Source organism: Glycine soja, chromosome 15 (genome assembly GCF_004193775.1).
Source record: "Glycine soja cultivar W05 chromosome 15, ASM419377v2, whole genome shotgun sequence".
Lineage (NCBI taxonomy): Eukaryota > Viridiplantae > Streptophyta > Magnoliopsida > Fabales > Fabaceae > Glycine > Glycine soja.
In genome coordinates this window covers 4,799,832-4,913,780 of record NC_041016.1, presented here as the reverse complement: position 1 = coordinate 4,913,780, position 113,949 = coordinate 4,799,832, and the positions used below count along the sequence as shown (strand labels likewise).

Sequence of the window (113,949 nt, the reverse complement as noted above, 5' to 3'; positions counted from 1 at the left end):
GCAACCAAAGACTTTAAGTGTGACAAAATTTGGGCTTTGCTTATGAAGAAGTTCAAAGGAAGTTTTATTCCAATTAATGGGAGATGGAACCTGATTAATTAAATAAACTGCATGTTTAACGACGTATGACAAAAAATGATTAGGAATCTGAGATTGAAACATAAGTGCTCCTCTTAGGAATCTGAGATTGAAACATAAGTGTTCCTCTTAGGTTGAGTATGTGTTGGCATTTTCTCTCAACTCCCCCATTTTGTTAGGATGTAACAACACAATTTGTTTGGTGTAAAATTTCTTTGGAGACAAAAAAATCTTTCAAGAGAAATTCAGGCTCATTGTCGGAATAAATGGATTTGATGTTGGTTTCAAATTGATTCTCACTTAAGTGAACAAATTTTCTTACATGCGCTCGAACTTCCCCCTTTGATTTGAACAGAACAATCCAAGTGTAGCAACTATAATCATAAAAAATAGTTATAAAAAAATCGTGACCATGTATAGGAGTTTTAGAAAAAGGATCCCATATATCCATATGAATTAATTCAAAAATCTTTGAAAGCTCTATTGATACCAGATGAAAAGGACAACTTTCTTTATTTGGCCAAGAGGCAAACATCACATCACATCTTTCATTGATAGAGTTTGAAATAAAGGGAAACTTTTTATGTAAAACATTCAAATGCTTTCTAGACAAATGTCCTTGTCTAAAATGGCAAATGTTGGAATTGGTGAAAGTAGTGATGGTGGAGTTTTTCAGGCATGAGAGTCTAGATGATGAGATTTGCCTATCCTCGCTAACAATGAGATGATAAGGACCTTGCAATTTAGCCGAATCAATCATATTCAAAGACTTGACTTCTGAATTTTACAAGAATCATTAGAGAAAGTAAGAGTGTAAGGAATATTGAAAATTAATTTTGAAATGGAAATAAGATTAAAATTAAATTGAGGAACATAGAGGATATCATGCATAGCAAAGGTGGGTGAAAACTGAACCGTGCCTAAATAGTGTGACGTGAAAAAATTTCCATTAGGAAGTTTAATATGAATGGGTTTTATTTGAAAATGATCCAAAGAATGAGTAATATGATCTATTGCCCCTGAATCTATTATACAAGGGGAAGTGCTTAATGACTGAGAGGACAATATAGTGGAAAAAACAGTAAAATCATTTAGAACACATTTGTTACCAAGATTTAGGCCATCAGAAAAAAAAGGCCCAACATAGGAAAGGTTGACATGACTGGTTTGTCAAAGGAGAGCAACCAAACGCTGATATTGAGCTATTGTGATGTTCAAACCCGATCCAAGTGTGTCGTCCTCTTTCTTGTCTATTTCTCCATTTGTGGCAACGATGTTCACCGCTCCAACACCAGAAATACGATTGTGGAATCGTGGTCTTCCGGGGTAGCGAGGGTGCCCAAGTGGGTATCCATGTTTGCAGTCACAAAGTTGTTTTGTTCTTCTGGAGTGGCTTGAGCAGATCCCTGTTGTCACTCGTATTGGATGACCATAGAGAAGATTCTATTTGTTGTTGGTAGAGGTTCCATGAAAAGCGGATAATCAAGTCTTGACTGTGATATGTTCTGGCTACAGAGGTACATAAGGTTAGAGGTCGATAATTATCCAGTTCTTCCCAGATCGATTTCAGCTTGGTGTAATATTCGGTCACTGGATATGAGCCTTGCTTAATTAAGACTTTATATCTCTTCTTGGAGTTCTACAATGCGAAGCAAGTCTCCTTGAGAAGTCAATGGCGGGATCAAAGTAGAGGACACTCTGAGATAGTGAGAAATCCCATTTTGTTTTTGGAAATGAGAGTCATCCTGATTGAACGTGACCATGAGTTGTAATTGTTTTCACTTAGTGCAGTGACACAATGACTGATGTAAGACTCTCACTAAGGTGAATATGACAGGGACTCAAAGAAGACAATATTGGAAAATGGTCTTTCTCAATGATTAATCATTAGCCCTATACATAGGGATATATGTATATGTTTATACTAATTATTATGGCTCATTAAAAAAGATAAGATGAAATTTAGGGGACAAGAATTCAAAGAAACCAAAATGCAAAAAGACACCAAGGTTGACAGCTATAACAACGGTCACAAACAACTCAGCAACTGCTATGCAAATGCAATGGAAGGTTCAATTCTGATGTTAGGTCTGGTGTTTGTGTGTTGGCTGTTGTTTTTCAAATAACTACTTACTATCACTTCTTATTTTCTTAGACCCAATTATTTAACGATGAAAAATACAACTATCAACTAACAAAATTGTTGTATATATATACAAGGACTTCTTCTAAAGAATGTAAAATGCTTAAAATAATTTACTTTGTAAATAAATTTACTTTTTGTTTATGCGTTAGTTTTTATTTCATATCAGTGCCAAACTATTATTTTAATGGTGATAAAAATTCTATTTAAACACGTTTTAAAATTTTATATTTTTAAATAATTAATACCTATATACATTACATGGGATGGCGGGATGAGATATAAAATATTTTATTTTAAAATTTAATTATATTTTATAACATTAAATTTTTATATTAAAAATAAAGAAAAATAAAAACCAACTTTAGAGGATAGGTCATAGGACACTAGTTCAAGAATCAAGACAGAATTATTTTTTTTATCCACAAAGGCCAAAGTATGTTATAATGTGCAACAGTATACGAAATTATAAATCATTGTGAAGTAATGTTGGACGTGATTTCAGCTACTTTGTATGACGAAAGTTTGAGAAATGACCATTTGACCCACCAATTATGCATCAGCCACCATCGCCTTGGACAGTTGGACTAATCCAAAGATGGAACTCGTAATAATAAAATAATAATAATTGACAAAAGACAACAATGATTAAATAAGTTATTGCATAATTACTAAGTAGAAAAACTCCTTCGTATGTTTTGGATAAAAATTAATCCTTTGATGAAACATTTTTTTCTATGTTTTGCTTTTCATAATTTTGTACGAAAAAAAATTCCTTAACTTGTGTTTGCATCAAAAATTTTAAAATTTTAAAAAATTTAAAATATTTAGAATTTAAATTATTTTAATTTTAATTTATTTTATTTTTTAAATATTTTATTTGGATAAATCAATTTAATTTTTTTTCATTTTGAATTCTTTATTATGATAAGACAATTCAATTTTCTCTATACCTAAAATTTTAATTTTATATTTTAAATAAATGAAATTTTATATATTAAATTTTATAAAAAATAAACACAATTTAATTTTAAAATATTAATTAAAAAATATTTTTAATTTTTAATAATTTATAAATATAAAATATTGATAATTTTAATTAAAATTATTTTATCTGGCTAGTAATATTTTTAAATCGATATTAACCAAAATTATTTTTCAATCAATATTAAATAAGATTTTTTTATGAAACAATTTAACAAGGTAAATCATTTTTTTAAAGAATTTAAAATCATTCAAGATAAATTGTATAGTCCCAATTCATCTTTTTCTCCTTTTCCTCTTTCCTTCTCATTTACTCCGACCACCACACGCCACTTTGAAAAGCAATTTCCGGCGGCCCTCCCCCCTCTCCTCCGTTTTCATTTTCTTTCCCTTCTCCTTCTTTCTTATCCCACAACCAAAGATGGTGGCCACAGTGACAGCGCCACCATACAATACCACCTCCACATAAATCTGAACATAGAATCGAGAACAGATTACAAATCAGTGTATTGGGTGGAAGTCGCATTGGAAAATCTTGCAGAAGAGAAGCGGTCACAATTGTAGATGCGAAAGTCGTGGTCGATGGTGGCGCAGGAAGCAATTGAAGATCTGAAATCCATCGTCACCGCGCTCAGGAAGCCATTGTCAACGGAGAAGAAGGTAAGAAAGAGAAGAAAAGGAGAAAGAACGGAGAGGAAGGAAGACAAAAAGACAAAACGGTATATGGTGGTTCTGATGGCTCCGTCGTGCCGGCTATGCTTGCAGTGACACTCTCCTCGGAAAAACAGAGAAAAGTATGAGAGAATAAGAAAGGAATGATAAAAAATAAAAGAGGGGGAAAATTAAGTTTGGCACGGTGCAAAACAAGTTTGGGTTGCGCATGCTAGAACGCGTCAGTCAAGTGTCATTCATCAACACCTTTTGGTTTCCACACAGGGCAATACAAGTTACTAATAATGGTTAACAAGGTTTACATTATGTACCGAGGGATAGAAAAAGGGGCTGCTTCCGTGGAGGGAGTAGAAGGAAAACTGTGGCACGTTTGTAAACCCTTTTCATTTTCATTCAAACAATATACATTATGTACCGAGGGGAGGAGAAAACCCACGTATCTATGCTCAGTAATTAATTAATTCCCCCTTAAATTTATAACAGTGCATATTGTCATTATGGGATGATACAGATGAAACTTTTCAAGATAGAGTTGTGACCAAAGTGTTCAAATTCATAGTAATAATGTCTTTAAAACGATTTAGCTAGCTAGCTAGCCATGTTAAACCCTCCCTGGTCATAAGATCAGAAATAGAGAATTTTGTTTCTTTCTGCACTTATAAATTAAATTTTTTTATACAAAGAGTGATGATGTTCCTATTATTAAACCCCGTGAGCTTGCTGATGCTGATGGTTTTCTGTTTGGTTTTCTGACAACATTTGGATCCATGGTTTCTCAATTTAAAGCATTTTTAGAAGGCACTATAAGCCTGTGGCTTACACAGGCACTAGCAGGAAAACCTGTAGGGTTCTTCTCTAGCACTAGTTCTCAAGGAGGTGGACAAGAAGAGACCCCATGAGTTATATTAATTATTACTGAATTCTTCAATATTCATGATTAAGGTTTCCATCAATTAATGTTTATTTTGTATATATCCACTCAACATGGGAGAAGCCAGAGCAAACTATTAGTCACTACTTGTTATTATTATTACTGGTACGAAGTATCTACCAACCAATGAGTCAGCTTGTTCACCATGGAATGATATTTGTTCCGGTTGGATACACGTTTGGAGATGGGATGTATGAGATGAAGAAGGTGAAAGGTGGGTCCCCATATGGCGCAGGAACTGTTGTCGGGGATGGCTCAAGGCAACCTAGTGAGTTAGAATTGGCTCAAGCTTTCCGTCAGGGAAAATAATTTGCAGGCATTGCAAAGAAGCTCAAGGGATAAGATAGATCTCATTCATCTTTTGCCATATATACACTAGAGCCTGTCCCCAGTTACCCTATTATATCAAACAAAATAAGGTAATCTTAGTAGCAAAATAAAAGTACGTGTGGGAGGATGAATTAATACTTCATCATCTTCGATGCAATTGGTGTCACTTGTCATAATGTATCCTGCAGTGTTGGCTGTCAATCACAATAATTTGATGATTAATTAATAATCTTGTTAATTAGTAATCTTAATACATTAATTAATAAATTAAAAAATATTTATTATGAAGAACATACAAAAATCATAAATAATAAAATCATAAACAACATAATTCTATATATTTTAATAAAGAAATATTTTAATTTTTTAATTAATATTTTAAAAACATTAATTAGTATTTATCATAATTAATATATACCAGAAACTCACTATGTTGAAATTGCTTGTCTATCTAGATGCTAAATCACATTACAACAAAATATATATTATTTGGCTGTCAATATTAGAATGAAGAATATTATAAATTAGACATGATAATAAGATAGATCAAGAATGAGTTTGGCTCTTAATTTCCATCCCATTTCTAAAACGTATCATATCCTTATCTTACAATATTCTAATCTTACTCACGATCATATCATATCTTCTTATAAACATCAAACAAACTTTAAAAGAAGAGATGTTATAAAACATGTGAACTCCCATTTCATATATCTATTTAAAAGAAGACGTGATATTATATTGAGAGAGAAAAAGAGAGAGAAGAGTAAAAGAAAATAAAGAAATATATAAAAGAAAGCAACATTAGACAGAATATCTATATCTTTGTTTTTTGAAAGAATATCCTGTTCAAGACGGCATCTGTCCTACTCTGATATTTTTAATTTATTAATTAACTATTAAGGGAGTGTCACATTGTATTGTTCTCTAATGTTTCTTCCGACTTATGTTATAACTTTATTCTCACCAATTTTTCATAATTTTATATATACTTTTGAAATGTACTTATGATATGATATTATACGCTTGAATAAAATATTTATAACGAGAGAAAAAGAAGGGGTAATTATTGGCTTTATGGTGATGATACAAAGTAATTAGATTAGACAATTCATAAAAAGTTTAAAGTTCAGTAGCTATCAGATAAGATGTTACACAACTTTGACATTTCCTTTTAACTAAGTTCTCATTTAATTCGCAATAATATCTTATGATACCATTGCACGTGATATATAATTTTAAAAATATGTTAATAATTTGATTCTATAATATGTTTGGATGAAAGAGTTTAAAGAAAAAAAAGGAAAAGGACGATTAATTTTTTGTTTTAAGTTGAGAGAGTTATGAATTATTTTTTTCAGTAAAAAATGATTTTTTTTTTTTTAATGGATGGTTAGAATGTTACATGATCATATAACATTTTTCCCCCTTCCATTTTAACCGTCGTTCGCCCAGTGCATGGATTCCCTATCCGACATGAGGGAAAAAAACTATCACCACCATTTATTGAGTCCCACCGTCGAAATTAAAGCACACTGAACTTTTGATGGTTTTGTCAAAGAAAATAAAAACATCGGAAATGGAACAAGTGAATACTGTTACTTTTTATTAATTGACGTGGCACTAATTTGTCGGAGGGATAAAGTACGGATGGATAATTTTCGTTCATATGAAATGCACCTTCTAAAAAAATATGAAAAATTTATAAAGGAGTGAGGAGAGTGAGAGCTTCACTCTTTAAACTATATATTTCTATTATTATATTCTTGTAATTTATTAAATAAACTTTGGAGTAAGAGTTAATGTTTTAGAAAACTAAATATAAATAATTAAAATGAGAAAAATTAAAACCACATGTGAACGAATAAAAAAAACACATGCAAACTAAATTATAAAATCGAAAAAGTGTAAATAATTATTTGTATAAAGGACTTAATACTCACCACCCATTACTCGTTTAGCTTGCAGAATGCTTTGGGGTGTTTTTCTCCGCAATTCTGAAATTATTTCGTGCACTTCCCATAGTGCAGGAAGCGCAGAAAGCAATTGCCAATGCTTTGTGTACGTTAGGCTTCATCATGTTTAAGCCCATGCATGGATTTCAGGGCCGAACAGTCATACCCACACTAAGCAGTCCCATGTTTGGCATATCAACATATTCCTAATTAGTAAATATTCTTCTTATAATTTGGGATCAATAATCAGTGACAACGTAACATGATGCTTAAGTCAGAATCTGTACTTATTATTGCAACGTAAAATCATTGTGTCCTTTTCAAATGAGAACATTTCATTTAGGTCAAGCATGCTATTGACATTACTAAACGGGGTAAAAAGTTTTCAAGGGAGAGCATGTCATCCCAGCTATGAGCTACGGAAGAATCTAGCTGGTAGCATTTAAGCGATATTTTGGTGTGTGAATGAATGAATGGATTGCAAAATCAGAAAAGAAGGAATAAAAACTTACCTTACAAGATTGAAACACAGACTTTCTTATTCTTATTGATTATCCAAAACAACAAAAGAAGAAAGATGTGTGAGGAGTCATTATAATAATACGCATGCTTCGTGTCCTTTTCTTTCTTTCCTACTACTTTATGAAATTCCTTTATGTTAAGTAAACACACCTTTATAAAGAAAAAACCAAGATTTGATATATATATATATATATATATATATATATATATATCCCCGGAGTACTCCTGAGAAAGGTTGGATATGATCATGATCAGATGCTTCAAGGTAACGGTATGGTGCAATATTTATCGTTCGATCCTCAACTCATAAAGTCGTAAATAAAAATGATAAGCCTCTGCCAAGAGATACTGGTTATTACATTTTTAATTACTAAAGTGGTACTTTTTCATGATTAGTCACTTCTCATACACCAATTCTTCAGCTTTAAGCTTATTCCTCTTATTATTTAAATTATTATTTTGCCCTATGCTTGGTCCACCGCTATTATATCAACTCTGCATATATATCGGCTTTTATACATATATGGTTAATTTAATTTGTCTTCTCCCTACTCTGATTCATTAATCCTTCACTCACTGTTTTCCCGTACGTTAAGCTGCATAGAATGCTTAATTGTAGCCATTATGGAAGAAATTGAGTATATGACGAGTTCGGTTTGTTGCATGCAGGATGGAACCAGAAAAAAATTATTTGGTGGGGAAAATTTAATACATGTTAAAGAAAATAAATAAATGACTAGTTTTTATTATTAATAGTTGCCTAAAATTTTATTAAATAATAAATAATATTTCATATATCTTATAAAAGTAAATATAACAATAAATCAAAATCATTTACTTCCTTTTTTTTTATTAAAATTTCAGTCATCATTTTGTGGTGTAATTTCTGAATTTTATAATTAAGACAAGGATAAAATATATTAAAATTATTGACTTCTTTATTCTTAAACAATGAAGAAGGATTTTTTTTAATTGTCGTACTTTAGCTACATTATAAAATCAATTTATTATAGCCAAAATTAATTTATGTTCAAAATTTTAAATATTATAAATCCTTAGATAACAAAACATAAAAATATTTTTTAAACAAATTAAATTATTGTATAACGTATATCTATAAAGAAAAAAGACAATTAAAAGAAACTAAATAAGCAATCCAAATCCTATAAGATATATCTATTAATAGATAAAACTTATTATATGTTTTAAGTTTTGATTAGACAGAAAACATATAAAATAAATTAATAAAGTATATTTTTTGGTTTAGAAAAAAATATATTAATAATAAAGTATATTAATAATATTGATTTTTTTTTAAAAAAAAAACATAAAACACTAAAACGGTAAAAATCTAAAAAGGGGTACACTAAGGGGGAGGGGACAACAAGAGTAAACGTGGACACATAAGTAAGGAGCTAGACAACATAAAAATTCAAAAGAAAGAATATATTATACAATACATTAAGAATATCCCGGATGTCCGGGAGGATGAGTGCCTCTGTTTGAGTACACGTAGTTCCGTGCATGTATGTTGTGCCTAACTAAAAACTGTAACTCTCAAAAAATTGAGAGGAAATAATATTGGTATTGCTAAATAATTTATGAGGCCTCTCTACAAGGTTTAATTGCGGAAGCAACGTGCATATTTCCAGCCATGTGCATTACTTACGTCTCCTAATAATGTCACCCCCCAAAAAAAACTACGTCTCTAAATAAAACTAAGTACTTTAATTTTTTTCAAAACAAAAAGAAAGAATAGATTTTTTTTAAAAAAAATAGAGTGAAGAATCTTTTAGAAAATAACTAACTTTGCTTTGTTTCCTTTTCCTTTCTTATTTGCTTCTCTTCTCACTCACTCCTCATGCTGTATTCTCTTTTTTTGCTCTCGTATTTTATAATGCTCTCATTCTTCTTTCCACTCTCTCGAATTGAATGTTATTTTTTTAAGTTAAAAGAAATTAAAAAAAATTCTTAAATAATTTTGTACTTTATGTTTAAAACTTATTTTAAAGTTTAACTTCAAAGTGAATTTTAAGTAAAATTAATGACTTGAACCAGATATAACTTAAAAGTGGATTAATAAAAGAGAGTTTGTATGGTATCCTGTTAATTTGGAGGATTTTGATACGGTTGATTTTTCAACCAATAGTAATCATGCTAGGTTATTATCTCATTATTTTGATTTTTAATGATAATTTTATTATATATTTCAATTTAGTTCAAGTATAATAAAAATATTTAAAAAATTGCACTTTTTAATCTCACACAATCAAGCATCTTGGTTTGCAACAAACATATCCACATTCCAGTTCAAACCAAAACCCTCAGCAACAAACATACCCATATTTCGAGTTCTCATTCAGGTTCGCGTTAGATCGTTGAGAATACGAGTTGTTGGTAGCCATCAAACTCGTGGTTGTCGAAGTAGAAGAAAGTGACTGCAATGAAGAAAAAAGAGGAGATCTTGAGTGTGAGGGATGTCTGGAGAAAATCATTGATCATTGGAAATTTTGTGATTCAATTCATTGATCCAAGAATGAAGATTGTGAGTCAAAATGTTTCCTTTTGATTGATGTAGTGCTTCACTAATTGTCACTTCTTAGATGAACAATAAGTGCCATGACAATGTATGATGTATGTGCTGCAACTAATTACAAATTTTTATTTGTGTGGAGACAACAACATATTAAAAGGTATTATTTCTCATGAAAAATTTATTATTGAATGCACTTTAAACGTCTAAATCTTGAGAATGATACACAGAGAAAAAATATTTTTTAAAAAAAAAATTTAAATTATACAGGGATTAAATTGAAATATATATTACAATTATCATTAAATATAAAAAAAGTGAGGTAATAATATAATTTAGTTACAGTGGTTGAAAAATTAACGGTATCAAAACTCTCTAAATTAATAGAAGCACCCTAAAAACTCTCTTAATAAAAACATAATGTTTTGTTTGATATTTCGGTAGTACACGAGCATCATCACTAATGCAAAATTTCCTATGACAAACACTCTAAAATTTGGGTTAGGCGTCTAGGTCTAACTTCAAAGTTAGCTCATAATTAAGGGAAGGATTGTCTAACTTATAAAAGTAAATATTTATATCACAAAAAGATAGATAAAATTTTACATGAAAAATTATTTTGTTTTTAAAAGGGGTAACAATTTATGTCATGTGTGAATAAAAAAAACTACAATAAAAAATAATATTTGTTTAATAGGAAAAATTAAATGGATTGTACAAGAAATACTTTTGTTCATATGCAAGTACAAAGTTGAGCAAAACTACACCCTCACATATATTCGTGTTGAATGCTGTTGTTGATACATATTAATATCTAAATTACTGCTATGTGAAAAACTGAAATTTTGCATGAGATGACATTAATGTCTAAACAATACCGTGAATATATATATGTGCATCAATTAATTACATGAAAATAAAATCTTTAAATGAAAATATTAATAATTGAAATAAAAAGGTAATGGCCATCACGTTATACTTTCACACGTACAAAGCACTTGTTCTTACAACTATTTTTTATCATGATATAAAGTATTTATTAATTTTATTAATAATTAATTTTTTTATAGGAATCTGACTGAACTACTATTAGTAAAGTCTTCTTTTTTCATATACTAAGACTTGAACATGATATATTTCTTAAGAGATTTGGGTTAATTTCCGTGAGTTCAATGATTTATTAGGTATCACTCTTATATGATACATATAATATTTAATGCTTATGTTGAGAGTAAAAATCACATCGATATCAAATCAAAATATACACAATAAGCAAAAGGAATTCCTTTTAGCTTCATATATATAATATATATGGGATCTATAATAAGATGGCAAGAGAAGAGAAACAAAACACACTAGTAAATAGACAAATAAAGTTAAGGAGTCTGTTGCCTTAAGTATATAGAGTTAAACTTTGTAAATTTATATTGATCTTTAATATAATTTTTTATTATATTATGAAAGTAAAATTTTAATTTTAATTAGAAAAAAAATTTAAAAGTTGTATCTAAATTTTATTTTTCAATAAAATTAAATATTAGACGCATAAAAAACAACCAACTATGATTTTAGACAGCACTAGCTATTATTTTTCTTTAAAATAGCAAAATGATTTTATGAGAATAATTCTAACAGGTACAAGATGTACCTGAAAGATCAGAACCAAAAGTCCACAGTTACAAGACAATAAAACATCAAGCATCGCCCACCTCTTACTAAAATCAGTACAAATTACATAGCCAGCACTACTATTGATAAAGAAAAATATGGATTGAAACTTGAAAGCCAATTTTTTAAAATAAAATTATATTTGATGTAATAACTAAGTTCACAATATTATTATAACAAAAAAGCGAATTACAATATCATATCTCACCTTGTAATCTGAAAAATTCTATATACATAAGCATTGTAATTGGGAAGATAAGAATTTATAAGGATGGAGCATAATGATTCATTGCCAAAGACAATGATTTGATACGTGCTTGAAAAGCCATCGCCGCGTGCCCTCGTGTATAATTTATTTATAAACACACTATTTGGATGAGTAAACAAAAAGAGACAACCCTAAAACGGGGAAGTGGCAAGTAAGCCACTATATAACCACTAGCACGCTTTAATCCAATAAACAAATAAAAGATTAAATTAACCTAAAACAATATGAACATTAATTGAACGGTACAATATAATCCGCTTTATTTTGTTTATTTTTTTATTTTCATATAAATAATAAAATTAAAGTTGGTGTAAAACCTCTTTAATGATTCAAAATATATAATACAATAATACATCGATTATAGCAGGAACAAAAGGCGTTTTAGCTAGCTAGCCCCATCTGCTAAATTCAGGCATATATTACTGACTCTCTAACAACAACAGCAACAAAAAGTCTATAATCTAATATGTCAAATGCCTCTGAATTTAGCACTTGTTCCTGCCACTCATCGACGTTAATATTTAAAACACTATTAATCTTAAAGGGTCCTAAAGCTAATCTATTATATTCTCTTCAAGAAGTCACTAATCATTTACTAGCGTACATCATTCTGCTTTACGTGTTCTCTTTGAAGAGTCTCTTCCTTTTCTTTCTTTCTTTTTTTCTCTTTTGTTCTCTTCAGCTTTAATTTAATTTTCTCTTTGCCAATCGTGCCTTCTTCTTCTTCTTCCTTTTAGTTTACACATATATATATATAAATATATAGTTATTATGGTCACGAGTTCTCCACTTGTCTCTACTTGCCAATGAGTGCGCCTCCAAATGTAGGCGTCCAGAAGTCAACAATGGTCTCATTAGCGACCGGGAATGTGCTTGAAACCGGCACCAAACACAGCCCTCGGCTTCTCAAATCTTGCTTTGGCCCTTCTGAGTCCTTCAGATTATCACAATCCTTCAAACACACAAATATACAAATATTTCAAAATCCACAATAGAAATCTCTATAATAATTGTTAAGTGCATGAACCTATTCCCTACAGCTACTCAAGTTAATCTTTGGACATTCACTACATTTAATGATGTAGTGTAACATAAACTGTTAGATGGATGACTATATAATTATCAAACAGTTTATATATGTTGTAACATATATTTTTTCTTTCTTTCCTAAAGAAGAATAATTCATTTAATTAATCATATTAAATATATTAATTATTTATTATTATTTTCTTATATTTTATCCACTTAATTGATTTTCATTAATATTTTTTAAAGAATATGTAGGAAAAAAATAATACATATAAAAATTAAAAATTAATCTTATGAAAAAAGACATAAATTTCTAAAAAAAATATCTTATAATTAAGAAATGATGAAGTATATAATTCACTAGGGTGATTTTGATCGCAGTTAATCAAGATGCCTAGTGTATGTGTGTGTTACTAGAGCCTTCGGACATAAATATTATGGAGTACCTGCTGGTGTTGAATGGGAGCTCCATTGTTTTTCATATATGGAGTCCTCAATACCTGAAATTAAGAAACAAAAATTATATTTAAACACATAAGAAAGGCCTTGTCGTTTAACTTTTCTTTTGTAGAATATAAAATTTATATATATATATATATATATATATATATATATATATAGCTAGGGTTTTCTTTAAAACAAAGCTAGAACTTAGAATACAATGGAAACATACACTGACTTGGTCATGAAGGAACTTGATGTACTCGATGGCTTCGTGAAGAACGGATGCCGTGTCCGTCTATTAAAATCAACAAGAATATAATAATATCTGGTGAGTTTTTACCCTTCAAAGTCTAAAAAGGTAAAGGTTTAAATTCTACCATATCATTGTCAAAGCTGCTGTGAAGGGAAAAAAATAAAGTGAAACAAAGAACATACAAAAAAAGAAATACCTTTCCGAAAGGTGAAACCAATTGCTGAAGAGCAGTGATGCGGTCCCCCAGCTTTTCTTTCCTAACCTGTCCATATATCCATATCAATATCAACATGATTAATTCTAAAGAGTTATTATTATGATATATCAAAGTTAACCAGTCTCGCATATATAGTAAAAAAAGCTTTGATAATGAAAAATAAAATATATTACTACAGTACCTTAAAAGTTGGTAATGGAGATGGAGTCTCAATTCTTTGCCTCTTGAATGCGGCAGGCTCAGGAGAATTTTTCTTCGCTGCGTCTGGTGATTCTTCTCTCTTGAGCTGCAATAGTTAATCAAATTATCACCTTTAATACACAAAAAACCCTAGCTAGCTAGCCAGCAGCAATGGATTATTTATAAACCTGGAAACCATTGATTAATTAATTAATTACCTTCTTTAATAGAGTATGGGGGCAGTTGGGTTTCTCTTCAAATTTTGGAGTTTGATATTGGGCCTGTGATGAAGCAAAAACACCTGCTCTTATGTCATTAAGCGCTTCGGCTGAAGAATTCCAGAAAGGAGTAGTGTTGTTGGAAAAGTGCAATCCACGGAGCTGTTGCTTTGGCATTGAGGGTTTGAGAAAGGAAGAGACTTTGGACCAAGTTGGTGACAGTTCATTGGAACATGTCCCATAGGACATGGAGGGGTTGGTGAAAAGTGAATTCTGTGGTTGTGGTTGATGCTCATATAAGCTTTGTATCAATGTTGAAGGGTAACCGTAGGAGGCTGAAACAACTGGGAAATTACCACCAGATAATGATCCATCAGTGCTTGTAACAACAGAATTCAGACTCTGCTGATCCAAGGAAAATTCTTGGTTCATTGGCTTGAAAGCATCAACGGTGGAAACTTGCTCGCTGCCACCATCAGATGAGAAATTCTTTGGACTCCAATCCTTTTGGATTTGTGAATCATTGGAAGAACCACCACCACCTATGCCTGTTTCTTCTTGAAGCACAGAATCAAAACTGCTCCCTCTGCAGAGAAAGAAGTTCACAAAAGATAAGGATATGCTTGATAAGATGATGAAGTTCCTTTTTCAAAAGAAACAATATAATGAGAAAAAGCTAAAGAAAAAACAACTTTTTCTTCCTTGGTGGAAGGAAGCTTTGGACCGTACAAATAACAACACCATATATTTGTTTTGATATAGATATAGAATTATAGATATCCTATTCTGAAAACATACAATAAAGATTGACTCCAATTCGGTGAAGTTGAAGATGACATGCCAAAACCCATCATTTGTAAGGTGGAATCGATCAAGATGCTACCAGTTCCGCTCTGGTGTGGCTTCTCGGCATCAAGAAAACTCAGAGAAGTATCAGAAGAAACCAAGTTAATATCAGTCTCCTCAGCACAAGACCTTGTTCCCTTCAAATCCACGAAATCAGTAGTACTTTGCCAAGTGCTGTAGTTTCCTGCATCAGCTGCTGCCACAGAACAAGTTGATGGCATAAGAGGAAACACACTTCTTGTTGGATTAATAATATTCCACCAACTTTCACCACAAATAGCAGCTTGAAACTCCTCAGCCATGGCAAGCAAGACTTATTGATGCTAGCTATATGTTTTATCTGCAGAATCTGTGTTTCCTTCTGAATTTGCTGATTTGTTAGTATCTTTGAGCTCTTCTTCTTCTAACACAGTTCCGCACTTATAAGTTTATTGGGGATGTAAGAAAGTTAGGGGGTTTGAGACATTTTATATATGGAACGGTTGGAAAGGGTACGGCTAGGGGGATTTACCAGAACGCGGTTGACATTACAAGTGGATGATTTGACAAATGAAATAAAGAGAAATAGAGAATTTTGAATCCAATTCTAATTCTCTTTTCCAAATATTTAACTGGTATTTGTTTTTATGATTGTTTGTCCCCGACTTGTTTCTCTCTCTCTTACTTTTTCTAAGAAAAATATATTAAATGTAATAGTACCTGATGAAGAATGATAATTAATACATGACTTGAACATTTTGTGTGTCTAAAGTTTCGTGGGTATGATGGTATTGGCTATAATGGATGCCATGTTTTGGATGTATATAATAAGATCATATGGTTGAAATCCCTTGGTTTCTAAATTGTGGTTTCAAAACCTTATTATTATTACCTCTCACTTATTTATAATATTAAATTTTTTTGAAAAGTCAAATGGAGTAAAAACAAAATACCATAAAATTGACCAAAAAATTTAATAACTAATAATTAATTAACTATCTATTAAATTATATAACGAAGTATCAATTTCCTACCTATTTGACATTTTAGTCATTCAGCTTTCATTGAATCCTCCATTTTTCTTTCATAAATTGTTGATGTGGTACACGATTATAATAATTCAAAAACGTGTGCTCCGTGATAAACTTGAGGACCATTTATTAGTCCAAATGTTTATCATTGAAGACAATTTCTTTTCTTTTTTTAATATATATTATGGTTGAAGACATTGTAGTACCACTACCTAGGTGAATAAAATAGACCCAGTTGGTATTAAGGAAATGCACTGACATTTCAATTTTTAAATGAGCATTGGAAGGCCAAATCGCTGTCAGTAGGCGCGTGATGCACACGCGGGTTAGTGAAACTAAAACACGATCAGGTAACTAATACTTGACCTAACATAACTGTAGCAGGGACCAGATTCTTATGTCAACAATGGCATTGTTCCCTTAGAAATTAGCTGAGATATACAATATTCCACACCGAATGAATACATATTTGGCTTTAGGTAGTTAATACAGTATTAGTTTAGATACTTTCAACTACTGCAGAATACTTGTGTTTGATGTCAAATACTTGTTAAATGCAGTAGCCCTTTTTTAGGAAGAAGAGGAATGGATAACCCACGTAATCAAATTAATCAATGTCAACCCCTAATCCTTGGCGTTGAGCTTTTGTTCTATTTCTTTCAGATTAGATTGCGATACATAATGTCATCATTTGACTAAGGTTATAATTTGCGACACCTTTGTGTATATTTTATTTACACAATTTTATAAAGTAAATAAAATAATAAGCGATATATATAATATTCTTACTTAAAATGTAGCATAATGTGACAGAATATATAATGTATATAATTTTTATTCAGTGTAATATAATAATATATCAATTGTTAATTTATCCACCAAAAGTTGGTCACAACAGATGTGGTATGAGTCCATAAACTTTACGAACAATGTCAAGGGTTTAAATTTTAGAATTGCCACTAATAAACAACACATCAATAATTAAGCGCATCTTCATAAAAAAAATCAATATTTAAGCGCATTCATAATTTCCAATTTATCAGCATACAATCTATCATCCAAAACCTCCAAACATATCACACCTATTCAGTTTTTCTTCTCACTAATAAATAAAAAAAACACACAGAATTTCTAAATTACCTGAACATAAATTATTTTATATTTAAATTGCTATTTTGGTACATATATTTAAATTTATTTAAATCAACCCATAATTTTTTTTCTTTTTTCTCTCTAAAAAATAATTTAAAAGAATCATAATTCATAATAATACCTATGAATCTCATAACTTCACCTTGAAAAATATTGGTTAAAGAAAAAATAAAATTAATTAATTTAATCTACTCATGCAATTGATATAAACTAAATTTTCTGAAGAAATTGTCATATAATTGGATCCTGTTTAAACTTATTTATTAAAACATTTTTTAAAAATAAAATAAGTAATTTTAAATTTTTTGATGTGTTTATTTGAACAGTTTCGGTTTAAACAAACTGACCGAATTTGACGCAATGATGTACTAACACATTCTCTTGGTCGCTATAAAGAAGTCAATCAGCTAATTAGGCGCAATTAGATATATGGGCCCTAAATTCTTGGGCTGTCCAACATATAATCAAAATCTACATGAACAGATAACATGTAATAATATAACTTATATGTTAAGCATACTAATTGATCATTTAGATTTGCTATCATTTAAGTGATTAGGAGGAAGGGCAAAGAGTTCTATTACAAATGGATAAACGATTTGTATTTCGACTTATATATTTAATTATTTGTATAAAACGGAATATGTATTGACTTTCGAGTGTCGGGCTCAATATATATTACTATCAACCCTAAGCCAAAATATAGGTTATTTAAATATTATACTTGATCAAATTGTGTATTGACATCAAATACCAATTAATTAGTGCAAATGAAATCTAGTTTTGAGTGATTATTTTTTTCACTGCGATTTTAAGAAATTCTTAGCAACTATCATTATACAACAAAATTGTCAACATAAAATAAAATATATATTTGACAAGGACAAGAAAAATAAATTAAAAAAAAAAGTCGGAGTTGATCATTCGGATTCAATAACAGAAGTTAGGTCAGATCCATAAGTTTCTGTTTCTTTTGAAATTGCGAGGAAATTGACTTGTAAGAAACTTTGTCATTTTTCAAATAGAAGAAGTTTACTTTGACATAACCTAAGTATGCTTGTTTCAGATGGTTCATAGCCTCCGCCCCACAGTGCAAGTATTCAACTTCAGAATTTTAATTTGTCAGCGAGTGGCTTGTGGAATTTATTGGTTTACGTACTAATCATGCAACATATTCGTGTTATATTATGTTTTGGACCACCGCCTAATATCGAGTTCTCAATTATGGAGCTTGAAGGTTCAAACGTTTGGCAAAGCATCCTGCTACACTGATATATTTTCTTTAAAATTTAATTATATTTTAATTCTTATGTATATTAGGTTAATTTGACTGGACAAAACACACACTATATATTTACTTTACAGATGCCAATTTATTTATATGATAAACTTGTATAATTTTTTTTACAACAAATAAAAATAAGAAAAGAAAGATGAATGCAAAGTTAAATAAGATTAGTACTGATGAAGTAAAATAGTATTGTAGAAAATAATATAAATAAATTTTTTGTTAAATGTTTTTATTGGGATCGAATCCTATGTATGATCAAATTGTAAGATAATTATTATTTGAACTGAGGACCCGATCGATATAAACAACTATTTCATAAAAAGAAATAATATATCTCTTTGTATATTTTGCACGAAACTAATCATTCATCATTAAAAAAATATATAATAAAGAGTCACATAAAAGAGTAAAACAATTACTATATATACTTTCCAGTTCCTCAAGTATATATTATTAAAATAATACTGTGTGTAGTATTGATTTGTGCATAAATTAAAATTAGATTTTTGGTGATGATCAATAAATTTTTCTGAAAAATAAATATTCTAAATTACTAGCATGGAAATGAAAAAATATAATGGGTAACTGGGTAAGTGTGAAGACTTAAGAGTCAAACCTTAAGCCTTTGACTCATAGTGGATTGGTGGTAAGAAGAGGTCCCACGTGCCTGTTGCACGCGCGCGCATGCTTGGTGGGTCCGTTGTTGACTCTTGCCGCCTTAACTGACAACCAGGTCATAAGCATGACGTCAACTTTCCCCGTTTGCAGAATACTTTGGGCCGTAATTGATTTGCTTACTACGTCTAATTAAACTATTAATGGAAGTTAATGAGTATAGCTCTAACCACTATTAGGAAATGTGTACAAAATGTTGTCACATGGTTTGTATATGAGTTTAGGTACCCCAATAGCTATGAGTTATATAAAATTGTTTTATTTGCTGAAAAAAAAAATAGAATTTCTTCCTTTGAAAAAAAGAAGAGCATATAAATCAACTAAAATATGTTAACACTGCCTTACAATTACATTGTCCTTTACTATTAATGAAATTTTTATTTGAGAAATGATAATGACATTCTTTTTAATATTTTCTTATTAACTTCATTAATACCTCTTATTTATTTGTTCTTATTAAATTATATTATTAATTATAGTAATCATCTCTCCTCTCTTTTTATCTCATGGATCTGTTTCCTTCTAAGAAGGAATGTAGAGAGAGATAGCATTACATGATTTTGATCAAATTACATCCACAGTTTAGTCTAAAGACGTATTGACCCCTTTAGGCATTAGCAACATATATAACAAGGCCACAAGACTATAAGAGGATATCATTGATTTTATATATGATACGATCGCTTTCTTACTTGTTTGTTTAGGTCATGACCATCCAAACTCATTTTTGGAGCTTCTTTTTTGTCCCCAAAATGTTCCTTCCCTTTACGGAGGAGAAAATGACCATCCTGGACCCATCGTTGCTCATGTCACGGCAGAGACCTGTTCAGCCTTTAATACTCAATATAAAACACATTTCTTAATATCATTTTTAACTGACATCATATAATTTATTAACAGTAAAAAAAATGGAGTTGCTTTTACATCTGGACAATTAATATTATAGGCACTACAATCAAGTAACGAGCGTATCATTGATGCAAAATAATCAACAACCAAAGTGTAGCATTAATATAAAAAATTATTAAATTTAGGCCAGATTTGGAATAACTGTATGTAATATACGATTTGGTAGATATCATTGATGTCATGCTTATGTAATATTGAGGTGGGCAATGTGACAAAATTGGAGTATATGGAAAGGAAATTAAGAAAACAATACACAATGTGACACAATATATTCTTGGCCATGTGAGTACGAGCTCTATATATCGGCAGAAAATTGTCTCAATCGTGATTACGATTTTACCACGAGCATTCTACCACGCGTCGCCGCCATCTACAAGTACCAATTATATACATATATATTAAAAACATTTTTTATTGGGATATATATTAAAAACATATCAGAAGAATGAGAGAAAAGCAAAAGAAATGACTACGGATACATTTGATTGTGTGGAAGAAAATAAAAAAATATTTAAATTAAATAGAATAAAAGAAATGTGAACTCCACACCACATAATAAAAATTTATTTTCAATTTCTCTATGCATCCTAACAATCAAACCTATCCTACATGAAGATGAAAAGAAAAAGAAAAAAAGCTAAGCGGCAGATTTGTGGCCACGAGTTTGGACTTCCGTGGGTGAGTATAAAATAAAAATAGAATTAGTATGTGGCCTTGTTTTTTTCTTCCCACAAAAAAGACATGTGTTTTATATACCCATGCTTAATTATTTGTAGATTAATAAGGGTGGGCCTGTAGTGTTGCTGGTGAATCAACCCCAAAGCTTCTTCTTCTTCTTCTTCTTAGAAGAGCAAGAGCCGCCCACTAATTATATATAATACTATAACTACCATTTTTTTTCTTTTATATTGAATATTAGGGCTATCCTACGTACTTTGTCTTGCTAGTTAATCATTCAATGTATAAGAAAAAAAATTAAAATATAGAGCCATCTGTGAATTCATCCGCATCAATAGCTAACACTTTCGAAACAGCTCTGCGTTCTGGACACGTCTGTTAACAGGGTATCTTTTCGGACACGATAAAAATAAAGTAATGACGACTCATGCGTGAACCATATCCTTCATAGGTTCACGGTAGAACTTGCCTGAAAATTATATACGTAAAATGTAAAACGTTTAGTGCGTCATGTTAGGTAAGGTAGGATTTTAAATAATTGAATTTGTTGATTTAGAAAATAAAATAAATAATATATATATATATATATATTCCACCATAAGTCCATAACACATGCCGCCCTAGCTAGTTATCCAATATATGTGTTGTGCGTGACAATGAACTATATAGGATAACTTTTTAAATAAAAAATAATATATATATATATATATAAAATATTTTTCTTTATTTTCTCACATTAATAATCTTATCTTATAATTTTCTCTCCTCTTATTTCTCCCTTTGTCGTACAACTTTTTGTACAAATTTTACATATAAATTTATTTTTCTCTTAAAAAATATAACATGATAATTTTTTCAGAACAGCGAAGTTATATACATAAGGACAAAATACAAAGCATTAACATACTGCTTGACTGCTTATACTCTTTAAGATGCATTTTGACTTATAAAAAAATGCAAAGCATTTAGCATATATTGTAATTAAGTTTAACATATTTGCAAAGTTTTCAATAACGGATAATACAAAGCGAGTAGCTTATATACAAGAAGACACGCATACTATAACATAAAGAACCTTTGCCATCAACTCTTAATAGCTTAAAACTCTTATCATTTATAATTTATTGCTGACATATTCAGGTCAACTTTTATTGAGGACTCGATCCCTTATAATGAGAGAAATAATTATACGTATAATCAGCTCCCGGAATGGAAAATAAAAGCAAAAGGCATGTTTGTGTAGCCGTTTCTAACTGAATTTGTATCACTCCGAAGAGAAAAACACAAAAGGAACAAGTTTGTTACCTCTGCTTTTATTCATTTACAACTGGAAAACAAGCATGGTCTAAGTTATCTAATAATACGTTTCCCTTGTGTTGAAAAGCTGTAAAATATTATGCAGATAATCATTATTAGGGTTTGTTTCCACTCGCGGCAATCCCTATCAGAATTGACTTTGCTTAATATGAAACCTCTGTCATGTGTTCACATTTCACACGGTTATCTTGCATTCCAAATTGTGGCGAGTCTTTTTTTAATCATTGATTCGTGGACAAGAGGAAATCTCACCAAATTAATTAATCTTCGTCTTTGGTGGGGTTGACAGTGATATTGACCCTTGTTGGTCGATGCAAACATATCCTATGTCAACATTTGATCCCACATTTGTATATTAAAAAATATATCATCACCTATATTATAAATTCAAATATTCTTTTTTGAATATTAGGACAATTTTATTATAACTTTTCAAAAGAATTAATATTCATTACTTATTTTTGAAAATTTTAAAATTTTAATTATTTTTGAAAAATATAATTTATTAATTTTAATTTTGTTTTAATTATAATAATATTTTATATTAAAATTTATTTTTCAAATATCAATTAGTTATATCTTAAATTAATTATTTTTTCATTTTAATAAATCGTATAGTGTTTACCCCCCATAAATCTTAATTACTTATTTATTTTTATATATTTATTTAAATTAATTATATTTATTTTCATGTTTTTTTATATTTTAAATTTGAATCCGTTAATTTACTTCTTACGCAGCCTATGATCCAAAATCCTCGATTTTCATTTGAACTGAAATGAAATTCGCTGTTTTCCATTAGCTAGTCGTCACAAACTACTCATTTTTCTTTCTTCAAACCTCGAGCTCGTGCGTTGTATTGCACAGAAACCTTTTTTTTCTCCCCACAATCTATTCATACCACTGATCAGTTCATCCATGGGTTATGGGTACGTTTTTTCATCAATTGAATGCCTATCTAAAATAAATAAAACCAGATTCACTTTGCTATTTTTAATATAGCATCCTTTTTGTTATCAGTATGCATGTGATTTTCTAAATAAATATTATAATTTTTTATGAATTCGTAACTTTAAACAAAATTTTGTAACTTTCAGTAACATGTAACTTTTATATAATTAGTTCAATAACAAAAACTTATAAATTTTTGTTAAAAATTATAAACTTAAAATATTAAAAACTTTAAATTTATAAAAATAGCATTATATATCAATACTACCACGAAATACACCCCTTCAAGTGAAGTGTGCGTGTCTCGTTTTTTTAACGTTGAGTCCAATTTTATGAGATCATTACTGCATCGATGGTGACTTTTTTTTTTCTTTTTTCATCCTAAAATTTCACTTTATTTTTTACTTTTCAGCGTGGGGTCAATTATACTCTAATGGATGAAAGGACTTTGAAATTTGCAAAGTGGTAAAATGGAGTTGAGTAATGTGTTGAATATAATCTACGCATTCTCCTTTCATCTATTTGTCATTATTGCTCAACAAAGAAAATTAAAATTTTAATCTATTAATTAGCTGAAATAGTTAAAAAGTGTAAAAAAAATAAAATTATCATTTATTTAAAAAGAGTGATAAATTATGTTGAGGATAAAAATGAAAGATAATACAAATGAAAAGAATACTAAAAAAATCATTTATCAAACAATCAAATAAAGTTAAAAAAAAAAGTTAGATTATTGAACATAAACAATATTAGGCAAGTCAATTCAATTAACTTGGAGCCTTTTTTTACTAATTGAAAATTTTATTTAATTGTTCGATAAATAAACTTTTAAAAGTAATTTTTAGCATTTTTTTAATAATTTAAACATACTTGAAGTAATATTTTTTAAAACGTTAATTTTTAACTTTTTATTTTATTTTTTTTATCTTTAAAATATCTATTCAATTTTTTTATTATCCTTTTTAAATATATCATTTATGTTTTTTTTATATTTTCCAACTACTTCAAAAATTAATTTTATCAAACATTTATAATTTAATAAATTAGTTTAAAAACTTCTAGCTATCATCTTTCATCTGAGTTACCAACTAACTTTTCAACTTCGTATTAACTTGCCTTCTAACTAGTTTTATAATTTTGTTGAAGTAACTATAGATTAACAAAAAAACTTATATAGTTATCTTTATTTTCTAAATTTAACTTAACTAGTATTTTAACCCATATAATGTAAGGATAAATTTTATATATTAATAGTTTAAAGAAAACTGAAAAATAAAATATATAAGATAATATATTTAAATTAAAAAATTCAAAGGATAAGAGTATTTTTCAATTCATTAATTGATTACTTCTTATAATTTAAGAACAAATAAAAACATTCTTGAGATTAGTACTTAGATAAAAGGAAGGTCAAATTTTTATAATGGTAAAAACCTTTTTTAATTACTATAATATACTTAAATGAATTAAAAATGACATGGATAACTTATAATATTTTATATTGATAAAAAGTCTATTTGTTAATTTTTTATTATATTTTGTATTTTAAATTTATATAACTTATAACTAAATTAAAATAAAAAATCACATATAGAGATAAAAGAGTGAGAAAACTTTATTACTATCATTAATTGTAAATGGAAGTCACATTTAAGAAGAAAAAGAATATAGATAGTGAACTATTTAAAACAGTGAATGAAGAAAGTGGGAGTCACTCTTCAAGTTTACTACCCTATATATATTTATATATAAAAATATATTTTAATTTAATTATCTGAATTATTTTTTTGACATTAATTTTTTATCAAAATTTTGTTTTCTATGTTAATATTTTTTTTTATCAGTTTTTGCCCTCTGTTTGAATTTTAATTTAGATGATATTTGGTTCTTCAGCGTAAACCTATAAATTCATGATGAAGATTGTTAATAACAGTCGGGATGAAAAATTGATATTTAGTCTATAATGATGATTTTAGAATCACCGTTGGATGTCTAAAATGGATAACAAAGTATAGACAAAGAGATTGGATAGTGGCGGTTTGTAAGCTACTATGGAAGTTTCTAATGTTGATTTGCAGATGAGGTTCTGAGAAAATATAAACGAAGAATAAATAAAGTCCAATACATTATATTATTTAATTGGTAATAAGGTAGAAAGTATAATTAATAAACAAGAATCTGTTGAGAAATGAAATAAAATTAGCAGAAAATTAAAAGCATTAATAAGTATAAAAAACTAAATTAAATACAAGGAACTTAAATAAAAACAATCTCACAAAAAAGAAAAACTTAAATGACCAAATTAAGTAAAAAAAAACTAAAAGATGAACTTAAAATCTGAATTAAAATTAGAAAGACAATATTTATAATTGCGTAAATAAGAAAATTAATGTTGAATGGGCAAACGAATTTATTAACAAAAAACTTTGGTCGATATCACCTTTCAATTGTTGTCTTCCATTGAATACTTTTCTCTTTGAAATTATCGTATTGAAGAGACTTGAAGTCATTTTTCCCAATTTACTGGTTCAGACATCGTCTTAATATTTGCTGAGATCTATATCAGTTTTCCTCACGCAACATATACGTTCTGAAGGCAAAACAGCTTTAATTGAAATTGAATGGTCCCTGAAATCAATTTAATTAGGAAAAGATTAGGATATAATTAAATTGAAAATAGGTTTAATTTTTTTCATAATGCCTTTGCCTCTTTTATTCTCTTAAATCTTAATTTTTCTTTCCCTTCTGTATGTAAGGCGCCATGAACTTCTAAAAAAAGTAGAGTTATTCATATATGAGTAAGAATTTGGGAATGGTTCAAGTAACTGATCACTTACTTGCTGAATGATAATAAAATGAGTAAAATATTTTTTTTATTTCTTAAAATATTTAGAAGGTTAGTTTTAATTTTTATAAAATTTAATATATTTATTAAAAGTGTTGTGGTAAATATACAGACTAAAACTATGTCACTTTTGAAATATACAGATTAAATTTATTGAGACTAAAATCAAATTTTAAAATATTTTATAAAATACTAAAAACATATTTTTTATGATTAAAAAACCCATATTTTATACTAATAATTAAAAACAATCGCAGAGTATAAATTAAAGACAACTTGATTAAGGGGGTATAAAAACAATTTATTTCTGTTACAAAAAGAAGGGAATTTAATTAATTCACCTATTAGTACTACATAGTGAACTTTTTTTTTTTGAACAGAATACTAAGTGAACTTAAACATAATCTTAGAAGCGAAATACAATAATTAATCTTTTATGTTTATTTAACAAGTCAAACCATTTTGAGAATCTGAGATAATTCCTTGTCATAGAAATTAACGTCAAATAATATTGCTTCTTCCATCCAAACTATCCTAGTGCTAAACTCCAATTAATTGGCCCACAAAAAGAAGGTTAAATTGCTCCTGCCTATCCATTTACAAGTTTAGAGAAAGGAAAAATCAGAGGTTATTTAACTCAACCGAAGGCGAAAAAATGAGAGGATAATCGTGAATTGTGTCCGAAACAAAAACAACAAATATAAGACAATGAACAAATTAAATGAAAAAAAAAAAAGAAGAAGAATAGAAGCCAGAAGTAATCACTTTCATTTGATTTATGAACAAGTAATCCTAAAATACTAGTTAGCATGTTTCTCCAATATTGATAAGATTATAAGAAAGGGTTTCTGTGTGTTTTGTTTGTTTTCTAGTGTTTCTTCTTCCATATCTTTTGAATATATGTTTCTCCTTTAATTGATTTCTGCTTTGGAAAATCTCAAATTTGAGCCCGTATAACTTTGTAACGTTTACTCAAATAATGACTTTAGGTTTCTAAATGAAATTAAACATATACTTTTTAACGAGACTAAACCATGATTGACATATATACAACGAAGCGCAATTTTGCTAATTTTGTTGAATTGAAATTTATTATTCTCGAGGTGTAAGTTGCACCTAATCTCAAGATTCTGTCAGGACTTCGAATTGAATCAAGTTATTTAATTAAGTCTTTGAAAATCAGCACTGGTTTATATGCTGAGCTCTTCTTGTTGTTTGGTCAACTGCATATACAAGTCCCAGGGTAAGTTACTTAAACCACGCAGATTAATTATATTAGAGCCTCTTCGATGTATTATTGAAAAGTGAATGATTTCATCACTACATGTGACATAAAAACCGTGTTTTTTCCTCCCCTACTTAATCCAAGCAAAATTAAAAAAACTGAATGAAACATTGTTTTGTGGATTAGAAGTTAGTCTTTGCATTTTGCTCTTCATGTCATCTTTCTACGTTTCTCTTATGTAAAACTAGTAGCAAATATACTATAATAATTTTGTCAAAGGCAACCAAACACAAAGAAACAAGACTCTAACGAAGGCCCAAGGCCCAAAAAGAGACGCAGAATTTGAAAAAGGTTAAGGGAGTTGCTATTGCTACTTCGTTTTGTTCTTTACACTCAGGTTTTCCTTTAAAGAAAAGTAATCAGGAATTGAAATGCGAAAGGAGCTACGATTGGTCCCAACCTACTTTGCTATTGGCTCCAACTTCTACATGAAAAAGTCCATTTTGCCTCTCATTCTTCCTCTTCCCCCATCATCTCATCCACTCCCCTCGCCCCCACCTTACTCTCACCCAACCCACCACTGCTCCACCCTTCCCTGCCATAGTTGAACAACCATCGTCACCACCGACCACCTCCTTGTTTTACCACCACCCTATCCCATCTCTTCCATGTCATGAATTGCCACTAGTCCTTACAATCACTGTTGCCCAGAGCCCTTGCTTGGGCGCGATCTCCACCTTTGAGGCTCCGTGGGTGCAAATCTTCTCCACCATCACTGTGCTCGCCATTCACATCCACCGCTGTGCACTCCTCTTTCGTAACGAAATCGCAATTTCGCATGAATATTTTGTGTCATGGAATCATGATTCTATTAGATTAAGTAAGGGTGAAAAAATATATACAACGAAAGCATGATTTCATTGTACAAACAATTTTGTTGGGGATATTTTTTTTTTATCACAACAAAATCGTCAAGGGTGTGTTGCAAAATATAACGACAAAATCATGGTTTCTTTGTTATGTTTGGGGTAAGAAAAAATTATACAATAAAATCATGATTCTGTTGTATTTATATACAACGAAATCATAATTTTATTGTGTTAGGGAGGATGAAAACTAGTGCATGACAGAATCATGATTCCATGGGGAGGGTATTTTTAGAATAAAAAGGTCTTAGCCCCTTACTAGGGACCAAGCACAATTTTAATGGGGCCAGTAGTGACTCCCAATGCTGAAATTCAATGAGGCCCATTTGTTTGTGATGAAACTGGACTGAAAATTTGACTCAATGTAATGTAATCCAGTCCAGCATCTTCTTGCAAGCAGTAGATTTTCTTTCGAATGTCCGCGACGACGCCGTATCAAATATAATAAAATAATATCTCGTCGAGGGAGCCTTATCATTTATTTGTCATCCAATTTTCGCTCTTTCGGTCTCTCCAAATTGAGTTCAGAGTCACCACCGAATCCGTTCCTACAATGGCGACGGTGACGTTTTCCTTTTCCGCTAAAACCTTAACTCTACCCTATCACCCCAAAACCTCAATCTCGAGCTTCGCTCCGGTAACGAATCTTCGCCTCTCTCATTCTATCGTCACCCGAACCCGAAATTGTAACCGGATTCGGGCGGCGCTGGATGGGGATTTCTCGGCGAAAAGGAGCAACAACAACGAGCAGAGGGAGACGATAATGTTGCCCGGCTGTGACTACAACCATTGGCTGATTGTGATGGAGTTTCCAAAGGACCCTGCACCCACTCGTGAACAAATGATTGACACTTACCTCGACACTCTTGCCACTGTCTTGGGAAGGTTCTTCTCTTTCTTACCGTTATCATTATGTTTCATTTTGGAATAGTCTAAGATATGTGCAAATTTATATGCACGTTTTGTTTTGTGGATTACTGTGTAATTATCAAATTTTCAGCATGGAGGAAGCTAAGAAGAACATGTATGCCTTTAGCACAACCACTTACACTGGATTTCAGTGCACTGTTGATGAAGCAACCTCCGAGAAATTCAAGGGTAATGTTTGAATTCCCAATTTGTCTTGTTCCGTTACTTGATGAATATTGGTTCTTCATCTCTTACTTATGCGCTTGTAGGTTTGCCTGGGGTTCTTTGGGTACTGCCAGACTCCTATATTGATGTTAAGAACAAAGACTACGGAGGTTATCACCTTTTTTTTAATTTCTACACTAATTAATTAATTGTGTGTTTGATATTCTACTGCTTGAATGCTTGTTGTTCTTTGATTTTAGGTGACAAATACATAAACGGGGAGATTATTCCTTGCAAGTACCCTACCTACCAACCGAAACGTAGCGCACCGAAGAATGAGAGTAGAAGGTATGAGAGACGGAGAGATGGCCCTCCCCCTGACCGCAGAAGGCCGAGACAAGAGGCCGCTGCCTCGGATTCATCCTCTACATGAGGTTGTGGATTGAATTATCTATTCCACTCTTTGGATTTTTTTGGTCTCCCGTTACTTAATTGATGCCCGAGTCAAGTATCACCAATCCTTGGCTTCATTTTTAACTTACACTTAACGTCACACGGTTTCATTAGTGTTTCTTTTTTATCCCTATGCATGTTATTCATGTAATCTTATTAAGCTCTGCAGATTCTTGATTTGGCTATTATTGCAGTCTTGCAGGTGATTTTCAGTTTTGCTGATAGTAACTAATGTCAAGTGAAAGCTGCTCCTTATCACAGCTCTATCATGCTCATGGTCATTTTAACAAATAGAAGATTGAGCTTGTGTTGGATTCTCATCAGATGCATACAATGTTTCTTGCAAGCTCAAACTGGTATTTTCACAATTCATCTTGAGGAATATGTGCTTTTGGACTCTGAGTATGACATGTGAGGCAAGTCTTAGGTTTATTTGTCTGTGTAATTTGGAGAGCTACTTATAATGCAGCCAGTTTGTTTTCGTGATAATTTTTTTCTGCAAGTTCATGGCAGCTACAGTATTAACTCATAAAGTGACTGATGAACTGTACAAGTTTAGATAATATGCATATATAGCCTTTTGTCATTATCTTAAGAAGCCAATTAATGAATCCTTAAGTTAGTCATGTTACAATAATTCAGTTTTGCTGGACTTCATCCTGCTCACTCCCCCATCAGTGTGGCTGGTGAATTCAAATTTTTGAGAACTTGGAAATTGGTGCATTCATAAACCATCCATGAAATAAAATAGTGTTTTTGTTCAGGATAGTTATTTTAACAGCATTAACGAGGGAAACTGGAGCTGATTTATACATGGAAGGGATGCAACAGTTATACTTTGTTTGGCTGCAGAAAGAAAATACAAGAAAAGAAAATGAGCATAAGGGAAAATAAAGAGGAGATTTAAAATTTTCCCCTTATATATTGATTCAATGAGGAGAAGTAAAAGAAAAAAAATATATGGATTGTTCTTTTCCCTCTTTCAGTCTTTTTGGTTGAAAAGAAAGGGGAGGGAAAATAAAATATAATCACTACAAAGATGCTTAGATTTGTCATTGCAATAATTTTCTTTTCATTATTCACTGATGAGAGATTTTTTTTTTATTTTTGCATATTTTTTAGTGTTTAGGAAAAATTAAATATAATTATGGACTTTTTTTGGTTTGAGAAAATATTTTGTTTTCATTTTTAATTATAAAAATATAACAAAGTGTTTTTGTTTTATTTTGTTTTCAAAAGTTTGTATAGAAAACGGGTGAAAGTGATTTTTTTATTTTCTTTTTTACTACTAGTATATTTTATACACATTTTTAAAAATACGAAATTTAAAATGAAAACAGAATATTAGGCCTTGTTCGTTTCCTGGTTTGAAAATTAGTTTTCTGTTTACTGATATTTCTTTGTCTAGCATACTTAAAAGTGTTTGCCCCTTGAGTATATTTATGTTTTCTAAAAGTTTGTTTTCTGAAGACCTGAACTGAGTATTTGGAAAAAAAATATAGAAGAGGATTATAAAACATCTTCTAGTTTCTGCTTTTGGTTTTAAACATATTTTGTTTAGAAACATTTTTCAAAATTTAATAGCTTTTGCACGAGAAATTAATTGCTGAGTAGTATGGATTTATTTTGAATAACCGCTTAAAATACAAAAAGGAACCCAAAACGTCCCAATTCATTTCGGTTGTACTCGTTACAAATTAATGATTCGGAGGTACAAGTGCCATACCCATTGTGGAGTGTAATTAGCAGTGATTTATTTTGATTATTTGTTAAGACGAGAGTTCAATTGGCTGGTTAAGATGCTACTACTATTTGCTTTTTTTAAAGGATTATCTTTCATTTCTTTTCTGGAGACTAATAAAACGTGCAATTAAATCAATGTCCTCTCCAGCTGGTGAAGAACAGACAACGGTCTAGAATGACCACGATTTTAAATCAACTGGTTAATTGGCCCAAAACTGATGATTTTAAATACTACTACTATACTGCTTGGGATTTGCCCTGAAAGGCTGAAACAACAAGGGATTCTCGTATTTCTTGAGTGTGAGAATAATTTTTATTCAAGTTATCCATTTGTTCTAGTCAAAAGTTTTTAATTGAGTTTTAAAACTACTGACCAATTTCGCTTAAATAAAGTCTAGTTTGTTAATTGAGCCAGAACTACACCTCGTGCTTTGCATTGAAGCCTTTAAACATACGTAAATTTACGTCATTTTAAAGCCGGGATTTGAATGCTTGAACCTCTTTATAATCTTTATCAAGCTTAATTAACCTCGATTATGAAAAAGTAGTTAATATTGCAAATGAAATTTTATTTATTTTATGTATTTTTCTTTTTAAAAAAAGAATTAATTATTTAATTAAATTTGTTTGTAGAAGTAGAAGACTAGAAGGTATCGAAATAAAATAGTTTCGGGTAGTTAGCATTATCATGGCAAATCATTAATGATTCTTTTTATGTCACTCTCATAAACCACTTTGGCTACTTAGCTAATAGCCATCACTGATTTCAAAAGATTGATGTCAGCAATTGTACAGCTTTGAAATGCATATGGGTCTTAATCTCAAGGCAAAATGAGTTATTTGTTCCTTTAATTTTTTTTACTTAGTTTGATTTTTGGGTCTATTTAATATTTCTGTCATTAATTATTTAAAAATCAATTTCTTTTGCTAAAAATGAAATGAAAGGGAGGAAAGAAGACTGGATAAAAGAAATTATTTTTAAATAATTAATGAAGAATCAAACTGAAAAATAATCAAATTGAATAAAAAATAAGATAAAGAATCAAATAAATTTTTTAAAAAGATAAATAACTAATTTAAATAAAAAAAGATAAATGACTAAATTATTTTTTTTAAAAAAATAAAAAATAGATAATTGATTTAGCTTGATCTTAACTTGAAACTGAATACAAGACCAATGACCATGGATTGGCCCCTTGCTTTGCTGGTCAGAATTGATATCTATGACGTTAGTCCCACAACTCCTACTTAACGGAATACTATTGTTGTGTAATGCTATTCGAATATTTTATTTTTATTATTGCAAATATTGTTGGCCTATAATATTCTGGCATGGTTTCACCTTAATTAGGTTTGTTATATGTTCACGGTTTATGTAATAAGGGGCTACATAATCTGGACAGAAAAGATACTTGCTTCAATGACCTTAATTAGGGATTTCATTTGTTGTTTTCATTATGTAATTAGGTTTGTTATATGTTCCTGATTTTTATTTTATATTTTATCCCTCATTCTGTGAGTTGGAAGAAAGAGAAACTTTGGCATACTTACGCTTAATGGGTTTGGCTTGTCTTAATTCTTACCGGTAAAAAAAAAAACCTCATTTTCACAATAATTTTATTCTAATAATTTTAAAAACAAGAGAGAGAAAAATTATAAGATAAGATGAATAATGTAATGTGCAGAAATATAAAAAATGCATAATGAAAGAGTAAACATAATATTTCTTTTATGAATAATATCTTCATAAAGTAAAATTTCTATTTTCCTCGCATAATTGCATGTGGGCATTCTAGCATAGGTAAGAATTCTTCGGTTGTTGGGAGAGTTATGGTGCACTAAAAAACTTTTCTTTTGGTACTACTACTCAACCGAAATGGAGACGGAAAAAGCCTTCTTTTTTCACCACCGAACGGATAACATAGCCAATTTTCATGTCCCTTAATTCTGTTTCATTTCCCAAGAAACATGATCCTGAACTCGTGTCATAATAATAGTTGCTGTTGAAGTACCCTCTTCAAATTTCTGAAGAATCATGACCTCTACAGCTCTGCCTATTCTGGTTCTGATTATGGTGAGTACAATTTAAACTCTTATGCTCTCAATTATGATTATGCTCAAACTCCATCCTATCCTATATGGCTTATACTGGCTATGACTACAATCAACCATATTATGGATATGATTCTAGTCTATATTATGCTTCTAATTACCCTGCTGAAAATTGCCAAACCATATCTTACTCTGCCACAATGTATAGTGACCCAAAATCTGTTTTGTATGATCCCAATTACGGTATGAGTCAGCTTGTGATCTCTTATTCTAAAGTGAAATTCAATGTGCCTGAGTTTGATGACTATGATCCAACACCTTATGGTGGTGGATATGACATTGATCAGACCTATGGCAAAGCCTTACCACCTTCAGATAAAATTTGCTATCCTCGTTCTGAGTCAAGTCCAATTACTGAGCCACCCTTTTCCGAGTCCATAGTTCCATTGCCTACTATAGAAGAGGGAATTGAAGAGAAAGCAATCACACCCCAGAATGGGGCTATAGTCCAAACAAAAACTGAAGAGAAGCCTCAGTCACAAGATAGTGGCAAAGATCAGCCTAAAGAAGTAGAAGACAACAACTTTAACACTGAGAGTGAGGGAAGTCACCAAGAAGATGATAACTATTCTGAGTCTGGTATTGTAAGTGGGTTTATTGAGGGCTACAAAGAGCATGAGAAGCAAGTGGTTCCTGTTGTTCCTCAATATCCTAGTGGATATGGGTTGGAGGCTATGGACATTTGTGAAAGCTTGTTTGGGTATTGGCCTTGTTTGGAACGTATGAAGAAGAGGGAATGCTGTTGTGAGGAAGTGAGTTATAGAGGGAACAATTGTCAGGAGAACATGTGGCAAGGTACTGCAGGTTATCTATTTGGCAGTCCAAATCCCTATGGTGGGAGTGGCTATGGAGGAGATGTTGTTTATGGCTATCAAAGGCATTATCCAATGCAAGTACAACACAGACAGATTGATTATACTGATGGATCGTGGTGACAAACCAAATCCATTTGTTCTAAAGATGTAATTGAAAAAGTTGAAGGGGTAAAGCTTCTATGTGTTTAAATAAATGTAATATTTTGAATTTGAAGATGTGAAATGAAAAAAATTTCTTGCTTGGTTTTCTGCCAGCCTCGTGCGCTATAGCTAAGCTCTTGTTCATTTACTTGTTGCTTAGTGCTGTGATGGTTAGGATTTATGCCCCAAGACTTTGCTAAAAAAATTGATTAGCTTTGCTTCCTAATCATATTTCATAATGGAAATAGCTAAAATTCACCATATTTTATATTGGAAATGGAGATGGTGCTTGCAAAGTAGCACATCTGCTAAGGAGTGATTTAATCCTTCCGCTGATGTAGTGGAGGCTCTTATTAGGGACCTTCTGAGCTCTGCCACCCAAATTGCATGAATCTCATTTTAGATTTTCTAAGTGAAATTGATTGAAGCTTAACCCCCAACATGTTAATCAATTGAATCAAATCTTTTTGTCCATTGTTTTCTTAGTTTTCTTTATTACAGAAATCGTATAATATTTGACCCATTAGAATTAACTTAATGGTAGGAGACTTAAATAATATGTAAAATGTCATAGGTTCTAATTTCATTATGCCTATTGAATAATAAAAAATAGTGTATGATATTTGAATAGTGTATGATATCACAACGTGACGATACCAAAATAAGTTACAATTTAAATCTTCTTTATTAGATATGCATGCTCGCATATTTAATTTCTTATAAATGATTTATTCATTTAAAATTCTTTCTTTTTTGGATTTTTTTTGTTGTTGCAATTAACATGTTATATAATACAAAATAGAGTTGAAGAATTTGTAACTTATTTCTTTATCTCACTGATCCAAACACACTATCCAATAGTTTCTAATTAATTTTTAAACTTTTAATTTCAAATATGAACAATGTAAAGAATATGATATTTCTATTTATTAGCTGAAAAATTTCTCTTTAGGAATTGATAGGTTGGACTAGTGATTTGAAAAATTCAAATATGGGAATAAAGACAGAGAGGAATCAACTAACATAATATTTTTGCAAACAACTGTTCATAGTTTCTGTTTTCAAACTTGAAGAGTCATTAAAAATCTTTCAAATTAAACTAATTAACTGCACTAGTAATGAAGCTCCACCGGCAAAGTTTTTGTACCCAACACCATATTCTCAGAGCTAATTTTCCTCACATCGTAATTTGATCAACAGAATTGGCGACTCAAATCTTTTTAATAAATGCGTGTGCGCGCATTACCGCACGCATGTTTTATGTATCATTTATGTGTGTAATGAATCCCCACTTGTATTCTTTGCTTAAAGTTTTCTCACCTAGTAAATTAATAAAAGGCAAAAAAAAAAAAAAAAGAGGATCAAAATAATTGTTGTCTAGAACATTGGGCATAGCATGCTTTGGCGATACTTGATAGTTGATACTATAGTAAAAAGATGAAGAAGAAAACAGAACAAATATGAGTAAAAGAATGGAAAAAAGGTATCCATGGCCCCCTCGGCAAGCGCAGATTAAGGCCAAAGCGCCAAAGACCTTATTCAAATCCATCTTATGTTTTGGACTTACGTACAAAGATGTCATTACCCAAATAAAGCATCAGAAATCGTAAAGGCAAAGTTGTTTTCAACTATAATCATTATTTGTTCTTTATTATACAGTATAATAAGATATCATGTTGAAATTATAAAATTCTACAATAATTCAAACAATACTTTTTAAATTTAATTAAAATACACCGACAATGACAACGTAAATGTAACTTTGTAATTAATTTATATTAAATCACAAATTTTTATTGTTTTAATTTTTTTTAATAATAATTGCATTAAAAATTATTCCTAAAATAATTTCTTATTGATTGAAAATACAATTATATAAGAACTAGCATTTTGTTAATATGAGTGAAAATAAAGTCCAGTCTTTAGTAAGATACCAAATTTGAAACTTGTAAATAAAAAATAAAAGTGGTTGAAATAAAACATCTTATTAAAAATGTTAAATCATTTTTCTCATATAGTTATCAATAAAATAAAATTAGTAAATATTTCTCACTTATACCGTCATGAAAAAATTATATATAAAAATTAAACTTTTTATTTGTTTCTGTTATTCAACATTGATTTTATCTCACATTTTGTTTTTCTTTTCATATCTCATGTTTGAATGAATATAATTTCTCTAATTTTTTTATATCCACCTCCTACTAATTATTTCCATTAAAATGGAACGATATCTTTTTTCCATTTCCTACTTTGGATCTCCCGTTTTAATATGCTTCATCGTCACATATCCTTGGTCATAGATTGTAACGCAAGGGTAGTTTGTTCATTCCACACATCATACAATCCATGTAATGCCAACCAGGAACCTAGAAATTCTACCAATTGTCCTCTCTGTCTCCCACTTCCAATCATAGTGTTAATTTAAAAAAACTATGTCTGTGCTACCTTAAAAAACCCTGTTAAAACCTCAAACACCAAACTCACTCATTCAAAAGCTACTTCATCATCTTCCTTTCCTCCTTCACTACTACTACTACTACTCATTCTCAAGTCTCTCAACATGTCTATGCGACACAGATCTTTACTAGCCATCTTTCTTGCTTTTGTTGGTGTTTTTCCTTTCTCAGTGGCAGCTTCATATTCTTCTATCCATGAACTTCTCCGAAGCCATGGCCTACCAGCAGGGCTGTTCCCAGAGAGTGTAAAGTCATACAATTTGGACCAAAGTGGTCGTTTGGAGGTGAACTTGGATGGTCCTTGCATGACCAAGTATGAAACAAGAGTGTTGTTTGAAACTGTTGTTCGTGCAAACCTTAGTTTTGGTCAGCTCAAGGGGTTGGAGGGTCTGTCTCAAGAAGAGCTTTTCCTATGGTTACCAGTGAAGGATATCATTGTGAATGATCCATCTTCAGGTCTTATTCTCATTGACATCGGTCTTGCACATAAACAGCTCTCTTTGTCTCTCTTTGAAGATCCCCCAGTTTGTAGATCCCAAGGTATTGTTTCTCTCACTTTGTCTAGTTGTTAGTATTTATTGATGACTTGTCCTCACTCGTCAATTCCTTTGAAGTTTGAACCTTTTGAATTATGGGGTTTGAATGGGAATCATAGTGGAAAAGCATATGCATGCCATTTTCTTCTCAGCCATGATTACTTTCCAGGCTGTCAAATGATGATTGGATGTATTTCAATTCTCATTAATTTTGTCTTCTAGATTTCGGAGTTTTGATTTCAAAAATTGAATGTGGGGTGCAGGTCTTTCACTAAATATTGCTGGAAGGAAAAGCATTGGATTTCAAGACCAGAGATGAAAGATTGCTTGTTTATCTGAAAAAAGACGGTTTCTTCTTTTCTCTTTCCAATTTTGTTTTCTTTTGCCCTTTTCTTTTTTACTTTAAAAATAATTATATGGTGTAATGTGCATAGATCCTATGAGAGTTGTGATTAAATTAGATATCAGTTGAGGAAAAAAAAAAAGAAAAAGAAACTGATAGCGGTATTTATTGTATAAAATCTTTGTGCAATTTTGTTTGCTGCTTTTTTCTAATGTTCAAGGCAAGTTATGATAATATCATGTCATGTCATATCATTTCATTTCTTCTTTTCCTTTTACTTTTTTACATTACTAAAGGAAAAATTATTCTTTAAAAGAAAAAAGGCTACTTGATCCTGTATTGAAGATAGTCAGAGAATGGGCTAACATTGACAGCTATTTAGATGTTTGTTGAAACCAAATTTGCCTCTCAAGTTGAGTAGGAAAAGCCTTAATTGATTCAAGTTAAAATTGAAGACTAAGGCAATGCTCAAATGACCATTACATAAGGATCATAAATCAAATTGAGACTGTTAAAGGAAGAAATGAGATTCTAATTTGCTTAATTTAGTTGACAATCATATGGTCAATAACGTCACTCAGTTTACTGTGAATTTCTTTCTTTTATACTTTTTTGATTGTATTGTAAGGACTGAGAAAGAAAATAAGATACCAACTTGTTTGGTCAGATTTAGATCTTCGATGTAATGTTCCTTTCTCCTCAAATGGACAACATTGACTCTGTTAGGCTTTCTTTTTTTGTTTTATGGTTTTAGTATCCCAGCTTGGTTGTCTAACAAGCATTCTAATAAGGAGAACCTCCATTTCTTTAGCCATTTAGTCTTTGTAACCTTTGCTTAATCTTCAGACGGGTAGAAGGTAAAAATAAAACATAATGGAAGCTATTGCAGAAAAAAAAATCTGTTATGTGACTAGTTTTCATTTTAGCTGTGAAAATATTATGAGCTGACACCATGCCTGCATCTAATTTTACTCATTTTATTTCGTCTAAAATATGAAATTTCAACTAATCAGTTTCCTTATCCCATTGGCATATGCAAATAATAATAGTGGTTAACGTGTACCTTTTTTGAGAGGGGTTGGAAAGAAGATGAACCGGAGTAAAAACCAGTACTCAACCTAAGTGACACGTTTAGAGTGTTTGCATTATCCAACATATTATACATATTATCTAACTAACCTATAGTTTCTATTTTTTTATTTATTTCATAAGCAAACCTCTCAAAATCATAGCAGTACTGTAATCTCCATGTGACAATAAAATAAAATAACCAAGTCTATTCGGACTTGCTTTATATGTCATTGATAATCTCTTGCAACAAACTCTTGCTCTGATTAATTTCAAGTCTTTCACCATCCTTAACCTGAACAATAAAAAAAAGTCTTGGTTAAAAATAATTAAAGTGAATATTATATTATCAGATTATTAAGTTTTTATAAAGTAGCACATGCATACTAAAGTACGCAGATGAATCAAAGTTCATCTTCAAGTCTCTTACGGGTTTAATAACATACAAGGTATGGTACTCTCTCTGATGAAATGTAGTAAAAAACAAGTTTGATTCTTATCTTGAATCACCTGTATGCAGCTTGTAATCAGAAATGCACCTTTTGTGGTTGTAAAATTGGTGTCAATGAGCTCAATGCCAAAATTATTGAGGGCCTCCATTAATTTGCTGAATCTTCCCCTCTTCTTCTCAATGATGATCTTGACCCAGAGTTTATTCTCATCTATCTGTGCCACTCTGACCTCAGCCTGCAGAAAGTAACAGGGGTAACATTAGTAAATTAACAGTTGTACAGGGCTATTCATTCTTTTTTCAAAGGGAGGATCTTAATTATAGATGACCTGTATCCCCCAATGCTTCATATCCTCCACAGCATCAATTTCATCTACTTTTGCCTCTGCTGTTTTCTCTGAAGTTGCTTCCAATTGGTGAAGCTCTTGGCTGAGACGCTGGACTTCGTGTTGCAGCTTCTCAATGTAGGTGATAGCATCTACAATAATTGTTCCTCTATTCATCTAAAACAAAAATTAAAGTTTATAATCAAGTGCAATCCAACAATTAATGCAATAATTTGTAAATTAAACCATGAAACTGAATATTGAATAAACTATAAGATAAAGAAGGATCAAGTAAGAAAGTACATTTGTGATGATAGGGTTTATAGACCGCAGCATCAAAAGCCTTGTACTGAGTTTCTCCCTCCTTCTCCTTTCAATCTCAAGGTTCTTTGATTTGTACACTCTTGTGTCATCATCATAGTTCCTCTTCCTACTCATCCTTTGCCTGCTACTAACATTTTCAGTAGCAAGAGCAAACTCTTCCATAGTAAAACATAAATGATCCTCATCTTGATACTCCATTTGTGGGAAAAATAGGCCTTGGGGAAATGTGTTCCAAAGGCTTTGTAAATTGAGAATTGGTTGGTGGCTAATAAGTGCTTCTCACAGAGGCATCATGTCAGAGAGAGCAAGTACATTGATGCCTGTTTGGAGGGCCTTTTATGTGGTCCCTGGTTAATTCAGGTATGTTTCTTATGACAAGTGAGAAATATATTCGTGTTTGGCCATTTAAATATGATTATGAATTATGGTTATTTTATAATAAAATGCAGTTAGAAATCACATTGAAGTTGTTTTTAACTTCTTTTTTTGGTTATAGTCTGATAGAAGGCTTTACAAAAAAAAGTCACCACAAAGCCATAAAAGTTAATCTACAAATGTGATTGATAAAATTATCGTGATCAAAGACATGTAACTACTTATTTGTGTTCACGACAGAGGCAAAATGCTGTAACTGTACATGACCAAAAAAACACGATTTTCACTTCGCCTTTGGCAAAGTGCAAATAAACTTTCGTGTGCCTTTTGGGGTGATTCGTTAGGCCTTTGTCAGTTGGGCTTGTTGACTGAAACTGCAAGAGAACAACACTTGAGTGTGGTTGTTAGAGCAGAGACATGTGTTATTATTTATGTCCTTTCTGCCTGAACTAGAATAGTTTTTTAAATTAGTTTTTATTTGAATTTTATTTATTTTTAACCCTTCAAAACTAAAAAAAAAAAATATAGTTTTAGGTCTTGATGTAAAGGGTACTGTTTTATTAAATAAAATTAAAGCAATAATGCTGAATTATATACCTTTATATTTAGTTCAGCTTGGTTGTCAACATGGATTATACATTATAATGCTGAATTCATCAACAACTTATTTATATTTAACCAGTGTTTTGTAATTTTTTTACTGATAAGTATCTTTGTTTAAAAATAATTATGGTTTAGGTACTGCGAGATATTAATTAAAATTTCGTATTAAAATAACCACTGATTAAAAGCTAATATTTTTCAAGGGTTTTCTAAACAATATTTTAAAAAAAAATTGGAAACCACTATGACAAAGCTTTTGGATCATCCTTTTATTAACTGAACCCATAATTAATAGCTCAACCGATTATATTCGGACCATTTAATAAGAAATAATCATACTGAAAATAAAATCAATTCATGGTTAGACAGGGTAAAACGACAGGTCGTACTAAGTCTTTTTTATAATATTTTTGAAGCTTAAATATATCTTTTTTTTAAAAAAAATACACAATAAATAGAACAAAATTATTTTAAGTTATCAACATCTCATTCAAAACAATTTATTAAAAAATGTATCTTATTTCTAAGCCTAAAATCAATATATCTTATTTTATAATCAAAATATTAAAAAATAATTTATAACCAACCAGAGTTAATTTTAGTAAGAGTTAATTTTGTATAAAATAATCAACAGCGGTTGAAAAATTTGTGAAGACAAACACTCATGTTTACTATGCGAATAAGATTGTTTATTATAATGGATACTTGTGGTGAAAAAAAAATTTCAAAAAATTATAACTAAACATTTTTATATTACAAATTGTAAATGTACTCGTTTGTCTTCATTGTAATGTATTTAATCTGATTAATCTAATTTGATATTCATATGGTGAATAATGTTGTGAATTTTTTTCTTATATATCCTTTTTTAATTGTGTTCAAGGATTGAGAAAGAAATAAGATATCAACTTGTTTGGTCAGATTCAGATATTCAATGTAAAGTTGCTCCCTCCTCTCCTTTGGAAATCTATCTCTTTCAAGTATAGTTGGTCCGTATTGAGCTTGAGTTGTCTTTTTCTTTGATTTTGGACAACCATGTTAAACTCATAATTTGGCACCATATTCTTATGTACATAACTCCAGTGTTATTAAAGTACTGTGCAAACTGCTGCTGTTAAAGGACAACACTGATTCTGTTCTGCTTAAGGTTTTAGTGGTATCAGGTTCTCGTCTCTCTATGTATCCTCTTTCCCAGCATCACTTTTGGTGTGTCATAAGAGTACAAGCGTATTAATAATATCTAATATCTATTGAGCCTTTATAACCTTTGCTTAATCTTCAAACGAATTGGTGGTAAAATAAAACATAAAGAAGGAAGTTATTGCAAAAAGAAATATAACATCTTTTATTCAATTAACATGTCAAGAGATAATAAATAATACGAGTGTCGTGTCTTTTTTGGAGGGGATGGAGGGATGCAAGAAAATGAAATGATTTCATAATCACTTCTTCAAAAAGAAAAATCCAGATAATATACTGAATGTGTACCATCTAATAGTAGCAACGAATAAAATTATCTGACATGTAGTTATCTATTTTTTGTCCCTACACAATTAATCCTCTCAATCCTAGAATTCAATAACTAGTAAGTCAATTTCAACGGGCTCTATATGTGGTTGATAACATCTTGCAACAAATTCTTCGCTTGATGAATTTCAAATCTTTCACCATTCTTGCACTGAAAAACAAAAAAAATAAAATCAGTTAAAATAAACAAAGCACATAGTTAAGCTTACAAAGTTGAATCAAAGTGTTCATCTTCAAGTCTATTCTTATGGATTTGATACCACACAGATAATGCTACTCTCCCTGTGATGAAATCATAATCATTGCTATTAAAAATCAAGTTTGATTTTGATCTTTCTTAGAATAACCTTTATGCAGCTTGTAATCAGAAATGATCCTTTGGTGGTTGTGAGATTGGTGTCAATAAGCTCAATGCCAAAATTATTGAGGGCCTGCATCAATCTGTTGAATCTTCCCCTCTTCTTCTCAATAATGATCTTAACCCAGAGTTTATTCTCGTTTATTTGCGCCACTCTGACCTCTTCCTGCAAAAAAAAACAGCAAGGCAACATTAATTAACAGTTGTAGAGGCTATTCATTTTATCTTTATTTTTCAATCAAAGAGATAATCTCATAGATGAGGCGACCTGTATCCCCCAATTCTTCATATCTTCCACAGCATCAATTTCAACTATTTTTGTCTCTGCCGTTTCCACTGAAGTTGCTTCCATTTGGTGTAGCTCTTGGCTGAGATTCTGGACTTTGTCTTGCAGCTTCTCAATGTAGGTGATAGCATCTTCAACAATTGTTGCTTTATTCATCTAAAACCAAAATTAGAGTTTATAATCAGTTTGCATTCCAACAATTAATGTAACAATTTGTAAACTAAACCATGAAAAAGAATATTGAATATTGAATCAACTATATGAGATAAAGAAGTATCCAGTAAGAAAGTGAGGGCTTAGGTAGTTGCATTTGTGATTATAGGCACCATAGACCGCAGCATCAAAAGCCTGCTACTGAGCTTCTCCCTCCTCCTCCTTTCAGTCTCAAGGTTCTTTGATTTGTATTCTCTTGTGTCATCATCATAGTTCCTCTTCCTACTCATCATTTGCCTGCTAAAACCATTTTCAGTAGCAAGAGAAAACTCATCCATAGTGACACAAAGCCAATCTTCATCTTCATACTCCATTTGTGGGAAGGGAGAAAAAACAGGGTTTGAAGAAATGTGTTTCAAGGCTTTGTAAATTGAGAATTTTCTGTTGGAGGCTATATAAGTGCTTCTCACTGAGGGATCATGTCAGAGAGAGAGAGAGAGAGAGTACATTGATGTTTGTTTTGAGGGTGTTTTGGTTTGGTCCCAAGTTAGTTCAGGTACGTTTCTTATCATAAATATATTTATGTTTATGTTTGATCGTTTAGATGTGTCTTCTGCTTCTGCCCGTTGGAATCATCCTAACTGATTTTTTTTGTTACATTCTTCGACTCTTGGTAACAGAATGTGATTATGAAATATGGTTATTTTATTACACAAATGTAGTTAGAAATCACATTGAAGTTGTTCTGAACTTCTTTCTTTGATCAAAGACATGTAACTACTGTACTTATTAGTTTGTACTCTCGATGGAGGCAAATTAATGCAGCAAGTGAAAATACATAAATACTATATTTTTCACGTAGGCTTTGGCAAAGTGCAAATAAATAAACTTTGGAGTGCATTTTGGTGTGATTGGTGAGGCTTTGGCAGTTGGGCTTGTTGACTGAAACTGCCGTAGCAAAGTTGCGTGTGGTTGTTAGAGCAAAGGTATCTTTAATTATTTATGGGCATGGCTGTTGACTATTCATCAGCAACTTATTTATTTTAACCATTGTTCTGTTTTGTAATTTGATTTTTTTTTTCCTGATAGGTATTCTCGTTTAAAAGTAAATTTGCTTGATACAACGTCAGGCACTAATTAAAAGCCTCACCAAAAAAAAACTTTTAATCCTCAAACAAAAGAAAGACACTAATTAAAAGTACATATTAAAATATCCACTTATTATAAAAGTTCATATTTTATTTTTCAAGGGCCGGTCACTAAATTTCTTGGAAAACTAAATTGAGAGTTTTTCCTAATTTAGTTATATAATTATTCTTTATTTGATTTTCATACAAGGTTGATGTCAGTATCGAAATTCTGGTTGTTGAAAATAATTTTGATGGTCAAGTCCTATATTATTTTTAGGTTAAAGCACCTTTGTCTTAACTAATAATGAATTGATCATAATTAGATCTCTACTCAATAAAAGTTAACAATTTTTTTTATAAAGAATTGAGATTTTATCCATGAATTGGGATGGCAAAATAAGCTAACCCAATTCAATTTAATTCGCTCTCAACTTGCCAAAAATTGGTTGGGTTGCACTGGACTTTTTTTAGAATGAGTTAAAAATTTCAACTCAACTTGACCCATGATGTGTTGCATGTGGGGATGAATTAGGCTGATTAGCTAAAATTAAAAAATAAATGGATAAAAAATATAAAAATAGGTAATTCATATGTTGACCATTGAAAAAATAAAAGAGAGATAAATTATAAAAAATAAACATAATGTCACACACAATAATGCTATTTTACTAAATTGACTTGGCATAATCATTCTTATTTTTTCTTTTTCTTTTCTTTTCATTTTTGAGGTAAAAAATGAAAAAGAATGATTAGCATAAAATAAAAGATCGAACAATATGTATATAACATTTATTACCATGAAACCTAACTCAAACATTATTGCATAATTGTTGATAGTGTCTTGAAACCAAATTCTTTAATTGTTGGAGACAAGAATGAAAGTTCAAACACGTATTGAGAAGGATCACATTATTGAATAATAGTTTATAATGTCTTATATAAAATTAAATCCTTTAGTTATTGGAGACAAGAACAAAGGTACAAATTAACAGGGCGTAAGATACGTATTACGATGAGTAATCAATGTGCTTAATTAGACGGTAGAGCAAGGTATCTCATGTCTAATTATTCGTGAAGCAAATCATGACCATAATAATAACTATATGAGCCCAGCAGCATCGGCATTAATTAAGCAGCATTTGTATTTGTTCCTGTAGACTGGAGAGGGACGGTAATGGTACATCAAAGGCACCATTCTAAATGACGATGGCAATTGATTTTGGGTTAGGATTTCTCGATTGAGACGTTTCCATTCACATGAAATCAAGTGGGAGACATGCCCTTGTGCTTCTTCAGCTCAAACGTCTTGGTGTTCACTCATGAAGCAATCAATATATGACCCATCAAGTCCCTTCTCATCTTCACTATGCAACATATTCATATCATTAATTAGAATACATATCACTGCAGCATATCTGACTTTTTAGTAATATTTTTTTAATACTTAATAAAAATATTACTAAAAATCTTTAGTCACATTCAAAAAAATATTATGAAATTATTAAATGTTGTATATAGTTTATATTGTTAAAGTTTAAAAATATAATATAAAAAAATTAAAATATGGACTATGAGTAACACTTGATAAATATCGAAAAACATATTAATAATATTTGTCTATAATTTTACGATAGTTTTTATTAAAAAAAGTTATTAAAAATCATATTTGTAATAGTGTAGGTAAGACATATGTATAGAACACAATACACTATACTAGAATAGACCTCCATGCATTTTAGTTTTACCTTAGCTCCTTCTAAATCATCCGAAAGACGAAGAATTTTAGCCACCGAATGTATAATTTGTGGAACGTTGTGCATGATCCGTGAGGAAGAATGTACGGACAAGGACCACATGCACTCCTGTGCTCACAATGCCATTGTTCAAGTACTCCTCTAACATTGGCAAAAAAGCATTCAACAATCGCACCCACTGTTTCAAAATAATTGACATGTGACATGCATGATGCATCATGAAATACACAAAAATAATTGACATGATAAAATAAATTGACTCTTCACCGATCTTTTTAGGGAATCTATAGGGTTCAAGCCATGCTTTTTGTAGATCTTTTCGGCAAAATCATTGGTAATTTCGTGAAGAACTCTTAAACACATTTTCATGAAGTCTGGAAATTGCTCTGTACCAGCCAATTCCCATCTGAATGAATCGAGAGAAATCAATTCGTTGTAAGCACCAGATTGTTAGGAATCTAAAAGCTATCCACCAGAAGACTAATTATTCGTGATAACGATGCCAAAAGCTTGATCCTCTACCAAGTTATGCATTAAAAAAAAAAACTAAAAACTTTATCCTTAATGATTGCAACATAAATCTAGCCTTAGTTTGATGTTTGTTGAAACAACAAAATACAGTAGAAGAAAACCGAAGCTTCCTGACCTGGTCGTTCATTATATCTAAAAGCTACAGTACCAACCTCCAAAATTTGAAAGGCTTTCACTCCATCCAAAATGTTTCATCTATATATCAAACATGTTGGTCCGAGCAAATGACCGGTCTTTCTTGGTTTCTTAATATCTCAAATGGTAAACAAAAAATTATTAGGTAATCTAACATGCAGTTATTATTAGTACTAAAGTGAATTCCAAGGCTTGTCGCATTGAGAAATGGCTAAGTTGATGAACGAACCTTGGTTTTTGTAACAATACAAACCATTTAAAACAAAACTTTGTTGTTAACACTTCGGGCTTATCATTTTATTTGTAGCCATGAGACACGTTGTGCGTGTGCATAATCAGCATGATGCTGTCAGATTACCTATCAGTTGACTACCACCAACATTATTCTTTGGAATTATCCATTCTCTAGTTAACAATTATGTGAAGAACAAACACGCCAACATAGTCTTGGTTACCCCCATAGTCTTTTTTCAATCATAAAATACATGGGTTGCTGACATGTTGAAGTATCCAATCCTTTTTGTGTGGTTCAGATCAACAAAGGCACTTCAAATCTAGCAAAACGTGTTTTTGGTTGTTTAATGAATATTGAATATCACTAAAGGGGATCTTCTTTTTACTATTATTGACAAAGATTTTATTAGAATTTACATTATGAATGTATTAGAAATCACAATAAAAATACATTAATCATATATTTTAATAAAAACTTCCTATTTTAAATTTCTTAATTAGTGTCTTAAGAATATTGGTGAGGCTGAAGCCCCAGAAGGAGTATTATAGATTTCTCTTATGTTTTTCTTTTCTTCACAAAGCAAAACAAATGGCAGTGTCTCTTATATAAAAATTAATCATACGTGAAGTCTGTTACAGAATATGATATCTGTACAGTATTTGCATAACTTTACTCCTTTAATACTTGAAGACTACACAAGGATACACACAAAATTCAGTGTCAAATCTGAAACTGTAAATCATGAACAGAGTTTTGGCAAGTACATAGCATTGCTCATAATATGAGTCCCTGACTTCTTCATACTGGCCAGTTGGGTCCCACTCTGCATTCCTTCCAAATCCCCTCTAAGTTCTTCAGCATCATAGCTTCTCTTTCCAACATCCTCTTTCACTTCCATGTTCTTGAAGCTTTTACGAAACATGGACTCAAAAAAGTTTTTCAAATGATCATTTTCCTGGAGTAAGGTCTTCATTCGGCTGTGTCTAGTAGCATAAGCTCTAGGTTTTGCCTCTGAAGGAAACACCAAGTTTCGAGTAAGATGCCTCAAAAGTTCAGCTGACAGCTTCTCGTGGTTCAGTGTACAACAAATACTTATCTTCTCTTTTTCACTTAATCCTGCATGGACCTATGAATCTATATCAATAACTGAAAGAGACTTCATAAATCACCACATTGCCAAAAAAAATAAATAGTAGAAGCAATAATCAATTAGAAGCTTCAAGCATTCTAAAGTGAAAACTTGCATACAACACAAGGATTGCTATGTTGCACACTAGTAGAATCATAGAACAATGCAAATTGGTAGCTTACCTTTAGATACATGTCCATGGCTAGGTACAATTGATCATGAGATTCCCTGGCTACATCTGGGAGCACTGTAATCAATGCTTCAAACTCAAAAGGTTTGAGATGGGGATCTGGAGCAACTTCCACAAGGAACAAATCCATCATTTTCGCCACTCTCATAAGTCGATTCGAGGTTAACTCAAAACTGCCTCCAAAGAAAAATATGTGTACGAGCCTTAGGACAAAATCAACATCATATGCTTGACCCTTCCCATGTGGAGATGGAAGAAGTAGATAATCAATTGTTGTTTGATCCAGCAGAGGACCTATAAGACTTTCTATCTTGCTTATGAAACTTCTGCTCATTTTCAAACTAACAGCGGTTCTATTAAGATTGAATAAATCCTTGCAAGAAATTGATCTCAAATCTAGCAGCAAAAGAAGATCGATTACAACCTCAGTAGACTCAATCTTCTCAGCTTGTGCAGCACCAAGACAACTTGAGTTGTGATAGTAGAACAGAAACCTAGAGACCACACCATGATCAAAATCATAACATACCATTGTCCTTATGACCTTATCCAACAAATCAATCTTTAAGAACAGAAGATGTTCAAACCACCATGTAGCCCCAGAGGAGTTATTTCTCCAGCTGTTATTGCTGCTAGTATCACAAGAAAATTGAAAGCTTGACCTGTTGGAGGAACATGTATTTGGACTTGTGATGCCTGGTGAAGCTAGCCTCTCTATCAAGTGATCCACAATTCTGTCCAGAATTGCCAAATAATCTTTGAAAGAAAACAAGCCTTGACACTGTTTCAATGCTTCAAGGAGCTCAGACCAAGTCCAGAAACGAACCCCTTCAAGAAACTTTTCAATGTGGGGTTTCAAGTTGGGTGTTCCAGGACCATCATCATCACATTCCATCTCCAGGAAATGAACGGCAGAACATAGCATGGCCACGTTGGATGGAGTCATCTCCATACTTCTATCGTAGCAAAGTGGTACTATGAGCTCAAAAGCATGTGCAGCCCCTGGAAAGTCACAAAATGTAACTTTCACTCCCACATTTATGTCATAAGATTACCAGAAAAGTTGCTAAATTTACGGGAGAAAGGTGATAGAATATTCTGCACGGTATTAAGGAAGGTTAGAATTAGATGGCATGAAGAAGTATTGAAAAATATTTGATTTCTTTACCAAAGAAAGTAAAATAGTGCAATGTATGAAAGACACAAATAATGCATCCAATTTTCACCAAAACATTTCTTTTTATATTTTTTAGAAATAACATGTATCCTCTAATTAAAGACAATTATGCTTAAACTGAATAAAATTATTATAAACGGTAAAAATCTATCTTTTTTAAGTATTTATCATAATTATATATTTAAAACTTGAATTCAACACTATTGGTTAAAGAGAATAACATGCATCATGCAATTAAATAGCAAATATAGCCACAGGAGAATAAATGTGATGATGATACAAGAAAGCCTCCAGCAGAAGGCATTTGAGATGATAAATCATGGGGGTCATGTTTGTAGGAAGGGAAAGACGTACATAGGCCATGCACTTCGTGCAATCCATAATGACATGAAGGGTACTGCAAGCAGGTCCACATGCCTGCCATGCTTTTAAGGTGTAATTAAATTAAATGATGTTAAGTGTCTACTTCTCATGCTGTTGGGAGTAAAGAACATGCGCATGCTAGCTAATCACCATCCGTTTCACTCAATAGACTACAACTCTACAAGTTACTTAAAATAAAATAAAGAGTTTCACCTTGGTTACCATGAAAGTTTCTTCGCCATTGATATTGACTTCAAGGTCACAGTCCCAGCAAGCTCCCATTGTTCCAACATTAATAAGTATGCATGTCAAAAAAGCATGTGAGGATTAGGAAGTTTGTGGGGCATATCTGTAAATGATCAGAAAAGGGAAGTTCGTGGGAACATGAATTTGTAAAGGAAAGGATCGTCGGTTACAAGAAAAAGAAAAACATGATGTGAACATGTTTTAGCTTAGTCAACAAATCAAAGGAGCATGAGATGCTTATATACTTATTGAAAGACACAGAAGGCAACAGGTATTGAATAGTAATAAATTACAAGTTAATTAAATAAACTATAAATTAACTAAAATAACTTGTTAAACACATTCTTAATTGACAAAATCAACAAATTAAAGTCTTTTTTATCCAATTTTTAGCGTCCAAAATTTTTTTACATCAATTTATTTTACAAAAACATTAATTTTCTTGTTATCTCTATTTTTCTCCTTGCTAAATAGTCCGACACTATATCAAGTGTTAAAAGACTATACAACATGATGTAAACTAAATACTTGCGCAGTGTTTGTTTATTCATAAAATTGAACGATCTGCTTTAGTAGGGCATCACTTTCCATTAGTTTTTTTGGCCACCGAATAAAAAAATGGAGACATGTTGGGAGACCCAACGCAAGAAACACAGAACACAATTCTGACCATGCGCATTGATCATGGTAATTAAAGTAATCCATAATTCAAAGTATCTTGCTTGACTGAATTAGCTTGGCACAATGGCACTTCCCTTTTTCCGTTACTCATGCCACAATTTTTTGAGGTGGTAGCTTGCTTGACCAACCAATTCAGTGGACAATGGATCCCACTATTTTAGGGATGGGAAAATCAACTCTATTTTGCCTTTAGCTGAAATATCTAATGCCGAATGCCCTCATCGGTGACAAATCTATTGACTTGGTTCACTGTTTTGGAAAAAGAAAACTATAACTTAATTAACAGTCAATTTTATAGGTATTATTAATAATATTTTAATTTGAATTTCATTTCCTTATAAATAATAACCAAGCTTGTGCCTTAAAATGCCTATTCCATTGTCTTTCCCGTCATACTATTGCAATCACACCTGCCACTAGAGTATCATCATTGTCGCCATCATATTAAGGCTGCCATTAATGGTACTACTAGGACGTAAACACCAACTCACACCATGTTATGGATGATCTTGCTATTAAAGAATTTATTTATTCTCAATCAATTCATGAATGGTTTGACATAAAATAATAAATACAAGGATTATATTTTTTAACTGAAAATTCTTTATAAAGAGAACAAATAAAAGTTTATATTAATAGAATGAATTATTCTAAAAATGTGGAAATTTAGACTCTTATGATAAAAGTTTAATTTTTGACTATGTGGATAGAATAGTATTCCTGAGTATATAGAGGAATTATTCTTTAACTGGTATTTTACTTCTTCTATAATTAATCTCATAATTTTGTGTCATACAAATAAAGAAAAAACTTCGTACCCCATTGCCCAGAGGCTCTTCGCTATGCGAAGGTATGGGGGAGGGATGTTGTACGCAGCCTTACCCTTGCATACGCAAAGAGGCTGTTTCCGGATTCGAACCCATGACCAACAAGTCACCAAGGCACAACTTTACCGCTGCACCAGGGCTCGCCCTCTTGTGTCATACAAATACATTGCATTAAAAAAAAAAGTGAAATGAGTTGATGAGTTTTGTCGTCCTTACATTCAATTCATCAAATAATGAGTAGAGCTTTATCCGTATTTTGAAATATGAATAGTAAAGACCAATGTTTTCATTTTATGACATGTTAGTAGGTTTTTGGTGAATGAAAGGAGCAACAACCCCCTAAAAGAAACCCCTAAAACTTCCGCTGAAAGGTGATGACAAATCCGAAACGGCATTCAAAATGAAAGAAGGAACATTATCAAAAACTCTCAACTGATCATCAAGAGAATATGCAAAATTTGCTAATCTATTCGCAACCTGATTCGCTTCTCCAATAGCATGCGTCCAAATGAAATAGAAAAATGATATTAAATAGAAAATAAAAAGAGAGCATAATTTTTTTTATAAAAAAAAGACAATGAGAGCTAAGATTATATTATTAAAATATCTTTTTGTTAAAAGTTATTTTTTAATTAGAAGAATGTATAAAGAGCAAAGAACAAAATAGACACAAGTGATTAGTTTCAGAACTATAATGGCTTTTGGACTATCGGTCTACCATCCAAAAGTGTTGTTTGTTTAGACATTATACTATAATGCACTGATAAATTATTAGTAAGAATTTATTTAAAATGCATTGTTTTTATTTTTTTAAAAAAACATTTGCCTACCATCCAAAAGATTGTTTCTGTAGGATGATAGGGAAAATACTCATTATTGAGTGTGTTCTTATTAAATATTATTTGAGGTAAACCCATAAATAATAATGAGTTTAAATTGGTGATAAGGACTCTTTTATGTTCCGATTGATGCATGGGACGGTATAGAAGAAGAACAGGACAGAATAATTATTTAAGGTATTGGACAACTTTTTATTTTATATGTTATTTGATGAATGTACAATACATAAATTTGTTCTACGGGATAACTGTACTATATAATTTACCAAGTTATAAAATTTGGGTTTTTTGTCCTATCCCATGATATTTATTTTGTCCTTTGCCGCAGCGATTTTTACAAATTTGTAATGTCCTATCCCCCAAGCTTTAATGTGTTTAATTTGATTAATCCATGGACAAATTATTCTCACTCTTCCACCTGTGTTCTCAAGTTGGATGGCCACTGGCCTATCGGCTAACTTTGTTTTGTTTCACATCACTTCGTATTTACTATTCCTTTCTTATATCCGTCATTAATGATCTATATCACCTTCATGTTAATCACAACAGTCAGCAACTCCAATCATAACCGGCCTCCCTCTCTTATATACCCTGTACTTTATTCATTCTTATTTTTGGGTCATAAAGTATTGTTGGATTTGAATTTCAAATAGAAAATCACAATTTGGACAAACTGTGAGACACGAGCTTTTACTCAAATTTGAGACTAACTCAACGATACCCAAACACGCATTGCAATCTGCCAAGTGCCAACCAAGGGTGTTGATTTCTGTTATGGAAAACACTTTGGAGTACTTAACGGATGCATCCCACAACGGACAAATCCTAAGTAGGAGTTCTTAATTCCCCTGCTAGTTTAAAATTCTATTTAAAGCGTAAGGCAATATTTGCATTAAAAAAAAAAACACCCACACATGCCAAATTTTTAGTTTGGCTCTTACGCTAATGCCTAGTTAAAAATGTGAAAAATCATTTGGTATGTTTTTTTTTTTTTACAGAATTATTTGGTATGTTAAAAACAGTTACAATGCAAATAATATTCTCGACTTTACCTGTTTGGCAATAGAATTTTTGTATTTCATAGTTAATTAAAGCAAGTGTAGTGATCATATACCGTGATCAAGCAGAGTATTACTCATTGCGATAATTATTTAGATTAAACCCAATCAGCAATACACAATACAATATAAATTCAGAAAAGAATAGAAAAGGTCCCCAGGTCGTATTAGACCATCAGATGAATATAACAAATATAAGGCTTGGAGCCGCCCATAATTTACACATAAGCAGAGACTCAAACTTCATTTAGCAACTAAGATGCCCAAAAATTTATCTCAATGAAGCAATCACTAAAATTAACATGATGTATCTAACAAATTGCTTTCTACATGTATTCTACATTTTGGCCCACAAATACCAAGATAAATAGTATGTATACAAATCACAGTCACACTGATACTGTAGCCAGAGACTATATTTGGATTTCATGTCACCTATACTCAGGCACAAAATAAAGAAAAAATATTTCTTGTAATAATATTTTGAAATATCAAAGAATCTTCAGTTTACCCTTGGCCACAGAATCCTTAACAAGCTCCATATGGCATGAAGCTTTCTGGGCTCCAGTCAACCCGGAACAGGTGCCACTGGCCCCTAAAGTGACAGCAAAGTAAAGATAAACAGTGCAGAGGAGAGTTAGCAGAACAAGAGCAGATAAGAGGAAGCGATGCCTCTGAAAAAGTGTGGACCAACTACCCAGTTCATCCTTTGTAAACTGCCTCCTGAAAGATGGAGACTTGAGACGAGGAGAAGTCAGAAAGGAGTCAAGAACCATGGCTTCAATATCAACCTTTTTCAAACCCCTGAAGCTGTACATTGTGCAAAAATACCAGTCAAGTTGTGATTCTATTTGAATGCTATGTAAGGCTTAAATTATGACATATCAATTTTGCAATTTCAATCCCACCCTTCCCTGTCATTTCCCTCTTAGTCTTTATACACAATCATGCATACATAATTGAACATATTTTTGGCTTCCAGAAAAAATAATATTGCCATTGGATCAATTTCTGTTACTAGACGACTAGGAAAGGTGAAAAACACTTAAAATTATGACCAGATATCAGTTCAGAATCTACAAGGAAAGTCTTAGTCTTCCCTCAAACAAAATTTAGTCTCTCATGCCTAATAATCCTTCAAAAGGAGTAAGTGCCATTACACAGACAGTATCTCAAAATCAAGCCACGAGTGCAAATTCAGAGATGCCAAATGCAAAACTTGCAGGGTTATAAAAAAAAATGGTCCACCACCATGATTTTGGCATGCTGAGGTCTTTGGAGTCTCTACAACCGAATTCAGTAATTTACGTTGATTTTAAATCAATTTTACAAATGCTAATCCAAACACATACTAATTGTGGCCGCAATGGCCACATTTGTCTGCAATTTCCCACAATGTCAAGGATTGGAACAACTGTGACCACGATCTAACTTCAAACCTTGAAAACCCTCAACAACATACTAACCTCACAAAACTTTTCACTAAACAGAAAATTGGCATATTCAAGATTCAACTCTAACTACAGAGACAATAAAAAATCTACACTAAAACAGCAAAAATCCCAAATCAACAAGATCGGCCCTTTTACTCAAATTTCAGCAAGAAATGCTACTTTAAAACAAAAAAGAAACGTAGATCTTTTTTCTTGTCGGAAAAAATAGGAAAAACAAGCTTCTGCGAAAATAAAAAGTTAAGTTCATTTCTCAAAATATTATATATCTGTAAGAATTCACAGGATATGACAGCCAATTGCAAGAAGGTGTCATGTGTAGGGTTACATAATTGACAATTAATTCCCGAATTGATCCAATCTAATGAAAATTCAAAAGAAAAAAGAGTGAGTGTGTATCCGATTTAGTTTTCACTCAAACAAAAGAAGCTTTTTAGAATCGTGAAGTAATTACAACTAATCATAATAGGCAAAATGTGATGAGCAGAGCAAGATTAATTTGAGAATTGATGTTGCGAAAGATGAAAGAAGCCCTAGATCCAACGATATGAAAGAAAGATAAAGACATGAAAATATTAATAATAATAATAATACATACCCTTCCCCTTCGCCTTTGAAGAGATCGCGAGACGTGATGAGACACTTGCCGCACAATATGTGAAACAAACGCAAGCGAATTGCTTTCCTTATAAAGTTCGCTCAATACGCGTATACAACTCACACTCCCCTTTATTATCTTTATTATCATGAATGTACGGTACTAACTAAATCTCTTCAAGTTTGAAATAATATTCTTGATTTGGTTCCTTTTTCGTGTGTTTAATCTCTTTGTCGTGTTACTAACTCTTTAATTAAGGACAGATTAGTAAGATTAAGTTTATGCATAGATAAACGCACATGTTATATTAGAGAGACTTTTGATCTTATATATTTAATATAATTTATATTTTTCAAAAAAAAACTAATCTGTGTTCTTTTATTTTGTCCTTTCGATTTTCAAAAGGCCACCCAAACCATGGTGCGTTCTTTTTTTTTTCTTTTTTAGTGAGACTCAAATTACCATTATTAGCAGCATAAGGCGTCCAGGTCCAACTCGCCGATTTTTTTGTTGGAAGACATTGATACATGTATTAATTTGAGGGACCATATAATATAATTTCGAGTCATGGTCAGGTCAACAAAACAAAGATACTCAGAGGTCCCTCTCATTAAATTGAATCATTGGGCTTGACTTCCTAACACGCATTTATGTATGTTGAACCTACTCACTCACTCCTCTTGTTAGCCCAATTAAACCTCACAGTGGACCTTTAAAACTCTTGAATGGACCCAAAAATATCTAGAGATCATTCTTTTGAACCAAAATATTTGAACTACACCTTGCCACTACCTCCTAAAATTAATGAAGGGACCCATTGCTAGTGAATTAATGTTAATGACTAGTGGGCATTTTTCTACTTTAAATATTTCATTAATATCTATTATTGCTTTCATCTCTCTTTCTATAAATTTATATTACATATCATATATATGTTGCTCTCTCCTTCTCTCTTTAGGTGTCATTTAGAGTATAGGGGTCCACCAATCTTTTTGCTTTAGGATAGAGTAACGGTTGGTGAATATCTTTTTGCTCTAAACAATATGATATCATGTTTGTTTGCGCGCTTGTTATGCATGTCTGTTGACTTTTTTGACATCCAATTCAAAGTTTACACAGCAGCTACAAAGAGTAGCTTCAATTGGACGTGGATAACCTCATTAAAAAATATGAACCAAACATGCAATGAGACTCTCTGAAATATGCATAAGCACAATATAAACACCTCGTAACACTTTATCACTTAGAGCGTGTTTGTTGACATGTTGTTAGATGCAGCTGACAGCATTCCAAGGTATCCTCGTGTGAGAAACAAGAATTTGTTGCTTTTGGTTGAATCTGGGTTTGAGTGTTGGAAATAATCCAAGTTCTACATTAGCTAAAAGTAATCCCATATTAAAATATATAAGGGAGAGACAACCCTCCCCCTCCCCCTCCCCCTCACCCCTTGAGTCCCGGAAGTGCTTTGCGTGACGAAGTGTGTTGAAAATAATCCATTAGGCTTCATTATACATTCTAAGATTGAGCAACCCGGAATGGAAATACAAACATGCTATAACACTCTAAGCATCAAATATCAATCTCATTTCTTAAACAAGAGGTAGAAAATCGAGTGGCTCGAGCCAACCTGAGTTCAAACCTACCGAGACATAGTATAAAAGTAGGCAATGTCAAGCTGGTCTAAAATTTGTTCAAGCTGAGATTATTTTTACCTAGTCTGGCCATATACCAGACCAATGGCCTAACGGGCTAAATTAGCTTAAATTAGAAATAAAATTTTAAAACATATTTAATATATGATTGCTTCTTGCTTGCAACAGCTAAAAATACTGCAAGTCCAACTGGCTAGAATAGAATGTTGTGCAGAGTTTGAATTGATGTTTCATCTATACATGACGAGCATGCAAATAAAAATATGAAAGCTCTAAAATATTTGAGAAGAATCACAACTCTACTTATGCTTGAGCTGAACCTCCTAAAATCCTCCTAACCTTGTCTGTTTGATGTTTGTAGATCACCACAAAGCATGGGAGAAGGGCTTTGGGATTTAACACGTAGAGTTCCTCAGCATCTGAAGAATGACCATTTATTTTTTCTGCCAATGAATCAAACTCTGAATCAACCCTTTCTTCTTCAAGAGGACTATGAATTTTCCCAGCTATTACTCTGCACACTATGACAGACTTTCTAGGAAATGGCCTCTCATGGGATGTCATGATGGAAATGGATTCAAAGGCTTTCCCACTTGTGGAAGTGGTGTAAACCCCCAATGCACCATGGAATTCCTTGTTGGTGGAGAAGCCATTTCGCAGGATTTGACATATGCCACAATAGTCTAAAGTGCACAGGCTAGAACTGTTTGTGCCAAGAGAGCATGCAATAGTTGTGCCATGGAACCTTAAAAGCTCATTTCCATCAGCCACACAACGTGGATGCTTCTTCTGTAGTTTGTCAGCGTTATCCTTCACCTTTTCTCTATATTCCTCAAAGCAAGCAAAGGTTTTTGGTACATTCAGAACCTTTAAAATGCAATCAATCTGCCCCAACATGTTTTCCGAATTAATAATAGAGCTTGTTCCACTTCCACATATTGTTTCTATTATCTGTCTAGATGAATCTTCTTCAAGTTCAGTGACTGCAAAACAATAGATATGAAAGCTTACATAAATCACATGTTAATTGCAACAAAGCCCCTAAGAAACTCTCCCTGATATGCATAAATTTCTGATCAAGGGTCTCACAACAGTTGCAGCAGCAATTGGGTTAATACTTGGGGAAAGTATATTCAGTTAATTAAGATGAACAACTTTAGAACCTCTTTCCTTCCATTCTTTATTCTTTGATCTGAAGTATATTGAATCCCCCTCCCTCAAGGTTTTATTTCTCACTTCTGAGGGAAAGAAAGCCTAAAATTCTTTGAACAATTTATTTAGCAAAGACATGGCAAAGAAAAGTTTATGGCAACACTGACTGAATCATAACATGATGAAAGCTAAAGCAGAAGCACTTTAAAACTCAGACATTTCAGTTTCACTAGGAAAATATTAGCCTGTTATTACCTGAATGCTGGGAGATATGGTGTGCTTCTACAGCATCAAGATTTTTCATTTTCTTGCGACATTTATGACATGTCAATGTGGAACAACCATCAGAATCCATCTGAACCAACGCCCTTGTGTTGGAGGAAACATTTGCTTCATTGTAATCAACAGGATATGTCATTGTTATTTTTGAAGATGTAGCTGACCTTCGTGTTCTATGAGAACCTTCCGAACCTTTATTGCCGTTATTGCTTTGAGGACAAGGACAACATCGACAAGTTCCATTGTTTGAGCTGTCGAGAACAATTTCATGGGTTATGGGACTAGTGATGTCAATGTCCCCTCTATAACTTAGTGATTTTTTTAAGTGCTTCTTGCTTCCTTGGATGAAATCTTTGGTATTTGAACTCTCTAGATTACTTGACTTTGTTCTCTGATTACCTTTTTGCTGCCTAGTAATCTTTGGATCATGAACTTGATTTGGCTGTGGTTTGCATTGAAGTGTCTTCTTGAGAGAAACCCAAGCCTCAAGCATTCTGTGTCTCCCTTTTCCTTATGGTCTTAAAGGATCAACCTTCAAAAGGCTTTGAGAGAAGAAATGTATAGAATATAATGTTTCCCACGTACCAAACCATTCCAAATTCCAATTCCAAAAGAAAGAAAATAATCAAGGAATCTAGTCCCTCAACTATACAGTTCCTTCATAAACCATTCCAAACCATTCCAAATGCAAGCTGTTTTTTCCTTACAGAAAAATTCCATTTACGCATTACACTGATTTCATTAATTGAGTTGGCATAAACTTGATAATTTGATTTTGAAGACTTATAATGAGTTTAGAATCTCAATTTATTATTCTTGATCCAAGCAATCTCCAAGAAAGTTTATATCATTTAAGGTTGTTTGATCTTTTGAACAAACAAACAACCCATGAGGAAACACTACAAGGGACCACAATCATCCAATTATTCCAAATAAAAATAAAAATAATACTGTGAGCTGAGATTGAAATTGAATTAATCAACAAGGAAATGTAAGCAGGTGACAACATCATATAATAAAATAATGAATAATCAAATAAACAATTTTTTATGGTGCTTTCACAACTCTCAGAAATTTATTAACAATTTTATCTCAAAAGTCTGTAGTCTGTGCATTAGCTTCACGCAAACAGTTTGAATTCTTTGGACCATTTCCTTTTTTAATTAATTATTTGTGTAGCAATGATTAAGACTAATTCCCTTATCGATGATTGGAAAGAAAAAGCATAAATTATTCTTTTGGGTCATAAAAATTTATAAATTTGTATAGCGACTACAGCCTTTGGTGATGTCCGCATTCTAGATTGTCTTCAATTTTAACAGTATTCAATGATGATTTGTAGCTCTGAAATACAAAGTAGGATGATTACTAAATAGTTAATCAAGTATTTCCGGAATCGCAATTCCATCATATATATTTCTTATTTCAATTATTAAATTATGATATAAGTTACCTTTTTAATATTTATCAAATTACTTATGTTATAAGTTATCTTAATAATGAGATATGTATCTCTTTTAATATATAGTATTAGAATTAATTGTGATTCAAATTACCTTTTTTAATTGAAATTTAAATTAATGATGACACAAGCTACTTTTTTAATTACAATTGAATTAGTTATGATACAAATTAGAATCATAATCAATTAGGTTACTATTAAAAATATAATTTGTATAATAATTAATTCAATTACTGTTATAAATAGTAACTTCAATCGTAATTAATTCAATTTCAATATAAAAAAAGTAAGTTGTATCATAATCATTTAATTTTTAATTACTATTAAAAGGTATTTTTTAAAAATTAATTGCACACCCGAATTATATTTCTTTGGGAATCCGAGTGAGCCAACATTCTCAATTGCATCAAACCTCAAATAAGATGATGATGCCAGGAAACCATGTTGGTCACTGCTCCATCTAATTCATTAGTTTTGCTAAAAAGGATTCAATCAGGTCAGACCTCAACACATTATAAAGTTGACCTTTGCTGAGGTACGTAGGTGATACTGAGTGAACAACCCCGGTTCATTAAGCAACATTTACTTAACGTTTTCAATAACCAAATACAAATTCTTATATCATGAAGAAAAAGGAGGAGAGAGATACCCGAAAGAAATTCTGATTGACTCATTGTTTTTAAAATCTGAGGGTCAAATCAATTATTGATTCATTCAAATTAAATTATATAGTTCGATTTTTATTGCATAAAATCATAGATTGGTGGGGGATCTTTCTTAGTAGAGTTAATCTTGAGTCATGACATGAATAACTTTTATTTGAAATAAAATTATCTCTCTTTTAAAAATCGAATAACTTGCAATCCTTATTTAAAAAAGAAAGTAAAATCAAGCTTATGACCATACACTTGATTTTAAACTCTGACATTTTGTTTGATTTCAACGAATAAAAAAAATACACTTGATTTTAATTCAGTTACGTGACTAAATGGTAAACTTAATTCATGTTAACCAATCAAAATAATCATTTGACTATTAATATATTTTCTTTCAGATCTTGATTTTTTAAAAAAAAATACAGATTGAATATTGTTTCTAGGTATCGAAGTATATATTTTTTCTAATTGGAATTATAAAGAAGATATTTATATTTAATATGTTGAAAAAAATAATGAATAATTGTTTTGGAGTTTTTTTAAATAAAGAGCACAAAGAACAAAAAAAATACAAATTAATGAAAACGTTGAGTCAAGTTTAATTCTATTGTACTAATAATTTTTTAAATAGAGATCAATTTTAAAATTGATTATCGAATTTGTTAATTTATTTAAATCTTTTTTTAGATAAATAAACCTTTATTTTTAATTAAAATTCATAATTCCTTAAATAAAATTAAATAAAAATAGCCCAATGATAAATAAAAAAATCCTAAAAACGGGTGTTTGATATGACTTATTTCGTAAATAAGTCTGACCAATCTTAAATCCAGTATGAACTAATAAGTTATAGGATTCTAACGAAGAGATTGACTTATTTCTGCGCTGATTGATATTATGTCACAAGCTAACTAAGTTGTTAGACGAAGACAAATTAGAATGTGAAATTCAAAATATGTCAACAAAATCAAATATTCTTTGCTCGAACGTAGATAAAACCATGAAAGGGCACGCTCTGTAATATGCAGAAAAAATTCTAATAGCAAGTAAAGAATAATTCTCTCAAAAATTTATTATATTAAAAACGCAATATGTTATAAATCAAATAGATAATAAGTACATAATTATTTTAAAAATAAATTTATCTTATGAGTCTTATCTACCTTGAGCATAATAATTTGAAACGCAATAAAGGGCACAGGTGAAATGGTTCCTTTGAGGCAACACTTGTTTCATTTAAAGATTAAGGTTCAGTTGGCCTTTAGAAAACCCTAAGTTAAACGTTTTCTATATGTTTCATTACTTATAAAACCTTACATCGTTTAGAAGTTGAGACGATACATAGTTTATAAATAATCTTTTCTCTCAACCCACTAAAGCATTTCTTAGTAAGGATAAAATTGAGACGGTCAACTGAACACTTAAACTGACAATACCTCGAATACAGAAAATTCTAACATTATCTGGAAACTTGAGATTAAAACATTAGTATTAGAAGATTAGTCTGTGTCATTCTTGCCCCTTAACCTCAATTGGAAGGTTTGTTCCATTAGTAGTAAAGTTTCATATCGTTTAGGAGTTGAGATGACAGGTGACTTGTTATCCTGTTGTTGGTAAAATACTAATTCACATTCACATGCATATCAATTATAAACGTGTTGTTGCTTTCCTGTTTTGGTAAAACAACCTTTGGAGAGGTTTATTATCTTTTATGAAAATGAACGAAATTAAAGAGACTTGTTTTCAAGTAGTAAAAAATAGAGGTTCTTTAGGAATACTTGTTGGCTGGCCGTGCTTGAAAGTCGAAACCACGTACCAATGCCTTCCCCTGTTGGTGATGTATACTCTACTTTTCGTGCCCCCAATGGAACGAATCTTGGAAAGGGAAAGACAAAAATAGAATAAAGTAGTAGTAATTGTAAAGACAATTGCAGCTTTTACCCCAAGATCACAGGTGGTCTCGCTAATAGTACATGATAATATTAATAGGCAGCAAACGTGTCCCAAACTTTATTCTTATTCCTTCATTAAGAGATATGGTAGTGCATCACTCTTAAATAGTGTTGAGCCATCAAAAAGGCATATTATTGTTCTATCACATCCTCTTCTCTTGCTTGCGCTTCTATTCTACACTGTATCAGGGGAATCATCATGACCAAAAACTATGGCTTCCTTATCTGCATACTTGTCATTGTCTTGGATATTGTTGCTGGCATACTCGGAATTGAGGCAGAAATAGCTCAAAACAAGGTACTCATCTAATTAGACAAGCTTCATTAATTAATAATGTTGTGAACATTAACATTAACGGGTCTCTAATGTTTTTTTAATAAACAGGAGAAGCACATGTGGGTGTGGATATTTGAGTGTAGGTACCCAAGCTATCAAGCTTTCAAGCTAGGATTGGCAGCTGCCACATTCTTGGCACTTGCTCATGTAATTGCTAACTTGCTTGGCGGATGCATTTGTGTTTGGTCTAAAGAACAATACCTATCCGCCACAGCAAATAGGAAATTAGCAGTGGCTTTTCTAATTTTCTCGTGGTAAGCCTTTTACGTACTTGCTTAATATATATTCACCCTAAACTTTATGAATTCACGCACGCTAGCTTCTTAATTTGCTTCTCGACATTAAGTTTATGTTTCTTTTGTTACAGATGAAATATATAATTATTTATCTGTGTTTCTCTAGTATTTAGGAATTAGGACAGTTAAGCATATCGTGTTACGTTATGCATGATTTCAGTAGTTTAGAGTTCAATCATTAACGTGCTCATTCTTCTTATAAAAGGTTAAATTTCAGCCTAAAGTAAAAAGAGTTATTATATTAATTAGACTTAAATATTTTTTTAGTTCTTTCAATTTAGTGTATATTTTTTTGTTTTTTATCTTTGTAAAAAATAAGTTTTATTCCTTGTAAATTATATTTTATTTTTTGTCCTTAAAATAATTTTAGTTTTTCCAACTTTAGACCCTTTAAGGCACAAAAATTACAAAAATAAAAAAAAATTAAAATCTTAAGGACTAAAATTAAAAAATATAAATTTACTAAAACTAAAAATTAACGGAAAAAATTTTAGAAGAACCAAAATTAAAAAAAAAATCTGACTTACAGCAACTAAAAAAAATAAAATTACAAGCACCAAAATAAAATAAAATAAAAAAGTACGAATGAACTAAATTTATATTTAAGCCATTCATTTAATGGATTAAATTTTTGGAGGCCATCTTGATATATCCTTTTAAGTTCATATATTTGGATTAGTTATAATTTAAATGAATAATGGCTTCATCCTATAGGCTTTCTTTGCAGGGTGGTGTTAGCCGTTGCATTGTCCATGCTCATGATAGGCACATTAGCAAACTCAAGATCCAGAAAATCTTGTGGCATGTTTAGCCGTCATTTCCTATCCATAGGAGGCATTCTGTGTTTCATCCACGGATTGTTCACTGTTCCCTATTACGTTTCTGCCACAGCTACCAAAAGGGATGAAAAGAGGCCTGAAAATGCCAGCCACACACTTGATCATCTCTAGTTAATTTCCAAAATCAAAATACTAATTGCTAAGTGTACATTTTTTTTATGTCCTTTTATGTTTAACTAATTACACAAATTGTTTGACTGAATGGAGAGGTCCATTTTTAACTGATGTACAAACAATTAATGTTAAAGTAATTAGCAGGAGGCAAAAATATCAATTTTCATTTCCCAAGTTGGCAACAGAGAGACAATAAAAAAAACAATTTTGTATCTTCCTCGGCATGTTGTTAATTGTGATATAATTTATCTTTTTATTTAAATTTAAATTAAAGATGACACAATTTATTGTTTTCAACTGTAATCAAATTAATTAATTGTGATATAAATTAGTATTCTAATTAATTCAATTACTATTATTAAATATAATTTATATAATAATTAATTTGATTATTTTTATAAATGGTAACATCTATCTAATTAATTTAATTTTAATTAACAATGATCATCTATATAATACTAATAATTACTATAAAAAATGATACATTATATCTTAATTAATTTACTTTTGATTTTAAAAAAATAATTTATATCACAATCAATTTGATTACTTTTTAAAAAATTGTAACTTATATATATAATTAATTAAAAAACTGTAAAAAATATATGACTTAAAGATGATTTTGTTGTGTAAAATGGAAATAAAAAAATACATTACAAAAGCATGATGTCATTGATAAAATGCATGATAAGATAATGTTTTTGTTGTATATTTTTTTGCACTCCTTAACGATGTAAATATGATTTCATTATATATTTTGTTAATGGAATCATGTTTTCCTAAAAATTATTTTTTCATAATAATTATTTTTTAAAAGCATACGAGAATGTAAATAGTAAAAGTGGGTGAGAAAAACAATTCCCTCTCCGTGATTTCTCCTTAAGCGCACTTCTATAACGACGTAAAGATGTTATCCAATTAAAAAAAAAAACGTTTCTCTTTCCATATTAACATTAAGAGCATTTCTAATGATACAATCAAAATGAAATTATCTAATTCATTTTTACTGAGTCTTATTATTTCATGTTAATTTTAAGAATGTTAACAAGTTTTACTTCAATGATATGGCCATTTAAAAATGGGCTCAAAGCGCTGCGGGTGGGGGGCGCCGGACTTAACAAATATTTTCAATTTAACTGTTAACTCTAAATAATTATCATAATTATTATGTAATTTCTAATAAATTTTAACAATAATAAAATGTGTATTAGGAAGAGTGTGTGTGAACTTTTTTTTTAAAAAAAAGAAAAAATATGTTAGAAAGTATGTTATTAACCCTTCTCTCTTATTTCTAATATCCCTATAATTATCTTTTTTTTATTATTTTGGTTTCGCCATTTAAGGTTGTTTGAGGTTAACTAAATTAAATTAATCACTTCACATTATTTCAAACAGTATTAGTCAACGAGAATCAAATGTTTAAAAAATTATAACTATAAAATTCAAAATAAAACATTTTAAACTATAAGGAAGAAAAGGTTAATTAGACCTAAAAGATATATCGTTTCTAATATTTGGTAAGCCTGTAGTCAACAACATTTAAATGTAACAATACTTTTAATTTTATGTTCCTGTAAAATTATACAATAATTTTAATTTTTATACTTATTTTTACAAATTACTTTTTATTTTTTTCTATCTAAACTTAAAATTTCTAGTTAATTTGAAACAACCTATGTTAATTGATCTGCATATTTGATGATTATTTTTGTTTTCAATCATTATATTTAAATGTCAGCAAATGCAATAATTTTATTTGATTCCTCTTAATACGAAAACAAAACAAATGAAGATAAATATTAGACTTAATTTTCAAATTGTTTTTTTTATTTAGAATGTTTAGCTAAGTTTTTTTATTTGTGAAAGTTCCAATAGGTCTTTTTTTTTTAAGTCCTTCAATGTTTCAAAATGTTTTTTTATTTTTTAAAAAAACATCTCAATATGATACTTTTCACTAGAATTTATAACTTAACATCTTTAGTCTCAATTAGATGAAAAGAATCGCATTGAAAAATAATAATAATAAAATTCTATTAAGATATTTTTAAAAATAAAGGATTTCATTAAAATTTTATAAATAAAAAATCTAATCGAATATTCCAAAAAAAATAAGTGGACGAAATTGATAACAATTCTTTTTATGAAAATAAAAAACAAAAATGAGAACATTTACAGCGAAACCCAATGAATACATAAAAAAGACAGTGGTGTTGTTTTTTGTGGTCTCATTTCGTAGAGGTTTCCGCCCGAACCGCTAAAAGTTGTGGGTGTGAGATTTCTTGTACGAATTTTCCACGCAAGTCATCCATAGTGACCAGAGGTGGCACGGACACCAACACCAAGACAGAGACTTTGGATGTTTCTTCGTTGCAGAAGCAGAGGCACACCAATCCCATTTAATTTATCGTTCCTCTTCTCCTCTTCACTTTCCAACCACCCATTCATTCCTTTTCTTCTTGCACTCTGCCCTTTGGGTAAGCATATTCTCATTTTGCTTCTCTGCTTTCATAACTTGAGGAGTACCCAATAGTTTTATTAGACTTCTTTGTTTGGTTTTAACTTTAATCTTTGTGGTATGATTTCATTCCTTCTTAGTTACACTACGGATCATCATCATCATTTTTAAGATAGTTACCACAAAAGTCGACAAATTTAGCATATAGTATGATTTGTGATTAAATAATGAGTCCTAGTATAGACATAGACTATTTGCTCATATATGAAGAGAGGTTAAATAAAAAATGAAAGTGTGGAGTTGAAGAGTATTTTAGTTCAAGAAAACATGTAAATCAAAATGAACATGGACATAAAACTTTGGATTGTCTATTTATTGTCATAGATTTTAGATAAAATTATCTTCTTTTTTTTTTGTAGTTCTAAACTGATGAGATGTTATGATTTGTGTTCTACAACCTTTAAAGCAGTTAACTTCTTCAGGCAGTTGGTAATGGGGAAGTCCAAATTATGCTTGGTTGAATTCCATTATTTCTCACAAAGTATAGGTCTATGTGGGTGCAGGAGGAGTTTGTAACATGGCTGCTCTACCTACTGCGGAGCTTAGTGATGCAAATGCAACACATGTAGCAAGTGGTGATGTGAGGGTGCTGCATCCAGTGTTCAAGGTTTATGGCCAGGCCACGGCATTCTCCGGCCCCATTGTCACCGTGAAGGTGTTTGAAGACAACGTGTTGGTGAGGGAGCTTGTTGAGACGAAAGGCGAAGGAAGAGTATTGGTTGTTGATGGAGGAGGAAGCTTGAGGTGTGCATTGATGGGAGGGAATTTGGTACAGATTGCATATAACATGGGGTGGGCTGGGATTGTGGTGAATGGTTGCGTTAGAGATGTGGATGATATCAATGCGTGTAATATTGGCGTCAGAGCCTTGGCTTCTCATCCACTCAGATCCAACAAAAAGCGCACTGGTGAAAAGAATGTCCCTGTTTATGTTGGTGGAACATTTATTCGTGAAGGAGAATGGTTGTATGCAGATAATGATGGCATCCTCGTATCAAAATTTGAGTTGTCAAACTAAAATAGTTTACCTTCAGTTCAATATTATTGCAACTTTAGACTTTTAAGTCATGCTTTTTCTGGTTTAGTTTGTGGGGAAGTGAATAAAATTTTAAGAATTTCTTGTGTGCACTTTGCCTAACATTTGTTTCTCTCTTATTTTAGAGGGGCAAGGGGGGGTTCATGTTGAAAAGTTTGTCTTCGAAGCAGACAATATTTCAGTAGTCTTGGCCTAATATCCTATCCCGAATATCCACTGGGTTGGGGCAGCTGATAAATCTTAAGTTGCATAAGACGTGTCAATTTCTAGTGTTATCTATGAATTGTGAAGTTGCTTGGTCAAAAGAAATCTCTTGATTTTGTTTGAATGGTGGGATAAAGTATCAATCCACCAAATCAATCGTGTGAGAAATAGGTATCTAAACAAAGATGCTAGTTGAGTCTTGGCTTTGCTAGCAGAGATAGCTTGCTTTGGATAGTATTTCATAATCGAAGTTAAGTGATAAGTGGTCCCATATTGGACCCAAAGCCACGATAATAGAGGAGGTGTAAGCAATATGTCCATAAAAGTGGTCCTTAATACCATCAAACAATGACAGACATTCTTAATACTATCGAACAATAACAAATATTCCTTGAACATGTTGATTGTGATTGATAACTTTACCCAGCTGGAATGATAAACATTCTTCTAATGTGAACTTCGTTTGAGCATGACTTTAGCAGTTGTTTTGATAACTTACCCAGCTGGAATATTAAATAAAGTATGCCAAAAATAAAATTGGTGTGTGAAATAGGATTATTAAGAATAAAATATACAAAGGGCATAATATGATTAACTCATGTATCAATCACAAATATATGGAAAGAAAAGGCATGACCAATTGAACAGGAGAAACAAAAAAGCAGGAAAAAAAAACTGCGGTCATTAACAGTTTTTGTTTTGCTATATTTAAATTATGAATGCAGGACAGACAACAAAGAGATAGAACATTTCATCTTAATCTTAATAAGAGATACTCCAAAGAAATAGGAGCAGAATCATCACTCGTTCTCTAAGGAATCTGAGCTTGATAGTATGTGTGAATACCATAACTCTTAAGGATTTGCAGCTGCAAACTTGAGAGCTGTGATCATGAACAGTTTATACTATTTCAAATTAGGATGAATACAACTATACAAGACTGATAGAGATAGAATACTTTATCTAAAAGTTATAAAAATTTCCTTATTTTAGAATTATAATAACTAATAAATTTAAAACATTCTTTAGAGTTATTTAGAGAGCATCATTCCTTGCTGTTTGATTACATTAACTCAGTCTAAGAACTTAAAGGAGGGCACGGTTTGTTTCGACAGTAAAAGGGCTCATCAAGAAAGAAAAAAAAATTGTTGCCACAATCATGGAGGTCAATAACCACGCCCCCCCTCTTAAGCCTTCGGTAGCTCTCCCATCAGAGCCTGCAACATCCTTCTGGAACAAGGGAGGCAATGAAATTTAAATTTAGCATTTCAAGCAATCTGAAACCCTCATCACTAGCCCAGCCTTAGTGGCTTTATGAACAGCCCACACCTCATAACAGCCATACCCAGAGCCAGAGGTACTAAATTTACATCCAGTAACTGAGACTACTTAGACATTGAATTCAAAAAAAAAAAAAAACAATACATAAATTACCCCCTTACGCAGCCTATTAAAACGCCTACACAAAAAGTTGTGTTTAAAGAGGTAAAAGAGTGTCAATTTTGAATTCTTGCTTTCCTTATCCTTGAATTTGAAGGGGAAGTTGGAAACAATGAAGTGCTGAGGAAAATCACACAGGAACCAAACTCAAGCAGCCATATCAGTTCTGAAGAAGTCCTTCATGCAAACTTCTAAAATCATATTAAAGAATTTTACAGCCAAGAATGTAATGTCAGCATGAAACAACCCCATCTCTACCTCACTTATTAAGGAAACAAAATTGATGCATGGAGTTGATGCAAAGTCCTTACTCAGCAGTTTAGAGACTGACTCTCCAGCATCACTAGCCATTGAAAATTAAAATTTTTATGTTAGTACAGGTTCCCTGGGTTGAGAGCTTTTGAATTGAAGATTGTTAATATTAGCATTTTATGTTGTACATGACCAACTAAAAAATACCATACTCAGCTGCTATAACAAGATTCTCACATTGATCAAAGCATTCTCACAAAATGAGGATTTTCCTTGGCCATCAAATGTAATTTAGAAATGATCAGACTTCATGATAGGGGAAATTAACTACCATCTCAGTGACCACACCAATTCCCATATCACATACATCATTGGATGTAATCACAAAAATAACCAAAATATGAATCCTTCAAACTAAAATTCCTTGATGTACAATGAAACAATGATCACCATAATGGTCGAAAGAAAATAAATAACAAGAAGGACAACAAATCATTTAACTAATAAATTAGATACCTAAGTAAGATATTACTACCAATCACTTGTGAAGTAGAATAAAAACCCAAAAGGGTATACTACCACAAAAGTTCCAATTCCAAATAAATTATAAATTATAGAGAAACATTTGTCACAAAATTCCTAGGAACTTCTGAAGCAAGATATTTTGACAATGTCAATAACTAAACACTGCTACTGCTACTGAATTAAAAGACTATACCATAACCACAAGGTTACAATGCATAGAGGATAGATCACAAAATATATGGCCCAGAGTACCGAAAAGGCCGCCAAACAAAATTGAGAATCCTAATGATTGGATGACCGAAGCGCCTCGAGTATCAACTTAGTCTGCTCCCCAATCAGTTCTGAGCGATTCGCAAACAGTTCCATCTCAGCATGATGTAATTTCTTCCACTTCCCCCTCAACTCTGCCCTCTTTGATTCCTCAATCAACTCCAACCCCCTCTTCACATCATCCTCATCCAGCCTAGAAACATTGGCACCCTCTTTGTATCGAACCAATTCGCTCAAAAACAAACATGCATCACCACCATCAGGCTTTTGATCAATCTCCATCCTTTCAGACTCCTTAAACTCCAAGGACGGCACCGGCGCCGGCTCCGGATTTGTTTCAGGCTTCGGTTTCTTAGCAGAAGCCACATTCCTGCTACCGGATTCCTTCTTCTTCGGATTCGGACTCTTGGCAGCATTCCCATTGGACTTGGGCTTCTCCACGGAGCCATTGGCTACACCACCATCCTCACTTCCCCAAGCCTTTTTGGACAATTCAAAGAATTTCTGATCGTGCGGTTTGGAAAACTTAGGGGCATCTCCATTCTTCCCTTTTCCTGCCTGGGTCTCAAACTTCTTCTTGAGCCTTCGGAGCTTCTCCTTCAGCTGGTTGCTGGAAAATTCCACGTGAAGCGACTTCTTCATGAAATCGTGGAAAGCGTTGGCATTGGGGAACTTAAGAGGGTCCAGCCCTGTTTTCGATGTGAACTCAACCACGCCCTTCAGAATGGCGAGTTCGTCCTCCTCGCTCCACAGTCTCTGAAACTTCTTCGAGTTATCGCCGGACTTCTTCCCGTCCTCCTCCATCTCGTCGTCGGAGATGGCGGCGGCAGAAGAAGATTCGGTGGCTTTTTTCTTCGCGCGTTTGGGGTCGGCGACACGGGCGTTGTTGTTGTTGTTCTCGGCGGGGCGCTTGGATGCCGATTTTGGCGGCGGCGGCGCCGGGGAGGGTTGAGCTTTGGGCTTTTGGGCCTGGTCCATGGGCTTGGAGGCTAGGGGTTTGACCTTAACGGGAGTGGGGTGGGGTTCTGATTCGGTTTCGGAACCCGATTCGGTTTCGGATTCGGAGGAAGTGGGTTGGGGCTGAGGGTTTGAGGGAGGAGGGGGTGGAGGGTTTTTGGAGATGGGTGGTGGGGGGAGATTTTCGTCTTCCTCTTCTTCGGAGGAAGCTTCCTCTTCTTCTCCGGAGGAAACTTCTTCTTCCTCTTCTTCGTGTTGCTGAGAGGATGGTTGTTGTTGTTGTTGCTCCTCTTCTTCCTCGGAATCGGAAGAGGAAGCGGTGGGTGGCTCGTCCAGAGGAGAAGGGCGCAGCTTTTGTTTTTGAGCCATGCTGGAATTGAATCAGATTAGGGTTTTCTAAACAACGAGCACATTCAGAAGAGATTATTAGGTAGTGACAGAAGCCTTGGGAATATATATATATATATATATAGTAGAGGCCAACGGTTCAGCTCCCCTAATCACAAATTAAGAAGATAATTGATAAAAAAAAGTTGATAATTTTATTTTATCCCCTTCAAAATTTCAATTATATCTTCAAAAAATATTTAATTATTAAATTTATTTGATTTACTTATTGATAATTTCTTTTAAAAAATTGTGATATTTGATTTACAAATAAAAAGATAAAAATAGATTGGAAGATATATATAAGCGCTTAAAAAAAAAATCAAGTATATGCATAAAGATAAAAGAATAGTGGTTTGATCTCAAGATGGTTCCTAAAGAAAAATTTGAAATAAGTATTCAATCAAATTAAATTAGAAAAATATATTTGAAAGAAGCAAACAATAATTTTTTCCCTCAAAGCATGATATTAAGGTAATACACGTGACTCGATAAGAATGATAGTAGCTTTTAAAAACATTATTGTTTAAGGAAAAAAATCTATAAAAAAATCATTAAAAATATTCTTACTCAACATGAGAATTCGAATTTGCAACATAAGAGTACATTGTAAAAAACAAATCTTTAACTTTATTTTTAAATAATTTAAATTTAAATTTTAATGCAAGCTAAGGTGCTTCAATACAAGCTGTGGGTTATGGTGGAGAAGTTTATAATGATCAGTGGACTTATCAATTATCAAGTCTTACTGAAATATTTAATGGCGTAGACGAGATGATATAACGATTATTGGATTTACCAATTATCTTGAAGTCACCACTAATGGCTTCTCGGTCACAAGTTTCTTTACAAATGAAGTTGTGACTATGTTCACAAAGTCGTCATTCATGGTTATTTTATGGTGGTTAAGAAGCCATCATTAATTCTTCTGCAATTGAGATCTTATTGACAACAATATTTACATTCTTGTCCAACTCGACCCATTACAGGTTTGAATCGATAAAACTCAGGTCACCGAATTGAATCCTATGATGCATCAAATTATTTCATGAGTTAGAGCTTTGCATATACTAAAGAGGGAAAAAAACCGTTCCTTCATTTATCAACTCAACACCAACACATGCTGCCTAAACTAAGTCTTGGTTTGGTTTGAGATCAGATAAGGAGAAAAGGATAAAAAAAAATTAAATTTTTAGGTGGGTCTCATACCTTTATTTTTTTACTTTAATTTCTTCTCTCCAAATACAACTCCTAAGAGAGTGAGAGGAATTAATTATAACTTTGTAGTTTTCAGTTGCTTTTTCCAGTATTTAGTTTGGAATGAAGGTTAATATGAATATATATAAAACATTTATCTCTTTTGATGATTTTAATTTTGATAATTGAATGTGAGATTGAGGTGTTGTTTGCAAGTTATGATTTTAAAGTAAAGAATTATTTTTTAAGTTTACTCGTTATGTAATTATAATGTAAAACAAGTTTACATTATTGTGTAAATATAATTTAAATTATTTTAAGATAATTATTTTAAAAATTAATAAATACATAATGTTTTATGATTGAATAATTGTATTTTTCCATCTCACAAACTTATCACAAAATCAAAATTGAACCATCCGTACTAACATAAATTGCATTCTTTTAATGACGATTATATTCTATTGACACCGTGTAACGTGGCTTACCTTGTAGTAGTAATATAATAATTTTTCTTTTTTGCTGTTTTCTACCTTTAGAAAAAGTTAGTTTTGTCTATTAAAAAAAGTATTGTAAATAAAAATTACAGTATTTTTTATCTTTTATTTTAGGTAGGTAAACTTATTTAGTCTATGAATTTATGATAGGTTGAGTTAGATTGATTATTTATAATATTACAGAAAAAAAGTGAGTTGATTTTTATTAATTTATTCTTTGAGAATTTCTGGTGGGTCAAATCAAGTTGATCCCACTTTGACACATAAAAAGGAAATTTTAATGTATATTTCATTTATAAGAATCTTATCTATATAATTTGATATGTGATTTTATTATATTGATTTGATTTAATTCCCTTGAATATGTACTTGAAATTACAAGAAAAAATTATAAATTTTATAATATATATTTATATTAGGGTGAGAAATGAGGGAGGAGAAAAAGATTGAAAACTTAAACATGGTTTGTTTGGTTGCGAGGATAAAAAATGAGAAAATATAGAAAAATAGATTAATTATAAAGTGAAAATGAGATTATTTGATTGACGAAAAATAAAAAAATAAGAGACAAATATAAAGTTAGTTAGTAAGTAAGAAAATAAAAAAATATTAGATTAAAACATTATTATATCATAAAAAGGTATAAAATAAAACATTGGTAAAATAAAGCCACCCAATTTGTACCTTCAATCCACCCACGAGTGCAATATACAAGTACAATTCCCTGTTCATCCGCTCGGTTTGGCGGAAAAATGAACATAGAGTTTACCAAAATGTGTAAATCCTAATATCCTTTCAATTTCGTGCTCTTCCAACCTTTCTTTCTTATTTTTTGCGCAATCAAACAGCCTTAATGCTGCTGACAGAGGTGAGAGAGATCATTTTTAGGTTGAAAAATCTTTAAATTAAACTTTTTAAAACAAAGAAGTTTATAGATTTTATTTCTCTAATTTTATGGAATGGGTTACTATACAATAAAAAAGGACACACGTATATTCACAATTTCCTATTATTTAATATATTATCAAGAATTGCTAGTTAATTAAACAAAAGATTAAAATTAGATATTTACCACCTCATAAGACATAATTTATACAATTTAAACATTTTAACTAAACTCATTTATTTACGATAATGACACAATTGACACATTTAAAACCTAATAGTTAACTAAGTTTAATGTGTATACTTTCATAATATAAAATAGACTTACACTCTCATCCAATCATAACTTATTATTTAAATTATTTTAAAAATTAATAAATTTATTATAAATAATGAATTATAATTGAATGATCATATGAAATATTTTATGTTAATGCATAACTATTTTTCACTAATTAAAATTACATAATTACGTTAACTTGCCGATAAAAGTGAAGTTAAATGTATTTTTTAAATAAATTTAATTAGTAATTAATTAAGAACCTACTAGTACAAGAAAATTATTTTTCTATTGGGGACTGAACGTGTGTGCAACAAGACCGTTACATTCAAAATATATAATTTAATAAACTACTTGGCCCTACTTCCGAATCGGATTTCAACTCGGTTCAAGTTAAGTTGAGGAGGAAAACGGGACCGAGGAGCGCATTTTTGTTGAACCGCCCATCGAAATTCAAATTTCATTTCATCACGCTCTTCCGTCCGTAAACCCTAACACCACCACCAGCTTCAATCGAAGCGATTCCTTCTCCGAAGCCTCACATGGCTTCCCGCATCGAGAACAGGCCTCCTCGCATCCTCTCCAATGTAAGCTTCTTTCTCTCTTTCATTAAGGCTTTAATTCTACGAGAGTAGCACTCGATTCGCATCACTAACGGTGTTTTATTTCAGAAAAAGGGGGCCACTGAAGAAGTTTTCTCCGACAAGCGTAGAAGGATTGGGTCGGAGAGAATGGAGAGACAGGGAGGCCGAGGCAGGGCTCCCTTGGGTGCTCTAAAGGCAGACGCTAATAATGATGGTGCCAGTGCCGAGGGCTCCGAGTGCAGCACCGTTGACTTCACCAAAGAGGAAGTAGAGGCGTTGCTGAATGAGAAGATGAACACGAAGGAGAATCGCTATGATAATAAGGTTTCTGGTTAACTGAATCTGATTCTCAATTTAATTATCGATTTTTGTTGTCTGTGAAGCTTATTGGGGCGAGTGGTTTAATTTGCAGAAAAAAATGGACCAGATGGGTGATCTCATTAAACGGCTTAAACTCTGCCTTCGATGGTTTAAGAGAGTCGAAGAAGGCTATATCCAAGAGAAAGAGAAGCTTCAGACTGACCTAGAATCTGCTGAGAAGAAATGTCTGGATATTGGTCCGTCTTATTGAAAACACCTTCATATCCATGTTTTTAGATGCTTGCTTACTTTTCTATTTTGGTGTGATTTATTTGTGTTTTCAGCATCTAGCATTGAACATAGTGTCGTCTGTTATGTTACCGTTGCTTCAATCTAGCAGATAGTATTTAGAAGGCTGCAGTCCTAGCTACTATGCATTGTTGTACACTATGGCAGTTGCAGTTAGATTGCCGTGAATAGGGTTGTCTTCAGTGTGTCTAGTGCTTTTATTGATTTTATATTGTAGAAAAAGCCGTCAACATCACTGAATGAAAATAATGGTTGTTCACATTCATTTATTCAGCTAGAGCAAGATTATTTTTCCTCTGCAAAATCATGAAATAGTTTTGTTGTTTTTTGTTGAGTCATTAAAATTCCAGAGTGCTTGTGTAGTTGTAATTTCAAATATTCATCTTAAATCTCGAAGTAACAGTTGTTCAATAAATATATTCACACATTTGTGTTTTGTCAGAGAATGAGATGAAGATTAAGATTGCAGAGTTGGATGAGACTATATCTAATTTGAGGGCGACAATTTCCTCTTTAGAAGAGAGAATTGCAAAGGAAGAGTCGGATAAATTGGTAAGGTTGTTTGCTGCAATATTGTGAATGGATGTCCCCAGTGGTTGTTTTCTTTTGCCTGATGACATAGGTTTTCATGATTTGACAACTAGGAAGCTATTGCTCGTTATAGAAAAGAACAGGAAGCCAGAAGTGCAGCTGAGCAGATGCAAGCTTCTGTTTCAACTGAGCTTGAGAGAGTTCGGGAAGAGAAATCAATTGCTGAGAAGAAGGTAATTCTATGTTATAATTAAACCAATTTACAGTTATCTGTTAAATATTGAAATCCGCAGCCAAGTTACCCAAGAATTATTGTAGATTGGTATATTCTGTGTTATGTTTATTGCTTACCAGCTTTTGTATCCCACTTTTGGATCTGCTGAGTTTTGCAGGCCATTTCAAATGAGGATTTGTACAAAAGATCACAAGAGTATAATATGAGTCTGCAACAGTACAATAGTCGCCTTCAGTCGGATCTTGAAATAACTAATGGGGCACATAAACGACTGGAGATGGAGAAAGCAACCATTGTTGAGAACCTTAGCAATGTGAGAGGCCACAACAAGGCATTGCAGGACCAGTTGGCATCTCTTAAAGTAAGTTGTTTTGTTTGATTATTGATTTTAATGCTTGAAAATTTTCCGACAATTTCAATATTTTATAATATTTCCAATCTAGTGAAAATGCCTTTTTCCATCCAGTGCTGCCTTAGGCATTGAAAGGGAAATGAGTAATTGATTTAGCTTGGTATTATGGTTTTGCTTTGTTGTTCTTCTATGGATTGTAATGGCAGTGACATCCTCCTTCATGTGTGCACTTGAAATTTCAACCTGTATAAGTTTTTTTTGACTTGACATGGCTTAAGTAAACTTTTTGTGAAGACCAGTAAAGTGCAAATAGTTTGGACTTGCATTTTGCTTGTATTACTATTGACTCCATATTGTCATTTTGAGTAACTCTCCTATTTGTGTTGACTGGTTCCGTTGCTTTTACCTTTTTCTTCTCAGGCTTCACAGGATGAGGCTGCAAAGCAGAAAGAAATGTTAACAAATGAACTCAAATTCCTTCGGGAAGAATTGAAACAAATTAGAGATGATCGAGATCGCCAACAGCTACAAGTACAAACTTTGACTGGAGAAGTAGAAAAATACAAAGAATATACAGGGAAATCATGTGCGCAGTTGGATACCTTGACAATTAAAACAAATGCTCTTGAGGTTTGTGGCGTTGTTTTGTCCCTTCCTTTTGGTTATTATGATGCTTTTGCTAATTATGCACACATGTGTTCATTAGATTTATAAAAGATAGTGGCTTTTTTTTATAGGGGACATGTTCTTCCCAAAGGGACCAAATAAATATGCTGCAACAGCAGTTGATTGCTGAAAAGGAGAAGTCAAAGGTATGTTGGCTGCGTGTGCGCACGTTTTTTTTTATAATTATTTTCCTAGTAATGCGGGATAAGGCTATGGTTGTTTGTTTTTTGTAACTAAGTTCCTTGTAAGATGCTTCATTAAAATTTAATGGGGAATCAATCAATGACTAAATATTTGTTGATTTTTTGCTGGTAGTAGTTACTACTTATTTCATAGTTGTCTATTCTTGTTAGTAGTGTTTACTGATTTTTTCTAGTATCTAGTTTGTCCATATTTTGTCAACTACATCTAAAACTATTATTTTCATCTTGTTAGATGGCTGATTTATCTGCTTCAGAAACTAGAACAGTGTTTGAAGATCAGAAAAGAATTATACGTGAACTCCAGGAACGACTGGCAGAGAAAGAATTCCAAGTAATTGAAGGGGAGAAGTTAAGGAAAAAATTGCATAACACTATCCTGGTAAATATTTTTTCTTTTTGTTTGCTGAAAATCTTACCTAAATCATTATCCCCATATCAGTTGTTTAGCACAATAGTTCAGTAGCAGATAATTATTTATCTATGTAGGAGCTAAAAGGAAATATTCGCGTGTTCTGCCGTGTCCGACCTTTGCTACCGGATGATGGTCCTGGAACAGATATGGTTGTTTCATATCCCACGTCAACCGAAGCTCTTGGCCGGGGTATTGAATTACTACAGAGCGGTAAGGGCACAAGCTTCTTCCCCCCTTCCTTAATTCTACTTACTATAGTTTCACGTAGTTTATGTGCTTGTGCAAATATAATAATTTCATCCTTTAACGATAAACAGGGCAGAAGTACCCTTTTACATTTGACAAGGTATTTAATCACGAGGCTTCTCAGCAAGATGTTTTCACTGAGATATCGCAGCTGGTACAAAGTGCGCTTGATGGGTACAAGGTGATTATTAATTTGCCTCCTCTTTGTTAGACATGGCAACAGGGCGGGGTGGGGATGGGTATTGGCTCCCCCAATTCCCGACCTCGACTTCCCAACATATACCTTCGTTGTACTCGACGGGTTAAAATTTATTACTCCAATTCCCGTACCAGTTGGGTATCAAAATCTGATTTAAAAAAAATTGATTGTTACACATTTATTTTTAATTACTTGTATTTACGACACATTTGTCTACAAAAATAATCAAGAAAAAAATCTTAAATTATGTAAATATTATAAAAAATTAACAAATAATTAATAAAATTTTAATAATTTCATCGGGACGGGTACGAGAATGGGTATGAGACGGGTAATGACATCCCCGTCCCCAACCTCGATTAAAAAAGTCAGATAATCTCGAACCCGAACCCATACCCGGTCAACTCGGCTATTTTCCATCAAAATCGGGACAGGTTTGGACAGATACCCACGGATACTAATTTCATTGCCATGCCTACTCTTGGTTCATTATGATAGGAGCCAAATACTTAGAAAATAGGCAAAAATAAAGCATAGAAACTTTATGATAATAGTAGGACAGAAAATTACTTGCTATCGGTTATGGAAACATTGTTTTACACAATTTCGTATGTGCACTTTTTACCTAATAGCAAAATCAAAATTGTGTAAACTATTCGGTTCATTTCCAGTTTATTTTTGGTGTGGCATTGTACTTTTTCGAAGAACAATATTGTTGGTTTTGCATCACATTGTGGGAATTGATATTTGATTGTGTTGGTTGCCGATATCTTTCTTCTGTGTTCTGCTGGTCTTTATCTCAGTTTCTGTATTTTATAAACTCTGGCAACTGTGACCTTATTTTAACAGAAAGCACAATTATTATCCTTGAAGTTAAGCTTATATTTTTCTTTTTTGGTTTTTTTTTTTCTATTTAATATGAACTCTGGACTATCTCACCATATTTTGTTTGATATCTTGCTGTTTCGGTGGCTTATGGTTTGTTTTTTGAAAAAAAAGTATTTTTTCTTCATGAAATGCATCGCAAAAATAGAATATAGTACGCCATACTCCATAATAGACAATTGTTAGTCCCCTCTCCTTATATTTCTGTGACAAGATAAACTATGCGTGGCCTGACAAAGGGTTTATGGTTTGTTATGGCAGGTCTGTATCTTTGCTTATGGACAGACAGGCTCAGGCAAAACCTATACAATGATGGGTAGGCCGGATGCCCCCGATCTGAAGGGGTTGATACCACGTTCTCTAGAACAGATATTCGAGATTAGTCAGTCCTTGAAGGATCAAGGATGGACCTTCAAAATGCAGGTTAATATACTTATTTTCAGGAGATTACATAATATTAAATAGATAAGGGGAAACAATAATGACAAATTTTGTTAAATATTTGTAGGCTTCAGTATTGGAAATATATAATGAGACCATCAGAGATTTGTTATCATCAAATCGGTCAAGTGGTATTGACTCAACACGTACAGAAAACGGTGTTCCTGTTTCTGGAAAGCAGCCATACACTATTATGCACGATGCCAATGGAAACACACATGTTTCAGACCTCACTATAAGGAATGTTTCTAGTGCAAGTGAGATTTCATCCCTTCTGCAACAGGCAGCACAAAGCAGGTGAAGCCATGCTTGAAATCTGCAAATGCTTTTACTTTTTCTGTTCCGACATGAAGATGCTTGAATGAGCGTTTGCAACTGTGCAAAAACTTGTGCTTTACCTTCCAAATGAATTTAAGATGACCAATACGGTTCCTGTTTCAACTAAATTAAATTCAGAATAAATTGCATTGTATCTGATTGCATTAGAAAATGTGACTTTTAATATTATCAGATTCAATGTGTCCATCTTGTTCCAGGTCTGTAGGAAGAACACACATGAATGAGCAGTCGTCACGAAGTCACTTTGTCTTTACTTTGCGTATATCTGGGACTAATGAGGTACTGAATTTTTCATACATTGGTATATTTACTGTTTCTTTTATCTTGACACCATTTCCTGATGTACTTTTCTCTTGTTCATAGAACACTGACCAACAAGTGCAAGGTGTGTTAAACCTGATTGATTTGGCTGGAAGTGAAAGACTGTCGAGGAGTGGAGCAACCGGGGACCGGTTGAAGGAAACTCAGGTGTCTGTTTGGTTCGTTTTTTTTTATTAACTTTAACTAATAAACAGGTAATAAATTTTTGCTATGTACATCTTTGTCAGGCTATCAACAAAAGTCTCTCCTCTTTGAGTGATGTCATATTTGCTTTGGCAAAGAAACAAGAGCATGTACCCTTTAGGAATTCAAAATTGACATACCTTCTCCAGGTATGCAAAGCTATGCAAAATTTGCATTTCGTTTCCATTTGTTTATTTTCATTACTTCAGTTATATGAACCAAACTTGTAATTTGCTTATGTTGTATCCGTGGCAGCCATGTCTTGGTGGGGATTCCAAAACTTTGATGTTTGTGAACATCTCACCTGATCCATCTTCAACTGGAGAGTCACTTTGCTCTCTTCGATTTGCCGCTGGAGTGAATGCCTGCGAGATTGGTATTCCGCGGCGTCAGACATCCACACGGTCCTTTGATTCTCGTTTGAGCAACGGCTAAAAGAGAGGCCACACTCATTATCCATAACCAAAATAACTGTCATTTGTAATGCTTTGGATGGGATAAAAGTGTTGTCTTTGACCCATGTAACTGTTAACTTTTAGAGAATTGAGCTTGTATAAATTGATTGTAGGAGGGGCTAGGCTTTAGCCTCAGTGGTGCAACTATCATTTAGTTGTGACATCGTTATATTCAATTTATTGAAACAGCTTGTTGATTGTAATTTCTATGTAAAACTTAACCATTTGATTATTCTTGCAACTTCACCCCGGGTGTCACATTATTTTGGGGTCTTCAACAGCTCTTTACGGACGAGTTTCTGGTTCATAACAAATGTTGATTTAATGAGACATGTGGGAAACTATTTTTTTATTGTGTATAATTTTTTATTAAGAGTTTAGGAAAGTAAATAAAAAACTAATAATTTATTTAAGTTAAAATTAGTTTATATGTAGGTTAAAAATATTTTTTTAAGAGATTAATACAAGAGTGCCTACAAATTAATTTATGTAGAAGCTAATTTTAGTTTATGAAAAATAGAAAAAGTTTTTTTTTTTCAAATGTTTCTAGAAAAAATTACTTAAACATGCTCTAAGGGAGCTAAATCTATCATTTTATGATAATTCTGGGTAAAATAGAATCGATTTTTGGGGAGATATCCGTGCTAAAAAAGTATTTTCTTTATTCAGATAACGTTTATTGGAGAAGCTTCTCGAGTCAGCGGGCGCCCATTGAACCCAACACAGCTGAGGAGTGAGGACCCATAGTTTGATGGTTGGTGGTCAATGATGAATTATTGATATAATTCTCTACATAATTCAGATTCCCCAAATCTATTTCTTTAATCTCTTTGATTGCTTTTATACAAAACACAGCTCATTAGTCATTACCATGAATCTTGTTTATGGTGTACTTTTATGCTCTTGTTCCCTAGAAATTCAGTTACTTATTACACAGTAGGAGATACTTGCCATAGGGACAAGCCCCCGTACTTATGAATTTTAGATTTGATATAATTGATTGATAAATATGTTATTTAACTATCTAATTAGGAATTTGATTTCTAAAGTATGTGAAAAAAATTTGAGTGTTATAGATAAAAAAATATGATTAAAAAGAAAGAATTTTATTAAAAGTTATCCGTTATTCGACAAAAATTAATTATTAATAAAATTAATAAATATTTTATCCTAATATCATGAAAAATTATGTGAATAAAATAGTGTTTATTAAGAAGTTCCATTTTTTAAATACATGTCAGTATCTAATTTTCTATTGAGATACCTTGCATACAAATAAAAAAGTTACTACATTTTTTTTCTAGAAAAAAAAGAAAAAACAATGATACATGCCTGATTTTTTTTTTTTTTTTGCTTTTCTAGTTTGAATATGTTTAAAGTATTAAAATTGTTTGATGAAAAACTTATTAAGAGTTTATTTGATAAATTCATATCAGATAAACATTTATTTTATAAATTTATTGTAATAAATTTACAAAATAATTTTTGTAAATCATATAAGAAATTATTAAAATAAATTAAAAAAACTTATGAGAACAATAAGCTGTTTTCATTATTTTTTTAAACAGTACCTAAATAAAAATAAGCTTAAGCAAGGATTCTAATATCGAAAATAATGATATATGCACATTTAGATTTTGAATTTGAATTTTGCATATAATTTTCACTTGGTGAAGTTATTATCATTGTGCTGTAATTACTTCAATAAGTTTTTTTTTTTGGTAAAGGATACATACATTGTTAAATAAAAAACGATTTAATTTCTTTATATTTTTACTAGTACTATATGATACAATCCTAGTTTGAATTTAACTTTACTATTATTACTTTGTTTTGCAGCAAAAGAAGATACTTGTTAGCTTGTAAATGAAGTTGTATGAGAAGGGTACTTGGTGTGGTTACTTGGTGTGGTGGGTCTTCCTAATCCATTGAAGAGAAATTATTAAAATATGAAGTCTGCTCTTATCTAAATCACCCTTATTTATCCAGATTAAGACAGCCTTCAACAGAATATAAGAAGCTGCAAAGTTCCCTTCTTTTGGGGCAGAGTCAATTCATCAATTAGGAGTTGGGTGAGAGAATGGAAGCCACAGAGCAGAACAATTCAAAGGTGGTGTTGATTGATTGTTTGCAGTCATGGGAGTTCCACGTCAACCAAGCCTATAATCAGAATACTCCTGTAAGACACTCATTTTATGCCGAAGTTTGGATCTTTTAATATTTTTCAAGCCTGGTCTGGAAAGAGTGTGCAAAAGGGGCATTTAAGCTTCAAGTTATTTACAAAATCCATTTTTGACTTTGATTTTGTATTTTTGGTTTTCAATGTTTGTTTTAATTTGTCTTCTTGTTCTTCCTTGTGGATATAGTATATTAACTTATGGCTTATGTATTTTGTGGGATGGATCAATATAGGTTGTTGTTCACTTCACTGCTTCATGGTGCATGCCATCGGTGGCTATGACTCCTGTTTTTGAAGAACTGGCTTCAAGCTATCCGGAAGTTCTGTTTCTCACTGTTGATGTTGATGAAGTCAAGGTAATTTCCTCCCTTTTAAACCTCGTGATTGGTAAATTCATGCACTAATGCTGGTTTTGTATTTGAATACATCATCATTAGTTTTATGAAAATCTATATTTATACAACAAAAGTGTACAACAAGAGATGGATAGGAAGAGAATAGAGAGTGATGTGGTATAAGATGAGAGGTGTGATGGCAAGAGATAGAAAGAAAGAGGGATGTTGAATAAGTTATTGGTGGAATTTTGTTGTATGAATATGAGATCTCTTTAGTTTATTACTACTTTCTCTTTCTTATATGTCCCCTTTCTGCTTGTGTGAATGTGCAGGATGTGGGGTGTCGTCGCTTTTGAGATTAATATTTAGATTTTTTTTCTTCCTGATTTCAGCATGAATTGTTGTATTTATGAGCATTCCTCTTCAACCACACTCACTAAAGAAATGCTGCAAAAATTGCACTACAACTACCACATCCTAGCCATTTTCACTGGGTAGGGTCAGTGACATAAATGATGCCATAATGTTTTATCAAAAATTATGCCTACAGAGATCTTATTGACCTTTACACTTCTTGATGACAAAAGTTGTAACAAAAGTTGTTTATGGCTAAACCTTTATATGGACGCACCTTAAAAAATAGCTCTACAGCAGAGGAACACCCCCAGTGCATTCTGAAAATTACTAAATGTTACAAAAGAAAATAGCCATATCTGCAATAACAAGTGGTACACTGTCTCTGAGCTAGATATTCACATATTGAATTGACCCATTAAATGGTACATGTTGCTAACTTGCTGGTCCAAAATAAAGAAGAAATAAGCAAGTGCATTTATGGGTGTCAGTATCTGGTAATAATATACTGTGCATTTAACATCTAATTTATTGTTCTATTAGTAATGTATAAATTACTATATGCAACCAAGTCCTGTTTTGTGTTCTAGACCACTTATGCATGGATTTCCATTGATAAAACTGTCCTTATTTTTCTCTTGGCGGGGATTCTTTTTTAAACCTGTTGTATTTTAAATGGACAGTCATTGGTTGGAATAGGATATTAGAATAGTAAAGGAAGGTGTTCAAGGTTAGTAGAACTTCTGAAAATGGTCTGTTTTGTGACTCTTGTCAAATGTTTATTGAATACTGTAACTATGTAGTATGATCCTAAAATGTTTATCTAGTGCTATGTCGATCAGTAATATGGTTCAACAATTGCTTTTGTTATTGAGCAATATATATTTCAGTTTTGTGTGCATAAGATCTAAAGGTAGAATTCTACCTACCTTGTATGCTCTTTTTGTTTTTGTAATCCTTAAAATAATAGAGCAACTTGCACCCCTTGATTACTGACTTGGATTTGAAGCACAATTTCACACTTGGTGTTAGCTACTCAACAAAGAACTATGTAGATACATAGATATTCTGCCGATCAACATGTATGTTACTCATATTCATAATTGACTGATTAGATAGCGTACTTTCCAGATATTGTATTCATGCTTGGAGCATTGAAACAAAAAGTTAATTCTTGGGTGATTTTCTCTAATGGTTTGTTATCAATTGATGACGACAATTTATATTGGATTATTTTTGGGAGGTTAGGAGGTAGCCACCAAAATGGATGTAAAGGCAATGCCAACATTTTTGCTGCTGAAGGACGGTGCTGCGGTGGACAAGGTGGTTGGTGCCAATCCAGAAGAGATAAAGAAAAGGATAGATGGGGTTGCTGAGTCCACTCGTGTCTCACTGGCATAGTTAAGCATCTGTATGATATTCTACTGTTGCAAGTTGCAAGTTGCAAGTTGCAAGATATGTGCTTGTGGTCCTGCACTGCACTATGGCATCTGAGTCAAAGCTTTTTGTGATGTTGTATGTTGTTGAATATCAGTTCAAGTGTAATTTCCAAATTTGATAAGCGCAATGCTTTGGTTACTGATTAATATCCGCAGTTTTTGTATCAGCCAAAATTTTACATTTCGTAGTTTTGGTTGTTGTGGATTTATGGTGCTCTTTCCCTGCAAGTTGTGAATTCAAGGGTTATGTCCTGCTGTCTTTATATTGGTTCTTTTGCGAATGAAATATATATGTATATTTTCAAGATATGTCTCAATCAGTTGAGTTTAATGTATGAACTGGTTTGCCAATGGACCAATTTCTTGCAAAATTAACAGGTGGAGAATGAGCATGTTTGCTGCTATTAATGAGGAATGAGATGGTTGATTATTTTGTCCACCGGTGAAAACAGTTTTAATGGTGATATGAATTTGATGTTAGTAGATATTCATGTTTGGTGATATTCAGCTCAAAACAAATGATTATAAAACTATACAGTTATTTTGAGTCATTACTTGAATTACATTATACTAGTAGTAATTACTATATTAAACTAATTTATAACTGAAAATTTCCTCCTTTTCTTTTCTTGTTTGGGGGAGCTGACAATAAAGGATTTGGTTATTGTGGTTTGCAGTTCAAATTTTATGTTTAAGAAGGGAGTGTTAAATTCTTGATGAAAATTCCTTTGTTGAGAGTTTATATGGGGTATGATTGGGCCTCTGGAACTGGAAGGCGAGGGCATGTAATAATGGAGGCCCAGTATATATATTGGTTTAAAAAATATATTTATTAGATAAAAAAACTATGTGCATTTATGTTTATAAAACATTAAATATATTCATTTTTTATTTAATACTCACTTTATAAAATATTAACAAGAATTATTAAAAAAATGGCATGATTGAATAGTTATAATTTTTTTTATATTTATTGATAATAGAACATTTTAAAAAAATGCTAATAGAATTTTATCAATATCAACCTTACGACTAACTTGAAGAAATTGAAAGAGGAATTTTCTTAAAAAAGATTTATTATTTTATTACTTTATTAAATATTTGATAATTTATAAATGGATGCATATATTTTTTTAAAAATTGTAATTAGATTAATCTATTCATTTTTTATTCAATACTTTATAAAAAAAAATATATGGTTTAAAGATACCCTCCGACAATACATATGTTTTGAGACAAATATAAAATAAGAGAAAGTGAGTTTGTGGCGAGGAGTGATAGTTGGATGGGTATTGATGTCGCACTGTGAGTCTTTCGTATCAAACACACCAAACTCTCACTTTGATCCATATATTTTTCTCTCCATATCATCATATTCATATCTTTGTCCCTAACTCCAGCATACCCTTTTGGCCGGAGATGAGTAATAGTAATTGGGTGTTGGATTATGATTATCTAGACAACATTCCTCTCACCACCCTTGAACCACCTAATTTCTCTTGGTCTTCCTCCTCTCCTCCTCCTACACTCAGGTTACTCCATACTTCAAACACTTATGCTTCTCTTCTCTACAAACTAGCTACATTATCATTATAGCACTGTTTTGGGAAGTAACAACCTTGTACTTACGTTTCTACTCATGTCTTCCTGCTTTTCTTTGCCTTTCTCTCTGTTTTTAGATAAATTTGCTTCTCACAATTCACATTTTCCTTTACTCATAAGTTAAGTGCATTCTAAATTTTCTCCCCGTGATGATTATTCTAAATTTTCATGCATACAATACATAATGTAGATGACAACTAATTATGTTTTTACTTGTTTTTTTTTTATTTTGATTTGAAAAAAATTATATAATAGTCCCCCCCTGAAACATAACTGTGCTTTTTTTCATGGTCATTTGTCCAGTGTGGAGCTAGATGACTCATTTGGAATTTTGGATGGTCTCAAGGAAAACAGGTCAAGAAAACGGTAAACTACTACTGCTAAGAGTTGTTAGATACTTTTGTTTAAATAATTCTTTTGCCTTTGCTCTTATTTCATTTCATCTTTTCATTTGAAAAATTTGTTCGCTTACGTTAAGTTTCGAAACAAACCTTGTTTGGTTATTGCATGCAACATTTCTTCTTTGGGTTTTGTTTTATGCTTTTAGCTCGACCCTGTTATCAGCAAAAAAAGCTAGACCCTATTCTCAGCCATTTGGGCATGTTCATGGAATTGCATTAAGTCATAACCTAAGGTTTTAGTCAAAACATATATAGGAGTTTTCTGTTTTTATATGCTTAATTTTAAAAGATGCGTTGCTTTTGAAAACCAAACCTAATAGACATATGTAACCGCTTTTACTTTCGTTTGGTATGGAAAATATATCCTAGAGGTTAAAATCTAAAGTTTTTATTGGAACATTTAATTTAAGAAATGATTAGAATGCATAATCGGAAAAAGAAATCTATGGTATTTTTTTATCTAAATGTTTGCAATATTACGTGTTAACCTCAGAAAAAAAAGTGAAATATTTTAACACTTGATTATTAATTTTTTTTTATAATATGTAGATCTTTCTTTTTAAATGTTTAGCACAGTGAACATTTATGAAATCCTATATATAGTTACTAAAAAGTTTTTCATGTATTATTATATGAATATTTTAAATTTTAAATAAAATTTGAAAATATAAACAAAACAAAAATATATTAAGAAAATATATCATCCTGATTATCTAACGATTAAATCATTTTATTTATATACGTTTTGTTTGATAAGAATAAATTAAAGAATAATAAGACTTCTGGAATTGCAAAAAAAATAAAAACCGTGGGAACAAGACATGTTCTATTCTTTGCAAAGGTAATTTGGTAATTTTTCTAGGTACCGAAAATATATAAATATCTTGTAAAAGTTTTTTTTTTAATGTTTTTGAACGGTTCTGTCTGAAAGTTAGAAGAGCTCAAAAATACTTTTACTTTAGAAGTAACAAATATTTTTCTTCTCAATTCATGCATTGAAACACACAATTTTGTATTGGATTTCGTAAAAGTACTTCTGTAATTTTCAACCAAGCAATTGTTGTATCTGTTTATCTATCTATCTTTTGTGCATTATAGAGCCTTCTTTGTTTCTTCTATATATCACTCATTAGTTTGTTTATAAAATCCTATTACAGTTTGAGGCCATCTGATTCTAAAGCATGTAGAGAGAAAATGCGAAGGGATCGACTTAATGACAGGCATCTCTACTCTATTTCATTTATCCTCTTTGTATCTATCTTTTTCTTTTCTCTGTTTTTGATCTAATCTACTAGCTCTCTCTCACGTGACTTGTTCTAAACATTGTTTTAAAGGTTTATGGAACTGGGGTCTATCTTGGACCCTAGAAAGCCTCTCAAAATGGACAAGGCTGTTATATTAAGTGATGCAGTTCGAGTTGTTTCTCAGTTACGAGAGGAAGCTCAAAAGCTGAGGGAGTCCACTGAGAATCTACAAGAGAAAATCAATGCATTGAAGGTGTGTAAGCTTATGTAACTCTATAAAGTGGTACCTGCTATATATGCACATTTACTTAGTCAAAAATGCTAGCGACCTAGTCTATCACATTCTTTCATGTATACATTATTATTATTAGCTTAAATTGATTGAAACTCCTTGGAATTCATTCGTTTCAAAGTAATAATCATCTTAGATTATTTTACACAAAAAATAAAAATAAATAATAATTTTATAAAATTAATCTTATATCATCATTAACTCATTTATTAATTTGGTTGTATATCATTAATATTATAAGAAATATAAATGAAAAAAAATTAATTAATGTTATATTGAAAAATTAAAATAATAATTATTTTAAATTTTTTTTTCTCTTACACGGTAATTATAATGGGACAAAGGAATTAGTTTATATTTCTTATTTAATGAATTTTAACGTGATTTTATAATTTTCAAATAAAATTTAATCAATAATAAAAAATATATTAAAGAGTATGTTGTGAGCATTCTTGTTTATTACACACATGATGGTTAACCTTATCCTATGATCTCAATTTTTTATATTTTTTTTTGGTGTTTGTATAGGATGAGAAAAATGAGCTTCGCGATGAGAAGCAGCGACTAAAAGTAGAGAAAGAAAACCTTGAGCAGAAGGTTAAAGCTTTGAGTTCACAACCTAGCTTTCTGGCTGCAGCAGGACAAGTTGTTGGCAGCAAGCTGGTGCCATTCATGGGCTACCCAGGAGTTGCCATGTGGCAGTTTTTATCACCTGCTGCTGTTGATACCTCTCAGGACCATGTTCTCAGGCCCCCAGTAGCATAACTTGCCAAAGGCTCTGTGTTTTGGTCCAATGGAGAAAGAGAATTTATCTTTTTATTTTTTGCTTTTGTGAAATGTGAAAAAAGAAATCTTATTGTTGAGGCAGCTTTTTGATAACTATTTAACTTCCGGTTATAGGCTAAGTTTGAATAAACTTCTTTATAGGCTCTAATATAAAAGTTCTATCATCTAAATTGTCTATAAGTAGAAGTGCATGAGTTAGATTTTAACTTGTGAAATAAATTTAATTTATTCTACTTTTATTTTCTTGTCCAAGTGTTTGTGAAAAAATTGATTTTGCTTTTTGATACTTTTGGTAACAAATGCTGTTGAACATCAAATACTTTGCTGGGATTCTCCCATTTGGATGTTCGTCCGTTGATGACCTCTGCAATTTGCTTGTTAGTTCTATTAATGGAAAGAACTAGAGAGATATGAATAGAGAGAATTTGGGAGAGAAATTATCCATTCGACTGATCTGAGTATGAAAAAGTGTTCAATTACAATACAAAAAGCAGTAATTATGCAAGGATCCAAACTAACTCTCATAACTAATTTAAACAGAAACATCTAACTCTGTAACCACATCCTAACCATAAGTAGTATCAAACAGGAATTGTTTCTAACAGGGTGGTTTGAAGCCCATTTGTTCCCCTGATTGATAATCTGCCCAAAACTTCATGGCTCCAAAGATAGTCATTAGAACAATACTTGCAAACATCACTATGCTAACCGAGAAAACTATTATAGAGGCTCTTCCATGCTTCCGAATTGCTCTCTGTACTACTAACGCCCCGAGAAGTGATGCAACAAAATACATTATTGCCAAGATGAGGGCAGTTCATGTTCCATTCCCGACAATAGATATTGCAATGCTGACATGGTAGCAGAAAAGAGAAGCATGAAAGAACATGTTGCTGCTGTTACCTATACACGAACAAAAATAAATAAAAATTGCTTAGTACATACCAATAACTAGTTTACTTGCCACTTTAATCTACAATAAGATTCATTATAGATCGCACTAATGCTTAGTATAGACACATTTAATAAAGCCTATGATAGCAGAACTTATCTCGGGAGTTACTCCAATCCGAAGAAGAAGTGGACTAATCAATATTCCACCTCCAATTCCAAAGACACCACCCAACATCCCTGCTAGTAGTGCCATCAATGGAAAAATAAGCTTATTTGATGGTATACTTCTGGGCAGACCAGGCACCTGCATATCAGGTAGCTGTAGGCAGATTGAAAGAGGGTATAGATAACACTGAACATTTAGTGTAAAAAAAATACTTTTCAATCTATATATAGCGTTTAAGAACCTCTGCAATAAGAGTTAGGTCTCTAAGGCTTTCTTTTCTAAATACAATCCAAGCAGAGAAAACCACAGCAAGAGGTACTTGAACCGATGACAGAAATCACAGAATCCAGTATTTGGATCAATCCTCAACTTGCATTCATTTATTTCTTACATATCTTACATTATAATTAATTAAATCATTTGTTAATGATACCTTTGATCTAGAGTTCAATTGGACAAAAATAAAAGAAATAAAACATAAACAAAATTAAAAATTAGACTAAAATTATAGATTTTCTAAATTAGAGAAACCAAATATCTCTATTTTTAAATGAAATATAAAACCAAAATTACATATTAAACATCTAGTATATTAATTCTTTTTTAGCATATTTATTTGGTATATTATTCAATTGTGACTCACATTTAGTATTTTTAGAGTGTAAATACATATTTAAACATGTTAAGTGACATTTTTATAAAAGAAAAGTTTATATCTTAATTCATGAAGTTAGGATAGGGAAATATTTACAAATTGAGATGGGAACTCATGAATAAATATATCTATTTTGAAATAAAAAGACTAAAATTACATATTTAATTTGACAAAATAGAAGGACCAAAGTTGTATTTAATTTTTTTTTACAATTTATCTTATACCTCATGTAAAAAATAGTTATAAAATGTATAATTTGAACGGCGAATAGTTTACAAAATAATATGTCCAACAAAAAATTATGGATCTTGCTATGCAATGCTCTTAAGACCTTGATTAATAAATTGAAAAGGATTTTTTTTTATTGAAAATTATATAAAAACATATTTAAAAATTATTTTTTTAATCAGAAAAATGAATTATTTATAAATATATGAAGGCATGTAGGGTGCCAAGAGGCCATTTACAAAGATAGCTGTAGGCACTTGGTTACCAAATATTAACTCACAGAAGATGTTAATATGGTATAACCAAGACCAATAAGCTCCCACAGTGCCACCAATACATTGCCTTTTGTGCACAAAATGAAAGCTATTCTCTTCTAACCAAGACCAATAAGACCAATAACTCACATTTTTTTCCCACATGAATAAAATACTTTTCCTGTTTATTTTCTTAATTACTCTAAAGGCATTCATTAACATTTGTCAAAAAATATTTAACAACTACAAAATTCAATTTGATGGGTCAATCCAATTCAATCCAATCTATTGAGTTGATAGATTATGCAAGTTAGACTATATGATTTGATTTGAAGGATAATTAACTCAACTCAACTCATTTTAGTAGGTTAAGTATATTAATGAGTTGAGTTGAATCAATTTTAACATTCCTAGTAGGTGTTATGAATGATCTTTAATTAGATCATTTTCTCAATATATATAAAAAAAATTAAAATAGGAGCTATGAACAGGGTCCCAATAAAAACACACAAGGACATGCTTTTATTTTTATTAAGTATTATTCGATCAATACATTGAGAAGTAATATTATTACATGCACATGAATTTGAAGTGTACGATCACCTAAATTCATGGTGTTATTATAACGTTGCATGTTATTCACTCATAATACATAAGCAGTCCGAAATACACTGAAACAACTTAGTAGGGTATTTCACCAACAAAGTTGCCAGGGGGGTCATAGTTGCAAGTGATGAAAGTGCCTCCATTATCACATGTTACTTTGGCACATCCAAGACGCACTGAGTCTCTCCAAACGACCTGAGTGTAGTGCAGGCACTCTCCTCCAACACAGGAGTTGGAATCGTGGTCATAGTTGGCTTTCTCATCAACCCACATTTTCACTGCATCTGTGCCACTTAGTTCACCAGTGCTCATTGCAATATTCTCCCCGTATTCACCACCAGAGTGAATCAGTGCACAGTCACCTTTACGTTGATTAGCATAGTTCTCTGCATAAGCAGCAACCGAGTCATCCCAAGCCAAATCTGGAACACCCACCTCTGATCGTGCAGCGTTGTGTGCATCCACATGCTGAATCTTGAGCATCACCCACAATCACCAACCCCAACACACACATTACACAAAACGATAACTTAATGCACAACAACCCCATTATATTCACTAATTTGTTGCTTAAAAGGGGAATTGTTTTTGTTTGATTTGATGAATAAGCTGGGAAGCTCTTCTGAGGAGGGATTTTTTAACATGCATGGAATGGAAGCTGGTGTGAGATATATCCCAAGTACGGACAATCATCTTTGACGGAAACTTAAGTGAGATGACCTTTTCTTTTGTTGTTGTAAATTGTAAAAGTCGTTAATATTTTTAAAAATCACCACTATTTTAGCATGTGTATAAGTAGTAATTGAAAAACCACTAATAAAACGATGAGCAGCCACAATGACACAAATAATTAATTTTAATTAAACAACTTACTTTGGCTCTGAATATTTCAAATTACAGGCGTAGGTGATGTTCTAGCCAAATAGCTAGTGGAGCGCCTGCGAAAATTCAAATCGAACTTTTTTGGTATGCGTCTTTATCCAATTTGTTTATTTTGTAATGAAAAACGAAAACTGTGACACAACCAATGCAATTGGAAATCTTCACTGTTATATGCATCTTAAAAATTGGTTAAAACTATGTACCAAGTGGTGGTCTAAGAAATTCACCAAAAGAAAGTGGTGATGATGAAAGGTTATTTGATAATTTTTCGTTATCACACAGGTGGTCAGGAGTGGATTTATTCACTGTATAAGTTAGGTAAATATATAGCAGATTGCGCTTTGGTAATTGGTGATGATCGAGTTAAAGTGCAAACTCCACATATATATACATCAACTGCATGAGGACATGCATTATTGTTACACGAGTTGTTAATTTTTTTTATTCGTGAAAATTAAAAACGTATCAAGAAATTTACAACAATTCACTTATTCTTACTCAATTAATTAAATTAGATGTTTTTGGCAGAGAGGAGTCCTTAATTTGATACATTTTGTTCATATAATATAACTTTTATTATTTAATAATAGAGGCTTACATGAATTAACAGTGAGATTTTAATATTTGAACAAATTGAATAAGTGAGCAATTCCATTTTAAAAGTTTGAGAGATACGACCAATTTAATGTTTAAAAGTAATAAAATAACAAAAAATTCCTAAAATTATTATTTGTTAATTATTTTAATCCAAAATTCATAAAGTTGTGTAATTTAAGTGACAATATTAACATACTTTTAAGAACTAAAATAATGATAAATAATTAAATTTAAAGAATAAAGTGAATCAAATAGAAAAAATGAAAAAAAAAATAAAGGGTTCCAAATAACTAAAGGGAAAATAAAGCAAATACATTTATCTCATAAAAACTTAATTTAATTACTTAAAACTGGTATAAAGGATTCAGATGACAAATCCTAATCATCGATTATTTTACAAATGTATTTGATTCAGTTTGATTCATTTGTTATTTGGAATACAAATGTATTTGATTAATCCTGAAATATTTAATTGGTTTCAAAATTATCAAGGGTGCGGGTTATCCAACACAAGATTTTTTAAAGTTCAACAAGTGGTTTCAAAAGTTCAATCCTGAATATTTAATTGGTTTAAATATTGTAAGAGAAATTTTTTTCTGCTCATATTAGTTATTTTCAACTCTGAATATGATTATCTTCTATAAAAGATAGATGTGATTTCTACTTAAAACTATATTTAAAACTATTTGTCACCCATAGATTTTATGGTAAGGCATATTTCAATCCTCAAGAACATCATGTATTACACAATAACTTGATTAGTTGTGACAGGAAAAACATGATTCAAAGGCCTTGCATGTGTCATAGTTTTGGTTTTTCATTACAAAATAAATAAATTGGATAAAGACGTACGTATATCAATTTCCTAACAGTTCAATTTGAATTTTCAGTGGCGCGTCCAGCCGTCAACTATATGGCTAGAACATCACCTACTGCTATAATTTGATAGTATTATATTTGTAATTAGAGCCACAGTTGGTTTTATTAAAATTAATTATTTGTGTCAATATGGCTGCTTATCAATTTACTAGTGGTTTTCTTTGTTATTCTATGTATATACACATGCTAAAATTAATAGTGGTCATAAAAAAATGTTACATTTACAACAAGAAGAAGAACAAAAGAAAAAGTCATCCATCTAACTTTTCCGTCAAAGATGACTGTCTGTACTCCTCCGCATGCTTGTCACCAGCTTCCATTCCAAAACCCTATAAATACCTCACAGGAGCTCCAACCTTATTCATCAAATTAATTAACACCTTTCCATTTAGTATCAATTTCTATATAGCTAAAGAAAGTGATATCAAGCATAAGTAATATAATGGGATACTTGTGCATTAAGGTTTCGTTTTGTGTGATGTGTGTGTTGGGGTTGGTGATTGTGGGTGATGTTGCCTATGCTCAAGATTCAGCTCAAGACTATGTAAATGCACACAATGCTGCACGAGCAGAGGTGAGTTCTCAATCACCAAGAGCAAATGTAATTGTTCCAAGTTTGGCTTGGGATGATACGGTTGCTGCTTATGCAGAGAGCTATGCTAATCAACGTAAAGGTGACTGTGCACTGATCCACTCTGGTGGAAAATATGGGGAGAATATTGCAATGAGCACTGGTGAACTAAGTGGCACAGATGCAGTGAAAATGTGGGTTGATGAGAAAGCCAACTATGACTACAATTCCAATTCCTGTGTTGGCGGAGAGTGCCTGCACTACACTCAGGTTGTTTGGGCCCACTCTCTGCGTCTTGGATGTGCCAAAGTGACATGTGATAATGGAGGCACTTTCATCACTTGCAACTATGATCCCCCTGGCAACTTGGTTGGTGAAAGTCCCTACGAACTGTAGCTGCTAGATACCACATACTTTATATATTTTGAATAAATGAATGAATAACACCATAAATTTAGGTGATGTACACTTCAATTTCATGTAATATTACTTCTCAATGTATTGAAATAATTATAATACTTAATAAAAATAATACATGTTCGAGTGTTATTATCGGGTGACAGTGTTCATATATGTATATATATCCGACTTTTATTTTACTTTTTATATTGAGAAAAGTGCCTAATAAAGGCTACTATCGTAACTCCTACTAGGAATGTTAAAACCGTATTGAAAGAGGTATGACAAAATCATCAACTTTTGAACCCGGAAAAAATGCACTTAAAATCCGTAGGGGTTTAATTGACAGAGTGAGTAGTCTATTTGCTTTGTTCTTCTGCTTCAATCAATAATATGCTCTCTATCTGTATATTCGCCTGATGCTTTCAAATCGATCTGAGTTACGTTAAGATGCAAAACTGTAGAATAAATGGTTAAAAATGACCAACTATTGCTTCAATTAATTAAATATATATAAATAATCTTGGGTAGATATATGATGTCCCGATAGCATAAGTAATTTAAATAATTTGTTAGATTTTTCTTTTGTGTGAGCATGAATGACAAATATATTGCCAGTTAATTTTTTTATCAAATAATTAAAAACCACTTTAAGTTTAACTTTTAAAATAATTATTACAAAATTTTAATAAATTTTAATTACACGATAATTCACAATTAAATAAAAATACAATTATTTTTACACTGTATCAATAAATTTTAATTGAATTATTACTTTAAAAAATATATAACATTCTATTATTATATAAGTAAGTTCTGTCAAAAAAAATATTATACCAGTAAGATAACTAATTTTAAAAATGAAATACTAGACTGTTTATTATAGAATAAATTGCATTAACACCCTTATGGTTTCATCAAATTTCTTTTGTTATTTTTCCTTTTTTTATCCTTACATGACTCCTTTAATTATCTGAAAAAAAACATTACACTAATACTCGTCATACATGCACTATACCACTCCCTCCCTTATTTACTTTAAACATATTACACCATATACTACCAATTTTCATATATGCAGGTTTTTTAGTCTCCAAAAATGAAAACATTTGATTATGTGATATATAGAAATTAATTGCGACCACATAATTCTTGGTCCTTGGAAACTTAATAATTTCTTAAACAGGTTGATGTAAACTTAAAAAAAGTAAACGGTTGTATACAATCTCAAAAAACGAAAGAACATTTGTTTAATTCTTGCGAAAAAAACGAAAGACATTTGGAAGGCAATCTTTCTGTGGATGGGTGTACAACAGTTAACATTAACGGATATTGCCCAACACTACAATCAGTTTGAAAACTTTTTTTCAGGTCAGCTCAACTCGAAGTGGAAGCTGATGATGATTTGGCATGCAGCAGTATGATCATTATGGAATGCTAGAAATGGCATCCTTTTTAGAGAACAAACTTTTTATGGTGCTGCAATCTTTGACACTATCAGATCTTTTTCATGGCAGTGGCTAATAATATATAAGAGGAAGGAAAAGGTTCCTTTGTTCTTCTCGGACCGGATGACAAGTCCTATGCTTTGTCTCCAATCATCTTACACATTATTGCACATGTTCTTGTAGAGGTTTTAGACTTTTTGTTTTCTGTATATCAGTCTAAAGCACAGAACTTTAGCTACAAATTTTTTGTCTGCTGTCTTCGGTATCATCTGACAGCATGATCAATTACTAAGTTGATCATTTGTACACTATATCTAATCGCATATATTGTTATATATAATTAATTTATTGCTAGTATATGATTTCTAATCGGTAAATGTACTGTAAAATTATTTATATTCAGAATATATAAATATTAAACTTTTATTAAAACTACTAATATCTTTCATATATAGTCTCCGGTCCACCATTATAATTAAGCATGCGATTAGGCCAATGATTCTCTTTCCTTAATGTTCATTGAATCTATATATATATAGACTAGAGGAGATATCGTCAGAGATACGTACGTTTTACTCATCCCAGTTATAAATGATATTTCAGAATAACACACTTGCTCGTCAAATAGTCTATATATATATATATAGACTATTGATTAAATTATATTAAAAATTATAAAATTACGTTAAAATTCATTAAATAAGAAATATAAATTAATCCCTTTATCCCATTATAATTACGGTGTAAGAGAAAAAAAATATTTTAACATAATTATTATTTTAACTTTTCAATATAATATTAATTAATTTTTTTTATTTATATTTCTTATAATAGTAATGATATACAACAAAATTTATAAATGAGTTAATGATGATATAAGATTAATTTTATAAAATTATTATTTATTTTTATTTTTTGTGTAAAATAATCTAAGATGATTATTACTTTGAAACGAATGAATTCCAAGGAGTTTCAATCAATTTAAGCTAATAATAATAATGTATACATGAAAGAATGTGATAGACTAGGTCGCTAGCATTTTTGACTAAGTAAATGTGCATATATAGCAGGTACCACTTTATAGAGTTACATAAGCTTACACACCTTCAATGCATTGATTTTCTCTTGTAGATTCTCAGTGGACTCCCTCAGCTTTTGAGCTTCCTCTCGTAACTGAGAAACAACTCGAACTGCATCACTTAATATAACAGCCTTGTCCATTTTGAGAGGCTTTCTAGGGTCCAAGATAGACCCCAGTTCCATAAACCTTTAAAACAATGTTTAGAACAAGTCACGTGAGAGAGAGCTAGTAGATTAGATCAAAAACAGAGAAAAGAAAAAGATAGATACAAAGAGGATAAATGAAATAGAGTAGAGATGCCTGTCATTAAGTCGATCCCTTCGCATTTTCTCTCTACATGCTTTAGAATCAGATGGCCTCAAACTGTAATAGGATTTTATAAACAAACTAATGAGTGATATATAGAAGAAACAAAGAAGGCTCTATAATGCACAAAAGATAGATAGATAAACAGATACAACAATTGCTTGGTTGAAAATTACAGAAGTACTTTTACGAAATCCAACACAAAATTGTGTGTTTCAATGCTTGAATTGAGAAGAAAAATATTTGTTACTTCTAAAGTAAAAGTATTTTTGAGCTCTTCTAACTTTCAGACAGAACCGTTCAAAAACATTAAAAAAAAACTTTTACAAGATATTTATATATTTTCGGTACCTAGAAAAATTACCAAATTACCTTTGCAAAGAATAGAACATGTCTTGTTCCCACGATTTTTTTTTTTTTTTTTTGCAATTCCAGAAGTCTTATTATTCTTTAATTTATTCTTATCAAACAAAATGTATATAAATAAAATGATTTAATCGTTAGATAATCAGGATGATATATTTTCTTAATATATTTTTGTTTTGTTTATATTTTCAAATTTTATTTAAAATTTAAAATATTCATATAATAATACATGAAAAACTTTTTAGTAACTATAAATAGAATTTCATAAATGTTCACTGTGCTAAACATTTAAAAAGAAAGATCTACATATTATAAAAAAAAATTAATAATCAAGTGTTAAAATATTTCACTTTTTTTCTGAGGTTAACCCGTAATATTTCAAACATTTAGAATATATGTGGAGTTTATTTTTTCTGAGCTTATTTTTCCATTGATGGCACTACTATAGCAGGGATGTTGGGTGGCGTCTTTGAAATTGGAGGTGGAATACTGATTAGTTCACTTCTTCTTCGGATTGGAGTAACTCCCGAGGTAAGTTATGCTATCATAGGCTTTATTAAATGTCGTCTATACTAAGCATTAGTGTGATCTATAATGAATCTTATTGTAGATTAAAGTGGCAAGTAAACTAGTTATTGTCATGTACTAAGCAATTTTTATTCAAAATTGATAATTGAGAATCAATTATTAGGAATTATTAATTCTCTTTATCTCTATTCTTCTTTTCTTTCCATCATTTTCTCGTAATTGTAAAACCTTTTATAATAATGAGAGACTAAATCTCATTATTGGGAGTCTAACAATCCAACGCTTGTGATGTAATAATTTTTACTATCTATTTTATGTTATTTCAATTTTATTATCTCTTTTATGTACTTAATTTTATTGATTGTGGTTTGATCACGCATATTCAAGGAATGTTTTAGGATTTAGACATTGAAAAATGTAGGATATCTAAATAATTCATTTTTAGAGATAGAATGACATTGTTTAATTTGTTCTATACATCTTTGTTTATGATGTAATTTAACTAGTTTATTTTTTTAAGGGATTAGGAAAAGAATTATGTAAATTAGACTCTTTCATATGGGAGATCATGATTGGAGTATATAAGTAGATGTAAGTGATAATTGAAATAATATTAAATAGAGAAAATCATTAACATTATATTGAAAATAATTTTGATAGACTAGGTCCTAACATACTCATATTCTAAATCAACCTTCACATCAGAGTCCTTCGTGTTTGTTTTTCTTGCCTTTGCATGTTTTAGATGGTTTCATTTTATGTCAATTTACTTTTTATTTTTCATCAAGTTCTCAAATCTTTAATTCCATCCACTAATTGCTTGAAAAATTGGATAAACATAACACTAAGTACAAATAAAATTCATATGAACTCGATAATGGAACTTCCCTTTTACTTTATTAGGACAGTTTGACACATTTACCAATGTGTAAAAAAGAAAAGAAAAGAAAAGTTGGTAACGTGAATCAATATGTACCAAATCCTGTAGCCGTAGATTGATTAATTTCTGTGAAAAGTTTATAGAAATTTTTATACAAAATCTATGACCATAAGCAGTTGGAGCATGGAGCATAGAGCATGGATGTATGTAGCATGTATCCTCCACTTGCAGAAACATGACGAATTTGCAGGGAATTTTCCCCTCGTGAATTGACCAGGAAACAAAATTAACAACCTTTTTATTTTCTTGGTCAATGGATGTGCATATTCCAGGTCTATTTGGCTGTTCTTGAATCCACTAGAAATATCTAGATATTTTTTATTATTCGAGACAAATAAATCATCATGCATATACAAAAACTTTTCTTTTGAGTATTCAAAAATGCTAGTTAAGTTAAAACAATTCATGGTGGGAGATCCTTTATATTAATCTTGAATATATTTTGATATTATCTTAAATCCTTAAGAATGTGAGTTTAAGTCTGTTAACTTAATTTTATAACTCATTTATATATTCTATTTTGATTTTATTTTTAGTGGATGTGCGATTTAGGTTTTTTTTCAATAATATGTTTACAGATTTTTGAATTCCATCAATAATTAAATTAAAGAATTCTCAAGTTTTAAATAAATACATAATACATATACTTTAATTATCTTATTTTGCTGAAGACATTTCCTTTCTTTATACACTTCAATGATACATACAGTATAATCTTCATATAAAAATTGAGAGAAAAAAATTAAGATATAAAGATGAAGAGGAGAAGAGAAAGCAGAAAAAATGATAAATTTTTAGATACTTAGATAAATAAAAATAAGGAAGAAAATAAAGAGAAAGAAAAACTTGAGTGTGTTCTATTTTCATTTTTTAAAAGAAAATAAAAAATAAGAATAAAAATATGTTTGTTTAAAATTTAGAAAATATTTTCTTTAAAAACATATCCAAAACTGAAAATAATAAATTAACATTTTCAATCTTTTTTGAAGAAGTAAAAATGCAATGTGGTACCTTAAAGTACTTTCTTCTCTCGACTCATATTTTATAAATCTTGAAATTTTGAAAATAAAAATTATTTTAAGATAATAAAAACAAAAAATAAACACTCGCTTATCTTAATTGGTATCTTTCATTTTTTATTAGATAAAAATGGAGAAGAAATAAAATATGATTATATTAAGTAAGGGCATTTATGAGTTGTCTTGTCTCACTAGTTAGTAGTTACCTATCTCGACTAAGCTCAAAGTTACTTTGATGAGTTGGTGTTCAAGAAGTTAAAACCTAATGTATTTTGAGGACTAATTCAAGTTATATTCTGGGTTATCCCAACTTATAATGTCATATTTTTTTTAAAAAAAATATATACATTTTAAATAATTATGTATTAACAATACAATCTTATGGCATATAATAGATAATATTTTATGTAACATGTTATTATATTTATATTGATATTTTTTAAGGAATATTTATATTAATATTATGTATCTTGAAATATATATTTTGGAATTTACCTTGATTTTAATTGTGTACTCTTTTAATTTTACTATTTAATTATATATAATATTAAGATTTATATTTTATGTCAATAATTTTTTGGATGTGTACGTAGAGACTTAGGAAAACACGTTGTAGAACATACACCCTTAATTAATTAATACAGTATTAAGGTTTTTTTTATCAGTATTAAGTGAGGTTTAAACTATTGTAATATAAATAAAAAATAGGAAACTTTTGTCATTACGGGATTTCCTACCATTTCTTCCTTGATTGTCATTTTAGATTGGAAAAAAGAGATAAAGGTGAACACAGATTCTTTTAACCCCACTTTTCTCGAGGACGTGCGACTCCACATTTAAATTTTTTTGTTATATATATTTTTTTCATTTCCTTAATCCTTATGTTCCAAACATGCTTTAAGTGAAAGTCATTAATTAATTTCAAAGAGGTTATATAAAACAAATCAAATACACGCCACAACGTTCAAGACTAACATCATTATATATTAATCATGTGAATCATGTACTCACATGTATATATTACTATACAACGGGAAAATATCATATACACCATGAATTTATAGTCGTCACGTAGCTAAATCCATGGTGTTAAGATTTATTTCTTAATATATAAGCCAGCAATCTGAAGTGGTAGCTTGCTAGCTGCTACACTGCAACTACTTAGTAGGGTCTTTGGCCAACATAGTTGCCAGGAGGAGCATAGTTGCAAGTAATGAAAGTGCCTCCATTGTCACACCTTACTTTTCCACATCCAAGACGCACAGAGTTTTTCCAAACAACCTGAGTGTAGTGCCTGCACTCCCCACCAACGCACGTGTTGGAATTGTAGTCATACTTGGATTTCTCATCAACCCACAATTTCACTGCATTTGTACCACTTAGGTTACCGGTGCTTCCGGCAAGATTCTCCCCGTATTTTCCATCACCACCAGAGTGGACAAGTTTGCAGTCACCTTTGCGTTGGTTAGCATAGTTCTGTGCAAAAGCCGCAACTGTGTCATCCCAAACTATATTTGGAACACCAACCTGTGATCTTGCAGCGTTGTGTGCATTAACAAAGTCTGTTGGTGAGTCTTGAGCATACGCAGCATGATCACCCACAATGACTAACCCTAACAAACACAACACAGAAAACGAAACCTTAATCCCCGACCCCATTATATTAACTATGGTTAATTTTAATTATAAAAGGGAGGCGTTTGATGAATAAGGTTGGAGATCTTGAGTGCTATTTATAGGGATTCTAACGTGGGAAGGTTGTTCTTAGAACTCACAAGGGTTCATAGTAGAATTTTCAAAATCATGATTAAAAAGACTAGATGGCTTGCTAGTGTGCATGGCTGACGTCTATCTACTACGTAATAATATCACTAAAGTAGTGGTCTATCTTCTACGTAATAATATCACTAATACTTTCTTGGATAAAGGAAAAATAGGATAGAAAATAGAAAGAGAGAGGGGAGTGTTGTGACTTGAATCGCACCCGTACGGGAGATGACAAAATATATATAAAGAAAAAAAAAACTAAATGAAATCGCCACCAATTTTTTTCATTAAATTGTAAAAAATTTGGAAGAAAATAAAATAAAAATAGTCTATGAAAAATCAAGTTATAGATTCAATTCCGGAGTAAGTTATGCGGATGGAAGGGCAAAAACTAAGTAAAAGGAAAGAAAAAGAAAGAGAACGGGAAAAAAGTAGAAGGAAAATAAAAGAAAGAGAAGGTGATAAGATGATTATATGAATTGTTTGATAGGAAAGAAAATAAATTAAAAATTTATTTCATTGAGTACAAAGTGAAAGAAAATAAAAGAAAATTATATTTTTAAATATCCTTATATAATAAATAAAAAAGAATGGCCATAAAAATAAGGGTTGAATTAGTCTTTTATTGTGAATTCACTCTTGTCTTTCCAAACCGCGGATTCAATTTTGTTTGGATCCTACCATAATTTTATTTTTTTTATTTCTTCACTTTATCTGGTGTTTCAAACCGTGGAAAAAAGAGAGTAAAAAGTCATTTTCCCCCTCTGTTATCCATCCTTCCAAAATCAGTTATTTCAGACAAATGGTAAATTTCACTGCACCCATAATACATCCATTAAAATAAACTTTCCCTTACGCACCCCTTTTCATTAACAATGTATAATATGAAGATAATGGTTATTTTATTATATTATTGTGAATAAGGAAATATAATAAAAGAAAAAGTTCTATAAAAAAAGGCCAATTTTTTTTTTGTCAAGTTGTCACAACAACTTGGACAAATTGGCCACCTCTAGACAAAAGAGTGGGCTTAACAAGGCTTCGAGCCTAAAATTGGACCATATAATTAATTAACATAGTTGTTTGTTATGTGAGACTCAAATATTATATATTTTTTTAATTTATCTATTTATCATTTATTTTAAAGGAAATTTATTCAAAGAACTATTTTTAAAAAAAAAAAAACTAATTCACATATTGTACAAATTATTATTATTATTATTTCAATTTAGACAACAATGCACCAAAAGAAAAGCAAAAGATATTTCTCAATTACTTAAAAATTATAGGTTTAATAAAAATTTATATATGTAAAAAATATATTATTAGATAAAAAAATTAATTGCTACAAAATTTATTATATAAATTTATATGTGTATTAAATATATATTAGAAATATATTTTCAAAATTAATTGCTATATTAATTATTTTTTAATATAATTAGCCTATTAGTTTAATTGGTTAAAATGTTTTTTCAATTCATAAGAGGTTATATGTAAGGATATTTTTTAGTTTTCTTTCTCACTGCATGTATTGAGAAAAATGAAGATGCTGGAAGAAAATCCCAAACACCTATTAAGATGTCATTGACTTATTGGCATTGTCCAGTCCAAAATTAAGGCCGAATTGATCTAATTTATTCTGGGCAATAGAAATAAGGAGTCTAACTTATGTGGGTATTTGTAGAAATTTACAAAAAAATGTTTTAAAATATTTTAAAAAACACTTTTACTACATTTTTCATTTATTTTAATATTTTATTTTAAAAATTAACTTTAATATTTTCAACAAAATTATTCAAATATCGATGAATAATTCTTAAAAATAAAAAATGAATAAATAAAAAAATTATTTTGTGAGCTCCAAACAAAATAATTCTCTAAAGTATAAACTCAAATAAAACTACAATAAAATATAATTTGAAATAATATAATATTCTAAATCATAAGTACAAATAATATATATATATAATATTTAAATATTTTAATATTAACAAATACAAGTATCATGATATTTGTCTTTACTCTATTGACAAATAACTAATGAAAATATCTAGTCCATTACCTATCAGTATCCACTAATATATATATATATATATATATATATATATATATATATATATATTGATAATTTTATTTGTGGATATCTGCAAGTGCCTACTCATCCGCATGTCAAGTTATTTTTGACAGCTCTTTGCCTATATAACAAAAATACATTATAAAGTACGTATTAATTAAAAAAAATACAAGAGAAAGTGTACACAAAACCAAGACAAAAAATCAATCGGTGCCTTTTAAGTGGTGGACTACACTGCAGATGTACTATTATTAATTTATATCAAAATGTAATTCGAGCTGCACATTACAGGTTGAAATGACCCTTTTCTTTTTTCCTTTGTATTATATATCATGCTACCACACAATATATATTGTTTTAAGGGTAAATCTCTCATACTTTGTTTGAATGTATAAGGCTTAAAATAGAGAAGAAGGAAAATAAGAATATAGATATATAATGGAAAGATATATAATTTAGATGGATAAAAATAAATGAATTTTATAAAAAAATAATATTTTTATTATAATTTTAAAAAATTAATTTTATAATATAATATTTTTAAACATAAATTATTTATTATTTTTTAAAAAAATATTATTAAATATTAAATAATTAAACCAAGAAATTAAAAAAAGTGATCATTTTCCTTCCCATATTATTCCAATTTTAAGAGGAAATATTTTTTGGTGGATGTGAGGGAAATAACTTGCCTCATTATTTTTCCTTTCAAATAAACCACGAAAATTTATTTTAACCAAAACAAACAAGGGTTAGTTAATTCTCTTCAATGAAATTATTGCCTTGTAAAAGGCCAGCCAATTACATGGACTTGGCCATTTACATGTTGCATTATTGCAACACATCTCACACCAATTCGCAGGGATTTTTTTTATAATTAATTAAAGTGAACAGATAAATAAAGGAGCATATATATAGATGTACCAATAAAACAAGGAAAAAGGAAAAATAATAAATAAATGAATAAATATATCGATTAAAAAAACTTCCTGCGAGCTGCGATACAGCAGCAGCATATATATGTGATACAGCCAAAGAAAACCAACTTCCAGGTGACCAAGCAAGTTTATTTTTACCAGCATATGACAACGAAGTATGAGTATGAGTTATAAAGTGTGATGAACACTATGTTATTTCAATACATTGAAAAGTATTACAACACGAATTTAAAGTCGTTGGCTAAATTCATGATGCTATGCTTGCATGTTATTATGATTTAATCTGAAGTGGTAGCTTCTACATCGAAACAACTTAGTATGGTCTTTGGCCAATATAGTTGCCAGGGGGAGCATAGTTGCAACCTATGAATGTGCCTCCATTGTTACACCTTACTTTGGCACATCCAAGGCGCAAAGAGTTTCTCCAAACGACCTGAGTGTAGTGCAGGCACTCCCCACCAACACACGAGTTGGAGTTGTAGTTATACTTGGATTTCTCATTCACCCACAATTGCACTGCATCTTTCCCACTTAGGTTACCGGTACTTCCTGCAAGATTCTCCCCGTATTTTCCATCACCACCAGAGTGGACGAGTTTGCAGTCACCTTTGCGTTGGTTAGCATAGTTCTGTGCAAAAGCAGCGACTGCGTTATCCCAAACTATATTTGGAACACCAACCTGTGATCTTGCAGCGTTGTGTGCATTAACATAGTCTGTTGGTGAGTCTTGAGCATACGCAACATGATCACCCACAATGACTAACCCCAACACACACAATAGACATAATGAAATCTTGTACAACCCCATTTTGGTTGATATATATTAATTTCTTCAACTATGGTGTTTGATGAATAAGGTTGGAGCTCTGGTGGGGTATTTATACAAATTTTAACATGGAAATTTTTTGGTTAGGAAGGATCAGTAGTAAGCACTAATTAATTATAAGCAAGAAATTAAAAGAATAGTACGTACGTAGAATTTTCAAAATGATAATGCGTGGATGACTAAGAAACTAGATTACTTGCTGTTGAGGTTGCGGTGTCTGCATTGTACCTAATTCTTATTGGATTACATTATGGAAAAACTCCCCGTGAAAACGACAAAAATAGGAAGAAATATATATTGAAAAATGAGTTGAAAAAGAAGAAGAAAAATACAAATGTAAAATGGGATGAAAGAGAGAGATACCAGAAGATCATAGTGCAGTTCAATTAATCGGCGAAATAAGTTTTCTCCATAGATTAAAATCAGTTTACACATTAATTAGAATTAACTTTTTAAAAAAATCAAAATCTTTTAACTTCTCTACAAAAATTATTTTAACTTATGTATAAGTTAATTTTAGTTTATTAAAAAAAAAATTCATTTTTCTTTTTATGTATATATGTTTTATAACTGTTTATTCAAATAATTTTTTTAGCTATATTAATTAAAGTGGAATGTTAATATTAAATTTAAATATAGTTTTAATTTAACAATTATATTATAAAGATTGAAATATTATAAGACATATCAAGTGTTATATTGATATAAAATGATTGCTACTCATCATGTGTGTAGATCAATTTATACTAGATATCAAAAATTAAAAATTGAAATTTTTACAAAAGAAATAATTATGAATCTAACATTTAAAATTTTTATAACAAAAATCATGTTTAATTTTTTTTGCATAATTTAAGAAATAATTAGATATTGCGTTATTGCATCACATATATAATATATTATGTAAATATTTACTATTAAGTTACATATTTTCAAATATCTAAATCGTTTTGAAATATATATATATATATATATATATATATATATATATATATATAATCATCCAAATAATATCATTTAATTTAATGATTGATTAATATATTTTATAAAAAAATTATTTAAAATTTTTCATTTCAAAAAAATTAATATCTAATACTGATCTCCCAATTCCTACTTACGAGACTTAAATCAGAAGTCGTATACTTGTTCTTTATTATAATATTCAATTCATAAATTTTATATATATATATATATATATATATATATAAAAGTTTAAGACAAATTTATTTTCATCAATTAAATTAATTATTTTTTAATTTTGATCAATTAATTAGATAATTGAATGGTATAAGTAAAAATAAAAGACGTGTGAATTAATCCTAGTACGTGTGTGTGATTGTGTTTGTTTGTGACACATTTCTAAATAATGTTAGTCCCAGCTTAAAGTCAACTATGTTTAATTAGTGCCTATTTTAGTGGTGTTGAATCTATATAACTTCTACAACGTTAAATGTGTTTGAATGAAACTTTTGTATTCTGGTCTAGTTAACTAGTGTTTTAAGGACAATAATATTTTTAAGATATTATTAAAAAACTAAAAGAAAAAATTATTTATTGTATAAATTATAGAAAATCATAAAAAAATTATGAGTAACATAATTTTTAGTCTCCTAATAAAAATATTTTTATTTAAGTTTGTTAACCAATGTTTTTAGTTCACTGGTTATCATTTTTCTTTATTTTCCTAATTTCATCATGATGAAGTTTATGTATTTGGATTTTAACGAAATTTTGTTGTGGTTATGTAATTATTTGACCAATATTTCTAGGTTAGAGCACTTATATTTTATTCAATAAATTTTTGCTTATATAAAAGAAAAGATGACCGGCCTTTTTTTAAAAAAATTGAGAGAGAAAAAGAAATCATATCAAGTCATCGTTAATACTTATCACAATTAACTATAGGTTTACTTGTTTATTAAAAAAAATTGTCTTTTCCCTGTTAAAGAGCAAGAGATGATTTAAATCTTTGAGTTTTTGTTGCGTATACGTATTTTTCTATGCTTGAATGGATCCACATTTTTAGTCTAAATGAAATTGGGAGTGTGTTAAGAGATTAAAATCAACTTATGAATGCAAATTATTAGATCAAATTATGTAGTTTGTGTTAACAATAACAAATGAAATTCTAAAATAAATTAATCATGCACACATACAGACACAGGATTTTGATGAGGTATGACGTTTTCAAGAATAGAACGATTGTTTTTAATATTGAAAAACAAATGAGATTATATCAGTATATAGGTTTTCGAGCAGAATGGTTTTAACCTTGAAAGTCTTTAGGCCTCGTCTATTAATTTCGAATATTAAGGTCATCCATTAATTAATGTAAGAATATAGAAAATCTATACGTATATATATCTATGTAGAATTATGTAAAAAGCCATATTCAATGAAAGTCGTACGACGCATGTAACATTTGGTTTGGAAAGAGATGTTTCATATCTTTTGGAACAAAAAAACTAAAATAAATGATTTTAGAAGAACAAATTTATAATATCTATCACTCTTGTATCTTATTGTGCTAACTTGTGCATTATAACCCAACAACAAGTGGCACAAGCCCAGAGTTGTTGTTCAGCTCCAATTCGCTTATTACATTTCCAGACTAGGATTAGCTAATTATCTGTAGTTTATGAAATCTAAATAACCACATAGCAATAAAAAAAAATTATGTACATTTGTCATTCCTTCCACTATATGTGGGATTTGAATTTGATGGGATGACATAATCTGGATTATGATATGTGATGGTAGGAATAGGAAGACTTGGTGGTCAGCACTGCCCTTGCCCATACCGCCGTGTAAAAAAAGGCAAGTAGAAAGAAAAGTTTGAGGGATTCTAAGATGCATCCCTTCTAGTTGGTAATTGGTGCATACCAAAGTCTCTTTAGCCATAGATTAATTAATTTTTATGGAAAGTTTAATTTATTGCAGAAACATGCATGACGAACTTGCTCTGAATTTTCTTCTCTTGGAAGGAAATTAAGTACTGCCTTTGTCATAGGCTTCAATCATGGCGGGTAGTATGTTTTCATGAATTCACCAGGAAAGAAAATTAACAAAGTGAAGCAACCGTTGTGGTTTCTTTTCTCGGTCAATGGATGCAAGGTCTATTTGACTGTTTTTTATTTCACCAGAAATATCTAGATCTTTTTTTAATAAAATATATAAATAACGGATATATTATAGAATACCGGTTCATTTTTAAATTCAATAATTAAAATAAATAATTTTGAACAAATTAATAAATACATCATACACACTTTAATTAGCTTAAAGAAAAATTAAAGTCATATCTCCTTATCAAGAGAAATATAATTAAAGTCATATATAGGAATAAATACGTAATATTGTGCATTCTAATTTATGATATAGAAATAAAATATCTTCTTTAGATCATACATAGTCATATATATTCATAGGAAATATTTTTTCTTATAAGCTTCAAAGGAAATAAATTAAAGTCCTATATTCTTATTAAAGGAATAAAATTAAGAAAAATACTAACGAATACCTTAAAATATTAGTTAAAAAATTAAAAGAAGAATAATTTTTTATTGAAATATGTAATATTATGTTCTTTATAACTTATTTTAGGATCTCTTATATTTTACACAATAAATATTTTATCTTTTTAATTTCTTCACCAATATTTCAAAGACACTAATCAACAAGATCCTACAAATTAAATGTTTTCTATAACTATGTAAATTAAAATATTGAATTGATTTTTTTTCACTGACCGTGCATAGTGGGCCAGTAGTATTCTAGTTAGTTTAGAAAATAATTAATGATATTCATAACACGCTCCCTATATGTCTATTACTAAAGAATATTAAATGGAAAAATCCTATAGGACAAAAATTTAGAGAAGAAAAAAAGAGTGCATCATTCCTCCATGTGCTATTGAATAATGTTTATTAAAAATCAATATTTGATCCAGATCTTTGAATGACAAACTCCAGTATTATGAATAAGCTTTCCATATAATGCAAACGACAAGTACTTTGTCAAACAAATTAGTATAGTGTAATCTTTAAATAAAATTGAGAAGAAAAAAATGATTATGATAGAAAGATGTAGAAAAGAGAAGAAAAAAAGAGAGATTTTTTATTAGTTAGATTAAGAGAAATAAGGAAATTAAAGATGAAGAGAAAGAAAAAAATGTTTCTTATTTGTTTATTCGTTTTGATAGGAAAAAAAAAGAGAAAAAAAATGTAATTATATTAAGTGAGTGTTTTTTTTTTTTTTTTTTTTTGAGTAACAGTATCCATGACTTATCCGCTTTCATTATCCCGATTTGCCTCAATGTTATTATTTGTGGGTTGAGATTTAAGAAATTAGACCTAATGTATTTTGAGGATAAATTTATGTTCGTCGTCTCAGTATGGTCCAATCTTGATTATTCTTTTAAAAATAATAATGTATTAATAATACAATTTCTAGAAACAAATATGATTTATACCTTAATTTTAGTTATATATTGTTCAGCAAAAAAAAAATTATATATTTTAATTTTATGATTTAACTATATGATGTTAAGATTAGTATCTTATATCAACAAATCAAGTTGATCTGGTCCTATGCCGTATATATTATTGAGTCAAAATTTCGTGACCGGTAAGAACGTAAACATGTCCTAAACAATATTAAGTTAGTTTAAACTATTCCTAATATATATGAAAAATAGGATATATTTTTCATTACGGGATTACCTACTACGCATTTCTTTCTTGATTGTTTTTTTAGATTGTAAAAAAGAAGATAAACGTTAACACACAAAATTCGTTTAGCTTCACTTTTCTCGCATTTCAAACTATCGATGAAATATTGATAGTGCACCTCCACATTCAAATTTTCTGTTACGAGGATTTTTTTTTTCCTTCCTTTCCTTAATTTGTTGTTCCAAAACATCCTTTACAGTGAATATCATTAATTAAATTCAAAGAGGAATAAAATATAAAACAAATGACAACGTAGAAGAACATCAAATACACATGACAAGTTGAAGAGTAACATTATTATTGATTTGTGTGAGTTAATTATGAGCTCACATGTATTACAATACGATGGAAAATATCATAACATGAATCTATATAAATTCATGATGCTATTATTTATTCTTAATATGTATGGTATATAACTCATCATCTTAAATGGTAGCCATCTCGCTGCTACAAATGTAACAACCTAGTAGGGTCTTTGGCCAACATAGTTGCCAGGAGGAGCATAGTTGCAAGTGATGAAAGTGCCTCCATTATCACATGCTACTTTGGCACATCCAAGACGCACAGAGTCTCTCCAAACAACCTGAGTGTAATGCAGACACTCTCCACCAACACAGGAATTAGAATTGTAGTCATAGTTAGACTTCTCATCAACCCACAATTTCACTGCATCTGTGCCACTTAGGTCACCAGTGCTCATAGCAAGATTCTCCCCGTATTGGCCACCACCACCAGAGTGGATCAGTTGACAATCACCTTTACGTTGATTAGCATAGTTCTGTGCAAAAGCAGCAACCGTGTCATCCCAAGCCAAGTTTTGAACACCCACCTCTGATCTTGCAGCGTTGTGTGCATTGACGTAATCTGCTGGTGAGTCTTGAGCATTGGCAACGTGACTCACAATCATGACCAACCCCAACACACATAATACAGGAAATGAAACCTTGCACAACCCCATTTTGATTGATTGATTAATATTAATTTCTTCAGCTCTATAGAAATTAATAATACTGAAAGGGAGGTGTTAATTTGATGAATAAGGTTGGAGCTCCTTTGAGGTATTTATAGGAAGATTCGTGTGCAAGAATAGTAGAATTTTTAAAATCATAATTGCGTGGATGACTAAAAATCTAGATAGCTTGCTAGTGTTGGCTAACGTCTAACTAGTAGGTAATTCTTAATAAGGCATCATACAGACACTTAAACTTTTGGTTTCCATCTATCTATCTATATTTAAATAAACTAAACTTTTGAAGAAATTTTGATATAAATTTTGATATTATTAATGTAATATCTAGATCAATATATAAATAAAAAATTTATATAGTATAACACAATTTTATTATTTAATTGAAGTTTTTTACAGTTAGTTTATATAAAACAATTATTTTTGTCAACATATTGACGTAAAATATCCACTAATTTTGTTAAGTATTAATTTATGTCGTAGAATTTGACTAAACATATTTTTAATAAAATCTTTTTTTCTGATCATTTAATTTTATATAAATATATATATATATATATATATATATATATATATATATATATGTGTGTGTGTGAAAATTTTA

General features: G+C 31.0%; 18 protein-coding genes, 1 long non-coding RNA gene and 3 pseudogenes across 23 annotated transcripts; 10 read left to right on the top strand and 12 right to left on the bottom strand.

Moving 5' to 3' along the window:
* Nucleotides 1-3,492: 3,492 nt before the first annotated feature.
* On the top strand, nt 3,493-5,150 carry LOC114387755 (annotated as a pseudogene).
* Nucleotides 5,151-12,378: 7,228 nt separating this feature from the next.
* LOC114386693 (transcription factor bHLH112-like) lies at nt 12,379-15,782 on the bottom strand. Of its 2 annotated transcripts, none has more exons than XM_028346731.1 (7): nt 15,224-15,782; nt 14,426-15,011; nt 14,209-14,313; nt 14,007-14,072; nt 13,793-13,852; nt 13,560-13,613; nt 12,379-13,036 (listed from the first exon to the last, which is right to left on the bottom strand). In XM_028346731.1, the coding sequence occupies exons 1-7, from the start codon at nt 15,571-15,573 to the stop codon at nt 12,881-12,883; spliced, it is 1,377 nt and encodes a 458-aa protein (XP_028202532.1). In that variant the 5' UTR covers nt 15,574-15,782; the 3' UTR covers nt 12,379-12,880. The 2 variants fall into 2 exon arrangements, with proteins under 2 accessions (XP_028202532.1, XP_028202531.1); XM_028346730.1 differs by having other exon boundaries at nt 13,787-13,852; nt 15,224-15,780.
* A 12,942-nt stretch (nt 15,783-28,724) lies between these two features.
* LOC114388699 (multiple organellar RNA editing factor 9, chloroplastic-like) lies at nt 28,725-30,380 on the top strand. 2 transcript variants are annotated; one of them, XM_028349337.1, is made up of 5 exons: nt 28,725-29,135; nt 29,251-29,348; nt 29,429-29,494; nt 29,585-29,758; nt 29,980-30,380. In XM_028349337.1, the coding sequence occupies exons 1-4, from the start codon at nt 28,804-28,806 to the stop codon at nt 29,755-29,757; spliced, it is 669 nt and encodes a 222-aa protein (XP_028205138.1). In that variant the 5' UTR covers nt 28,725-28,803; the 3' UTR covers nt 29,758; nt 29,980-30,380. The 2 variants fall into 2 exon arrangements, with proteins under 2 accessions (XP_028205138.1, XP_028205137.1); XM_028349336.1 differs by having other exon boundaries at nt 29,972-30,380.
* A 3,147-nt stretch (nt 30,381-33,527) lies between these two features.
* On the top strand, nt 33,528-34,701 carry LOC114387444 (annotated as a pseudogene).
* Nucleotides 34,702-36,855: 2,154 nt separating this feature from the next.
* LOC114387569 lies at nt 36,856-38,160 on the top strand. Its single transcript, XM_028347767.1, has 2 exons — nt 36,856-37,587; nt 37,847-38,160. Exons 1-2 carry the CDS (start codon nt 37,152-37,154, stop codon nt 37,900-37,902), a joined length of 492 nt encoding a protein of 163 aa, XP_028203568.1. The 5' UTR covers nt 36,856-37,151; the 3' UTR covers nt 37,903-38,160.
* Nucleotides 38,161-39,007: 847 nt separating this feature from the next.
* LOC114387568 (transcription factor DYT1-like) lies at nt 39,008-40,538 on the bottom strand. Its single transcript, XM_028347766.1, has 4 exons — nt 40,075-40,538; nt 39,775-39,948; nt 39,505-39,681; nt 39,008-39,289 (listed from the first exon to the last, which is right to left on the bottom strand). Exons 1-4 carry the CDS (start codon nt 40,291-40,293, stop codon nt 39,218-39,220), a joined length of 642 nt encoding a protein of 213 aa, XP_028203567.1. The 5' UTR covers nt 40,294-40,538; the 3' UTR covers nt 39,008-39,217.
* Nucleotides 40,539-42,470: 1,932 nt separating this feature from the next.
* Nucleotides 42,471-43,977, bottom strand: LOC114386747 (transcription factor DYT1-like). The gene is made up of 3 exons (XM_028346784.1): nt 43,227-43,977; nt 42,948-43,124; nt 42,471-42,751 (listed from the first exon to the last, which is right to left on the bottom strand). Exons 1-3 carry the CDS (start codon nt 43,398-43,400, stop codon nt 42,680-42,682), a joined length of 423 nt encoding a protein of 140 aa, XP_028202585.1. The 5' UTR covers nt 43,401-43,977; the 3' UTR covers nt 42,471-42,679.
* A 1,459-nt stretch (nt 43,978-45,436) lies between these two features.
* LOC114386418 lies at nt 45,437-47,017 on the bottom strand. The gene is made up of 2 exons (XR_003661076.1): nt 46,273-47,017; nt 45,437-45,891 (listed from the first exon to the last, which is right to left on the bottom strand). It is a non-coding gene; the product is annotated as an uncharacterized LOC114386418 (long non-coding RNA).
* A 734-nt stretch (nt 47,018-47,751) lies between these two features.
* Nucleotides 47,752-49,736, bottom strand: LOC114387675 (BTB/POZ domain-containing protein At3g22104-like). Its single transcript, XM_028347883.1, has 2 exons — nt 48,494-49,736; nt 47,752-48,308 (listed from the first exon to the last, which is right to left on the bottom strand). The coding sequence occupies exons 1-2, from the start codon at nt 49,451-49,453 to the stop codon at nt 47,922-47,924; spliced, it is 1,347 nt and encodes a 448-aa protein (XP_028203684.1). The 5' UTR covers nt 49,454-49,736; the 3' UTR covers nt 47,752-47,921.
* Nucleotides 49,737-53,803: 4,067 nt separating this feature from the next.
* LOC114388727 lies at nt 53,804-55,889 on the bottom strand. The gene is made up of 2 exons (XM_028349375.1): nt 55,742-55,889; nt 53,804-54,502 (listed from the first exon to the last, which is right to left on the bottom strand). The coding sequence occupies exon 2, from the start codon at nt 54,466-54,468 to the stop codon at nt 54,184-54,186; it is 285 nt and encodes a 94-aa protein (XP_028205176.1). The 5' UTR covers nt 54,469-54,502; nt 55,742-55,889; the 3' UTR covers nt 53,804-54,183.
* Nucleotides 55,890-57,583: 1,694 nt separating this feature from the next.
* On the bottom strand, nt 57,584-59,722 carry LOC114387421. The gene is made up of 2 exons (XM_028347610.1): nt 58,801-59,722; nt 57,584-58,376 (listed from the first exon to the last, which is right to left on the bottom strand). The coding sequence occupies exons 1-2, from the start codon at nt 59,315-59,317 to the stop codon at nt 57,697-57,699; spliced, it is 1,197 nt and encodes a 398-aa protein (XP_028203411.1). The 5' UTR covers nt 59,318-59,722; the 3' UTR covers nt 57,584-57,696.
* A 3,298-nt stretch (nt 59,723-63,020) lies between these two features.
* LOC114385762 lies at nt 63,021-64,640 on the top strand. Its single transcript, XM_028345825.1, has 3 exons — nt 63,021-63,192; nt 63,280-63,485; nt 64,255-64,640. Exons 1-3 carry the CDS (start codon nt 63,094-63,096, stop codon nt 64,475-64,477), a joined length of 528 nt encoding a protein of 175 aa, XP_028201626.1. The 5' UTR covers nt 63,021-63,093; the 3' UTR covers nt 64,478-64,640.
* Nucleotides 64,641-66,704: 2,064 nt separating this feature from the next.
* On the top strand, nt 66,705-68,294 carry LOC114388659 (putative 4-hydroxy-4-methyl-2-oxoglutarate aldolase 3). 3 transcript variants are annotated; one of them, XM_028349263.1, is made up of 2 exons: nt 66,705-66,954; nt 67,499-68,294. In XM_028349263.1, exons 1-2 carry the CDS (start codon nt 66,837-66,839, stop codon nt 68,011-68,013), a joined length of 633 nt encoding a protein of 210 aa, XP_028205064.1. In that variant the 5' UTR covers nt 66,705-66,836; the 3' UTR covers nt 68,014-68,294. The 3 variants fall into 3 exon arrangements, with proteins under 3 accessions (XP_028205064.1, XP_028205066.1, XP_028205065.1); XM_028349265.1 differs by having other exon boundaries at nt 66,847-66,954; nt 67,483-68,294; XM_028349264.1 differs by lacking the exon at nt 66,705-66,954 and adding an exon at nt 66,964-67,053.
* Nucleotides 68,295-70,419: 2,125 nt separating this feature from the next.
* LOC114388251 (STOREKEEPER protein-like) lies at nt 70,420-72,109 on the bottom strand. The gene has a single exon (XM_028348655.1). It carries the CDS (start codon nt 72,046-72,048, stop codon nt 70,735-70,737), a length of 1,314 nt encoding a protein of 437 aa, XP_028204456.1. The 5' UTR covers nt 72,049-72,109; the 3' UTR covers nt 70,420-70,734.
* Nucleotides 72,110-75,303: 3,194 nt separating this feature from the next.
* Nucleotides 75,304-81,864, top strand: LOC114386427 (kinesin-like protein KIN-14C). The gene is made up of 17 exons (XM_028346433.1): nt 75,304-75,512; nt 75,597-75,833; nt 75,922-76,066; nt 76,561-76,670; nt 76,763-76,882; nt 77,042-77,245; nt 77,657-77,866; nt 77,974-78,048; nt 78,338-78,484; nt 78,592-78,727; nt 78,835-78,944; nt 80,109-80,270; nt 80,356-80,585; nt 80,825-80,906; nt 80,991-81,095; nt 81,176-81,280; nt 81,387-81,864. The coding sequence occupies exons 1-17, from the start codon at nt 75,468-75,470 to the stop codon at nt 81,564-81,566; spliced, it is 2,403 nt and encodes an 800-aa protein (XP_028202234.1). The 5' UTR covers nt 75,304-75,467; the 3' UTR covers nt 81,567-81,864.
* A 1,626-nt stretch (nt 81,865-83,490) lies between these two features.
* LOC114388618 (thioredoxin-like protein CXXS1) lies at nt 83,491-86,244 on the top strand. The gene is made up of 3 exons (XM_028349196.1): nt 83,491-83,765; nt 83,999-84,121; nt 85,703-86,244. The coding sequence occupies exons 1-3, from the start codon at nt 83,667-83,669 to the stop codon at nt 85,853-85,855; spliced, it is 375 nt and encodes a 124-aa protein (XP_028204997.1). The 5' UTR covers nt 83,491-83,666; the 3' UTR covers nt 85,856-86,244.
* A 927-nt stretch (nt 86,245-87,171) lies between these two features.
* On the top strand, nt 87,172-90,455 carry LOC114387385 (transcription factor ILR3-like). Its single transcript, XM_028347565.1, has 5 exons — nt 87,172-87,425; nt 87,799-87,861; nt 89,054-89,116; nt 89,231-89,393; nt 89,961-90,455. The coding sequence occupies exons 1-5, from the start codon at nt 87,313-87,315 to the stop codon at nt 90,195-90,197; spliced, it is 639 nt and encodes a 212-aa protein (XP_028203366.1). The 5' UTR covers nt 87,172-87,312; the 3' UTR covers nt 90,198-90,455.
* A 2,608-nt stretch (nt 90,456-93,063) lies between these two features.
* Nucleotides 93,064-93,632, bottom strand: LOC114386822 (annotated as a pseudogene).
* Nucleotides 93,633-95,753: 2,121 nt separating this feature from the next.
* On the top strand, nt 95,754-96,499 carry LOC114386820 (pathogenesis-related protein 1-like). The gene has a single exon (XM_028346875.1). It carries the CDS (start codon nt 95,822-95,824, stop codon nt 96,344-96,346), a length of 525 nt encoding a protein of 174 aa, XP_028202676.1. The 5' UTR covers nt 95,754-95,821; the 3' UTR covers nt 96,347-96,499.
* Nucleotides 96,500-102,952: 6,453 nt separating this feature from the next.
* On the bottom strand, nt 102,953-103,735 carry LOC114386821 (pathogenesis-related protein 1-like). The gene has a single exon (XM_028346876.1). It carries the CDS (start codon nt 103,694-103,696, stop codon nt 103,199-103,201), a length of 498 nt encoding a protein of 165 aa, XP_028202677.1. The 5' UTR covers nt 103,697-103,735; the 3' UTR covers nt 102,953-103,198.
* Nucleotides 103,736-106,904: 3,169 nt separating this feature from the next.
* On the bottom strand, nt 106,905-107,665 carry LOC114388492 (pathogenesis-related protein 1-like). The gene has a single exon (XM_028349002.1). It carries the CDS (start codon nt 107,625-107,627, stop codon nt 107,133-107,135), a length of 495 nt encoding a protein of 164 aa, XP_028204803.1. The 5' UTR covers nt 107,628-107,665; the 3' UTR covers nt 106,905-107,132.
* A 4,978-nt stretch (nt 107,666-112,643) lies between these two features.
* LOC114388491 (pathogenesis-related protein 1-like) lies at nt 112,644-113,411 on the bottom strand. The gene has a single exon (XM_028349001.1). It carries the CDS (start codon nt 113,334-113,336, stop codon nt 112,842-112,844), a length of 495 nt encoding a protein of 164 aa, XP_028204802.1. The 5' UTR covers nt 113,337-113,411; the 3' UTR covers nt 112,644-112,841.
* Between the last annotated feature and the right edge of the window lie 538 nt (nt 113,412-113,949).

What these genes read in the sequence shown, in the direction of transcription:
- LOC114387421 (XM_028347610.1), bottom strand. Translation starts at nt 59,317, where the DNA reads ATGCTTGAGGCTTGGGTTTCTCTCAAGAAGACACTTCAATGCAAACCA. An exon ending in CCATATCTCCCAGCATTCAG is followed by an intron (nt 58,377 to 58,800) that starts GTAATAACAGGC and finishes ATTGTTTTGCAG; the next exon opens with TCACTGAACTTGAAGAAGAT.
- LOC114388251 (XM_028348655.1), bottom strand. Translation starts at nt 72,048, where the DNA reads ATGGCTCAAAAACAAAAGCTGCGCCCTTCTCCTCTGGACGAGCCACCC.
- LOC114387675 (XM_028347883.1), bottom strand. Translation starts at nt 49,453, where the DNA reads ATGGAGATGACTCCATCCAACGTGGCCATGCTATGTTCTGCCGTTCAT. An exon ending in CCATGGACATGTATCTAAAG is followed by an intron (nt 48,309 to 48,493) that starts GTAAGCTACCAA and finishes ATAGATTCATAG; the next exon opens with GTCCATGCAGGATTAAGTGA.
- LOC114388699 (XM_028349337.1), top strand. Translation starts at nt 28,804, where the DNA reads ATGGCGACGGTGACGTTTTCCTTTTCCGCTAAAACCTTAACTCTACCC. An exon ending in CTTGCCACTGTCTTGGGAAG is followed by an intron (nt 29,136 to 29,250) that starts GTTCTTCTCTTT and finishes TCAAATTTTCAG; the next exon opens with CATGGAGGAAGCTAAGAAGA. An exon ending in AACCTCCGAGAAATTCAAGG is followed by an intron (nt 29,349 to 29,428) that starts GTAATGTTTGAA and finishes ATGCGCTTGTAG; the next exon opens with GTTTGCCTGGGGTTCTTTGG.
- LOC114388618 (XM_028349196.1), top strand. Translation starts at nt 83,667, where the DNA reads ATGGAAGCCACAGAGCAGAACAATTCAAAGGTGGTGTTGATTGATTGT. An exon ending in CCTATAATCAGAATACTCCT is followed by an intron (nt 83,766 to 83,998) that starts GTAAGACACTCA and finishes GGATCAATATAG; the next exon opens with GTTGTTGTTCACTTCACTGC. An exon ending in TTGATGTTGATGAAGTCAAG is followed by an intron (nt 84,122 to 85,702) that starts GTAATTTCCTCC and finishes TTGGGAGGTTAG; the next exon opens with GAGGTAGCCACCAAAATGGA.
- LOC114386821 (XM_028346876.1), bottom strand. Translation starts at nt 103,696, where the DNA reads ATGGGGTCGGGGATTAAGGTTTCGTTTTCTGTGTTGTGTTTGTTAGGG.
- LOC114387385 (XM_028347565.1), top strand. Translation starts at nt 87,313, where the DNA reads ATGAGTAATAGTAATTGGGTGTTGGATTATGATTATCTAGACAACATT. An exon ending in TCTCCTCCTCCTACACTCAG is followed by an intron (nt 87,426 to 87,798) that starts GTTACTCCATAC and finishes TCATTTGTCCAG; the next exon opens with TGTGGAGCTAGATGACTCAT. An exon ending in AGAAAATCAATGCATTGAAG is followed by an intron (nt 89,394 to 89,960) that starts GTGTGTAAGCTT and finishes GTGTTTGTATAG; the next exon opens with GATGAGAAAAATGAGCTTCG.
- LOC114387568 (XM_028347766.1), bottom strand. Translation starts at nt 40,293, where the DNA reads ATGGAGTATCAAGATGAGGATCATTTATGTTTTACTATGGAAGAGTTT. An exon ending in TAAACCCTATCATCACAAAT is followed by an intron (nt 39,949 to 40,074) that starts GTACTTTCTTAC and finishes TTTTTGTTTTAG; the next exon opens with ATGAATAGAGGAACAATTAT. An exon ending in TGATTACAAGCTGCATACAG is followed by an intron (nt 39,290 to 39,504) that starts GTGATTCAAGAT and finishes TTTATTGTTCAG; the next exon opens with GTTAAGGATGGTGAAAGACT.
- LOC114388727 (XM_028349375.1), bottom strand. Translation starts at nt 54,468, where the DNA reads ATGGTTCTTGACTCCTTTCTGACTTCTCCTCGTCTCAAGTCTCCATCT.
- LOC114387569 (XM_028347767.1), top strand. Translation starts at nt 37,152, where the DNA reads ATGTCTATGCGACACAGATCTTTACTAGCCATCTTTCTTGCTTTTGTT. An exon ending in CCCAGTTTGTAGATCCCAAG is followed by an intron (nt 37,588 to 37,846) that starts GTATTGTTTCTC and finishes TGTGGGGTGCAG; the next exon opens with GTCTTTCACTAAATATTGCT.
- LOC114388491 (XM_028349001.1), bottom strand. Translation starts at nt 113,336, where the DNA reads ATGGGGTTGTGCAAGGTTTCATTTCCTGTATTATGTGTGTTGGGGTTG.
- LOC114386820 (XM_028346875.1), top strand. Translation starts at nt 95,822, where the DNA reads ATGGGATACTTGTGCATTAAGGTTTCGTTTTGTGTGATGTGTGTGTTG.
- LOC114386747 (XM_028346784.1), bottom strand. Translation starts at nt 43,400, where the DNA reads ATGAATAAAGCAACAATTGTTGAAGATGCTATCACCTACATTGAGAAG. An exon ending in TGAAGAATTGGGGGATACAG is followed by an intron (nt 43,125 to 43,226) that starts GTCGCCTCATCT and finishes TTTTTTTTGCAG; the next exon opens with GAAGAGGTCAGAGTGGCGCA. An exon ending in TGATTACAAGCTGCATAAAG is followed by an intron (nt 42,752 to 42,947) that starts GTTATTCTAAGA and finishes TTTGTTTTTCAG; the next exon opens with TGCAAGAATGGTGAAAGATT.
- LOC114388492 (XM_028349002.1), bottom strand. Translation starts at nt 107,627, where the DNA reads ATGGGGTTGTACAAGATTTCATTATGTCTATTGTGTGTGTTGGGGTTA.
- LOC114386693 (XM_028346730.1), bottom strand. Translation starts at nt 15,573, where the DNA reads ATGGCTGAGGAGTTTCAAGCTGCTATTTGTGGTGAAAGTTGGTGGAAT. An exon ending in TGGTTTCACCTTTCGGAAAG is followed by an intron (nt 13,853 to 14,006) that starts GTATTTCTTTTT and finishes TGATTTTAATAG; the next exon opens with ACGGACACGGCATCCGTTCT. An exon ending in CTCCCATTCAACACCAGCAG is followed by an intron (nt 13,037 to 13,559) that starts GTACTCCATAAT and finishes GTGTGTTTGAAG; the next exon opens with GATTGTGATAATCTGAAGGA.
- LOC114385762 (XM_028345825.1), top strand. Translation starts at nt 63,094, where the DNA reads ATGACCAAAAACTATGGCTTCCTTATCTGCATACTTGTCATTGTCTTG. An exon ending in CAGAAATAGCTCAAAACAAG is followed by an intron (nt 63,193 to 63,279) that starts GTACTCATCTAA and finishes TTTAATAAACAG; the next exon opens with GAGAAGCACATGTGGGTGTG. An exon ending in GCTTTTCTAATTTTCTCGTG is followed by an intron (nt 63,486 to 64,254) that starts GTAAGCCTTTTA and finishes CTTTCTTTGCAG; the next exon opens with GGTGGTGTTAGCCGTTGCAT.
- LOC114388659 (XM_028349263.1), top strand. Translation starts at nt 66,837, where the DNA reads ATGTTTCTTCGTTGCAGAAGCAGAGGCACACCAATCCCATTTAATTTA. An exon ending in TCTTGCACTCTGCCCTTTGG is followed by an intron (nt 66,955 to 67,498) that starts GTAAGCATATTC and finishes ATGTGGGTGCAG; the next exon opens with GAGGAGTTTGTAACATGGCT.
- LOC114386427 (XM_028346433.1), top strand. Translation starts at nt 75,468, where the DNA reads ATGGCTTCCCGCATCGAGAACAGGCCTCCTCGCATCCTCTCCAAT. An exon ending in AATCAATTGCTGAGAAGAAG is followed by an intron (nt 76,883 to 77,041) that starts GTAATTCTATGT and finishes TGAGTTTTGCAG; the next exon opens with GCCATTTCAAATGAGGATTT. An exon ending in GATGGACCTTCAAAATGCAG is followed by an intron (nt 80,271 to 80,355) that starts GTTAATATACTT and finishes AAATATTTGTAG; the next exon opens with GCTTCAGTATTGGAAATATA.